The 116,815-nt window shown below is 42.2% G+C and overlaps 1 protein-coding gene across 2 annotated transcripts; it reads right to left on the bottom strand.

Moving 5' to 3' along the window:
• Positions 1 to 13,171: 13,171 nt before the first annotated feature.
• TRABD2A (TraB domain containing 2A) lies at positions 13,172 to 113,379 on the bottom strand. Of its 2 annotated transcripts, XR_008447944.1 has the most exons (11): positions 113,242 to 113,379; positions 105,285 to 105,845; positions 71,904 to 72,050; positions 69,622 to 69,796; positions 57,080 to 57,170; positions 52,703 to 52,954; positions 28,343 to 28,541; positions 22,125 to 25,491; positions 20,746 to 20,792; positions 17,945 to 18,078; positions 13,172 to 14,751 (listed from the first exon to the last, which is right to left on the bottom strand). XR_008447944.1 is itself a non-coding variant. In XM_054055272.1 (7 exons), exons 1-7 carry the CDS (start codon positions 113,344 to 113,346, stop codon positions 48,980 to 48,982), a joined length of 1,512 nt encoding a protein of 503 aa, XP_053911247.1. In that variant the 5' UTR covers positions 113,347 to 113,379; the 3' UTR covers positions 43,454 to 48,979. The 2 variants fall into 2 exon arrangements, 1 of the variants encoding a protein (XP_053911247.1); XM_054055272.1 differs by lacking the exons at positions 13,172 to 14,751; positions 17,945 to 18,078; positions 20,746 to 20,792; positions 22,125 to 25,491; positions 28,343 to 28,541 and adding an exon at positions 43,454 to 49,160.
• Positions 113,380 to 116,815: the final 3,436 nt, after the last annotated feature.

The raw sequence follows: 116,815 nt of genomic DNA, 5'->3' as shown, positions 1-116,815 counted from the left end.
CCCCTCCCTGACCCCTTTCTGTGAAAAATTCTTTCCTGATGTACAGAGTGAACCTCCCCTGGCGCCGCTTGAGGCCATTCCCTCTTGTCCTGTCCCCTGTCACTTGGGAGAAGAGCCCAGCTCCCTCCTCTCCACAACCTCCTTTCAGGTAGTTGTAGAGAGCAACAAGGTCTCCCCTCAGCCTCCTCTTCTCCAGGCTAAACAACCCCAGCTCTCTCAGCCACTCCTCGTAAGACTTGTTCTCCAGTCCCCTCACCACCTTCGTTGCTCTTCTCTGGACATGTTCCAGAGCCTCAACATTCTTCTTGTGGTGAGGGGCTCAGAACTGAACACAGTATTTGAGTTGCGGCCTCACCAGTGCCGAGTACAGGGGGAGAGTAACCTCCCTGGACCTGCTGGCCATGCCGTTTCTGATACAAGCCAAGATGCCATTGGCCTTCTTGGTCACCTGGGCACTCTGCTAGGTCACGTTCAGCCGGCTGCCAACCAACACCCCCAGGTCCTTCTCCTTCAGGCAGCTTTCTAGCCAGACTTCTCCTAGTCTGTAGCACTGCATAGGGTTGTTGTGCCCCAAGTGCAGGACCCGGCATTTGGCCTTGTTGAACCTCATGCCATTGGTCTCAGCCCAGTGGTCCAGCCTGCTCAGATCCCTTTGCAGACCCTCCCTACCCTCCATCAGATCCACGCTTCCACCCAGCTTAGTGTCATCCACAAACTTGCTTAAGGTGCACTCAATGCCTTCATCCAGGTTATTGATATCTTTATTTGACATTGTTTATTTGATATCTTTATAAGACATTGAACAGGACTGGACCCAGTACCATGTCAGTGTGCCCAGTACCAGGCATGTGTGCCCCATGCCAGACCAGCGTGCTCTTTGCCTCGCTAGTGCGCTCTGTGCGAGGCCAGTGTGCCCGGTGCCATGCTAGTGTTCCCCATGAATGTCCTGTGTGTCTCCTGCAAAGCCAATGTTCCCCTGCCAGGCCAGTGCGCTCCTTGCCAGACAAGCGTGCCCAATGCCAGGCCTGTCTGTCCCCTGCCAGGACAGTATGCCTGGTGCCAGCCAGTGTGCTTCACGCCAGACCGGTATGACAAATGTCAGTCCAATGTGCCCCATGCCAGGACACTGTGCCCTGTGCCAGTCTAGTGTGTCCCCTGCTGGGCAGGGGTGTTGTACTGGATGGGCTTTGAGGTGCCTTCCAACCCAAACCGTTCTATGAGTCTATGGTATTTTCTTATGTCATGGCTCAAGAGTTTCTGTTTCCAAAGACGAGAGTGATTTGTTACTGAAAGCTTTTGATTTGCGTGGATGTACGGAGTGCTCACAAGATGCCAAGAAGGCTTTGCTGTGGTTTCTGCCTTAGGGTTTATATGCACAAACTACCAAAAGCATGGAGGGGCATTTCTGCTCACCCCTGGTCCAGTGGTCAGGACCTTGCCAGGTCAGTGTGTCCCATGCTATTCAACTGTGACCCCTCAGAGACCAGTGTGCCGCTCACCAGGACAGCATGCCCAATTGCAGACCACTGTGCCCTCTGCCAGGCCAGTGTTTCCAATACCAGGACAGCATGCCTCGTGCTTGACCAAAGTGCTGGGTTCCAGGCCAGTGTAGCCCAAGCAAGGCCGGTGTGCACTATGCCAGCCCTCCCTACTCTCCTCCTTTTTTAGACATCAGCTGGGTGCCTGTCTACCAAAAGGTAAAGGAAACTGTGGACTTCAGCTGTGCCTTCAGCAACAGCCCAGAGAAGGTGACCCTGCCAATTGCTGCCTGAAGCAGAGATGCTTTCGCAGGTCTGCATCTCCACTGCTCCAGTCCTGCTGGCCATGTGTGCCCCCCTGTTATGCTCCCTGTTTTATCTCTGTGCCAGGAGAACAGCAAGAAGATGAAGTTTCTCAAGCATCCTCACTCTGTGCCAAACTGCAGAAGCACAGCTTGTCACAAGACCTGGATATGTTCTGCCATGGACATAAGGTGGTAGAGAATGTCAAGGCACTGGGTGATGCTGGCTTCCAGGTCCCATCTTGGTTGTGCTCTTCAGGAGCTGCTGGAAGAGGAACTCAAGAACCAAAAACTGCACATGGAGCTGTGGGAGATGTGTACCATCACCAAATTGAAGTACCTGCCCATCCCTCCTGGGGATTGCCAAGGTCCATGTCCGCACATAGGAGGCTCCAAGCACCAATACCCGACTGTGGATACCGTGCTGGCAGGCAAAGAGAAAAGCTTCATATGAGCCTGGAAGACAAAGATCTTGTTTGTTCTTCCAAAAGTGAAGAATACTTTCCAGCTGGAATCTATCATTGATACGTGCTGAGTGAGTTACAGGAGACCTCAGTCCCTCTGGGCTGCTCCCTGGCCACTCGATGCTGCCACCAGAGGTTTGAGGCAGAGGCTCAGCTTTCCTTGCTCACCCTCATCCCTTCGTGGCCTTCCCATATCCCTGTCCACCTCCAGTACAACAGGATGCTCTGCACTTTGGGTCTCTGCAAGGCCCATATGGGAATCCTGCCTTGGTGCTGGGAGTTGTGATTAGCCTTCCAGAGATAAGAAGGACAGCTTCTTACCACTGCCACACTTCTTCGTCTTCCTTGCAGACCTTGAAGCCATGGACACCGTGTTGGAGAATTTGGTGCACATCATTCCTGCTTCCAGAGTCAGCAAAGAGCCGCAAAATATATTAGAGGTCCACATGTGCAACGAGTTGAGTTCTGAGGGGCTGCTCCTCACCTTCGGGGAAGGGGTGTCCACTCCAGAATCAGGGACAGCCCATCTTCTTTGAAGACCCGCAGATAACAATTGTGGGAAAATTGCTGGGCCATCTCTTCCTTTTCCCATCTGCCATGACGAGGATAGAATTCCAGCTTTGGATGTAATTTGTTCTCTGTACAACTTCATCCAAAAGCAAGAAAGTAAGAGAAGTTGTGATGGGCTTCATCCCTCCACATACAGATATCTCCTGATAGGTCTGCTTCTCTTTAAGCATCGTTAGATCTTAAAGATGATGATGATAGGGTTGACCTTGCTGGACAAGCTGCTGTGTCCTATTGACCCTTCTGCGTTTCCCCCACTCTTCAGGCAGGCCAGTGCCAAAAGATGGAGGACAACAGCTCCAGAAGAAACCCAAGGACATCTCAAGGGGCAAATATCTGTGACACAGTTAACAAGAAGTAACAGCTAACAAAGAGGTGAATATAAGAAAGCTAAAAGAACATTATATATTTTAAAGCTGATGGAATTAATCTGTTTGAAAGACCAGTGCAAGAAGCGGAATGAAAACCAAGAGAAGAAATCTCTGTGTTTTGTAGTGAATCAATATGCAGATAATTTGCAGAGTTTGTCTACAAGTTTGTCTGATGCATATACTTCTTAGATGTTAATTATGTGTTACCTTGTGGTTTTGCTTTTGCGCACTCTTTTTTTTATTTTTTTTCTGTCAGAAGTAGCTTTTCTATTTTCCATGGTCTGGCAATTAACAAAAACAAGGTTAACAGATATTCTCTTGGGTGTAGAATCACTTTGAAATCCTTGGGTAAATGCCTAGGAACAAAAGTTATCCTTTATCTCTAGGCTAGTTTAGGACATGGAACTACAAAACCCTGAAGTAACAGAGTTGGTAGCCATATTTCAAAAGGGAAAGGAACAGAATGAAGGGAAATTTAAAAATAGGCTGAGTTTGTTTTTTTTTTTTTTTAAACTGAAGAGACAATTAACTCTGTACAAGAATTATCATTAGAAGAATCAAATATTCATGCATATACCATAATACAGTGAAAAGTTTGTCAAAGGCATTATAGTGTTGATGTCAAAATAAAATGAGTAATCTGTAAACAAGCACGCACTATCTGATGGTGAATGAGCTACTGTTTACAAATCAAAAGTGATTTTGCCTAGGAGGGATGCTTTGGAGCATTTGTTTTCATTTCAGCAAATATATGGCAGTCTGTTAGAGCCCACTCCTAATACCAGCAGCGTTAGGGCCCACCTCAACCTGCACTATTGAAGAGGGAGGGTCTTTTGATATCTGCACAGCAAACTGGAGATCAACAAATCTCCCAAGGTAAATTCAAATGCAGTAATTATTTTAGACACAGCCAAAATTACAAACTTGATACTTGTGTGCATGTCAAGCTGCAACTTCTCAAAGTTGCAAAACCAATACACCACACAGCCAAAAAACTTCCAGGGGGACGGCAGTTCCTCTGGAAGATGTGGTTCATCCATCAGCTACTGCTCCAGCAGCAATTCTTCAGGAACTCGTGGTCCAGTAGTTGTTCAGCAGCACTTCTTCAGGCCAGTTCCACGGGGTGGTTGGTGCACACACTGTGCCTTCTTGGAAGGCTCTATTTATAGCGCAAGTCTGTACCCTATTAGCATGTGAGGGGTGCTCTTTCTGTGAAAGTTCTCAAATTGGGGCATACAAAGAAGTTCCTTTGGAAAGGTTCTCCAGTTGAGGTGAGGGTTCCAGGATCACTGGCAGTTCAACAGACTCTTGCCAGAATAACCTCTGCCTGAACCCTTTGAATGTGTGTGTGCAGGCAGGTAGGGAGTTCAGCAGCATCTGCTGCTGCACGTCCTCCCTTTGTGCAGCAGCCTGACCAGAACAGTGAGCCCACACACAGGTTTCAGGACGGGTGGGAAAAGCGGTGCCTACTCCTACACTTCTCTCTCTTACTGTTAACCAGGACCCACAGAAATGCCCCTCAGGTGATCACAGCCCTGCATTCAGACAATGTGTAAGACACAACACCAGTAAAGAAGTCTGTCTTTACACAGACTTAATCTTCAGCTTTGCAAAAGAGTTCAGAACAATGTGCCCAGTTTTAGTTTGCATTTTTTATCGTTTAGGGAAGGTAACTAATACAAAATATGCAAGACTGGACAGAAATAGAACTTTAAGTGTCATACTCAGATTCTTTTAATATATTTGCTTTATGAAAAAAAGCAATTTCAGTGTAATGAAAATAGAGACAAATTACAGGGCTCTGGATAAATACAAGATTATATAAAAAGCTATAAAACACAACAAAGCAGATTTAGAGTAAGCACTTTCAGATTTCAACGGAAATCCAGGAGACTTATTTGAATTGAAGATCTGTCTTACCAGATAAATGTGTATTGCCCTAAATCTTTTCAACTATTTTTGACTGTTACAGTGAATTCCTTTATTTCACATCATACTCTCCTCTTATCATCACAAGTTACAGATTTTTTTCCTGTTTTTGATACAACACAATGCAAAGTAAAATCTATTAATCACAGCTAGTCAAGACTGCAAAAAGATTCTTTCACAACTAAGATGAAATTAAATTTTAGTTAATTTGGAAAGTATGTTAAGAAATAAAAGGTGATAGACAAATTAGAAACAAGAATATATTGAAAAAAGTTATGCATGAGGAAGAGTTCGTAAAAACATTCATGAACACAAATAGGCAGAACAGCCTTTGGCCATGTAAGATGTCACGAGATGCATGAAAATTTAGGAAAAAAAGTGTTGTCAAATATCTTATAAATACTATAATGTCTTTCAGATGGTAAAAATGGGGAATGAATTTGGTAAAGTGTTTACATCTGTTTTTCAATATATAGCAAATATCACTCAGGGAAGCGACCATCTTGGACTCTCTAGAAATTATTAAAAATGTTCTCCCTGGAAATGCTGAAATCTCATGTGGATAAAGAAGTTCATCCTGGGCTGCATTTTGTGTTAGAAGTTAAAATTTAGAATTTTTCTTTTCATCTTGGAAAAGGGATGGACAAGGTATAATCTGAATCAATTTTATCTCTTAATGTAAGAGATTTAACTTTAAAAATATTCTTATTTTTGGATGGGAGACTTCAAGAAAAGTACCTATCAGTTGACAGGCAGCATGTAAAAGTCTTAAAATATTCTGTGTATGAGGAATATACTTCTACATTGACTGGCGTCTTTCGATAAGAATATTCTTAATTTTCCTGATGATGGAGAGGTTTGAAAAATTGAATGATATTAAGAATATTTCAAAGCCACACAATCTTAGCTGCTTAATCTATAACTCAGATAAGTAGTGTCCTTCATTTCACTGAATGCTTCAGTTTTAGAAAGTAGGTGGAATTCAGCTCATCTAAATTTAACCTTCAGAAAGTAAGCTGCTTCTGTTAGCCTGCTATCTTGAATTCTCCTCAGCCCACGGGCTGAGAAGAGTACCTCACTAAGGTCATCATCAAATAATAAAACAGGAAGAATATCTAAACCGGATGGAATAAACATGTAAAAAAGATAGAATAACATCATGCTTACACGATGTCTTTTTCTCTTCCCTTCTTAGAATCCTAGAAGAACAGCTCAGAGACTAGACCTCCAACTTTATAGTACAACTCAGTGAAATAATCCCTCCTCTCAGTAATTAACACTCATTCTATCCTTAATTTGCCATGACAAGCTACTTTTGGAAAACAAATAAGTCTTTGGCTTCCCCAAATGCTTTACAGCTCACAGCTTCAGCTGGTAGCTGGTGGGCCATGTAGATTCCGAGTCACATTGTGTTACACACAGCCTGCAGAACGCTTCTTTTCCAAGAAATGCCAGAAGCAGGCAGCCAAGGACACCATAATATCAGTGCTGTACCTGTTATCTAGGTAAGGGCATCACATTGCATCTTCCCACCTTGACAATAAAGGTTTCAATCAAGTATCACTGTCATTAAATTCACACCAGATATTCTAAACAAGAGGTGCAAAATTCTTTCTCTTTCTACATTTAATGTAAAATGTAGTAAATTGTTCCACGGATTTGTTTTCATACAATTCTGAAACATGTAATGACTGAAGCATAGATCGTACCTTGTTCCCTAAGGCAGAAAGAGGCGTATCTGATGGTCTGTTTAGATTCTTTGGCTGAAAACACCAATACTCAGAAAAATTCCCCTGAAATTCAACTACCATTAGCCTTGAAAAAGCTGATGCTGACAATTCAGCACTAGCAATTGCTTAAACGAGCCATTTAACTCTGGATGTCCCCCGTCAACACCTGAATACTGGTCACTTGAATTGGATTCTATGATAATTCTTCATGATCCTTAGTGATGTTTTAAACTCACAATTTTTAATCCTCCTTGTGAGAAATTTTCTGTACATCTATATAATACAATTTTAAAAAAATAGAATCTCAAAGATTTTTTCCTAGGTGGAGAGAATATAAATGATTATGCAACCATTCATTAAATCTGACAGCAGCAACTTTCTCAAGAAAATACTAAAAAAAACTGGAAAGAAAACAGATTTTTGCTTCCAATATCCAAAGCCTTTAGTGTGCAGTGAGATAAGTAACAGGAAATGTTTTAGAAAAAGGATTTCAGCTGCAACCAAGGGATTTCTTGTATCTATTTTCTGTCTTAAGACACATATTTTAGTCTGGCAAGTTTTCATAGCATCACTGAAGAAATATAATTTTGTAACTATGAGAATTAATAAAAGAGAAATTTCTGCCTGTTTAGAATGAAGCTTAGTAAAGTTGCATCAGTTCTTTTACAAGTAAACTCAGACTTGCTTTAGGGAAAATTGGTATAAATAGTGACTTTCTCCAAAATCTGTAAAAGGGACTTTAGGATATACTTATTTAAACATGCTTTCAACAATCACGATGAACATAGACTAACTATGGAAGCATTTAATATATCCATGTCCCCACTTCCAATCTGTGAGCTTGAACTTCATGTATGTAGTTATTCATTGAACTGCTTAGAAACACAGAGATGTATGTTTAAAAGCTAGCTTTAAGTTGTAAGCAGTTTTGCGTGGACCTTGCTGCTGAATTATAGTTAACCTAGTTCATGGGAAGCTTCACAGTAACAAAATAAATACAGTACTGATTCCTTTAAACTAGACACTATGAACACGTTGCAGAAAATTCTGGTACGACTGTGAAATGTTCCTCAAAGGAATAGTCTAAATATTTAAGACACACAAAACAACTGGTTTTTTTTTAAGTGTCTTTTCCTCTGTGCTTCAGTACTATCAGACAGAGCTGGATAACAGCATGAAGAAAAACAAATTAAAAAACAAATTTTTTTCTACATTTTGTCTAGAATATTTTCTTCAAAAATTGTAGCTGTCATTTATTGCTTATCTGATGTCTGGATGAAGTCCTTTTTCAGGTTCATTGGTTATCTGTATATTAAGTATTTAAAATTGCTTCTGTTTTTTCCTGCATTGCTGTGAAGTTAACAGATGGGCTTTAGCAATATGTTAAGTATATTTTCTGCATGGAAGAGAATAATCTACAATAGGTTTTAGTGTTCAGTCAGATGAACATGCTGATTTTATAATAAGTGAAATAAGAATCTTGTGAAATTTGAATATGAAGAAGAAGTTTCGTTCAGGAAAACATGTAAAATAAATGGTCTTGCAGAAATGGACACAACCACGCAATGAATTAGCTGAAATCTGGCCGAGTACATCCTATTGTAATTTCACTGTTTTATTTAGCTATTATAATGTCCCACTTGTGGATGCTGGTTCAACAGATGTCTCTGCTACCTGGTGGAAAGAATGGCCATCCAGGAGAAACCAGCGTCTTAATTAAAAAGATAAGAGTTACAAACGTAAGCACATGTAATAAGTATGAAGAAAGAGTGTAAAATCAGAGATCATATGGTATTAGTTCTTTGTAATATTCTTCTAGGCATCCATGATTTGTAGCTTATGTTTTCCTAAGCAAGAGGTGGTTTCTTTTTTAGATTTCACACAGTAGTTGGAAATTAAGATTTTCCATGGAAATACGTCCAATTGCTTTGTGAAGCCAAGTAAACTTCCAGTCTTCACAATGTTTTAAGCCAGAGCATTACTAGGGTTTCATTGTAGGCTGGTTTTTTTTGTTTGTTTGGTTTGGTTTTTTTTAAATTTTCTAGCTGCTGTTTTAATTTGATGCCTGTGCTCTGTTTTATGGGGGAAAGCATTCTGCATTTCAAATACTTCCCTATTTGTCTTCTAATTCCTTTGGTTTTCTCAACACAGAGCTCTGTCCTTTCTCATACATCTCTTTTCCACGATGAAGGTTTCTAGTCTATTTAACTGCTCTTCATGATGTTCCTGTTTCATACTTGTGATGATGCTTGTTGCTCTTTTCTAAACCTTTTCTAATGATGTAGCTTTTGACAGAGGAGGACTAGAATTGCACACAGGACTCAAAATGAGGGACCAGCACTGATTTGTATAGTGACACAGCATAGGTCTGCATTTCTCTCAATGATTTTCCACTGGCTTTTTTCGTCCTGTCCTGACTGTTCCTCTTATGTCTTCACAGAACTATGAGTCACAACATCCCCATCAGACTGATTTATAGGCAGTCAGGATTTTTTTTCTACATACAATCTTTCAAGCTTATCTATTTACATCTGTCATTTTATTACCCATTTTATTGCATGAGATTCTCCAAGAGTTGTTCAGTTTGCTTTTCTTTTTACAGCTCTGAATACCCTCAGTAATGTCACCTCATTGACCTCCATGTTTTACAGAGCTGTTACAAATGTAATGAACAGCACTGACCTCAGCAAAGACATTAATGGCATTTTACTGATTACTTGCATCACTATGAATATTAACTATTTATTTCTGTCTTTGACTTATGTTTTTTAACCAAGTACAGATATTCAGTGGTAGAACACTTGCTTTACTAGTGTTTGACTGACTGTTTTGCTGAATATTTTGGATGACAGGAGCATTACCATACAACTGCTTTGCACCTGTTATTTTTTTAGAAGGCCTTCAGTAGATTTGTGAAGCCTGACTCGCTTTACAAAGGCACCCAGACCCCTCCCCAGCAGACTGTGCTAACCCATTTCCCCATCAATTTTATTCCTTAGAATAGTTTCTTCAGGTTCTCTCAGATTCAACAAAGACTGATTTGTAGCTCCCCAGGATGCCCCTTGAATCCTTTTTACACTCACACTTGCCACACAGCAAACTGCTGATACCAAGGCAATTTGAGCTGGTCAGTTAGCCTGTGAGTGAGTAGTATACTTTTTACATCCTAGCATTCCTCTAAAATTTTGTGTTCAATGCTACTGTGTCCTTGTTACTTGCAACTCCCAATGTTCTATCCACATCACCTCTGCCAATATTAAAATTTGAGACCGATCAGAGAGATTTCAAGTGGAAATTACTCACAGTTCATCCACCATAATTACAAATGCAAAGTGGAATTTATGTTTTCTGTCATAACCATTTTGTTCTTTGGTAATTTACTTGACTGAAGATTTCTACTTCTGGCTTCTTATGAATTTGGAAAAGGTTCTATTCATAATTTCCTATGCCCTATGCCGCTGTGACACTTTGTGTTGCACCCAGGCCACGATTTTGTAAAGCAAAGGAGGACAGGAATCTGCTCTTTGTTTCCTCAGAACCTGCACTTCCATTCCTAGATTGATACAGGTACACACTTCATAGTCATCTTTGCAAGTGCCACAATGTAAATGAAATGTTAAATTTGGAAAATTTCATGATTTTTTTGAACTTTGGATTCTTCAGGTTTTCACTACTAGCAATGCAGTCAGTCAGTTCATCCAAATTCACATATTTATTAATTGAGCATGACTTACAACTTAAAGGAAAAGAACTAAAGACACAAATATACCAGTATGTAAAATCAAGATCCATGAGTATGTTAATTAGAAAAGAACATAAATATTTCATTTGAGAGATTCCATAGGATATGCTTTTATATTTTGTTATGTATGAACATATTATCTTGGCAGGATTTAACACCACAGAAGCAAGAAAGGTTTCACTAAGCATAGAGCTTAAATAGAGCTGGAAGTTCTCATGAATTGAAAAATCTGGAAAAAAATCATGTGAATAGATAGTTGTCTTGACAATACTGGTTTAGTGTACTAATCAAATTTTAACCAATATGATATTATGAAATTAATTAAATTATTAAAGTACTTGAGTAATACACAGTAATTACTCTTCCTGTGATCTAGGAAACAGTGTAATACTGTAATTGCACTTTGAAAGCCCAGTTGGGATTGGGCAGTTTGGAAATGACTGAAAATCCAGGAGAAATAGCAAAAAGTAAAAAAAAACACAGAAAACTTATAGGAGACAAGAGTTAAGAGTGAAGTGATAATAACTGTGAATTGCGAAGACAGTAATTACAGGTTGTTTCACCATGTTTGTTGAGAAATTTTTGTCACTCGTCTAGTGTTTTTAAAAGCATGGCACTGAAATTTCAACTAATATTAATCTCCACAGTTGAATTCACTCCACTGGACCTCTCTGTCAGTTTACAACATCGGAAGGTCTGAGTTCATCTGACTTTTAGAAACTCAGTACACCAGGAGTCCAGCTTTTGACTAAATAAATCAGTTGGGCTTGTTTAATTATACTGGTTAAGTCTGTGAAAGACAACAAAAAGTCTTTCTACAAATACATTAACAGGAAAAGGAGGACGAGGGAGAATATCCAGTCCCTATTGGATGCAGAAGGAATAACTGTGACAGGGGATAAGGACAAGGCTGAGGTACTTAATGCCTTCTTTGCCTCAATCTTTAATAGCGAAGGAAGTTGTTCCTTCTGTTTACAAACCCAAGAGTTAGAGGAGCAGAATGAGGCTCCCATGATCCAAGAGGAGGCGGTTAGAGACTTGCTTGCCCAGCTAGACTCCCACAAGTCTATGGGGCCGGATGGGATCCACCCAAGAGTATTGAAGGAGCTGGCGGACGTCCTTTCCAAACCCCTATCCATCATCTTCCAGCGGTCCTGGCTGACTGGGGAAGTTCCACTAGACTGGAGGCTGGCTAATGTCATGCCCATCTACAAGAAGGGTTGCAGAGAGGATCTGGGGAACTACAGGCCTGTCAGTCTGACCTGACTAACCTGATCACCTTCTATGACAAAATCACTCGACTACTGGATGGGGGAAAGGCTGTGGATGTAGTCTTCTTGGACTTCACTAAAGCCTTTGACACAGTTTCTCACAGCATTCTGCTTCAGAAACTGTCAGCCTCTGGCCTGGACAGGCGCACACTCTCCTGGGTTGAAAACTGGTTGGATGGCCGGGCCCAGAGAGTGGTGGTCAATGGAGTAAACTCCAGCTGGAGGCCAGTCACAAGTGGAGTTCCTCAGGGCTCAGTACTGGGTTCAGCTCTGTTCAATGTCTTTATCAATGACCTGGATGAAGGCATTGAGTGCACCCTCAGCAAGTTTGCAGATGACACTAAGCTGGGAGGAAGTGTGGATCTGCTGGAGGGTAGGGAGGCTCTGCAAAGGGATCTGAACAGGCTGGACCGCTGGACCGAGGCCAATGGCATGAGGTTTAACAAGGCCAAATGCCGGGTCCTGCACTTGAGGCACAACAACCCTATGCAGTGCTACAGACTGGGGGAAGAGTGGCTGGAGAGCTGCATGGAAGAGAAGGACCTGAGGGTGTTGGTTGACAGCCGACTGAACATGAGCCATCAGTGTGCCCAGGTGGCCAAGAAGGCCAACGGCATCTTGGCTTGTATCAGAAATGGGGTCACTAGCAGGTCCAGGAAGGTTATTCTCCCTCTGTACTCGGCACTGGTGAGACCACACCTCGAATACTGTGTTCAGTTCTGGACCCCTCACCACAAGAAGGATGTTGAGGCTCTGGAGTGTGTTCAGAGAAGAGCAACGAAGCTGGTGAGGGGACTGGAGAACAAGTCTTACGAGGAGCGACTGAGAGAGCTGGGGTTGTTTAGCCTGGAGAAGAGGAGGCTGAGGGGAGACCTTATTACTCTCTACAACTACCTGAAAGGAGGTTGTGGAGAAGAGGGAGCTGGCCTCTTCTCCCAAGTGACAGGGGACAGGACAAGAAGGAATGGCCTGAAGCTCCGCCAGGGGAGGTTCAGGTTGGATATCAGAAAAAAATTCTTCACAGAAAGGGTCATTGGGTACTGGAACAGGCTGCCCAGGGAGGTGGTCGAGTTGCCTTCCCTGGAGGTGTTTAAGGAACGGGTGGATGAAGTGCTTCGGGACATGGTTTAAGGGAGTGTTAGGAATAGTTGGACTCCATGATCCAGTGGGTCCTTTCCAACCTGGTGATTCTGTGATTCTGTGATTCTGTAGTTTAGGGATTAATCATCAAAGGGCAGTATTGTCCCTGAGACATCTGTAGATACATTTTCACATGGTGATCTCTCTGCTGAGAGATTATGCAGGGTTTTTCTGGTTTTGTTTTTGTTTGTTTGTTTGTTGTGTTCAGTTTTTTTCTTCCTTACTCTGCCCCCATAGCAAGGAGGCTGAGGGAGTTGAGAATGGACATAGCCAGGACAGCTGACCCTATCTGTCCCAAGACATATCCCATTCCATATGACGTTACTGCAGGAAAGAAGAGGAAAAGGGGGAATGCTTGTGGTTACTGCGTGTGTCTTCCCAAGTAACCATTTCATGTATTGAGGCCCTTTCGCTTTCCAGGAAAGTGTCTAAATACCTGCCAGCTGATGGGGAAGCAGTGAATAAATTCCTGGTTTTGTTTTGCTTGTGTGAGCAGTTGTGTTTCATCTATTAGGCCGTTTTTATCTTGGCCCAGGATTTTTCAGCTTTTGGTCTTTCAATTCTCTCCCCCATCCCACTGAAAGGTAGGAAGTGAGTGAGTGTGGAGCTTAGCTTCTGGCTGCAATCAGCCCACCACATGTGGACAAAATAATTCATTTTAAATGGATATGAACTGATCTTGGATACCTTTTGAAAGAACATTCCAGAAAGAAAGAAAAAGAATATTAATTTTTACTCATGACCTTCCTCTATAGCTCTGTAAAAATTCTGTGACAGGCTACATGTGTGCGTGCTCTGAACACATTACCTGTAAGAGATGACAACTTGATTTCAAAATTCTCAATGCTCTCATCGAACATATCCACCGCCAGCCGAGCTATAAGCAATCCAGCCCAGGTCAGGTGAGCTTTAGTGTTCTTGGCAACCAGTTGAAAAATACAAAGTTTGGATTATTTTCTAAGAGACTTTTTCTTTCCCTTTAGAAGCTTTACCCTCTGTTGTACTCCCGTTTGCTCTAACATTTGTTCCCGGTGTCATTAGTAATTTAGTGAAGGGCACTGTTGACTGTCAGTTTTCCCTTACTTGTTATGGACAAGGAGAGACAGACTTGAGCTGATATGTACATTTGCTCTCCTCTTCACACTCTTAGCAGTTTCTTTCAGCCCTTAGCTTACAACAACATTTGTTGAGGGGATCCAGAAGAAACCACAAAACTTGTTGGGTGTTGGATTTCTTAAATATGATAGCATTTATTAGAAAAAAGGGTAAGGTCCATTAAGGAACCACAGCTGCAAAGTCCTGGTGTCGTGCATGCAGATATTTTACCATTGATTGGATATTTGATGTATCATAGACTGTCTGATGCGAAGCTCTTACAGCTTTATCTGAGCAGGGACAGCTAGCTCTATGCTGGAAGTATGAAAATGAAAGATTCACTTCTCTGGGTTAAAGAAAAATAATCACAAAAGCTTTCTTTCTCTCCATGACTTTTCTCACACTGGCCTTGGAATGCCTTTTTTTCTGATCGTCCACCTATCTAAACTTCATCTGTTCATCTGCAGGGGTACGCACTGTAGCATTAAATTCAGTTCAAGATGACAGAGCAAACCTTTTGGATTAAATATCCAAGGCTGTTGGCTTCTTTTCGCAATAGCTTGATGAAATTTGGTATATAGGCAAGAAAGGAAGTCTCTCCAAGATCACAGATCTTCAGAAATTCATCTTGAGATCATTTCTGTCCAGCCGGTCTGGAAAAACTAACTCACAATATCACTGCAAATACATGGGTGGATCACTATGGTGATTCTATCCCAATAATAAAGCACCTCTATGGATCTTCATGCAAGTTCTTGCTCTGTACAAATACAGTAGACTTAGAATCAGAAGTGAGAATGACTGTATTTGGCAGCAACCTGCTTCAGTAAAGAATGGCAGATCTGTATTTGCTTATACTGGCTTGAGTAAATATTATCTTAGTCTCCAATGTTATCCTAGTCTCTGCAGTGCTACAGACTGGGGGAAGAGTGTCTGGAGAGCTGCATGGAGGAGAAGGACCTGGGGGTAATGGTTTACAGCCGACTGAACATGAGCCAGCAGTGTGCCCAGGTGGCCAAGAAGGCCAATGGCATCTTGGCTTGTATCAGAAACGGTGTGACCAACAGGTCCAGGGAGGTGATTCTCCCCCTGTACTCGACACTGGTGAGACTGCACCTCGAATACTGTGTTCAGTTCTGGGTCCCTCACCACAACGATGTTGAGGCTCTGGAGCGTGTCCAGAGAAGAGCAACGAAGCTGGTGAAGGGGCTGGAGAACAAGTCTTATGAGGAGTGGCTGAGAGAGCTGGGGTTGTTTAGCCTGGAGAAGAGGAGGCTGAGGGGAGACCTTATTACTCTCTACAACTACCTAAAAGGAGGTTGTGGAGAGGAGGGAGCTGGCCTCTTCTCCCAAGTGACAGGGGACAGGACAAGAAGGAATAGCCTTAAGCTCCACCAGGGGAGGTTCACTCTGGACATCAGGAAAACATTTTTCACAGAAAGGGACATTGGGCACTGGAACAGGCTGCCCAGGGAGGTGGTCGAGTTGCCTTCCCTGGAGGTGTTTAAGGAACGGGTGGATGAAATGCTTAGGGACATGGTTTAAGGGAGTGTTAGGACTGGTTGGACTCCATGATCCAGTGGGTCCTTTCCAACCTGGTGATTCTATGATTCTATGATAAAAAAAAATTCCAACGTGACTGTGCCACTAAATTAGATAACTAAATGTATTAACTCAGCTTTTCATAACTAAATGAAGTAATGGAATGAATTAAAAATGTGTAAGTTAAATTGAGTATCTATGCAGCTTTAAATTGTTGTCTCTTTTATTCAACTTCATTAAGTATTGGACAGAAAACACCCATAGTTCTCACCCACGTATATAGGGACCCTTTCCAGTTTTTCAGGTACAAAATCTGGATAATTGATGTATTTCTGCAGCTTTTTACAATATTTGAGGCTTTATATTTTCTTTTTCCTACTCCAAAAGCTTTCTAAGAAATTCATCATATTCAAGAAGTTGGATAAGAGGCTCAAGAGGTGAAATTAAACAAACCACAGATTTATAAATTTAGAAAACCATATTTTAACTTACACAAACTTGCATACTTTTAGTGATTTGATGTATAGGGCTTTGAAGTTATTCAACACAGGAAATGCTCAATAAGGACAACAGAACCTTTTAAAAAATAAATAATTAATAGTAGTTATAGACTAAATTTCTTAAAAAAAGTTCTCTGCTTTAGGACAATGGAAAGCTGGATAAGAGGACAAGAGGATAAGCCCTCCTCCTGAGGAAAGTGAAGGATATTATATGCAGAAAGATAGGAGATGTGCAGGCAGAGAAGTAGTTCAGAGATTACTGCTTCATAAAATCATGAACTGAGTCATTGCCTCTCTAGTTTTAATTAATCAATGCAGATTTGGGTATCAACGCAATCAATGGTAATCAACACAAGGGCAAACTTCCAAAATAGCTTCTTCAGTAGCAGAATGGGCCTTATGGCTTTCTGATATTGAAATTTCAGGCAAGTCACAACGGATTTGGAACTCTCAAGACAGTCTGCTAACTAAGGAACTGGGCTTTTGTTATAATTCCCCAAAATTTCATGAATGTTTAATCATGCTTTCTACAAAGCAGCAAATGTACAAGTCCTTTCTTTGTACCGAAAATTATGGAGTTAGCCCTTCTCACAACATCTTAAGGGCATTTTAAAAACTGAACATGTTTATGCGAAAACAAAAGACTATACTACTAAAAAACAAATCGGCTATGTCTCTGGCAAGCAGACGTTCACACAGAAGATAAACTTCTGCTTATCTCTCACTCTCCAGAATTTTCAAGTCTTTTAGATCTCCACGGCTACAATGATTATAGTGTTATATGTAGTTCAGTCTATTTACAAGCTGAAACTTGCTTTTTTTACAGACTGAGACAGATCTTGAGAAGCCTGCAGAGAGCTCACTTACAGATTTAATGTGAATTATAAAGGCTTTACATCGCTGCCTGATGTCTGTTTCACCAGCCCATTAAGCTACACGGCTGGTGATAGAATGGGGTATATCTGTCAGGTTGGGTCCCAAATCTAAAAAGACTCCTGCCCCCCAATATCCATTTGCTTTATCTTTACTCAACATTATTAAGTCATTGCCACTTAGACATACTCGCCACAGATATGCACTTTCAGTCTCACTGTCAACGAGTACAATGACGTCAGACCTATATGTATATGATGGAATAATGCATTATAAATCATATTGGTAACGATTTTTCAAACCTTCTCATATAGAAAGCTCTGTGTTACAATAAATACAAAGTATGAGGTAACTCAATGTTGTGCTCAGCTATAAAGATAAAAGAACTGCATCTGTTAAATGATAGAGTGGAAGTTTTGTTTACTATGTTACAATTTAATAGCAACTTGACCAACAAGCTAATTTTCAAAGTCACCATATTCCATCGTATGTCATTAGAATCAGTGAACCATAGAAGCATAATTTAGGCCAGGAGGGCCCCTCAAGAGACCTTGTATTCCAACCTCCTGCTCAAAGCAGGACTAATCAAATTATGTTTCTTTCCAGTAGAGCACTTGTCTCTACTTGCCCACCAAAGCCTTAAGCACTTCCAAAAATGGAGACTTGACAACCTCTGTAAGCAAACTTTTCCAGTATTTGCTCACCCATATGGTAAAAAATAAAAAAAAGAAATAAGAAATTAACCTGGTATCCCAAGTCTCTTTTCTCCAGGTTAAGCAAACTCTGTTCTCTCAGCCTTTGCTAATATGTCAAGTGTTCGAGCGTCCTGACTACCTCGATGGCCTTCCACTGGTCATAACTCTGGCATATGAAAATATGCAATAGAAAATATTTCAGAGTGTTAGCATTCAGATAAAGGAATAATTAGGAAAATAATTACCTCAAATACTTTTTTCTTCCCTAATTTGGATTCAATAATCTCTTGTGTTCTTGATGATGCCCGAGCAGAAAAATTTAGATAAAAGTGGAACGTAGCCCATTTATCTTGAATGTGTTTCAGCAGTCATTTTGCAACTACACACATCAGAAAGAAATGTGAAACTATTAGTAACGTTTATAGCATATTTCCAGCCATATATAGTTACATGCATGCAATTAACGCTTCATCATGTGCTAGTGTACATAGTTCAGTGAAATATTTCAGAGGATCAGAGGAAGTGAAATAGATACCAGACCTTCCTTTTGCTTTCTGGTTCACCTCGCAACAGGCTGTTACGCTACTTCTCTCTGCTTCCAGAGAGATGTGGCAGCATGAATCAATGTACCAAGGATACGCTTGTTGCTTAAGAACTATGAATTACCATATATACACAGCAATTTTTTTTTTTTTATAAAAACACTGAGTTCACTTACTGGGGAAGGCCTGGTGAGAGCAAAATCTGAAATCAGATCTGACCTAAGGAAACACAGCTAATACCTCTGTCTCCAAAGTCAAAGCTTATTAGAATTTTTGATCTGTCTAAAACAAGCTTACAATATTTAAAGATAAGTCTGCAGAAAAAGAGATACTATTGATATTTTTGTTATCTGTGATTTGGCCACCAGTTTTAGGAAGGATTGCAAAATAGCAACAGAATCTGTCTCCTCAGACACAGACAAGAGGTTCAATTATATTTCTGCTTGGTGTTTTTTATAACTGCTATATGCCTTTTAGGCACTAAACTGAATCAGGTAAAACCCTTCAAAGCAACTGGTCTGTTTATAAAATAAACGTGATGCTTTTATGAATGCTGCAAACCTTCAAATTAGATTAAGCTAGCGACAGTTTTTCTGAAGTAGCGCATAACCGTGCTGATTGATGAGAAGCCTGACATGAGCCAGCAATGTGCTGGCAGCCTAGAAGGCCAACCATATCCTAGGCTGCATCAAAAGAATCGTGGCCAGCAGGTCGAGGGAGGGGATCCTGCCCCACTGTTCTTCTCTTGTGAGCCCTCATTTGGAGTATTGTGTCTAGTTTTGGAATCATCAACATAAGAAGGATACGGAGCTGTTGGAGCGGGTCCAGAGGAGGCAAAAAAGATGATCAGAGGGCTGGAGCACCTCCCATACGAGGACAGGCTGAGAGAGTTGGGCTTGTTCAGCCTGGAGAAGAGAAGGCTCTGAGGAGACCTTATAGCGACCTTCCAGAACCTGAAGGGGCTCCAGGAAAGCAGGGGAGGGACTTTTTACAAAGGCTTGTAGTGATAGGATGAGGGGGCGAGGGGGGATCACTATAAACTGGAGAGGGGCAGATTTAGACCAGACATTAGGAAGAATTTCTACACTATGAGGGTGGTGAGGCAGTGGCACAGGTTGCCCAGGGAAGTTATGGCTGCCCCATTCCTGGAGGTGTTCAAGGCCAGGTTGGATGGGGCCTTGGGCAGTCTGATCTAGTGGGAGGTGTCCCTGCCCATGGCAGGGGGCCTGGAACAAGACGATCTTTAAGGTCCCCTCCAACCCAAACCATTCTATGATTCTATGATTCTATGATTCTATGATTCTATGATTCCATGAAAAACTGATGAAATGCACAAGCAGATGGAGTTAAAATTCAGTAAGGAAACTAATTCAGTCATTTCTTAGCTTTTCAGATTTTATGTTAGGACTCTTATTCTTATTTAAATGTTTTTGCACTGCAAGAGAGGTTTTGTCTGTGTGGTTTTTTTTTTAAATTAAGGTGGAAAAAAATCAGACAGAACTATGAAATCTCTGTCCCTTTACACAACATGTTAAGGAGCTGCAGACAGCAGTAAAATGCATCTTGTTAGGCAGTGAACACATGCATGACAGTGAAGCTCCAAATTTCTTACACAGGAGTTTAACTCTGGGTACAGCACTGTTAAGCACACAGACAGATGCAGCCAATTTATTATGATACTGAGACTCAAAGCAGATACACATCAGAATTAAAGCTCCTTCCTACTGAGTTAGGAAAGACCTACATCCTTGATCACTTCCAAAATAAGGCTGAGTGAGGGAGAAGGACAGGTATTTCTTTCCTTAATAACACAGGCATGTTACAAATATTAATAATGAGAGCAGTGAATAGCATTCAATAATTAACAACCAATCGTCTTCTACGGCATTTTCTTCTAAAGAAAAAGATACCATGTTTATAGAAAAATGAGTGGGAGCTGACTCAATGCATAAGCAATTTTTATGTGAACAAATTGATCCATGGTTTTTGTTGGGTTTTTTGTTGGTTTTGTTTGCTTGTTTGTTTTAACAAATCGGCAGCAAAATGACACTCCCCTGACAAAGAATGTTATCTATGCTGAATTTAAGAATTCTGATCCAAGGTAATAAACTCAGTGCTGTGAAAAAGGCTGGAAAAATATCCTTCCTAGAAAGGACTTATTTTTGATGAAAACATATTTCATTCAAAGTTTCTCAAATAATAAAAAATACATAAAAGTCCAAACTTGAAAAAGTAAAGACCATAAGACTGGATGGATTTTCTCAAAGTTCTCATGAACAGAAAAGAGTGCCAGACAGGGTAGTGTGAGAAGAATGTAACTCCATTCTTACCAGACGAGTTAAGCTAAAGTATAACACACCTTAAACTAAACTTAGAGTAACATATGTATAGTGGCTTACTATGGGACTACTTACAGCAACATTACGCAACATGAAACAAAGCATTACATCAAACAAAAGCCAAACAATAGTGCATCATCTGCAAGAATTTTTTTAGTCTTTTACTTCAAATCATGTCTTCATTGAGATCTGAGTTTCTTCTCTTTAGTGATCTAGAGAAACAGAATGAAAAATAATGGATAAAGATGAGTAAATTTTACTTAATTGTTTAGGCTTATTTACACTATTATTTATAAATATTTAATGGTTACTTACATATCCAGTGAATGGTTTAAATGCCCAAACTATGATTTACTTGGATTTGATTTGATCTTATTCTATTCACATCCTCATGTAATAATGTTGTAAATAGTTGGAAAACCATCCCCCCCGCCATATTCCTGGTTTTCACTGACTGATGTTTACCTGTTATTTATTTCCTAACAGTACTAAACAAGGAAGCAAGGTAAGGTAACCATGTCACCAAAACAAATTAATGCTACCTAAGACAGTTCTGAGAAATCCATTAAGATAAATACTATTCATCTTTCCCTTGGCATCTAAATGTCTTGCATTGTGAAAAATTGTAGCTGTTAATAATAAGTGGCTGAATTGAAACACTTTCAGAGATTTTCATAAGGTTATTCTAACTCTCAGTGTATGGAGAAATGTGGCCATTGTTAATACAGACTTAGCTGCTCTCATTCAAAGTCACAGTGATCTTGCTGAGAGACAGTGGTTCAGTGCAGAGTTTGGATATTTGAGTCATCTTCCTTCCAAGAGGTTTGCTAGACTGAAATTATGCTAGAGTGAAATTACAAAATGTTGGGGGCGGAGGGAGGTAAAGAAGGAAGACATATAATTCTGTTCATGTATGAAAGATATTTTATAGATATAGACTTCGTGCTTTTCACAGAATGTATCCTGAAGGGAACAAAATATCACAAGACAGATATACATTCAAATAGCAGAGGTTTGCACTTATTAATTCTGTTGGCACTTTTAACAATCACATATTCTCACATGTATAAATATTAAGGTTAAAAAAAAAGATATTTAATATTTTTTCAAAAAAAAAGTTGCAAGTCAGGATAAGAAGTTACATGTACATTTCAAGTTATTGTAAGTGAAAAACCCTGGTATCTGAATTGTTAAAAGTAGAAGTAAATGTTTCAAAGTACAGCTGTAGAAGGCAGTCTAATAAAAGAACAATTTTTTTCCAATCTATGGTGACATGATTTCTGAGATGTCATTCATGAAAGCTTCCTCTGATTTTCCTACAGTTTTTGGGGCAATTACCAGTCTTACAATGCAGTCAGGACTACCTGGGGATTAGGGATTTCAACCAAAACTTTTAGGAGTTCATAAAATGGCAAAATTGGTTAAAGACAATAATAACAAACTTCAGGTATAAAGTATAGTATGATTCTTACACAGTTTTAAAATACTATATTTGGAGTGAATTTCAAAATATAATTGCATTAGGTAGTTTACAAAGTACTTACAAGCTGCACATACTGTGTTACACTGGATAACAATAAGAGGTGTGCTGCACTACATTTTCCATTTCTGCTGTCAGTCAGCAGATAATAGCCACTCTTTATATTTTCATTGATGATACAGACGGCAGGATTGACAGCAAGTAGAGTGGAGCAGTTGTCACACCAGAAGGATGGGATGTCATGCAGAGGGACCTGCACAAGCTGGAGAACAGGGCCTGTGTGAACCTCATGAGGTTCAACAAGGCCAGGTGCCAGCTCCTACACCTGCTGTGGGGCAATCCGTGGTTTCAATGCAGGCTGGGGGATGATGTGTTTGGGAGCAACCCCGCAGAGAAGGACTTGGGGGTGCTAATTGAGGAGAACCCTGACATGAGTCGGTAAAAGTCAACAGTATTTTGGGCTGCATCAAAAGAAGCATGGCCAGCAGGTTGAGGGATGGGATTCTTCCTCTCTACTGCGCTTTTGTGAGACTCCACTCAGAGTACTCCACTCTGTGTCCAGTTCTGAAACCCTCAACAGAAGAAGGATATGGAACTTCTGGAAGAGGTCCAGGGAACAGCCATGAAGATGATCAGAGGTCTGGAGCGTCTCTGCTATGAGGCCAGGATAAGGGAATTGGAGTTGTTCAGCCTGGAGAAGAGAAGGCTCTGAGGAGACCTTATAGCAGCCTGTAGGGGGCCTACAAGAAAGCTGGAGAGGGACTTTTTACAAGGGCATGGAGTATAAGGACAAGGGGGAATAGCCTTAAATTGGAAGAGGAAAGATTTACATTAGACATTAGGAAGAAATTCTTCACAATGAAGGTGGTGAGGCACTGGTTGCCCAGGGAATCTGTGGATGCCCCCTCTCCGGAATTGTCCAAGGCCAGGTTGGATGGGGCCTTGGGCAGCCTGATCTAGTGGGAGATGTCCCTGCCCGTGGCGGGGGCATTGAAACTAAATGATCTTCAAGATCCCTTCCAACCCAAACCATTTTATGGTTCTTTGGTGTAATTTTTTCACTAGCGTGGGGAAAATTACTCTCTTGCGTTCCATACAATCTTTCACCAGCTTCTACAAAAGCTAATTTGGAACTCCAAGTAATCCAGAAGACACTGAGAGGAAATCAAGAAAAAAGCAAAGTCAAGTCAATTTCACATTCTTGACATCATACATCAACTCACTATAGCCTGGAGAAGCACCGGAAACACAGGGAGGATGTCAAAAGTACATAGTGCAGAAAGAGAAAATTATAGGAACAGCTACAAGGCAAGAAAGAAAGGAGATCTGAATATACATGTGTTCCTGCAGTAGCAATCAGAAAGAAAAGGAAAAAAAAATTCAAAATACTATTAGGAAAAGTAAAAATGTCATGAGACAGACATAGTATAACAAGTCAATTTTTAAAAACAAAGTAAAGAAAAAGAAGATTGAAAACGTGGTAAATAAACACAAGTAACAATAAAAAGGCTATAACTAATTTTCTGGGTTGCAAAATGAACTGTCACAAAGCAAACACTCTCTTTTTCATCTCTGATAGGCTCAGCCTGAAAGCTAGTAGGTTTTGAGTAATTATAAACACAGTCTAAAATATCTAATGCATCAATTGGTATGCCATGATATTATTTCATACCATGTTGAATAGCAGCATAGAGAGCATTTGGTAGATGATTAACTGTTGTCTTTCTTCCCTTCCAAGACTTATCCATATATGAGAACATTGTTGCCTTGCCAGGAAAATGTTTTTGAATATCAGGAGCATTAAAGATACTTTCTTAATAGAGCCAGTTTTCCTGTCATCTCTACCACTCTTCCTTAAGAAGGATCAAAAACAAGAAAAAAGAATTACTAATTATGTCCCAGGCATCTATCCTATAAAGTTGCTAACTGAAAACAGAACCTGATTTTAGTATTTTTACTATTAAGCAGAAGTTCTATGCAGTATTTCTGACAGCTGGGTGACTAATACTGGTGTGAAGGTTTATAGTTTAAAAATTATAATTTACATTTTCCTTAATTAAAAAAAATCCACAAAATCTTTTCAATACATATTCTGTTGCTGTTACTTCTAGTTGCAGCAAAGAGTGTTTCAAAATTCATGTTCACAAGATTGTTTTATATTATTCCAAATACAAATTCTTTTCGTGCTGTCCCATGTGAGTATTCTGCAGAGCACAATATTTTTCTACCTCTAGATGTCTCCCTTCTCCATTCTCCTGTAACTGTAACGCATTCAAACCATTCACTTTCCAAGAATCCTACATCTAAGAAGCATGTGTACCATTTTAAGTATTCAATACAATACAAGCCTGAAACATTTGCGCATTAAGACATTGCATACTTGACATACTTATAGATGGTATCTAAGTTGGCAAACCTACAAATAAATTCCAGCGTCTGAAAAGATAATTGCACAATATTTCAATATTTGTATGCCTCCGCAATCAGCATGGATGACAAATTCCTAGAGGCATTTTTTTCCAGGTAAAGAATCTTCTTAAGATAAAATTTAACCAAAAATAATACCATCATTGTTTAATATAAAGCCAATGACAGGCTTTAAACAATTATTTACTTCCCCCAGATGAACACATTTCTTATGGCATAGAGCCTAGCTGTAAAATCATATCAGAAAAGTTGCAACTCACCAGTAACTGAAAAATAACAAGACTTGTTTCTGCCATTCACCTGCACGTGCTTTAAGAGGACTCCTGTACCTTGAGGAGGCTACAGTTGCTACTTTAATAGTGCTGTTCTCAACAGTAATCTTAAGGGAGCAGCAAACACTTCTCAGTTTCATTCCAAGATACTAAGTCTTTATCAGGTATCAACAAGAAGGAGAAGCAGTCAGTCTGCTTCCAGGTCTTTAAATTAATCTGCACAGATGGAAAGAAGTGCCTACAGGTGGCCTGTGTCAGCATCAGAGCGCACAGGGCCAAACTCAGCTTTCTGAGAAAGGCTCTGAGCCAGCAAACTGCTGCTTCTTTCTCTTAGAGAAAATGCTTCCTGCTAATCACTGCGTTTGCATTTAACTAAGAAAAATATTGTGATAAGCATGACAGCCATTAATGAAACAGTGGGACAACTATGAAAAAAATTTTATGTGCAGAAAATATTTTGTCATTATACAGTTATGAGGAACCCCACGCATTTAAATCCTCTACGTGACAGTTTTCATATATGAAAATTTTTGCTAATGTGTGTTATTACTAGATTATGCTACCATGCTATAATTACTGCTGTTAATTTTAATCTGTCCTATTCTGAATGAAATTTATAAGTAAAAGCATTTACATACCTGAATATTGTCTGTGGCACCAAAGATAAATACATCTCCAGAATGATGGTGAGGATGAACAACAAATTCAGTTGCTTTCTAGGAGAATGTTCCACTTAGTTGAGAAAAATATAGGATCTTGTTATAATCTTGAAATATTTAGGTTTTACAAGTTATATATAACTTAAAAAATTTTTGATAACTGAAATTTTGTTCTCTTTAATTGAGTATGTACTGAATTGTTTTCTCATTTGCAAAGCAAAGAACTTGCATGTGCCTTGCTTTTGTCCACTTGCAATCACGTCACATCACACAGGAGCTTCCTAGTCCAAAACACGACTGTGACTTAGACTTAGAGGTATTACAAGTGTACCATGGGTCTAGCAACTGCAAAAAAATTGCTCTAATTAGTAACTGCTAATTAGAGCAATGCTGTACAACTACAGATTAAATCCAAACTGTAATAGCGCACACTGTAACTTTCCATCACAACAGCTTCAGGTACAGTAACAGAAAGATTTTTTTTCCTTTCTATTTGTTCAGCTATAAACATAACAGTATCAAAATAGTATTAATACTTTATGATCCAAAACTGTGAAAACCACAGAGATCAAAACTAGAGATTTTTCTGCTAAAAGTACCTTTTTTGAGGACTGACTCCAGAGAAGCTTTGCCAGTTGCTTCTCCAGAAACACCTGAATTTTCTAAGCAAATTTGAAAGCATTGAGCTCAGCAAGTTAAGATAAGAATAGTGATGTTTTTTCACATCAGTCAAAGACACATGAATAACTTGGCCAAATATTGCATGATGTCTTAGTTTCCAAAAGAAGCTTTGTCGTGTCTATAATAACTGGCACACAGAAGAGTAAAGCAATAGATATAATACAGTTTTGCTTACGGTCTTGACCTCCCAGGAAACAGCTATTTAAAATGGCTCTAAGAACTGAGAGTAGTTTTAATTTTAAAAGACAGTGGGTTTGGGGAAACTGAGCAAAGTGTGTGTTGTTGAGAGGTCTTTCTGTGTTTGGTTTAGCTTTTGTCTGAACAGGCTGCATCGATGGGCTGAGACAAAAAGTATGAGGTTCAACAAGGCCAAGTGCAAAGTCCTGCACTTGGGACAAAACAACCCCGTGCAGCACTACAGGTTTGGAAAAGAGTGGCTGGAAAGCTGCCTGGCAGAGAAGCACTCTGCACTGGTGACACAGCACCTTGAATACTATATTAGGTTTTGGGTCTCTCACTACATGAAAGACATTGAGGTGCTGGAGCGTGTCCAGAGAAGAGCAACAAAGCTGGTGAAAGGGCTGGAGAAAAAGTCTTATGAGGAGCAGCTGAGGGAACTGTGGTTGTTTAGCCTGGAGAAGAGGAGGCTGAGACACACCTTGCCACTGTCTACGAAAACCTGAAAGGAGGTTGTAGAGAGGTGAGTGCTGGTCTCTTCCACCAAGAATGAGAATGGAAATGGCCCCAAGTTGTGCCAGGGGAGGTTCAGATTAGACATTAGGCAAAATTTCTTCACTGAAAGGGTTATCAGGCACTGGAACAGAATGGTCAGGGAGGTGATGGAGTCATCATCCCTGAAGGAATGTGGTGAGGTATCAGTCTTTTTTCCCAAGTAACAATGATAGGAAGAGAGGAAATGGCCTCGGTTGTGCCAGAGGAAGTTTAGATTGGATATTATGAAGAACTTCTTCTCTGAAAGAAATCTTTGGAACAGGCTGACTAGGGAAGTGGTTGAGTCATCATCATTTCTGGAGATATTTAAAAGTTTCGTAGATTGGTGCTTAGGGACGTTGTTTCCTTGGCAGTGTCAAGTCCACAGTTGGATATAGTTATCTTAAGGGTTTTTTCCAACGTAAATGATTTTATGATTCTATTAGGTGGCAACCCTGTTTGGCATTCTATTAGTTGGTGTGAATGCAGCTGATTCACAGGTTTTAGAAACTGTGGAATTTAGTCATTCTGGATCCAAGTTTTCAAATCTACACTCTAGAAAAGAAACCATACAGAAATGTATTCATTAACGGCTGTGGCATAAGAATTTGCCTCCTTAATCCACTTTGAATAGAAACTTTGTTCACTGGGAAGCAATAGGAATCAATGCATTTATTTATAAACTAATGTCTGACTGCCATGAGCAAGGGAACCGAAGATTGAAGTAAAGCAGGTACAATATTTATGGTTCTAAGCCAGAGCTTGTAATTCCTGTCCCTTCAAACATTTTTGTTTGAATATCGTATGTAACAACATTTTTTTCAGGGGCATCAGAAACAGTGCATGTTAAAGTAAATACTTATTTTGTTTTACATTAAAAATTGAAAACTACAGGTGGGTCAATTACACACAACAGTAGAAGTCTAGAAAAGGACAGACATTCATGAAATGCTGAATTTCATAAACAAATGAAACTTCTGAGGCATTGTAGGCAAAGCCTTTTTTATGTCTACATAGCTTTTATGTCTACAAGAAATGACAGATAAGGTTTCCAAAAAATCAAAGTTCCAGGACTACGTTTTTTCATCTACTAGGTTCATGCTTAGTCAAGACCTTTACATACCATACAGGACAAGTCTAGTTAGAAATTAATAACTACAAGTAATCACACAATTACATCAAAAATTCCTTACAAACAGATGACAAAGATCTTGGATTATACAAATATTTAATATCTCAGAGTTCTTCTGGAAGTCAGCTCATTGTAAGGAAAGTTCACTATACCATTAGAAAACTACTTGACTAACTGTGGTAGTGCAAAAATGTATCATCTTTCTGAGATTTGATCTCAGCTGGAGAGACTAAAAGAAATGTGGTGCCTGATGTAACAGCACACTATTTTAGGAGATGTGTGAGGTACACAAGTCAAATAATTACCACCCTCCTTTTGTATCATCTGTGTTTTCATAGGCAGAACCAGGAATAATTACATGGATCAATGTAAATTCTGAGGAAAAACTTGTAATAAATACCTTAAAGCAGATAAAATGCTAGGTATTCCAGATCAGTGTAGCTGCAGCAAGTGAGGGTGAATTTCTTCTTCTTTCGTTGGTGAAAACCGGGCTGGGAGCTGAAGGACTCTGTGCTTCTTCATACTGAAGGTAGAAGAGAACATCCCATATGCTGGTAGAGAGAGTAGTCTGTCCCAAAACTACAAATTGAAGGCAGTTCCTGTTTTTAGGGAAGAGGAAATATGCAAGGGAATATGCACACAAAAATGAAGAATTATTACAACTACTGAAACTTTACAACCTGTCACATTAAAGTAATAAGTTTCTCTGCTGTAATAGTACCAGCGATCTTACTTGAAAAATCTTACTGTGGTAGAGTTCTGCACAGTCACATAATCAATACAAGGTACTGATCAGACATACATTAACAGTATTGCTAAGTGGCCAGAAAAGACACTGCAGACTAAAACAAGCATAGTAACTGCAAAATCAATATAATTATTAGGGGTTAATTTAAAAGATGGGGAATAATGCTTGTAATTACCTGCATTATCTCACAACCACTCTGCGCTGGCACAGAATTCATATTGAATATCTTCTGAAATGTCGTGTAGCTGGAGAACCTGAGCCCATGTGCATGCAGAAAAACTTCTGACATACACTCTATGTGGTTAGAAACAGAAACAAGGGGCTATAGAAATTACCCAATTAAAACATGCTCTAAAGAAAGCTAATAAAAGACCTAGACCTCCTAGACCTTCTGAACAGATGTTTGTCTGTTATTGCTGTTGTTATTAATTAGTTATTAATAAAAATGACATTTATTCCTTATTGCTATTATTAATAATTAATGAAAACAAACATAATAAAATAATTTGAAGAGGGAAAACTCCACGCTTTTGTGGGCTGAATTTCATCACCTTCTCCATAAAGAAGACTCTTTTCCCCTTAGCATTCTAACTAAAATTTCCTTTTAGCCAATTAAGCTGATTTCTTATTATCTTTTCCTTAGCAGTGCAAAGAGTTGTCTCTTACCATCCTCTCAATATGAGAAGGCTGATGAAGGGTCAGCTATTGTGTTGTTGAAGAGGATTATGATGATTATTACAGAAAAACAAAGCAAAAGTTTATTCTCTCTTTCTTTCCCTTTGTAATGGCAGTGGTCCCTTTTTTTTTTTTTCCAGAAGAAAGAGGCATGGCAGGGTGCTGCATGAATCAGCATCAAAACCATCATTTTGTGACAATGCATCAGGAAGGGGAGAACAGGAGAGCAAAGAGTTTAAGAGAAGCTATAAAAGCAGAAGGAAAGCTGAGCTCAGTTATACTTATTTTTTATTATTAGAAGTTGTTTATATAATAAACGCTGGAGAAATGCCAGGTTATAGTTTTATTCTTTGTTATATAACACTGATATTCAGTTTGCAAAAGTAATTTTATGCTTCTTGCAGTGCTAATGATTCATTTAGCCTGCCATTCCCTAGCAGCATGCAAACCACCAAGCATTTTAACAAAGATCATCTCAGTTCCCAAGTTCTGAGCAACGTAAAGCTGCACAGAGAAAAATAATACAAAACAAAGAATTTGTGGGATGTTCAATTATGTAACTGTTATCCTAGTTATATAATTGCATGAGAAAATATATCCTGTTATGAATAGATATGCTATGTTGAGCTTTTCATCCACCAGCAGCCCTAACTACTTCTCTTCAGGGCTACTTTCAGTCCATTCTCTGCCCAGCCTGCATTTGCGCTTGGGATTGCCCCAACACAGGTGCAGGACCCTGCACTTGGCCTTGTTGAACTTCACGAGGTTCTCGCAGGCCCACTTCTCAAGCTTGTCAAGGCCTGTCTAGATGTCATCCCCTTCCTTCAGCTCGGTGTCATCAGCAAACTTGCTGAGCGTTCCCTTAATCCTACTGCCCATGTTGCTCACAAAGATGTTAAACAGCACTGGTCTCAATAGCAACCCCCGTGGAACACCTCTCATCACTGGTCTCCACTTCAACATTGAGCACAGCTCTCTGAGTGCAACTGTCCAGCCAATTCCCTGTTCACTGAAAGGTCTATCCATCAAGTCTGTGTCTCTACAATTTAGAGACTAGAGTGTCATGTGGGGCAGTATTGAATGCTTTGCAGATGTTCAGGGAGACTACGTCGGTTACGTTTCCCTTATCCACCATCACTGTAGCCCCATCGTAGAAGGCCACCAAATTAATCAGGCATGATTTGCCCTTAGTGAGAAGCCATGTTGACTGTTACCAATCACCTTCTTATTTTCCATGTGCCTCAGCAGAGTTTCCAGAAGGATCTTCTCCATGATCTCACTGGGTACAAATGTGAGACTGACCATGCCGTAGTTCCCCAGGTCTTCCTTTTTTCCTTTTTTAAAAATCAGGGTTATGTTTCCCCTTTTCAGTCAGTGGAAACTTTACTGGACTGACATCTCTTCTCCAATATGGTGAGTAGTGGCTTAGCAACTTCATCCACCAAGTCTCTTGGGACTCACAGATGTATCTCATGGGGTCCCATGGACTCGTGCATCTTCAGGTTCCATAGATGGCCTTGTACCTGATCCTCTGCTACAGTGTGTGGTTCTTTTTTCTCCCAGTCTTTGACTTTGCCTTCTGTAACCTGGGTAGTGTGGCTTCAGCCCTTGACAGTGAAGACTGAGGCAAGAAAGTAATTGAGTAGTGCAGCCTTCTCTATATTCTGGGTAACTAGGTCTTCTGTTTCCTTCCAGAGAGAACCCACATTCTCCCTAGTCTTTCTTTTATCACCAGTGCACTTCTGCTGTTTAATTTTTCAGCAGTTAAATGCCAAATCTTCTTTCCTCACTTTTCAAGCAGATGACGTCTATGATAATAGATATTCCAATTTCATCTCTTCTGACTACAGAAAAGCCTGAAAGAGAAGTCTGCAAATTCAAAGTGTCTTGATTAACAGGCCACTGACCTATAATTAGTGGCAATTTCCCTTGTCAAGGACCTCTTTCTGTCGGCAAGATGAATCAAATTAGTTTGCAGGTAGTACTTGAAAGTTAGAGAAAATTGGAGTAGCCAAAACTGGGGCAGGGAGAGCTGGAGGTGGGGGCAAAGGGCCTAGCTGCTTACATATGCAAGGCACTGGAGATTAAAGCACTGTGGTGATCACCCTTATCACCTTGACTGTGTCTAAACTGGCACGTGGATGTCCAGCTTGCTTCTGGTGACAGGGGAGGCTGAGCTTTAGGTTACATGTAGGAAGTCTACAGTTCTCTGAGGAACACCCCTCAGGATATCAGCAGGGGTTTCTCAAGACAGGAACACCAGTCATCTCTTTTCTGCTTGGCTGGTCCTATAAGCTAGAGGTGCGGGTGAGAGAAGGGTCCCGAGGCGGGGGTCCCCATGCCACCTCTCTCCTGTACTGCAGGGATGGATGCCTCGGTGCAACTGAGCCCATCTGTTGCCAGGCAGTATCACCTACTGGTTCCCGACAGCCTTTGTGGAAAATGTGATGCCCGACAGCAAGCCAGTGGGTAAGAAATTGGTTGGATGGTCGTATTTAGAGTAGTGGTCAACAGCTCAATGTCCAGATGGAGATCTGTGACAAGTGGTGTCCCTCAGAGATCTGTACTGGGACCAGTGCTGTTTAATATCTTCAATGATATAGCCAGCAAGATTGAGTGCACCCTCAGCAAGTTTGCATATGAAACCAAGCTGAGTGGTGCAGTTGTCACACCAGAAGGACAGGATGTCATCCAGAGGGACCTGGACAAGCTGGAGAAGTGGGCCTGTGTGAATCTCATGAGGTTCAACAAGGCCAAGTGCAAGGTCCCATATCTGGGTCAGGGCAATCTGTGGTTTCAATACAAGATGGGGGATGTTGTGATTGCGAGCTGCCCTGCAGAGAAGGACTTGGGGTGCTGGTTGATGAGAAGCTTGACATGAGCCAACTATGGGCACTCACAGCCCAGAAGACCAACTGTGTCCTACGCTGCATCAAAAGCAGTATGGCCAGCAGGGCAAGGGAGGTGATTCTGCCCCTCTACTCTGCTCTTGTGAGACCTCACCTGCAGTATTGTGTCCAGTTCTGAAATCCTCAACATAAGAAGGATATGGAGTCATTGGAACAGGTCCAGAGGAGGGCTACAAGGATGATCAGAGGGCTGGAGCACCTTCCATACGAGGACAGACTGAGAGAGTTGGGGTTGTTCAGCCTGGAGAAGAGAATGCTCCGAAGAGACCTTATAACGACCTTCCAGTACCTGAGTGGGCTAAGGGAAAGCCAGGGAGGGACTGTTTACAAAGGCAGGTAGTGATAGGACTACGTGGAATGGCTATAAATTGGAGAGGGGCAAATTTAGACTAGACATAAGGTGGAATTTATTCACAATGAAAGTGGAGGCACTGGAAAAGGTTGCCCAGCAGAGTTGTGGATGCCCAATCCCTGGAGGTGTTCAAGTGATACCCATGGTAGGGGGGTTGGAACTAGATGATCTTTAAAGTCCCTTCCAACTATGATTCTATGAGTCTTGCCATCATGCTCCTGCTGCCTTCAAACAGCATGGGCTAGCAGCATGGGCTGCCTGGCCTGCACTACCCTGGTGGTGCAGCTCAGAAGCTGCAGGCACCCCAGAACTGGGCTGAGGCATTTGCCATGGGCATCTGAACTGATGGCCAGCTTGAGTGCTGCTGAAAAAGTAAACTCTGGGTACTGCCAGAGGGAGCAGAGCTAAATCTCACTGTGTCAGCTGAGCACAGAGACCATGTAGAGCAGCAGGGCTCTGGGCAGGATGCAGCAACTTGTGCTCCCCTAGTTACCAGCAGCCTTGCCTTCCCTTGCAGATGAGGCACTTCGCAGCTTTGAGGACCTAGGGCTAAATATGGATTCAGCAACCTGCTTGTGGGGAACACTTGCCTGTGACAGAATACCAGTGTTTAACACAAGAATTAAATTAATGCATTAATCCAACAAAAAGCAACTCCATAAAAACATCTGTGGAGAGTGTTTCTCAAGAACAGCTAAATTTTCAGGTTTATGAAAACTGAAGAAAGCTTTACTTCTTTTCTTTCATCTTGAGAGGCTTTGGTGTAGCGTGTGGGGGTCTATCTGAAGTGTGCTGAAGATGGCATTTGTGTGACCAAATGCTGCAGGCTTGCCTTTTGCTTTGAGATGGAGAAAAATGTTTAAGCCTACAGAGAGAAATGTTTAGCCCTCTCTGGGCCACAGAGCTTTGAAACTGAAAGGAGCTGGAGAAGGCACACAAATCAAGAAGACAGCATAGGACAGGAGAACATGCACTGTGTAGGTATGTTTTGGCTTTTAATTGCCACCTGTTCAGGCCTTGAGCATTTCTGATGCTGTGTGTAGATTCGTTACCCAGACAGACTGTATTGAAATACATGCTGCATGACATACAGATGCAGCATATGGTGCCACTGGGGGAATAGCTGTTTCAAACCCCAGACATACAACCCAAGAGGAGCAGTAAAACAAAAAAAGCCACAGCTGACCGTTTTTGTCAGTACATCAGGAAGAAAGAGATACTTCTCTTCAAGAAAGGTAGTAAGGCTGAAAGTGGCTTTCTTTCACAGGGGGAGAGGAGGGAACAGCCTGCTGTCTCCTAAGGCAGGATTATGAGTATACAGCCAGCCTAATGCCTCCTTATGGTCAGGATGGAATTCAGAGTATGTGTGGTTTCATTTTCTCTGAAAGAGTGATAATAAAAGAACTTTGACAGATTTTCAGATGGACAAAACTTCAAGGTATCTGTCACAAGAGGAAGAGCTGTGGTCTGACCAGAATTCAGAGGAATCAGCTGCCAAGACCATAAATTGGCCAACAGTTGTCCCAAATACATAGAATCATAGAAGTATTGAGACTGGAAAAGACCTTTAAGATCATCAAGTTCAACTATCAGCCTAATATGACCATGCCTACTAAATTACGCCCCAAAATGCACTATCTGCACGCATTTAAAACACCTCCAGGAATGGAGACTCCACCACTTCTCTAGCCAGACTCTTCTAAAGCTTGACCACTCTGGACACGCTCCAGCAACTTCACGTCCTTCTTTCAGTAAAGCACCCAAAAGCAAAACACAGTATTCAAAGTGTGGTCTCACTAACGCTGCGTGCAGGGCAACAATCACTTCATTACTCCTGCTGACCACATAATTTTTGAGACAAGCCAGGATGCTGTTCACCTTCTTGGCCACCTGAACACACTGCTAGTTCATGCTCAGCCAGATGTCAACCAGCACCTTCAGATCCTTTTCCACTGGACACTTTTATAGCCATACTTCCCCAAGCCTGCAAACATCGCATGGGTTTGTTGTCATCCAAGTGCAGGACCTGGCACTTAGCCTTGTTGAATTGTCATACAATTAGCCTCACCCCATCAATCCAGCCTGTCCAGATCCCTCTGCAGAGCCTTCCTACCCTCAAGCAGATCAACACTCCCATACAACTCATCTGCAAATTTACTGAGGGTGCACTCGCTTCCCTCACCTAGATAACTGAAAATTATATTAAACAGAAGTGGGCCAAATACTGAGCTGTGGGGAACACCATTTGTGACCAGATGCCAACTCGATTTAACTTCATTCACTACAACTCTCTAGGCTCAACCACGCATCTAGGTTTTTACCCAGCAAAGAGTACACCTGTCTAAGTCATGAGTTTCCAGCTTCTCTAAGAGAATGTTGTGGGAGACAGTATCAAAGGCTTTAGTGAAGTCCAACTAGATAATATCCATAGCTTTTCCCTCATCCACTAGGCAGGTAACATGATCATAGAAGGAAATCAGGTTGGTGAAGCAAGACCTGCCATTCACGAACCTATGCTGGTTGGTCCTGATCCCCAGGCTGACCTGCACTTGCCTGGCTAGTGCACTACAGATGAACCACTCCATAATCTTCCCCGGTACTGACATCAGGCTGGCAAACCTGTAGTTCCCCAGAACCTCTTTCTGGCCATTCTTCTAGATGGGCATCATATTGGCAAGTCTCCAGTTGTCTGGGACCTCCCCTGTTAACCAAGACTGTTGATAAATATGATGGAGAGTGGCTTGGCAACCTCCTCTGCCACCTCTCTCAGTACTCTCAGGTGGATCCCATCTTGTTGCATAGACTTACTAGCATCCTGGTGGCATTGCAGGTCATTGACTGCTTCCTCCTGGACCATGTGGGGTTTATCCTGCTCTCTATTCCTGTCTTCCAACTCAGGGGGCTGAAGTTGGATAACTTGTCTGACTATTACAGACCGAGGTGAAGGAGGCATTAAGCACCTCAGTCTTTTCCTCATCCTCAATAGTAATGTTCTCCTTCATATCCAGTAAAGGTTGGAGATTCTCCTTCGCTCTCTTTCTGTTGATGTATTTATGAAAACATTTTTTATTGTCTCCTACAACAGTGGCCAGAGTGAGTTTGATATTTTGGAGAGCCGAATACTCTGAAATAGATTTCCCATCCTTAATATAGATGACGCCTTAACAGTTTTAGTTTCTAAGTGTACTTTTCTCCCACGTGATTTTATCACTCCCACCTTAGCACTTAGATATACGCTCAAAGAATGTAACACCCTCATGTGAGAAGGAAGAACTCTTAGGTCCCTTCTTAAGAAAAGGGATAGCAAGACAAAAATAGAGAAAAACTACTCATCTGAAGCGGGTAGAAGACCTGTGCCCAAGCTAGCATCTCTGATCAAAGTACCCCAACTTTCTGTTTCAGTGCTTTAACCATATACATTTTCTTGTCCCAGAGATAACATGACAAGAGACTGATAACATGATAACAACTGAGCAACAGACATAGCACAAAGACGCTCTGTATAGTACAGAAAACAGTGAGGATATTTTGGGGGCTTAATAACAACTTTGGCATATTCACCTGGAGTGAGCATATTTCCACCTTTGCTAGCACTGCTTCCTACAGAGATAACAAAACCCACAGTGAATATTTTAAGAAGGCAGTTAAGAATTTCCTTCCAAATCACTATTCAGATGAGACTAGCCAGGCCTGAAGAGTAGTAAGAAAGCTAAGAAATAACTGCCAGATAAAGTGAGGCAAGGATATATCTGTATTGCTGAATGAACTAATTTTGGAATAAGATGCAATAGCCTGTACCCGGATTAGCTGTTCTAAAGCCCTCATGCAAGCTTTCCTCTTTTTCGCATGATTAATACCAACTTCCAAGGTACATGGGCAACATCTAGTGTTGGCTGGGGGATACTGCATATTCCAGCATCTTCATGAATGGCTAAACATCTGAATCACTCACAACAGATGGCTATAAAAGAGTTTCTATGCTTGAATGCAGTTAATGGTTAGTCCTGTTGGTATCCTGTTTAGACTTAGCAATAAATAAATAATCAGGAGCCTTGGGAAAAGAAGGTTAAAGGAACAATCTTAACCCAAAAGTGATGTGTTGTCGAAAAGTTTCTCACCCACATGAATAGTGCTATGCTGGATTATCTTAAATTAATAGCAAAATTAATAGCATCATTTAATCTGTAAATCCTAGAAAGTCTGTTTAGAGGCATGCAGAATGCCTTTCTCCAATACCAAATTATGGTGATAGCCACAGTCCCAGAAGCCAGAAATATGCTGATCCTGCCAGAGTAGAATTAACTTCCCTGTCAAATAAGGCTATTACTGAATAGAAATGTATAGATGACTTGATTAAGCAGGACCTGCAGAGTGTATGCTCAGAGCTTCAGACAGAGAATGGAGAGATCATACATGATGATGTGCATGCTCCAGGTATGCTTCTTAGGACGATGGGGAACAGGAGGAGGCTATGCTGTAGAGCTGACACTGGCGTGTAGAGGTCAGCAAAAGTCAGATCCTCCTGCTACCACAGGAGCCTTTACCCTATCTGGTGATGTACCAGTTAACCCATTTTCTCCGCCTTTCCTTCCTCGTCATCCATGACCCAGATTCCCCAACGACTCTCTTTCACAGTATGACAGCAAGACTCTACGACCAGCAAATGTCTACAAACTTTTCAAAGAGGGTTAGCACTAGCCAGATCATAATCAAATTGTGGCTGAAAGAAGTGTTTATTTCTTTCACTGTGTGGATCCAGCCTTCCCCTGATGCTCCAGAACAATAATCGTCTAAACTGGTAAGAAGTGTTCCTTTGTCCCATCTGGGGACCAGTTACTGAGACTTAGGGAGTTTTTTGGAACCCCAAATTTTTTATCAAGGCCTCGATACTAGGCTATAATCTGTTCTCTCACAGCACATTATACTGACAGTGCTTGTCTGCCAAACCCCAATAATCTGACCAGGTCAAATACTATATTCACTACTTTTATATCACAGCTCTGTACACAGCTAGGAGAAGAACATGATCGTTACCTCACCATGTGTTTCCCACAGAAAACTGATGGGGAGGGAGAAGGAAGGATGCACTCAGCTGGTATTATTTCCCCAGATCATAGAATGTGTTGGTACCGTCCGAGACTACCAGGTCCCAAAGTCCAGATATGTAGATATCTACCTCCAGGAGGCACAACCCATATGCTGCTCATGTCGTACCTGCAGACACCTGCGTGGCAAACCCTAGATGTATTAGGTGTTGGGGAAATCCCTCAGTTTTTTTGACAGGATCAGAACTCAGTCCCCGTCCTTGGAGAGACTTCTACCTGTATCTGCTCTGAGAGCCAGCTAGCCACACTCCTAGCAAGCTGTAAATAGTTTGTAAGCCACAAATAAGCTACAAATACAGATCCTGAGATGCTATCTTCATCTTCCTATTTCGTACCACCTTGATGCAGCCCATCTGGCTCAACGCTGTTGGCTACACCTGCATCAGGAGGTCAGACTAGCTAATAGCTTCAAGTGTCATGGTAGCCATCTTTACAGCATCACCTGCAGTTTGTCCTTCCATTCCGTATTTCCAAAGACAGGGACACAGTTTTGTTTCTTGGTTTTAGCACCATGGACTTGGTTTCAGCAAAGGAAGCTTTAAAAATGTGAGTTAGATACACTTGGTGCCCTGGACTGTGCTCTTGCTGTGACACAAACACAATGTACCACCTAAAAAAATCACCTGTCTTTCTGCTATGTGGATCTAAGAACGATCTTATACAGTAGGTATTGTAAGGAAGGCTCTGCTTCATTAAGGTTATCTGATCAAGGACCTTTTCAGTGCAAAGTGGATAATAAGTAAAAGGATAAGGGATAAGAAAGCACACAGAAAGACACAAACCTGATAGACAACAGATCAAAGAGATAATGCCAAGGATTAAAAGTCTCCAGTTACTAATTGATGGACGATTGAAAGAAATTCTCACACACAGCTTTGGAGACAACCACCTGCACTTTGTAACTGATAAGAAAAGGGAAAGAAGAGGAATGGGAGGAATTGAAGTATTTGAAGGGCGTCTAAGGGACAATGCAAAATTTAGAAAGGAGTGTTTAGCGCACGTGGTTTTCAGAGGAATAAAGTGGGTGAATAGATGGAAAGCGCTACAGAAGGGGACAGTTACATGCAAAACATTGCTGATCAGTATGCTTGTCTGACCACACCCAGTGCCTGATCACTGCTGTTGGTCCTCACTTCTTATTAAACCCCTTTTTAACTACAGTGGGTCTGTGTCTTGGCCACAAGCCACTGGGATGGAAACAGTGTGTGACCCAAGGACCACAAACTTCGGAGGGACAGGGAAGAATGAAGCAGGTGGGGGGCCCAGCCACCTATGCCAGACCTCAAGTGTCTGGTACATGTGCCTGGTAACAGTAGATGTGGGGCAGAAGAGGGTCTGTATTTTCTGCAAACCTGCCATGTGTAGGGGTAGGGTGTACTTCTCTGGCAAACCTCAAGCTGTACCAGCCAATGAGTTGGAGGTACTGGGTCTGGGCAGAGGTACCAAGGAGGCAGAGGATTTGTGCCAGAAAGTTGGAGGACCCATGAGTATGGGGCACCTGTGAGATGAGTGTGTGGGTTCTCGATTTGTTAGCTGGACGGGATGGTGAGTAGGAGACCTGTGAAGCACGTAAAAGGGTTCCGGATCTGGGTGGGGTGTTGGACAGACAGAGGGGCGGGCAATGCCAGTACAAGCCAGAACTCTGTGTGCTTTTGAACTGAGGGGAAGGGAGTGCATGTGCTTTCAGTAGTGAACTTGCATCTTTACCAGCTGAAGAGGAGGAGGGGACTTGCCTGTCCATGCTTATGTTTTATGTGAGTCCTGTATGGTGGCCCTGCATTGAAGGCAGTGCCTTGTTTGTGACAGTGCATATGACCCACCATGTCAGCGAGTCTGGGATATGTGCTGAGCTTTGCTACTTGTTGAACCTGCAAAGAGAAAAGCATCGGCCGTATCCACCTGTCTGGGACAGAGACCCCTGGCTCCCTCAATAAGGCTCCAGCTACGAGGCATAAGGAATCCTTAGGCTCTGGAGCTGCTAGTGGCCACTTATAGTACCACTTCACATGTGCCTGTGCATTTCAAGCCTAAATTCTAACTCATCTCTTGATCTCCCAATTGAAATGCTGTCCTCATCGTATCAAAAGATATAAAATTCACTGCAACTTCATCCTTAATTTGCTCATCCACCAGTCAGTCCGGATTGAACCCCAATTTTGGTTTTTTGGATATGAAGGATCATGAAGTAACAGATTCCCAGAGACATCTGGCAGGATATGCCCATCGAGACAGAGGTGCTACAGAGAGCTCCAATGCATTTGTTTTTCCACACAAGGAACAGACTGGCTTTAAATACCTCTGGTTCTACAGCACACTTACTCTGAGTTAAAAATAACAGAACTAATGCATCAAGAATTGCAGTTCTGAAATTGAAAGCATGAAGAAATTTCAAAACAAATTTGTGTTTTAATGAAATTCAGGTGTAGGGATTTCCAAGTCCGATCACAAATCCATTAACAGAAGAAGTCACTGAGACTAAACAGATAACAAATTCACTAAAGAATTGGTTATTTGAAGAATATTCAGTTCATTATTAGCAGCCACCACTGAAATTTTGTAAAGCTTGTTTTTATTGTCATTTTTCAGGCTGCAAATCAATCTCTGTACTGTAGCTGATTATTGACCCCTGTCATCATGAGCAAATTATTGTCTGTTTGGTCGTGGTGACACACCTCAATGTTTCCTAGACTATCAGTTTCCATTCCTGATGTTTAAGTGCTGAACTGTAGAGACAGAGGTTGCCGGCTTTTCTGTAAACTTTATTTGCCTAAGTTATATTCTAGGTATTGCATTCTTGGGCTAAACACAAGTTATGTTTTCAGAATTCTCAACACCAGTGATTTTCATCAAATCTGAGTGTCACCATGTAAAACAGTTGTAGCATTACAGGTTTACCTCCCAGGCAGATAATAGACAACTCTACTCACAATAATTAATAAATAAACAATGCTGTGAATTCAGCTGAGTGGAGTGCTTTTATTCTGTTTAAACTACCACATATCCAGGCAGCTCAAGCATCAAGCTTGACTAAGCTTGAAGAGTTTTTCCTAGCCCATGACCCTCCAGCAAAATATGAATGGATCCTAACCCATGTTTGATGATTTCTGGTGGAAAAGACTTCATGCTACTTGTATCATAGTGAATATGAAGAAGCTTCACCAGAGTGACACCTGACCTAAGCCGTCTTCTAGAGAACAAATTCTTTTGCAGAGGTACTATTTTCTTTATTATATTCTAATGCCATAGGCAGCACAAATTTACTGTTGAGTGACATAAGCTAGAGTGGAAGCACACAACAGTGCAGAACAGTGCTGCATGGTGTTTAAGAATTTCATTTCAGTTTAAGACTAACATGGGAAGAACACACCTGTTTCACAGGACCCTAGGTATGAGTTGTCTAATTAACAATGGAAATGCCTAAGTTCTTCTGAACAGGCAGGGTGTTTATACAGTAGTGAAGCGCTTACAAATGTTAAAGCCCCGAGACAGATGGCTGTTTTATGAAGGCTGCTAAGTACAGATGTGTGACTGCTGTACTTACATTACATATCATTTTACCTTTCATGACAGGGCAAGGGCCTGAGGAACTACCTCCTCTCAGTTAACTTCTCAGTGGGTACTAAACTGCATTTGGTGGAGCTCTGGTTTCAAATCCCCTCCAGCAGAGAGAGATATTAAAACAGGTCTTACCCAGTATTGTAACCCCAGAGAGACCAGACAGCAAAGGCATTAGCTCAGCTTCTTGTTCTACTGGGTGTCTAGATGAGGAAAGCAGGTCCTCTGACCTTCTGCTGCTAATGCTTAACATTGCACAAAGTAATTCATAGCTGGAGTAGTTCAGAGCCAGGGTGGGGTGTGTAGACAGGAGGAGTTCAGAGAACTGAGACAGTGCACAAATAGTAACATTTGTCATAAAGCAAAGGCAAAATACTGTTTCTTGTCTTTCACTGCATGAACTTATAGTGACTTGAAGGGAAGACGTTAAAATAAAAGAGATAACGCACAAAACACCTGTAGTCATTTGTCACAAGCATCAGAGACAGATGTGACAGCAAAGCATTTGTCATCCTGTCTACTCAATTATTTATGCATCTATGGACAAATGATATCAAGGCACATAGAAATGACATTTTAAAATCCGAAGCTTTCACTTTTGCAGTGTAGAAGGGAATAAACTTCCCATGGGTTTTGTTACCTGAACAATTAAGTGATTTGAGATACAAATTGTATAATCAGAGGTAATTTAGTCACGGTCAAACAGGATGTGTGCCAGGTAGAGGTTTTCTGAACTGTTTGATGCCCCCTTCCCTCAATAAAACAGGAAATGGGTGGTTGCTCGAGCACTGGAAAACCTAGCTCTTTGATAATGTATGGCTGAACACTAGTGGAAATACCCAAATGGAAAGACACACACCTTAGAAAGATTTAGGGGACCAAAGGCAGGTGTCTCAACTATCTGCCTAGAACACAGGTATCTTTAGAGCAGTCTTTGGAGTGTAAATGCCAGATGGCTATTACTATCTCGAAGCACAGGAAACACCCAGCAACACTCAGCACCAATTCAGTCTTGCTGTAGCCAACTGCCAGGCAGGAGTGTCAATATATTGTGATAGAGATCTTCTCCAGTCTTTACTAACACATACAGTCTTCTCAATAGGGACAAACCTGCACTATAACACTACTGTAATCTTAAAAAGGTAAATTAATTTCATCACAAGACCTGACCTGAAGGACCCTCATGTGCTACCTCATTGGTAGCTATAGGATAGCAGTCTGGATGAAGCAGAGCAGAAGGGTAGAAAACGGTAATTAGTTTCATCATGCATATAACAAGAACACCTTTTCTGTTATTAATTTTCATAGCTCAGATTTGGTTTTTTTTGTGATAAAGAGTAAATGATGTGTTTTGTCCACATTTTCCAGACAACAAGCCATTGGAGAAATAAATATTCTAATATACATTTCTTGGTTATCTAATTAGGAGATTTCAACCTGATTTCTACACACTGTATCACAGTGTTTTAAATAGCTGATCAAAAGGGGCCACAAGAAACCACAGAACTATACCAGTTTGTTGTCTTATTCATGGAGTAAGACAATAGTTTCAACTATACCAGGAAGAGAACAGGCCAGACACAAAACTATCTTGGTGTTTGAAGAGAGGGCTCTGGTCTTTTGGCGTCTGTTTTTTTTTTTTCCCCAGTTGAAAAGCACCTTATTTTCTCCTCAAGCCTTGTTGAAGGGGGTATAAAAAGAGCACAGCGAAAAAGAAAAAAAAAAAAGAAAGAAAAGCTTAGAATTCTTAATTTCTATTTATTTACTTGCCTTCTGTAACTCTTGCCTTCTGTAACTCTTCCTTCTAATCTGTTTGACAAAAATACTTTTGCTATATGAATGGTTAAAAACAGAAAAAATAACCTCTTTCCAAAGTTTCAAAGTGAAAGAAATGTGAATCACTGAGTGAGGCTTTTTATATTACTCTGTTGTTGTTTTACATCTTTAAAATAACAAAGCCATGCAAGGTCCTTAAGATGTGTCAGAGGTTAGAGTGAGGTAATCCGCACAGTTTATGCATCCTTTCTCACATTGTTATAATATCACTTGGGAGGGATGTGTACATTTTAAGACTCAGCCGAAAGAACAACTTTTTTTTTTTACAGTAATTTTATTTTCTACATCCAAATTTGAAAGAATTTGAAAGTAAACCAACATTGGATCCCCATCGCACTAAAGAGCATTCACAGTTCACACAACAGCTGTGTCAGATAAGAGGACATTACTGTATATAATAGCACACCGAGTGAAGTCATGCCTCCTGCAATGCTTCACAGAAAATCCCAGCTGATAACCAAATATCATATCAAAAGATAAAGCTTCAATGCATTAAAAGCAACCAGCAGCAGACAGTAGAAGCTGTGAAATTGCAGGACGTAGCTGTTGGAAATTTCAAAATAAATGGTGTCTAACGTCTGGTCCATTTCATCAGCAAGTAGAAATAAAGTGCAAGTGCTGACAATCTGAGGAAACAGGAATTTTTTAACAAGTCCTTCTCCCAAGTAGGATGTTTGTCTGTCTTGTTTTCCTAGCTATATACATAAATGTGAAGTTTTATGATAATTGAAAAGCATGTACGTCACAACACAGTAGTCCATTAGTGATGCTTCATCAAGCAACAAATAGCCAGAACAATTCACAATGTACTGCTGAACATCAGTGATGGCTATAACCTGAATTCTCCAATAGTACAAATTAATCCAGGGCATGTGGAATCACGTTATCAAAACAGTACATTTTGAAGTGGCTAGGTTTTTAATTTCTGCTAGTAACTTTGCAAATATCAGCCTCCCAACAGAGAAAGAAGAATCTTGACCACAAGGAACCCATGGCAAGAGTCCCAGCCATTTCAACAGATCTGTTCACAGAGAACATTGGAGAGATTATTTATAAAAACAGTTTAAGCAGGAAGGGCAACAGTAAAGTGCACCAGCTAATTAGTAAGTACAAAGTAAAGAAAATGGAAAAGGAAGATAAGGGTATACAAACATAACAAAGAATGTTTCATTGTAGAACTTAGAGGACATGGAGTTACCTAGCTCAAGAGGCAACCAGAGATTTTAGCCCCTGCACTGAAGAAAGAAGTACCTGCATCTTCACAATGATTTTTGAATCAAGTTTGCTACTCATCACAAGCCTGACTGAGTCTCTGTTGCAAGGCAAAAAAAGTTACCTCAGCTGCTTGGGAGGAACAGATAGAGGGACAGTGAAACCTTCCAGGCACATAGCGGTAATGCTTGCTTTCCTGACACTCTGTGACCCCAAGAAGAGTGGTACCTAAACAGACTTTTGTCATTTCAATGGCTTCTCAGACTTTTCCAAGTCTGGTAAACCACGGAGAAACAACTGGACCCAAACCTAGCACTCCCCAGTGGGCACTGTAAACAGTTTAATAGCACTTGCACCTGGAGTAAGGCTCAGCTCTCTGTATCAGTCACAGTATCAAGACTTTGGTGTCCCATGGCTAGTCAGCAATGACTGGTCTGGAAATAAAAATAAGGGGTAGGAACCACCAGTTATCAATCCAATCCCGGAAGAACCTCAAAAATACCTTGCAAGAATTGCAGAAAGACTCCTAGGATGCAGCCTCTGTAGGCATACAATCCATTACAGTTCAAGAACATCTCTATTTTCCTGACACAGTCACTTGGAAACAGGTTACAAAATGAGTTACACCACCAGAATCAAATTATCTATAGCCCTAAATCAGGTCTCTGTTATGCCTGAGTGTATTATAATCACTCTTACTTCATGCCAACCTAAGAAAAACTTTGGTGGCAGTGCCATTTGACTCGCCTCTCCTCAAAAAGGCAAAGCTCAGAAGCAACGAAGGAGGAGAGAACAAAGGGAAAAGTCAGCCTTGGGTTATTTTACACAGCAGCCTTTGTCTTGTAATGGAAAAAAAGAAGTGAAAGATCTGCCTCAATCCTTTCTCCCAGTGTGTTCTGAGCCCTTTGCACCTGAGCCGCACCTCATCATCAAGTTCTGAAGGACAGAGGACAGGGAGAGAAGAACTACTAACAATACTTAGGCTAGCAAGTGGCAGAACATGCTCTAATGTAATGTTTATGGTGGCCAACTCAGAGGGATTGTTAAATACACAAGTATGTGAACAGTATGTCAGGTTTTAGTGCATCTTTGTAACTAAACTATACCCCATCTGGTCTGCTGTCCTCAGGTCATATTCAAGCCAAGGAAAATAACTCTCAACCCACCAGGTCTATGAAAGTTTAAACCTCTGAAAGATCAGCCAGAGAAAGAGAGACAAGGGAGAACACATCATGAACCTGGCTGCTGTGTAAAGCCAAGAAAGCCAGAATACACACATGCATGAATGGGAAGGGAAATCTGAGGGTTTGTTGTCTCACTGGGGCAGGTGATTGCTTTCAAGGTACCAGGCTCAGCACATTGCCTCCAAGCCCTCCAGTGGGGGAATCTCATGACACCTTCCCAGACAATTAAACCCTACAATGAGGAGAGAGGGATATGTTGCTGACAAAATGAGTCAGTGTGATCGCAAGAGGATGTCCTGTGCAAACGCAGAAAACCATACACCACCACTTCCAAATTTCCTACACGCAACAGTCAACATGTCCATTGTAAGCAGACAGTGAAGGACTTAAAGCGATTTGGAAAGTCTGAGAATTTCCACTGAAATTGGTAGAAGGTTGCAAGAATTTCCTAGAATGAAATCTAGCTGCGCAGAAAATTAAAAGAAAGCCCTTTGTCCACAAAAGTGAATCCAGCTATGAAATAACAATATATTCATGATTTAGAAAGAGAGGGAAAACCTGCATCTGGGCTTCTCAAATCACTTCTTGAGAACTTATTTTGGAACCATCCAACAGTAGGATTGTCAAGCTCCCCAGGCAATTTTTTTTTTTCTTAAATCTACATTACTTTTCGCTCACAAGACTTTTATGGCCACTGGAGGTGCAGGTGTAGCCATTTAACCTTCCAGGGAGGGATGGAATCTGCCTGTCTAGAAGAGGCAAGGGAATCTTTGGCAGCAGGCTGGCCAAGTTGGCGAGCCTGGCTTTAAACAGGAGGACTTGCTAGGTGGGGTACAAAATGGCAGTACTCATGCCATCACATCCAAGCATGGAGTAAGCCAGGCTAACCGCAGCAGCAACAAACACTCCTTAGCTGCCTTCCACGACAAGAACCAGAAAGCCAATCATCTTAAGGGCTATAGTGGATCCTCTTGCACCACCAAGGGAAACCTGCAGGTGCAATTATCTCTCTGAAATGCCTGTATACCAACACACAGAGAAAGGGGAATAAACAGGAAGAAATAGAGTTCTGTGTGCAGTCACAGGGCTATGATCTCATTGCAATTAAAGAGACATGGTGGGATAGCTCGCATGACTAGAATGCACTATTTAGAAAAGACAGGCCAGCAAGGTGGTGGACCTGCTCTTCAAGTGAAAGAGCAGCTGTAACATACTGAGCTATGCCTAGGGGTGGATAAAGAACAAGTTGAGAGCTTACGGGCAGGAATTAAGGGGTGGGTTAATATGGGTGACACTGTTGTGCGTGTTTACTACAGGCCACTGGATCGGCAAAAGGAGGTTGATGGGGCCTTCTACAGACAGCTGAAAGTTGCCTCATGATCACAGGCCCTGGTTCTCATGGGTGACTTTGACCATCCAGATATTTGCTAGAACGACAGCCAGGCACACACAGTCCAAGATATTGCTACAGAGCATTTCTGATAACTTTTTGACACAAGTGATGGAAAAGCCAATGAGCAGCAAGGGCAACAAGAAGGACTTCTTCAAATACATTTGCAGCAAAAGAAAGAATAGGGAAAACATAGGCTTGCTGCTGAATGAGTTGTTTACGTTGGTGATGGAAGATACAGAAAAGGCAGAATTACTGAATGCCTTCATTGCTCCAGTCTTTACTGCTAAGGCCAGCCCTCAGGAATCCCAGATCCTGGAGGAAAGAGAGAGTCTGGAGAAAGGAAGACTGTCCCTTGGTCAAGGAGGATCAAGTATGAGATCATCAGGTAAAATGGACACCTACAAATCCATGGGCTCCAATGGGATGAGTGGACAATGAGGTGGATCAAGAACTGTCTGGATGGTAGAGCTCAAAGGGTTGTGATCAGTGGTGCAGAGTCTAGTAGGAGGTCTGTAGGTAGTGGTATTCCCCAGTAGTTGGTACAGGGTCCAGTTTATTCAACATTTTCATCAGTGACCTGGGTGCAGGGACAAGCTGTACCCTCAGCAAATTTGCTGATGACAGAAAACTGGGAGGAGTGGGTGTTACACTGGAAGGCAATGTTGCCATTCAGCAAGTCCTGGACAGGCTGGAGAGTTGGGTGGAGAGGAACCTAATGCAGTCTAACAAAGGCAAGTTAGTGTCCTGCATGTAGGGAAGAATAATCCCATGCACAAACACAGGTTAGAGGTTGACTTCCTGGAAAGCAGCTCTGCAGAGAAGAAGCTGGGAATCCTGAGGGACACGAAGATAACCATGAGCTAGCAATGTGTCCTAATGGCCAAGAAAGCCAATGATATCCTGGAGTGCATCAAGAAGAGTATGACTAGCAGGTCAAGGGAGGTTATCCTCTCCCTCCACTCTGCCCTAGTGAAGCTACCTCTGGAGTACTGTTTCCAGTTCTGGGCTACTCAATTCAGGAAAGACAAGGAACTACTGGAGAGAGTCCAGCAGAGGCCTACAAAGATGACTAACGGACTGCAGCATTTCTCTTATGAGGAGAGGCTGAGTGAACTCAGTCTGTTTCGCCTGGAAAAGAGAAGATCGAGAGCGGATCTTATGGGTGCTTAATCTAAAGGGCAGGTGTAAAAAGGCCAGACTCTTTTTAGTAGTGCTCAATGACAGGACAAGGGGCGATGGGCACAAACTGGAACACAGGAAATTCCACCTGAACATGAGGAATACTTTTACTTAGAGGGTGATAAAGCATCGGAGCAGGCTGCCCAGAGAGTTTGTGGAAACTCCTTCTCCAGAGATATTCAACACCTGCTTGAGTGCATTTCTGGGAGCCCGCTGAAGGCGAACCTGCTCTAGCAGGGGTTGGACTAGATGATCTCCAGAGGTCCCTTCCAACCCTGGGATTCTGTGATTCTGTGATCTTAAAACAGCACCAAACAGAACAGCACCAAACAGCAGAAACATTCTGTTCACAGATCTTCACTGTTTTATTCTATTGTAGAAGGTGTTGTCATGAACCATTAGATGTAATCCAGAGCCCTAACAAGCAAGAATTTAGAGACATAAAATAACCAACCTCTCTTCGTCAGCTATGCTCATATGACCAAAACATTCTGTTCCAATAAACAAGTTAGTGGTGTGTGAATCTTCTTACAAGGCACTGAGGGTGAAAAAAAAATGTACTTTAGCTAGGCTCCTATAGCTAAACAGCAGCTATGTTATAACAACATTATAATTTTCCCAAAGTATTATGGGATAACAGGAAATCATTCTTCTGCAAGAGAAGGACAAATGACACTTTCATTAAAATATCTTCTCCTGTAATTGGCAGGTCAAATCAGTTATTAGTGTTAATGATCCAGATTCAGGAAAAGGAGGCAGTTCAAGAACACGCTAAAAAATAGGTGTTCCACTCAGAGTCTTCTATTTTTTTTCTGTGTGTGTTTTTTTCACATAGGTTTCTTTTTCACTTTCTAAGGTGAAAGCCCTGAAGCTTGGCTTGCCCTATGTTTCAATGCAGCATGATCATATTCAAAGTCAAAGTCAGTAGCAAGAGGAAGAAAGAACGGGAAAGCTGGTGAGTGCTCCCGGTATCTGTGCGAGTGTGACTAGACTGTCCGTGGCCCCGGGGATGGGGTTCAACTGTGATGTAGCCGTTAATGATGCGGATCCGGGGAGGAAGGTCGGTAGCACTGCAAGGCAAGAGAATAATGTCAGTCCAGACCCAGCACAGAACTGCCCAATGCCCACAGAGCAGGAGGTGACCAGCCTCTGTGCCCCACAATGAGTCTTCTGGGCTCCTGGGAATGGTCTCTCATACTGGTTCCATGCTTACCAAAGGACAGTGTCTCCTAATGGCAGAGCACTGCCTTGTCCCTTCCTCACAGTTGTGAGTAGCTCCTATACCACCCCACGGGAGTAAAGGTACTGCCTAGCTGAACTGTGAAGCTGTCTTGAGGGTAACAGGCAAGAGACTGAGGAGGGTGAAGATACTACTGAAACACCTGTCCTATACTCCGGTCTACCCAGCCAACCTGCACATTACTCCTGTGCAGTCAGTCAGGTGGGTAAGATAACTGTATTCCCAGCGCTCTCTAACCAGCCTTTCAAGTAAGCAGGAAATACATAAAACAACAAAACAAGCTTTGTTGCAGAGGGGTGTCACTGCATTGACACTGAGCACAGCAAGTGTAAGCTGAATCCGTGTTCTCTAGCCATGCTTCTGTACATGCATCTTAGTATGGACTAAACTTGCTCCTATCCTGCATGTTCCCTCCCACAGGTCGCGAATTACAAACAGTTTACGTGATGTGCTTTATGAAGAAGAAGAACCACTTCCAGAAATGCGTTCTAGAACCTCTGGGAGAAGAGCTCCACATCCCAGAGTATCTCCCAGTCGTAGTGAGGAATCCAAGGTGGCGATGAACAAGAACTGTGTCGGAGCCTACATGATACTAAGCGCCCATCATAGCAACATGTGATGATGGAGAGAAAATTGCATGCTCCAGGCTGTTAATATCAACTGTCCTGAATTTGGGGAGCTTCCACAGCTCAGCAGGTCAAGCGTCAGAACAGTCAGGTACTATATAGGTATGGTTGTCTTCAGCAATGGAATGGAAGTTATGCTAGACTCCACAGCTACAAGGCTGACATACACCCCAGGGCCTTGTGGTGTTGTGTGGAACCAGAAGACAAATTCACACAAAATTAAAAGCAAGTCTACCTGCCAAATACAAAAGAAGAATAATTTCTCCTGCACCCATTCCCCTAGCTGTTGTGCATCCTTCTTGGTTTATTTTGGCCAGCTGCATTAAGCAAAAATACTTTCGGAAACTGAAGGGTATTAGTATGTTTTATAAAAGCATTTACCCTCCTATAACCAAAGGACCTCACAGAAGGTTTGAACAATAACTGGAAAGAAGCCAGCTGGCTGCACATCTAAGAACTACAGATGACAGCTGATGCATAGAGGAGCAGGAACCAAAGCAATTCTGCCAAGCCGACTGCAAGACTGTATTAAATCACTTAAGCTGCATCTTTCACATTTCCAGGCCCACAGGAGGAAAGTTGTGAATGCTTCTAGAAAGGGCTGAGACTCCCAGTGAGGCTTGAGCTCAGAGGTGCTAGATTTCCACGGGCACAGTACTGCTGTGCCACGAGGTGGGGCTGTCAGCTCAGTTCACTCCTGTCCGGGCAGTCCGCAGCAACAGCAGGGACTGCTTGCACACACGGGTGTCAGAGCACAGAGGCTGATGATTCCGTGTTTTACAAAGACTAAACCCAAAGCACGAGTGGGGTCTATGCATAAATGACAGCTGCCTCTCTCATATTCACGGCTTTGCCTCTACAGTAAGGCCACACTAATGTCCCAGACACCAATAAGAATGATTTACTTGTCTTTTCCTAGTACTGTCATGTAACAGTTCCACCTCCAGACATTCAAGCTTTCTGATGCTACAGCCTCACCCCTAAAAAGGTTTTTTTGCCTACTGCCTGAGTAAGTTTCTAGCACAAAGGGTAACGTAATTAGTAGGGGAATAAAGGAAACATTCCAAAAGCAGAAAACAAAACAAAGCATTTGCTGCTCCCATATTTATGCAGTAATTTCCTAAGCTGTCATCATCAGCTTTGCTTTTACCTCAGTATTGCCTTGCAATACCTGCAATCCAGTATGCTGCCCTAAAGCACCTCTTATTTAGTCACAATAGCACATCCTCCCATCATCCCTCTTCTTCTGAAGGCACTGATGCTGCAAGTGCCTGCAAATCTCGCATCAGAGCTCCCGCTCACTCCCGTGAGCTTCACGTGAACAGCTGTATGAAAAACTGAACATGTCAGTGTGCAGGCAGGGTGGGAAATTGAGATGATAAGGACTCCAAATCATTCTTTAGCTTTCCAACTAAGCAGAGTATCAACAGAAGCTCCAAAATCCCATGCACATACAGCTCGTATCAACTACATTAAAAGAAAGTTAAGTGATACACTAAAATACAAAATCAAATGTGATCAACGTAAGGATTTGTTTACTGGTGAACCTTAAACTGTGTGTAGATCTGTCAGTAAGCACGCAAACTTCCATGTGCATTTGTCTCACTTACACGCCAAACTACTCACATTTAGGTTGGAAGTAGGAGCAGAGAGAGAGCACAAAACCATTCTAGAAAAGGGGAAAAGGAATCTGGTCTAAAAAGTCTGACAATGGCTGACTGCTTGGAACCAAAACCATAGCTGCTGCATCTGCTTTCAGGCAGCCTAAGCAATGTATTACTCAAAGCAGCAGTACAGCTGGGACACAGAGATGCGACAGGAGAGGCATGGGAGAACCCTGATATACTCAGTTCCTTGAGAGGCAGGAAAAAATATTCTTCAGATCAAGATGAAAAAAAAAAGAAAAGAAAGTAGGGGCTTCATTTCAAGAACTGCTGGCTTTTCTCCATCGTCCTCACCTGTCTGGTTATTTACAGAACTACAAAAATAAAATGCTTCCAACCTGAGGATGATAGAGACACAAAGAACAAAAGATAACAGACTCAGGTCTGTGTGTTACCTGACAAGAGGGAAACATTAAGCTACACATTCACCCACAGGCCTAAGTATAGCTAGAGAGAGGAAGTTGGCTTTTTTTGCAGGCTGCTGTAGTTCTTGTAGGTATGGTCTCCTGGGTGAAAACTAGGGGGTGTTTGTGAAAATTTGCCCCACAACAAACTCGATTTTTTATATTAACTCCATCACCCATTAGGTTGTCATCTCCCTGTCCAGATCTTCAGTAATGTCATGGGACTCACATGCTTTTTAAGACTGGAAGAATACAGAGACTGGAAGTACTGCATAAATATTGTCCAAATGCAAGGAGCACATATGCCAGATATGATAGTTTCCACATACGCAGCAGCTCTTGGGTAAAGGTCCAAGGCTTTGATGTCTACTATCTACCACTGGACCCAGCCTTCTGTGATCAAGAGGACCACCATACGCTCACAAGCCTTTAAGCCCAAATGCAAAGTTGTCTAGACAAGGCTTTCACTTTTATTATGCCTAATTTTCCAGAAACCAAATCATGTGGAAGAAGCTGTTTTGTCACAGAAAGCACAAACAGCCTTAAGTAAATGTTTCAGCAAAAATCACAATGAAAGGAGAAGCATCTATCCAGCCCCTGCAGGAATATGGCATACTGGATTAATCAGTTTAAATGAATTGCATGACAAACCCTCCTCCCTCCCCAGCAGTTAGCTACCTTTCTCCAAGGCGAACCCAGAGGTCGTTAAACTGTCGCATTCTTTGCTTCTTCTGCTGTTTCTTCTTCTTTTTGTATTTCTTGTCTACCCTCTCCCGCACATCAATGCCATCAGGGAGCAGTAGGTGAGGCAGGAGCTCTTCCTCCTCCTCCTTCCGGGTGTGCAGTGGCAGCGGGAGCTCCTGGGATGTGACACAGGGGCTGTGTGCTGGTGATGATGAAAAGGCTAACAAGGTTTTGGGGGTTTTTCTGCTGGAAGAAGGAGGGAACACAGACAGTATGTGAAATGGCTTTGAGACTGAATCCTGGTATAGATATCATCAAAGCACATATAAACCAGGTGTTTCTCCCTGACATATTGGCTATACACTTATCTCTCTGCCTTGTATTCTTGCCCCCTTCCTTAAGTCAATATTCTGATTCAAATAGTCCTCTTTAATGAAAAAAGCTTTGGAAAAGATGTAATCTGGAGCTGAGGAAAGAATGCAGTCTGGCTCAGGGTAGAATAACTGTTCGGAATGACTTTGTGTATCTAGAAAGAAGCAAAAAAAGGAATGACCCTCAAAGTCATAGGAGGATAAACCACACTCTTCCTCTAGTCTGACATACTGCAGAACGCAGACCTGAATATTCCTGTCAGAAATTTCTGCCCAGAGCCATTGAGGGGCAGGGGAAAGAGGCAAGGCCAAGATAACTCAGGCACACCAGCTGAAGGAGCCAGTCCTAGATCAACAGCTCTCACTTGTGGAGAAAGTAAGTAATGAGCCAGCCACTCAGTAGTTATTGTGGTTATGGTTGAGGAAATAAATCTTGCAAATGACCATCTTTGAAGGAAATGGCTCAATATTCAGAAATCCTTTGGGCCATCTAGTCTGTAGCAAATGGAAGCAGACTAGCTGTGGCATTGCTAAGTTCACCATCATCTCTTTTTCTGTCTCATAAAGCGATATGGTACAGAGCACTGAATGCATAGCATTTATAAAACATCAGGTGAGGGGACACACCTGACACATAAAAGACCGGAGCTCAACACACTGTTGTGGCATTAAACTCTAATGTAAGCATCTACTGCTTCCATGCTGATCTCCAAAAGTAGATAATGCTGTCCTGCCACTCAAATAAGCACACCAAGGACCATGAAATGTTTGGCTTAAAGGGTTGTATTAGACAAGTATGGAGGTCCACACGGAGCAGAGTAGGCTGAGCAATTGCAGCTTTCCCACAACACAGGGGTGAGCTTTGCACACATTTATAGCACTTTAAGAGGGAGTAGGAGTCAGGCCTTTCACTTTCAGGATGCACAAGGCCTGTATTAGGCTGGTAGCATTGCCTGGAATTTCAAAGCAGCTCCAGCAAGTGAGACTGTGTGCATGCACAAACTCTCTCCAAGGAAAACCTTGGAAGCCCAAAGGGCCACTCAGTTGAACCTCCTGAAAAGCTCTAAGGGCTATGCTTACTCAGCTTTGTGTGAAGGTGAATACTGAAGAAAAAATCAGCTCCACTCTGACTACTCAAGCTCTGTTTCATTTTATTTAAAGCAAGCTACATTTTCTCATCTATATTCCAAGCTAGGCAGTCTGCAGTCTCCTATCCACTCATGGCTTTGCTGGTCCACACTTATTACTGTTTGGAACAAAGGTATCCTCCTTCTATGCCGGTTCACAAGCATCTTAGACAAACTCACAAACTCAATCCACACTGTAGATACATGTAGCACGACACAAATATCTTACTGATCTTTATGGACACTTCATAAAAAAAAGAGAAGCAGCAGTCTTCTGTAACAAGAACAAGCCGGAGATAGACTGGCTTGAGCTGAAATTCAGAAAGGTAACAGAAAACCACAGATCACTGTGCAGAATCCTGTCTTGAACCAGTGAAACCTTTACAGAACTATAGCAAGTTTCCTTTCTGCCTTGCAATGACATCAAAAGGAGGAGGTCCGAAAGGAGATGTGTTTCAGCTCAGATGTAATTTTCAAGCTAGCCCATCATTGTGAGCACATCTCTATAATGGAAAATAAAGAGGGACCATCCTGGAGAAGGAGAAATGAAGTTCTACGCTGGAACATGACAGGGAGAGTACACACAAAATGAAGAGAATATTTCCTGCAAGGAAAATCACAGACTGATGACTTGGTGAACTTTATGTGACAGAGACTGGTCTTGGGCTGTTGATCGCTTTTAATATCCTTGTGATTGTCACACTCGCATTTTATTACCTCTGAAGTATCATGACCATTCCGTTCTCCTTCATAACATCTTCACATCACCCACTCTTTAACTCCACCTTACAGAATGCCCATTTCCCCCGAGTTGTCTCCTGTGACATGATTTGATCTCTCTGAAGGTCCTTTACTTATGGTTCCCTTTTCTTCAATTTCTCTTCACTGTGTCTGCACCTTATTTGTGAAAGTCACAGGCACCAGCTGTCTCTTGTAAATCAGGAGTGTCTTGCTGCCTGCAGCCTACCCTACCAAACTCACAGTCATGCCATGATGAAGCTTGGCACTGCTACAGGTGCAGACAGGATAGAGAGGATGACTTCCATACGGCAAGGCCAAACATTTTTCTGCTACCTGAAGCATCATAACACTATTAAGAGCAGACGGTCATATACATAACCTTCTTTGCCACACTTTCTGCAGGTAATTCTTCCAAGGAATGACTGAGCAACCACAGGAAAATGCATACAGGTGCAAAAGCACATCTTTCATATCTTTCTTCTCCAAGGCCAGTTCCCTCTCTCAGCAGGGCTGCTGAAGGAGAAGTCAGGAAGTACCTTAACTAAGGCTGTGATTATATGATGAATATTTTACATTATATATGCACTCTAAAATGAGGAACAATGGTTAAAGCCCAAAATAATAGGAACTTGATTGAACTTTCAGCACTATTTATAAATTGTCCTTTGTGCTGCTGCATGGTTGTGTTTTACGGAATCATGCTTTTGCACATCAGTTGGAGCATCTCTTTTGCCTTCCTTGCATGGCATGAAGGAGCCTTCTGTGACAGATGACCTCCTTCTGTTTGAACCAACCTGGGTCCCAGCAGATGCTCAGCAACCAGGCCTGACTAAGTTAAATCTATTGTGTGAGGCTATCAGTGAGAACTCCTCGGCACCAAACACAAAAATCCCCACAGAAAACAGTTTGGCCGGAAACTGGGCTGATAAGCATCCAAAACTGCATTAATTCATCAGGAAACCCTACTACAAATCAACTACCTTACACTACAAATATCTGTAACCATCAGGGCCTCCACAGTAGCTGGCTGCAAGTAGGCGATCTCCCCTTGAGTTGTGATGTCTCTCAAAGTTATCCCTTGAGGCTGAGAGATCCCCTTCCTGACACCAGATATCAATGGATTGGTGTGCGACATTTTTTTCATGTGTGAAACATCCAAGACTTGTCTAGTAAGTTTAAGCTATGTTCTTTGTATTCCACACTAACTTTAAGCACAGTGAATAGTGCTGGGCACCAATCCATCTGTTCTTATTAAATGTTTTACATACTTAAATTCACTGATTATAACTCAATAAACTAGCTACTAGGTCAGATCTGTCTGAGTGATGTCTGACTTCTCCTGCAGCACTCTCCTGCCTCCACACTCCACTACTGGCACTTACGGTGGCAACAAGTGCAGAAGGAAGTGAGTCAAGAACACATGTAGTTCTCAGCAGTGTGTGGAGGAGTACCATTCTGTAGTTACTGAAACCATGGAGATGGATAAAAAGTATCCAGTGAAAGATAAAAAGAGGCAGCAAAGGTATATCCCAAAGGACAGCTGCAAGATGAAGCAAATACCTTGGCTTAAAAACACAGAAGAGAGCAGGGGACATGAAAGCAATCAGTCACGGAGACAGCTTGAAAAGGGGCTGGGTGGACTCTGGCAGTCAGATTCCAGACTGAGAGAGAGCAATCAAGATGAATCAAAACCAGCAGTGTAAGAGAAGCAGAAGTTTAAAAGGCAGGGCAGTCAAATACTTAAAAAGGAGGAAGGAGGAGCCTGCTAGCCTATGTAGTATGAGACAGCATCCAGGTCTGATGAATCAAGCATGTATACTCTATGGCTTTTAGTTTAAGAGTTAAAAAAAAAACCTACAGGGGAAAATATTTTTATTTTATCAAAATGAACACCAAACAATCAACACCATTCCCTCCACCACCCCCACCCCTCCAACAAAACACCGAAAATGCAAAACAAACAAAACCCTGTTTCCAAACTAGTTCATGGAAGACAAAATCAAAGTGCTAGGGAGAAGAGAGGGAGCCCAGCTCAGTGTTTTGGCATAGTTTCAGCTGCCACTACCTGTCTGTGATTCTTTACAAAACCACCCTTCCCAATGGTTGCTCAGCTAAATAAAAACACGCATTACTTGTTGATGTCTTGTCCAGCTGGAGTGTGTTCTACTTTGTATCCTTCTCTCTTCAAAACATCAATCACTGTGTTGTTGCCCATAAAGTGACCTGCAATTAAGGGAAAAATTACATCAGAACAAAAGGAGCACAGGGAAAGTGTAAGAACAACAACAAAATCCATCCTCGTGACAGGAGGCGTGCTGCACTCAGGGCAGGTAGTGCTTTATCACTTTCCACCAGTACGCACCAGAAACACAGGATCTCTCAAAACGATTGCTGACTTTTCCCCAGATCACCTCAGTTACCACATTCTGCCTTTCTAAAACACAGAGGTGATTGAAATTACTCTGATCCTGCAAGTTGTTGCATTATCAGGCCACTGTGGATTTCTTGGGGCAGTAAGAGATTAAGTTGGAAGTCGTTTGTTCAGAAGCAGCACCAAGACTACAAATGGTGGTGGTGCAAACCAAATCTGAATCTGGTCACAGTACATACATTACTTTAACATCCTCTGGCACCATAAGGGCACTACCTGAGATGTCAGTGAACATCAGTAAGCATTTTTAAATTATTAACAATCATCCAGCTGCAGAGAATGGAAAATAGCTCGAAAGCCAAGGACTTAAATGAACCTTTTTCGTTCCTTTGGTATAAGCCACTAGGGTCAGAAACTCCAGTTGTGTTTAAAAAAGTTTCAGGACTTAGGTACCTAGCATTTTCAGACACATGTGGTGGCTGTTCAGCCCATGAATAAATGGCTACTCAAAGGGTGCAAGAGATATTCCTGAAGGACTGTATGGTCAGTAGCCTGATTGACATCAAATATCTCATCTTAACACCTCACAAGACAAAGCTGCTGAGCAGATGGACAACAGAGGTCTTGCACAGTCCCTCACAGATCTAGCTTTCTTGAAAAATTTTCTTCATTTCACAGCCTACATGAATTAAAATTAGGCTTGAGAAAATGACTTAGAGTGCTCCCTTGCCTCCACAGATGTAAGCAGTACTAAAAAATAAGAAATAAGTTCAGAAAAACTGTTTTCTGTTAGGATTCTTCATAAATACATGGGAATAAAATAATCAAAATTGTTCTAATAGCCAGGAAAAGCATGGAGATAGAAAGGGAAGTCCACCAATGACAAGATTAACAGGGGACTAAACACAAGGTATTTATGATTTTTCACTCCAAAACAGATTCAATGAATAGGACCACAAAATGTGAATTTCTCATGCCACACCAGTAAATGGCTCATGAACTCATGTTTTCTTAATCCAAGTCCTCGAGGAGGAAAGGGACAAGACAAGCAAACTATAGGGCAATCTACAGTGTTGAAATAATTGTGCCAGTTTAAGACCTTACAGCCTCATGCATTTCAAGAGTGAGCTACTGAATAGCAGCCCACACCACACCATCAAACACACTACTCTATGTCAATCTTCAGTTACCCATGCTCAGAACTGTGATTTAGACCGGCAAGTAGGAAATTACTGTACCACATAGATTAATCCCATTTTAATCAGTCAACCTGCTTAAGTGATTTCCTGAAGATAGGACTTAATCTTTTTAATTTGATGGAGTAATAAGACTATCTTTTATCAGTCATGTATACAGGCTTTCACAGGGAATGTTTGCCCATTGTTGCTGATGCAATTAGTTATGTCTGCATACGAAACAAAAATGGTGTGTTAACATTGGGCAAAAGAGAACAGGCTAAATGAATAGATATATGTAAAACAAATGGCTACAAATAGAAACAGGTATGCGATATCCAATTGTTCACAAGATGGAATTGAACAGGAGTCACTAAGGCCAGGGACATAAAAGGATTTGGAGATGTCGGTGTCTGCTATCCAAAAAGGTAGGCCATGCATACTTCAGCAGACAGAGCAGGTCGGGGGCCCAGAGGACCTACAGGCTCAACCTGATGTAGTTGCAAAATTAAAAACAAAAATACAGAAGGTCTTAAGTACAGGACTCCATCAGGAGCCTCTTTAGAGTCAGCACTTCTGTCTCTCTTCTGGGAACCATCATAGAAAGAGATTGGTGGTGTGAGAGAGACCTGTTCATCAACAGCAACTGTAAAACATCATGAAGATTCACTCCAAGGTATAAGATCAAGTAACTATGCTGCAAGGGAGACTCCCTGCAAGGGAGACTTAGCATCACGTAACTTAGCAAGTTACATGACAGGGAGTAGGCCTCTTTCACCTGTTTTCTATTTTAGCCTAAAACTCTTAAGTGTCCCCTCAAAAGACAACTCTGGTTCTAGTCCCATCAGAAATCCTGCTCTTTTCCTTCTGTATGCAGCCTTGCATTATCCTCATACCACTAGGTGAAGAGAAGCCTTTGAGAAGTCAGTTTATTTTGGCAGGGGGTGGGGAGCCATGAATCTCTACTCTTCTGTGTTTGAGCTCAAAGAGAAACTGAGAAGTTGTTGTATGCACCAGTTCAGTCATGCACTCTACTGGAGACTAAGGAAGACCCCAGCCTTTAATCTGTACTGAAAGGAGATGGCATGCAGGGACTGCAACCAGCAATACATTAAGACAATGCTTTCTGAGTAACGTGTGCTAGCAGACTAGTTCACGCACTTGGACATGCATTGAGCACTCCTGACGTTCCTTGGTAGCAACAGTCAATCTTGCAGAACACAAGCTACTGCAGTTGCCATGAAATCCATGTCTCCTGCTTGCAGCTTCTACTGCCAGTGCACACAGAGGTGTTTTCATCTAGATAACTGTGCTCGGATTGTGGGTTTCAGCAGAGGCTCCTAAACCCAAATTGGAGCTACAGCAAGGGTGAAGATTTTTTGCATTCAGTGAAATGAACACGAAAATAGTGCAAAACAGAAGCTCTATTTCTGTTCCTGACATTTTATTTTTCTTACAAAGTGATATTGTAAGACTGAAGAAAACTATGTTCCCCTCTGAATTTCAACAAAATGCACAGTTCCAGGCTGATACACAAATTTCCTTGGCCTTTACTTAGAGTCATGTAAAGGGAAACGTCCAAGCCACATAATCCTTCGTTTTCTGTGTTTTCCTTAATAGAAAGATGGCACTTCTCATCTGCCCCAGAAACATCAATTACTTTAGAAACTTCCTGGAAATGCCCATGGCACAGATCATCTGCTATCATTCTTCTTAGACTGTTTCCAAGAATCATATAGATAAATTCACATAAAATGCCCCAGAAATGTGAGTAGGACACCTGTAGGTGCCTGGCCTAAAGTTACTGGCCTGTAAAAAAGGCATGACATGAGGCTGCTGACTATGCAGCTCACTAATTAAAAAAGAGAAGCTTTAGCAAATCCTAACAGCTCATCCCTCTTTATATGCCTCCCATGACAGGGTTTTTCTCTCACATTTTCAGTACTCAAAGTGTCCTCCAGTAGCAGTCTGTGAGCCAATAAATGCATGGAGAAGAGTACAAAACTGCCAGTGCTCCCTAAGAAGAAGCAAACACAAGTAAAGGAGAATTCCTGATGGCCTAGGGAGCAGGAACAGCTATCTGCAGTGAAGAGCTGAAAAGTTCAGCGTATGCCAGATACAGCCAATGACCTAAAGAAGGCAGAGTACTACCTTAAATCATTTAATTAGATGACAACCAAACTGCAAACCAGACATCCTACTCCTCCTACAGGTCCAGATCACTTCAGCATTCATCAGTTCATGAGGTGGATATACTGATCCTTGTTGACATGAGGTATCTGATGAAAGTAAAATGCACTTCTGGAAGACAACAGTTTTTAGGATACGACTAAGAAGGGAAACAGAGAAAGTACTCCTGTGGTACCTCTGCCCAGAGTATCCCCACAAACAAGAATTCTTACAGAGGGATTTTCTTCATCGCACTCCATGGTTTGTTATCCCCCAAAAGAAGCAGAAATGAGTGAAGCAGAAGCAAACTTGTTGAAGAAAGGCTGCTCCTCCCTATCCCAAAATCTCTGCTTGGTTTAACCTTTTGGCATAAGGATAAAGGACAGCTCCTGCTCTGTGAGTGACAGGCAATGTCCATTTTTCACACATATTCACAAGATGACCTCACTGTGCTCCTATACTTAGTACTAAGCGAGCAGAGAAAGATAACCCTCATCATATCTTACTGGCGGGGCTTGGCAAGCCTGATGGAAATCAGTAATATCACAGCAAGAACAAAGCTCAACTTTGTTCAACCAAGTTACTACTAACCTTTGTTTGCAACAGGGAACTTCCCAGATAAATCAACACAATCAGTGGCAAACATCTCCAGCCGACTACCCTTGAAGAAATCTATACTAAGTCCTCAGAAATCCAGGTGCAAATTTCATAACTTTGCCTCACACACATACAAAATTATACACTTTAAGTATGTGTTGGGATGCAGAAAATGCAGCCACTTTAACTCAGTTGGTAAAATTACAGAGGAAAATAAGCTAAACAAAGTATTTAGTACGATCCAAAGCAAAAGAATGAAGGTGGGTGATGTGATCAACTGATGGATTTGTTTCATTCAGATATGTGCTTTCTGTATACATTGTTCAAACGAAAGATACTGTTTCCTAGTACAATCACTGTGCACCCAGGTCAGGTAAGCTCACACTTCTCCCAGAATTAGATGGAGGAATTTACAGTTACATTAGATAATCCTGTGCAGTTACATTAGATAATCCAAACACCATAATGAAAACAGTGGCCATTGATAAAGTAGCTGAGATTCCCGATTTGCCACCTAAGTTAAAATAGCTTCTCAAACAGAAAATATGTAACATTAAAAATAGTAAATCTTGCTTTTATCAGCATTTCCAAGTCAGGAAAAGCTCAGGTACCACAATACAAACCAAAGGAGCAAGAGCATGGTACTCTCACAAATTTAATGCTGCCATGAGAAGGAAATGACAAAAACTGAAGGTGATGGACGTGGCCATAAGGGCATTATAAGTCAACTTAATCTCTGAATTCACATTAAATGCAGGAATATTAAGGATGTTGTGTTACAATACTTCCGCATTCATGTAAGTCAAATTTCCTGCAAGCAGCCCTCCCATGTTCTCCAATTTTTTGAGACTGCACACTTCCAAACATACCTCTTCCTGTGATTACGTGTGAGATGAAATATTACTCCATAAACATTGAACTTCAGGTTTTACTCCACAAGAGACCAAGACAAGTGTTTATCTTCAAAAAAATGTGATTTCATTCAAATCTCTTTTTCAGTATAGATTCTTAGTGGATTCACCACTCTCAAACCAAAGAGCAAAATCTGGTGGGAAGGATTGTAGAACAGTGGCATTCTCTGGCCCAAGAAAATATTTTCATCACACATGGAGAGACTTAAAGTGCCTCAAAGCCGTATTCACTCAAGAGGAAACAAAAAAAACCCCTTCTATCTCTTTAAGAGTGATGTACTTTGCTAATTAACTTACCTATATGGAATTACAAGGATTCATTTTCGACATTTGTTTGTAACAGAATCATGTAAATACGAAATCCTTCTCAAAATAGTTGATGATGAAGACCTTGCAAAACTTGAGATAAATTGCCTAATACCACAGAAAAAGAAGCACATGAAGTTACAATTTGCATAAGCCAAGAAGAAGGCTTTTATTTTTCTTGTGAAAGACAACAAGACCCTCTCATCTACCAGGTTCTGTCATAAACTAGGTTTCTTAAATGTATTTTTTGGTCTTGTGGATTCCCACTTTTACCTTTGGGCAGGGTCAACCCTCTTGATAATTATACAAGCTGAAGCTAGTAAGAACTTTTCCATTGATCATAAGGCCAAATTTATAGAAAGTGAACATAAGGAAAAAGTTTACAATCCTATATTGCTTATTTTGTAAAAAGTGCAAGGAAACAGCTTCTGTTCAGGCAGTCCTACCCACTGGGTGTCCATCTACACCCAATACTGAGAGTCTTCCACTGTAGAAACCTGAGGCTCATCAGGCAAGGAGACCTGCAAGTGTCTATACCGGCATACACCACTATGCTGCCAGTAAGAGAGGGATATATCAGTGCTTTGTCTGAACAACAGTACTCACAGCCACCTCTGTCACTGGACCTGCTCCCATTCTACAGCACTGCTTCCTTTCCAAAAAAAGGTATCACGGACTTGAAATCTCACTAGCTTATAACATATATTGTAAGATGGAAATTTTCCTACTGTAGCTGCCCATTAAAAGTAGCAATGGGTAAACCCCACAGATAAGAAACTGATGGTCACCTAACAGTCAGTATCTGAGCATAAAAAGCACACAGTTGTTTGACCGGGTTGATTTTGACAGTTGTATTGGAACAGAGGTTTCTGCCTCTAATGTAGAAATGCAAATATTTCCTCATTTCTTGTGTCAGGTATTTTGTGAGGAATGTCCTTCATCTGAACCCTGGGGCTTTGCGTGTGGGTTCTGTCTCCACGCAACATTATCTATCCCCTTCTGTGGGTGGCTGTTCTAATAAATCCTTTCATTAGCATTCTGCAGACTCAAAGAAGCTACTAAGGAAAACAGTCTCAAAGCTGCTGGGTTGTATCTCAAGTTCTCAGATTACAGAGGTAAAAGCCTTTCCTCCCACCCAAAGAGGCAAAAGTGATGCTGCATTCCAGAGACAGAAGCAGCAAGCAGGCAATCTGCAAGCCTTTTGTGCCTAGGGACCATTAAGATGGCCCCACAAGACTAATTTAATCTGTTTTGTCATTATGTTATTTTCCTGTTCACTCCCTTGTCTTTTTGTCTTCTTCCAAGATCTGCCACGATTCAGCTTCTTGTGGATTTTTCATGAATTTTTTTATTACACATTTCAAGTCCTTTAGGCAAGGCATAGATAAATTTACTTTCCCTGTGCACACCCACATCTTCAGTCCCAAATATGCTGACGAAATGTTCAAAGTTCCCATGCTGGGTTCTGAATTCCCATTGAATTTCATCAGCAAATTGATATCCCACTTACCTGGGCAACTTTCATATTCCCACGGCAAGTTTTAGTTCGGTTTTATTTTACAGGTATAAGCACCTAATAAAAATAGACAGAGACCTGGCCTTAGCACTGTAATCATTTTTTTCTTTTCTTGGACAATAAATCTTGTTCCTCCTGCGTAATTTCCCATCCAAAAATGCCAGGTGGAACAGTCAGTTTCAAGAAGCTAAAGTGAATAGCTCTACATGTGAACAACATCACCTAACACATCATTCAGGACAGAAAGACTCAGCACAATTCCAGCTTCCCCTGGAAATTTGTTGGTTTTTTTTTTTTTTTCATTTGTTTGTATGATGTAAGGGCAAGGGAAAAGGCATCAGATATGCCTGTGGATCCAATTCACTTTTCACCTGAGACCGACAGATAACTGATCAGTCTCCCACATCCCAAGGACCACCTTAAAACCTAGAGAAATTGGAGTAAGCCATTTGGTGTGCTGTGGCAGACTCTGGGGTAAATATGGGTGGTTCTGTCTTTTCCTAGTCCAGGTGGCTGAGACAAAAAGTTACACATCCATCTTCAGCCCAGACAGGGTCAATTACGTTTCTAGAATGATGTCCAAATCCTTTTTCTGTGTGTTGTTGGATCACACGTCAACCATCTAAGAGTTAATTTTACTTCAGCAAGTGTCAGTTGACTCAGCTGCTGGGAGGAAGATAAGATCTGGAGCTTTTACTTGAGCTGCTAAATCACTAGCTGGCATATTGGTTCATCAATCTGCTCATAATTCTTCCTTCTGGGAGATCTTGGCAGGGTGAGTAAAGAATGAGAAACAGAACAGCCAGTCTCTGGCATCTTAGATCCCTCTATACTACTTATTCATGAGATGGTACTTCTGGAGTTTCTCGGCTGTTCAAAGAGGCAGGAGAGACTGGAGGGAATTTAAACCTGGCTCCTAGAAACTCTTGCTTCACCTGAAGCCCTGCCTGTCATAATTAACTCAGAATCTCATGCCACTAAGTATTCTTCCTCTTGCATAAAAAAAAAAAGACCCTCAACACTTTTTCTTTCCTCTCTCTCTTATTCTTTAGCCCTTTGAACAGAAACCATAAGTAAGGCAAAGCAAATAAGCCATGCTTATCCTGTAGTAAAAAGCCCATCTAGAGTTGAATCTGGTGAGAAATATAAAAGGAAACAAGGAACGCTTCCACTGATACCTCAGTAGTAAAGCATACACTAGATATATGTCAGCCTAATGCTGAAGGCAACTGGAGACTTAGTGACACAGAATATGGAAAATGCCAATGTATTCAGTGCCATTGTCAACTCCTTTAATGGTAAAACCAGCCTTCAGGAATCTCAGGTTCCTATGTCTAGGGCAAGGTTCACCCTGGGTGCAGAAAGAACGGGTTAAGGAACATTCGAACAGACTGGACATGTACAAGTTCCCATAAGATACACCCACAGGAACTATGAGAACTTGCCAATGTCACCGTAAGGCCACTCTCAATTATCTGTAACAGTTGTGGCAATTGAGGAAGGTCCCTGAGGACTGGGAAAAAAGCAAGTATCACTCCTGTCTTCAAGAAAGGCAAGAAGCAGCATCAGTGGAACTACAAAGTGATCACCCACACCTCTGTTCCTGGGGAAGGTGATGGAGCAAATTATCCTGCAAACTATTTCCAAATGTGTTATGGATAGCAGACGATTGAGACTGGTCAGTATGGATTTATGATGAAGGAATCTTGGCTCATGAAGTTCAGCAAACTGAGCCACGCACCTGGGCAGGAATAGCTCCAGGCACCAGGATAGGCTGGGAACCAATTGGCTGAAGAGCAGCTTGGCAGAAAAGGATGTGGTGTCCTTGTGGGCATCAAGCTCACCTTGAGCCAGCTGCATACCCTTGTGGCAAAGAAAACCAGTGGTCTTCTAGGCTGTGTTCTGAGTATTGCCAGCAGGCTGAGGGAGGTGATCCTTCCCTGCTTCTCAGCCCTGGTAACATACATCTAGGTCCAGTGTCCAGCTCTGGGCTCCCCAGTTCAAAAGAGATGTGGATGTAGTGGAAAGTGCCCATCAGAGGGCCACAAAGATGATGAATAATTAGAGCGCCTGTCATATGAGGAAAGGCTGAGAGAGCTTCAGAGAAATTAAAAATTGTGAAATATTACAGCTGATGCGCTTCATAAGTTCTGCCACTGGCAACAGGAAGTAGGTCTGGCTTGTAAATCTGGTGCCACCATACAGAAAGGCCTGTCCACAATTAGGATAAAATCCTTACAGAATCTAGTGGAATGCTGCTGTCATTACCATCTCTTTCTTCCCATGCTTTCCTCTAATTCCCTCAAAGAGACTTACTTCAGCTTCAAATGTTTGCACTTTGGCCAGAGGCAAAGCTTTTTGGACAGTTCCAGCAAAATCTGTTATTCTTTTACTCTCCGCCTTTGTGCAACCTTGAATTATTTCTGAACAAAAATAGTTACAGAAACAAGCTCTGACTGTGAAATGTTTTCAACACAATATAGGTGGAGTTTGTCTGATCTGTTAAAATGTAGTAAACATATATGCTGGGTCTAATGATTACATCTATTACAGTCCAAATTACCACATGTCATTCCATGTAAGAAAACAACATCTATAAATATGTGCCCATACTATCACCGGGAAAGAGGCATGAGCATCTTTTCCACGACGTACTACACATCTCTAAATTACATCAATCCACTTGGAATGTAAAATAAATAATCTTACATTATCTTTCCCCACTTAAAATAAAAATATGAAGAGCAATTTAAATAACAAGAGGGGGTATTTGTAATACCATAGTCACCCACAGGCCATGACCTTGTTTGAATATACTTGATGATAAAAGGTTTTTTTCAATGCTGTTTGATTAATGGAAAAAAATGTCGAGCCTTTTTAAAAGTAAAATGTACAGGTTAAAAAAATCTGGAAAGAAACAACCAAAAGTCTTTTCCTCTTCTAAGCTAGATGCCCTTGGATATCCTGCTACCATTTTCATGTAAACTCAACCTGCAGTTTCCCAACCACTGCTGGGACAGACTGCTCTCACAACTGGTCAAAAGAGGGAAAACCACAATGCAGTGATGCTTTAGTTCGACTCCCACTTCTTTTTCTCCTCCTCTTCCACCTTCTGCTGCAGCTCATTCTAACCTGCCCCAAATGAGCACTTTCCTGAAACCATTTTCCAGTAATTAACAACAATATAATACTCAAGCAATGCTCAAAGCTGAGTACAAGACATTCCTTCTTTTCCACTTCTTGCTCACGTAATTATCTGTGACATTCAGCAAGTGAGAAAGCAGAAGTCTAAACTAGCTTGGTAGGAAAAAATAAAAGCCTGCGCTTATATTTGTAATGTGCACTCAGAAAACCTCAGAACTATGTAGAAATTAATCTGTTTTCTGCACTATAACCTATGATATTACTTATTTTATTTAGACAGTCAATATGAAACAAATAAAAATTAAAAAAAGGGAAGCCAAGTGTGGCCAAACAAAGGGATCTTGAGGAATTGTGCTGCTAAAAGTGGGAAGCTGTCACTATCTTTTGAGCAGAGATATCTGTAAGAGCAGATAAGAACAGAGATTGGACTTCTACCAAAGCCATCGTGTAACCAAATGTGATTTCAAAGCTGATCTTGACTTTTTAGAGAAGATAAGGAACCTGTCTGGATTCAAAACTATGATGGATAAGCATGAGAAGAGCATGCCTGATGCTTGAAAATCAAGCCATGTGCATATAAGTCACACATCAATGGTGTTCCTAAAAGCCCAAGGCTTCAGGCAGTGCTGCAGTATAGCGGTGTTGGGTGAATCCAGACTCTGCTCTCCTGGAAGTTGCAATCTGAGGACAAAGAAGGGGGCAACTGGGAAAAGGAAATATAAGAATAAGAAGGAAAGCAAGAATCCAGAAAGCCTGGGAATCCTGTCATTAACTATGAGGACAAAAGAGATGGGGAAGGACAGGGATCTACTGCTCCTGCAGTGTATCTGGGCTCTGGAACAGAGCTATGCACAGTAATGACAATGAAGACACTCCGGGGCAAGAGAGTGGGTCAGGGAAGGAAATTGACAGGAGGGGAAACAGATGACAAAGAAGCATCTTAATAGATGACAAAAAAGCATCTGTGATTTGTGCAGTGTAGCTGCTGGGACACAGAGGTGTGTGTGCAAGGAAGGTAATAGGCTCTCTTCTCTCAGAGGATTCTGTCCCCAGGACAGAGTAAACTCAGAGTGATACAACCACATCTATCCACCTGCATGACCCACTTATTGCTCAGGTGTGACCCAGTTACTGGAGGCCCAACGTCTGTGACCAGCTCATGACATAAAACTATCTACCTGCAACTGATGCAGGCACTCAGGGCTCACATACACACTGGTCAAGAACTGTCAGTCCAGCAGGAACAAGTGATCAGAACAGCATGAGCAGTGGAGTACAGCAAAGCCCTGGTCTTAGCTTACAGACAGACATAATCAAAACCTACATAACCTTGGCCTGCTTCACTGCCCTTAGAGACTGGGAATTGCAACAAGCAGTGACACTGCAGGAAGATAGCGTGCTACAATCTTCATGCATGCCTGAACAGACATTATCAGCCACATTTCATTAACTCCCTGCTCACACACTCAGGACCTTTGTTCTAAGTTTGCAACCACAAATGCGGAGATTCCCACAGATTTCGAATACTAATGCAGTTAGAGGGTTTAAATAAATATTTTCCTTGCCTTGCCTAGATCTTCCATCTTCACTAAAGCAGTGGCCCTGAGACCAGAAAACATCACATCCTGACACCAGTTTCAGTTCTCCCCCTCTCCCAAGGTCCAAATGGTTCATGACGGTTGTGATGTGATACTTCTCCGGAAATTGCCACCTGTCTTCTCAAACACCAATCCTCACTTTTTTTTTGCTAGAACAAAGGACAGAAGTCATGGCAAATTGATTCTGTTTACACTCTTCATCCAGCCTTAGTGTGGGTGTTAACCTCACTGAGCTGACTGTGCTGCTGGATGTGCCTATGGATTCCTGTCAGCTGCTAAGAGGCAGAAAAATTGAGTAAGTTTTCCCCTTCTGGGCCCAATGCTCTGCTGCAAAACACTGGCAGATAAAATTTGTAGTTGTGGAAGCGTAGGGAAAGAGGCAAGGAGCTACAGCATGAAGAGAAAGGAAAAAGTGTACCTTGCCTCATCCCTTGCATTTATTAAGCTACTTTGATTCACGTGATTTGGCATATTATTCTTTTGGATGTGTTCTTGAAAAGTTTAGTCAAGCACTGGTGCAACCTCTGACTAGCTACTTTTCATCTCAGCTCCATATTTCTCCTACTTTTCCACCTTGGTTGGCCAGAGCATAAAAACATGTCCAAGAGCTGTTACTTTTATGTAAGCACTGTAGTTGCTTCAGCATCGTTGGCCATGCATATCTCAAATATTGCAATCAATGCATACACTCTGAGCTCTTTGCACCCTGAAGAAAACTACTCTCCTACACAAAAATGTTTTCCTCCTACGGTTCAACTACATGGCAAAGCCGTGACCACCACGGTAAAAGTACTGACCCTTCTTTACAATGAGTAAAGCATTTGTAAAAAGCTTCTAACGAATATGGGGAGAATGTGTTCAGGTTGAAGGTCACTTCAATTACATACCAGCTCCAAATGCAAAGAAAAAACTCCTGTCTGGGTACTCTTCCAACAGGTCCTTCACCCTCAGGCCCATTCGCTCATTTCGCTTGTAGATGAGCTCTTGACGGAAGTAGCTGTCTATCTCTTGGGCAGTAATGCGTTCATGAGCCAGAAGTGTAGCATTAATGAAATTTGGGACCTAAGGTAGAAAAAAGAGTCTCCATGAAAGGGTCATTTATTGCACAGTCAGCCATCATGCACAGGCATTTTGCTCCACCACTAAATATGGCGATTGTGTTAACCCTCAAGGCACACACGTGGACAAAACCCAAAGCAAGCTAAAAAATGACTCAGTTAACTTTTAATGCATAGTGCTTCATTTCTCTCAATGCGTCATTTCACAAGCCAACCGGCTGAATTTCTTTAGATGCCAAGTCAACAAATACTCTTAGTTTGCTACACCGTAGATCCCAAATCCAGATTGCTCATTTGAAGAAAGTAAATATTTCCCTCTGGCTATCTTTAGCTACATACCTCTTCCTTAAACTGACATAGGTATGTCATAACTATAATGATAATTACACTCTTCTAATAGAGCTTGACTGGTATCAGACCCCTCAGGCTGTCAAAGAAAAACTGTGCAATTTGAACTAGTTAGCAAAGACATCCCCAAACTTCCCAAAAGTGATAGTGCTAGATTTTGTCAGGAAAGAAAGTATTACCACTTCTAGTCCCCCAGTCCCCAAGGTATCTTTTAAAATACTGCCTTCCTCCCCTGGGGCTCCCAGTACAGCTGTGGCTGAACACCACCCTGACGATTTGCTAGTCTGGATTTGCAGCCACACTGGCTTCTTGATAAGTAGCTTCAGACACTGCAGCTACTGGAACTGATAAAGAAAGGGCCTGCAAGTCATTGTCTCTGTGGAGAGCTACTAAGCCAGGTGCTTTCACTTGAGAGGTTGCAGCTCTGAAGCCCCTCAGACACTATTACCAACTGTTTACAAAAGGTCATTTATTGGTTAAGAGTGCGGTCAAATACAATTTACAGACAAGTTCTGCTTAAAAACATAAGCTGAGAGTGTTGCAGGCTATCATTACTCAGCTCCACCCTGAGGGAGCGTGCCCTGTGGTGGAGCCCCTTGTGTAATGAAGGGCCCACAGAGACAGGCAAGTCTCTGCAAGAGCTGTCCTCTCCAAGGACCTCAGGGCAACGCCAGCCATCTTTAGTACATTAACTCCTCAGCAGAACAGTTATGTAGCGTCTGTATGCTCTTACAGTGCTAGCCTGCTTAGAGAAGACTCGATATCTATGAATGAAGTGCACTGTGTAAGGTCTAGGTAGCATTAATGACCAGTTGCCTGCACTTGCAGCCAAAAGGGTGTGCAGGACAGGAAGGTGACAACACATGCAGAAAGCTCATTGTGGGAAAAACATTCTTAGCTCTGCAGCACTGCACTGTATATATCAAAAGGCCATAGGAAAAAGGTTATTCAGGGGGGAAAGTCCAGGTACCAACACTCAAATTGTTCAGCACTGCAATGCTAGAGTCTACATTTTCATTGATGTGCATGAATCACCAGGCAGTACATCGTGGAAAGGAATAGAGAGGCTTACTGTTTCAGTCTGGGGTTAGCTAATCTAACAGCCCAAACTGGTCCCTGCTGGGCATTTTCTTGTGGTTTAAGGATCAGAACATTGCATTCCACTGTGCTGCTTAGGAAACGGTCTCCATAAACCAAGTCTGTGAGACTTCAGAAGGCTTTCTTTTCCTTAACACCCTGTCCAAATCTATCTTTTCTTTGTTTCACGCTATTTCTCTTCTTTGGGCCTTGCCCACAGTACACAATCATACTGAAAGGCAACATCAAAAAGCTTGCAACTTGCCCAGCCTTACACAAGTGTCCAAGTCACGAATGCATTTCTCTGTTGCTATTTGCACACGAGAGCCTGCTGCTGCTCTCTGTTGGTGCTAAGTTCACTCATACTTAAGGCAGTGTAATTCCACAGGATCTTTAAGAAAATAAAGGATTAACTAATACAGATTTGACATTAAAGCAAACATGGCAGTTGCCCAAAATAGAAAGGCAGCTGGGCCCTCACTGCCTGCACACAGGAAGACAGGAGTGAGGTGGTGCAGACTCCTGGGACAAGAGGTGCAGGAAAGCAGATGCACCAGGGAGCCAGAGACATGCCCTTGGCCATCACCTGCAAAAGGCCTGCCCAAGGAGAGATGAGCATGAGTGAGACAGGGGTTAGTGCTACAGGGACATGTGCATAGTACAAGGGCTGCAGTGGCAAGACTCACTTGAGAAGTGTCATGGTTGAAGATGATGGAGCTGAGGTCCCCACAGTTGTAATGCTTGATTAGGTCTTCTGTCGTATAGGGGATCTGGAAACTGCCTGCTCGGAGGCTCTCCTGCTGCAAGAGAGTCTGATTCAAAGCAAAGACCACCTGAGGGAGGGGGAGAGGGAGGAAAAGACAGAGTGCCTGGTGAGTTCTCATCCTGCCCTTTGAGAAGACCACAGACATACAGCCGCCTGCTGAGGGCTCTGTATTTTTCAAGCTTTTGTGACTTTCTGCAGCCTGACAAGGGTTCTGTGTTATTAATTCCTCCTGGATATTTCTCTCGAATACCATCAAGAGCACTCTGGAACTGTAGGTATTCACCAACACCATGAAACTCACAAATGAGTGAGCAAGTACTTAATGTACTAAGATTATGAGAACCAATCTTGGGATTACAGGACAGGGTAGATGTGAGAACAAATAGGTGCAGTTTGCCCTCCCCCAGCACAACATTCCATCTCCTATAGAAAGGCACAGGTCCCACGGAACCTGAAACAATGCTGTACTCACTACAACTAGAGCTGTCTGTCTGAAGCCAAACCACCACATATTTAAGCAAATTTGAAAGCACATAATTTAGCATTAGTTCTGGAAGTGTGTCCATGAATAGCAACATTGATTCCCATCTCATGTTTTTAAAAAGGGCAAGAATTCACTTTGCTGCAAAGTGCACATTTCTAAAGGAATACCTGCAGGTAGACACTCCGAAAAGTTACATCAAACTAACCAGTGGTCATCTTGCAAAAGACTTCTGTTTAACTCAGAAGTAAATTAAAGAAGACCAAACTGAAAACACCAAACAAAAGTATGCATCCAGGAGTTTACTGCACTTCTGAAGCTATCATTTTCCATTTGTTTGGCTTCACTTCCCACACAGAGAAGCCCTGATGGATATTAACGCACCAGACAGATTCACTGAGAGACAAGCCAAATTCCTACTGAAAATGTGGGGTTTCTACAGCCAGGACTAATAGGTCATGCCAGGAAAATCTTGTGTGTAAAATCAGTTCAGCCAAAAGCACTTCCACGGGTATGACTTATTTTCTAAGCTATTTGACTATCATAGCAGCATCCACATGGACAATTTACCATTGAAGCAATCTGACCTTTTCTAGACTCTACAGCTTCTCAAACGATGACCAGACAGTTCCTGTCCACAGGGTAGTTATAAGACCAGCGATGGTCTCCTAAGCTGGTCAGGTAGTTCTGCCTCAATGTAAAGCAAGCACATCAAAGAGGTTCTGCAATCTTTACTGTTTGCTTTTCATCTGAACACAAATCAGCAGAGGGTAACCAGCTTCTGTGGAGAAAACACCAGCCTGCTGAGCGAGACATGAGAACAAAGCAAATCTTCCTCTCTCTGCTGTACTTCCACAGCCTGCATGCCGGCTGTCACTTACCTTCCTCACACATATCTCCTTCCTCCTCCCTTGAAGTGTGCTTCAAGTTAAACAGACTCAGTCTCTCCTCCAAACAGACCTGGCCTGGAGCATAGCAGCCAGGTCAGGCCACACAGGCATCTTTCTTTCTTGTGCCCGCCCACTGGCCATAAGAAATTAGCAAAAAGTAAACTGCAAACAGCTAAGAAATCTGTTTCAGGAGCACAATTTCAAACCACAACGACCACCTGCAGTTATGGAGGATTACTACACCTGTTTGTATAGGAATAGAGGCAACTCCCCTTCCTCTCATATTTTTAAACCTACCGCTGGCATGACAGAAAGCTGTCCTGGTGAGGCAGCTTTGGCAGCTCTCTGGTCCTTAATAAGAGTATATCTTTCTGAGGTGGAGGGGGGAGAGTTGGTACTAGAGATGTGAAATTATCTCAGGATGGCAGCGGCTGAAGGGTTTGCCTGCCCACCTGGGAAAGCACAAAAGACTTTTTACATTGAGGTGGTTCACGTTTCACCTCCAAAGAACAAGGTGTCCAAGCTCACTGCCCAACACTCCTACGCCCCTTCCCAAACATGACTGCCTGTGGACAGATCATCCATTAGGCTTCCATGGATGCCACAGCCTACTCCGTGTGTTTGTGTGGCACTGCATGGCCTGTTCCCTGCCAGTATGGACTTCTCCATTTGGATGCAGATCTTCATCCTATCACTGTGCACCGCACCTGAGAGAGAAGTCACACAAGAACCACCAGAAGCCTGTCCAGAGAGGGGGCTTTCACCTTGGCGTTGTGAGAGACAGAGGTAGTCTCAGCTCCTTTGATGGCAGCAGCATCAGCAGCCTGAGTCCCTCTGCACCATTCTCAACCACAGCCCAAGCACTGGTAGCAACAAAAGTCAAAATATGAGAAATGGGCAGAAATTAAAAAAGCATCAATGTCCTTGACAATTAGTGTTCCCTAATGAGTTACAGTAACTCATATCATCAGGCTTTGCACAGCTGGAGAGCAGGAGATGCTATTGCCAAAAATCCTCTCCCCACCAGCTGGTCTGAACAGAATGTTGGCATCTGCTGGAGGGGGAATCACAACACATCTACTGAACAATTACTTAGGATTGCAGTTTGGCTTGAGAGTGTGTGTAGAGCTTCACAAAGGAACATAACAGCTATTCTCCATTTCTGTATTACTTGTACCTTCTTGGGGGAAGTAAAGAGTCATGTAGGGAGTAAAGAGACATGAGTTGTTTGCAGTACCAGGCACTGCTTGAAGCAATGGTGAGATGCCCTGGTGAGAAGGTTATCTTCAGTAAATAGTCATGAACACTATCAGGATATCAAGAGAAGAAGACTCTTGAACCTACTGTTCTTAAAGGATTTAATTTGCTGATAGGGTCTTGCTCAGAGGTTGGTAATTCTTATCTGTTATCTTTTTGCAAAGAAAACAATGGACTAGGGGAGAAGTGATACTTACAGAAGATCACAGACATCAAACTCTGTGGATGCTAGTTTTGTTTACCAGATGTGAAAAGCCAAAGAAAATCACAGAGAATGAGAAGCAGGGACTAGATCAGGAGTCAATCTGCAACTGCTATATTTTCTTGGCACAAATACTGCGCGCCTTCCTAGCTCCCCATTCAGTCCTGCAGTCTTTTCATTTCTAATATATCCAAGAAGTTAAGAAGATAACAGAAAAGAAAGAAATATTGAAGAAAAATTTTCAATTTTGCTTAGGAATCACACCCAAGAATTTGTGCTGAGGTAAGCTCCTCCAACAAGTGGTACAGAAAGTATGCATCTGTCTTCCAGGTTATCTTCTGCACTGTGTTTTACTAATTCCAAAATCTTTCCTGTGTTGCAATCCAAAGAAATCACTCCATACTCATCCTCCTTCAAAAACTATTCTCCCTTACCTCACATTTCCCCCCAGCAGCTCTACTCTACTTTGCTTCATCAAGTGTAGTTATAGGAGCATCAAAGCATATCCTGAAAAGATGTATTTAGTGAACAAAAGTAACAAGTTTATTAGAAAGGGATTTTCTTTTTCTTACACCTCCCATTTCCACTGTGATCAGTCTTCCCTCAACACTCTCCCTTTTTGTACTGTGGAAAAAATCGATTAAGCTCTCTGGTACACACAGTGCTGCAAGCCTCATTCTCCTCCTAGAAATTTCTTCATCTGCCAGGAGACACTCTTCCCCTTTACTACCATTGTTGGAGTGGCCTGTTAGGCTAAGGGGGTGGGAAAAGGAGGTTAGAGCCCAGCAGATGCCTTTTTTGTCAAAGACAAAAGGCCTCCTGCCATCCTTTCCACTTCTCAGCATTTTCATCCACACTGGATCAAAGTGCTATTCTGCATATGAAAGGAACCTGGCATTATGTGCCTCAAATTAGCCTTATCGCCATCCCGCTAGCCTCTAAGTCTTCCCAACAAAAGCGCTCACATCTGTTCCATCATTTGCCTCATCTTCTGGGGTTTTTTTTCTATCCACTTTCAGTTTTTGAAGGCCATTCAGCCCCTTGAATTATAGTCTGGGGGAGCATCTTCCTTGCTCTGGCATCACTCAGCTGGACAATTTACTTTTAATTGTCTTAAGGAATTATGGGCTTCTTTTGGGCCCTTCCCAGCAACTAACTGCATCCATTACGGCTTCCACTGAGCCTCTTCGGCTAGCTCTTTCCCTTTTCTTCCTCCTTCTCAAAAGCATATTTCTCTCCTTGCTCTTCACCTGGAGGAGATCATTGCTTCTCTGGGCCAGTGAACACCATTGCCTCAAATCAAAGCAAGCCTGAAATCAAAGGCATCATGACCATGAAAGTCAATAATCCTCCTTTGTCATGGTAATAGTCCAGCAGACCAAGTGCTGAGAAGAGAGTGGGATTCCTCACTCCAATGGGACATAGCTCTTTAGATGTCTGATGCTCACAGCCCAGCAAAAATCTAGGACTGGCCTTCTCAGAGACTGGAAACTTGAACCCACTTGCAGTCAGTAGCCCTGCAAACAGAATCCTGCTCACACAGGCAGAAGAACTCTGATTTTGTCGGGGGTTGAGGATACCAATGGATTAAACCTACATTTGCAGCCTTCAGAGGAACTTAAATCACTTTCAGGACTGTTGCACCAGATGAGATGCTCCCTGTGGCCTGTGCAACAATCTTTTGTACAGAAGACAGAAAAAGGAAGCAACTTCACAAACCTGGACCACTTTTGTGAGAAAGATTGGATTTGGGTGACTAGAAAAGACAGGATATTGGAGAGACTCACCTAGAGGACAAGAGACAAACAGTACAACAAGTCACTGAAACAAAAAGAAATTAAAATCTCCTAGATCACATACGAGTTACAAGTTTCCCATGACCTTGGTTTTATTTATAGCTTTTTTCCTCAGAAGCCAGCATGGCAAGCAGAGTGTATGCCTCTTCTCTAGAACAATTATCCAAGGCACTTAGAGGATGCTCTGTTTGCCTCAAATTGGGCACATAGATATTGGCAGAGGTAATGGCAATGAAGAATTTGGTCTTTGGTCTGCTGAAAAAAACTCATCCTGGCACAGCTGGTGCTAGATTTTTCCAGTGTGTCTTTCAAGAACTGTATAAAAAGATGCTCTTTGAGGTTTTGCTTTTTATCTGAGATTTATATGGGAATACACAAGCCAACCCTTTTCCAACAAGGAGCTATAAAAACAAGGGACCTCCAATAATTTATCAGGCACTTCTGAGCCAGTGAAAGAATTTATCATCCTTCTCTAGGTGCAGGATGATGGTAGATCAGAGGAACACTGCTTACAGCACTGCTGGAAGAAGTGCAATTCATTTCCTTGTAACAGACTACCTTAATACATAGTCTTTTTTTCTGAGTAATTTACACCAATTTACAGGCTTTTATGTTTCCACTGACAGAAAGAGAAATAAAAACCCCACTACGTGCTGAATGTGAAATAAAACCAGCAAGGGAATAATGAAATGAAATGTTCCTGTTTCACAGGTCAGCTTGCAGTTCACAGCAGGACACCTTCATAACTTTCCTGGGACTTGCTCCTATCTTTCTACAGGGCTAACAGTGTGGTTATGAACACACTTCTTTTAGAAATTCCATCTTTGTTAAGGATTTTGTAACATTAGCAAAGTTTGTTTTTAAAACTGTCACAAATCACACCTTCATCAAATATATTTTTACTTCATCAAACAGAATTAGAGACCAGCCTTTGTATAATTTTCAGGTTTCTACAGTCCTGAACCAAAGTTCAAAGCAAAAAAATGGACTTTCAACACACTACACTTAGAACTCCTGCCTGTCACCTACTCAGAATTTTTTCAAAGTCCAGCTTGCTCTGGATTACCATTGCCATGTAGCTCCTAAACTCAGGTCAAGATCAGACTTGGGAAGAACTAATCAAATAGAAAAGAATTACTAGCAATCCAAATTTCTCTTAGTTTGTGCCCACTTTCTAATTTACAAGACTGTCTAACCAGTAGGCTGATGGTAAAGCTTTCCTTCTTTTACATAATTATTTATTTTACAATATATTTAACACAGCCATCTCAAAATTTTATTAAAGGATAGTACAGTTACAGAGCAAAAAATCTGAAACCATGGTTCCTTGGGCTGGCTTTTAAAATTCAACACCTGCAACTACTGTTTTAGGGATTTTTTGTTTGGTTTGTTTGGTTTTGAATTTTCGGGGGCTGTTTTTTTAAAAAAAAAAAACAACTTGTGCTAAAATAGGAGTTGCTTTAGTCCACCTTCTCTTTCTTTCTTCTTTTCCACTGGATAATTTAAAATCTAATGGAAGCAAAACTAAAACACTGAGGTTAATAAAGCAAATTTCAAAATAAATAAACAAACAGGTTTACACGAAAATTCCCTTAGAAAGGAAACAATTCAGCTTTCCAAACTGTAAAAAGAAGTAGAAGTTACAAAGACATCACTGTGCCTGTATCTGTAAGGAGTAAGCTAGCAGCACAGCCAAAATTCAACCTATCTCCACAGTTTCAACAGCAACATTTAGCATTACTTTTCATCTCCCTAGAATAAAATTAATGAAACTAAATGAACTTGGCATTGATGACTCCGGATTTGCCCTCCAGTTTTCTTTCGCTCAACCACAGATCCTCTTTGGAGTGCTGCTAGATGAAATAAAAAGTCTTAAAAGTCCCCTCCTGCCTATATTGGTCATTTTTTAACTTGTCCTCTCTAGCAAAGGCTACGCATAGCTTAGGTTTAAACTGACAGTGGTTTGGAAGATTGCTAAAAGCAGCATGTCTCAAAAAAGCAGAATACTGAATTTTGAAACAACTCTCACCACTTCAGTGTGCCATTTTTGGTGGAATGCAATAATTCAGAAAAGAAAATTTTCATTGGTTTGAGTGCTTACCCCCTCTTTCCATAAAATTTATGTATATTACTTGCATTACTCGTGTTAAATGAGAATATTAGGACTATAAATTTAATAAACAATCTAGCCTTGCAATGCGATGAACAAGATTAGGCAGTTATCTTATGCTTTCTGCTAACCATGCAATGAGATACTTTGGACTTCCTCGACTTCTGCCAGCTGGGAATGCCTGTTCCGTAAAAACTACTTAGCATTGATAAAACATTTTCCCACTCAACAGAACAATTAGACCAGGAGTCTGGTTGCTGCTCCACCTAGAACGTGAACTTCGAACCAGTCTTTAAATCACAAGCCAACTAAGTGCATCTGTAAGAGAAGTTTCTGGATTCTAAACGGAGCATGGCAGAGTAAGATAACCTTTTCAAGGTACAGGGATGAAATGGACACTTAAAATTAGTGGTAGACCTGCTGAAATGGCCCCTAGCTGGTTTGAGGCAGACCAGGGGCTAGAAGTTCTCAGTGCTAAAGCCTTCCAAGAGGAAATGCTGACAAAACCTTCCACAAAGTGAAACACAGGCCTGAAGTTGTGCTCTCCATAGTAACTGTGACCTCAGCCACACAGAAAAAAAGAATGTAACTTAAGGTAGGATGGGAGTTTACAAGCCACTATCTGTGCTGTGTGAATCCCCTGAAAGCATGTTATTCAAATGAGCCAGCTGGCTCCGCTGCCAGCCAGCGCCTTCCCTTATGGCTTTGCCTATCCATATTTGGACATGACCAGTAGTCCCACTTTAGCCAACACACCAAGCTGCCTTCGGCAAAATCTAAAATACCATGATTTTCAGACCCATGAAAGCCCACCTAAGGCCAACGCAACCAGAAAACTTCTGGTCCTTTGATGCTTCTGAACGATACACAGTTTCCTGTTAAAAAGTATCTGGTTTTTTGTTTTCCTTCTTTTTTCCTCACCTCTTTCAGTTTCGTTCTTGAAAGGGATAGCTATGTGCCAACAAGGACCCCTCAGGAATTTCAAGAGCCTGTCTGAGTTCAACTAATTTCCAAGAAATCTTACTGATCAGGTAAGCAATTGCTCTAAAAAGAAGAAAGATTTTAACCGTTGGTCTTCTGTGTCAGCTTTAATGTGTTCAAAACCGGAAGAAAGGACTTTTGTTTCCTCTGTTAACCTCAAGATTTACCCACTGTACAAAAGGCTTTTATTAATTTCCTTCCCCTGCTGATTTCATTTAAAAAAAAAAATAAAGTTAAATCACCAAAAAATAACTAGTCAGAGGATTTTAGCTCAGATTTGATCTCAGTACCTTTGTAATAGGCATCTACCAACACTGTCACTTGGAATGGCTTGGAAAAAAAGCATCACAGAAAAATTACCTGAAGATTTTGTCAGGGAAGAAAGCCTTGGAGTAGGCAGCCTGATCTAGTGAGATGTCCCTGCGCATGGCAGGGGCATTGGAACTAGATGATCTTTAAGGTCCCTTCCAACCCTAACTATTGATTCTATGATTCTGTGATTCTATGAGTATCTCCAAACTCATATCATTCAGATCAAATGAACAGAGATTTTGTAGGCACCTCAGTGAACAGGGTAACTACAGTCCCAACAATGAGTTAATTCAGTCTTCTTTAGCCCTTTTGATCTCTAGAGGGTCAAATAATTTTGTAAAGGCCTAGGCATGTCACCTGCCCCACAGCAATTCCAGCAAAGTCACACACACTTACTGTCAGGGTAAGTGTCCTGGATAAACATTCAGTCAAGGACCCTTAAGAAAAGCAGAGGTATCTGCCAAGAGCTCATCATTTTCACAAAGTCGCCAGAATCACAAAAGTCCGATTGTTAAGATTGAGATGGCCTGACGTAAGCCATCTGGGAAGTGAAATGCAGTGGTAAAACAAGAACAAAACACGGCAAGAATTATCCCATGGGCATGTCATACTTTGGCCTTGGAAGGGAACACCTGGATAGCTTTCCTGCCTTAGGGAGGGCAATGCTTTGTCAGAAGTTATGTGGAAAAGCTGTATTGCAACAAGTAGCAACTCATCCAGCAACACCATGTATGGAAAAATGGAGGAACATATGGCTTAAGGTCTGCAACTTTCAGCAGCAAAGCAAAAAAACTCTAGTGCACTCAGAATTGTGTAAAGGATTTTAAAGGCATAATCGGATGTGAATCACCATTCTCCAAAACCAGTTTTGGAAATAATGGACAAACAGTATTGTACAACAGTACTTGCTTGGTGAATATCTGCTAAAACTGTGACAGAAACAAAACAGCAAGCAGGCAACCAGGGCAACAACATTCAAATGACTGAACTGTTCATTATCCCAAGCTGGGAAAAGTTTGATAACCTGTATGTTCAGACTAACAGTATATTTCCAAGAGACTCCTAAGTAATTTAATTCCATTTTTTGGACAACAAACCCAAAAGAAGGACTGTACATACAGCAGAGGCATGAGGGTTGCACTCCAAAAAGTCTAGTCTGAAAACTCAAGTTTGAATGAGAACACATCACGTACAGAGTTTTGGGCTAAGCTTCATTACTACTATCTACACCAAATACCCACAGATTACAGAGGTTACTCTGGTTTATGACACAGAAGCGATAACAAAAAGAAGCCATCCATACCTTCAAATATACTATGTATCTCACATCATAAAGCTCCTACAGAATTTTTTTTAACAGTCATATACATGAAAGGTTTAAAATGCTATCCCCAACCTCATATACAAGGAAAATGAAGTTGGCAATGAGGAATTTGTGTCGAATTCCAGCAGACAGAAGAAAAGCTCTTATAATTCATGAACTCCAACAAATTCCTCACTTTATCATCTTGGAAAAAATGCTGTCCTCTTGGTATTTCTGATCAGTCTTTACCTTTAGCCTTTCTAATTACAAACAATTCTTGAGACTAAGGTGCCTTCTTAGAAGAAGACACTCCATATTTGCAGCCCAACAATTTGTGATCCTCAAATAGGAATGGAAGCAACGCTCTTACCACAGCCACTAACAATGAGACACTCCACTGGACTAGCTCATGTTGCAGCTCAATGACAGCTCAACCTAGAGCTTCTTGAAGACTACACACTCCCATATGTGACAGCACACAATTGACCCTTACATTGGTATGTTTTTTCCACCACACTCTGTCAGGATTCTGCTATCAAATTTGTGCTGATTCACCCTTCAAAGCAACCCTAGCTTCAGGCCTCCACTTCCTTTCTAGTAATACTCCCCCCAAGCATGCTTTTTTACTGAAGCTGATCTTTGGGGTTTTTTTGCCACATGAGCAGGACAAGAAACACATGTCATACTTACTATGTTGGTAAACACACTTGGTGTTGATAAGTAACTCACATAAAGCAAACATTTTGTTAGGGAAACTTACATAGAATAACATTTGTTTGTGACAGATAAAACAAGAATTTAAATCACCATCCCTCAGAAAAGCATTTCAAACTCTTGTATAAAAAACCAACCAAAAACCAAAAAAAAAAAAAAAAACTCAGAACAACTGAAATAGGGTCAAACCCCCAACACCTGCTGAGTAACTTGAAATTAATGCAGAAAGGAAATTTAAGTTTCCCAAGAGGTTTCAGAGCCTAGGGAAGTTTGCGTGTCAACCCCACTGTGATCTTCTTGAGCCCAATGGAGATCTAGAAACTACTGTGGGTACACAAGGACACAGTGAATTCCAAGGATACAGTACATTAAGGTTTTTTTCATGTGCGTGCATGCTTCTGTCCAGAAAAAACGGTTCTAACCAGCTACAGTTTTCCAGCTGAACAGTGACGCAAATTAAGTGTAACACTCTTGCTGGCATCTCTTTTCACTATTTCTGCACTTCTTGCACTCAGAAATAGGATTTCACACTATATGATCACATTAAGCTGATTCTGTTATATGGGCTGAAGTCCCTCTTCGTACTGCACAAACCTGAGCTCCACATAAATTCCATGCTTGTTTATCATAGCATGCTTGTTTGTGTGACCCGTTGGCATTCAGCTTGATTGCATGAGTATCTAAATCAGCTCCAGAGTCAGTGAAAGTGCTTTTGGTGGACTGGAGACCTGACAAGCTCAGCTAGAACTCACTTAGTTCAACATTCCCAGTTTTCTGCTGCTCCAAAGATGGGGAGAAGGGTAGGGTCCATTTCTGATGGTCTCATGCTCAGTGCTCAATCTCATATGTTAAATGTCATCACACTCACTTTTTATAATCAGGCTGTCTGAACCTCCTAGAACTCAACAGCAACAGCTGTCAATGTTTCAGTATCAAATTAAACTATGAATTGCAATGCTGATGTATCAGATCCTTCTACCACGAGAGTACTGCCAAGACTCTTCCACCATGACATGCTCTGCCAAGTGACAAGAGGCGTCGAGGAAGGAAGTGCTTCCACACCCATCTGAAGTGGTGAGAGTGAGATCCAAGGGAGACAACTCACTTCCTTGGTATGCCCTCTGTTCAGTATCAAAAACAAGTACCAAACACAGAACCCCAATGCTCTGCAGCCCTCGCTGCAACCCACTTACACAATCCCTTCCAGGAGACCTTTCAGATGGAACAGATAGCACTGTCACCAGACAAGTGTGCTCCTTGTCTAGTGCACACACCAAGAAAGTGTGAATTTACAAACATAAAAATAGCAATGTTGCTGTTTAAGAGGTGCAAACTTAACTCACACAGCAGGCTCACAGCTAGAATGTCCAATTGCACATAAGTTCCTAAACATTTCAAACTAAGTAAAACAAAACTGAAAGGCTGCACAACCTGGCAAATTATACCCTCATTCACTATCCTTTCCATAGGAAACTGACAAGCCATGTCAGCCATGGCACATGGGACTTCTCTCAAGTTCTCTTTTTTCGCAAGCAAAGTAATTAAATAAATGTAAATCCAAATCATGATCATTCTCTTCTGAATCTGTCTGTTACAGATATCCAGCCTCTGCTGGAACTCTATCATCCATTTGCAAAGGCTCTTAAAAATATTATTAGTGCCTTTATTTTGCCTCCAAGAAGGAACATACAGACAGTTTCACTAATGGTCTAGTTAATCCATGTTTTCAGTTACTCAGCGGTCACATAACTCTTCTCCAGAGGCTGTCAAAGTTTAGTCAGCACAAATGGTTACCTTGGATGACCTCATGACACTCAAAACCATTACTGGGCCAACCCTCAATACGTTGTGTCAAGGAGATATTGGATGCAGCTCAGTGTTCACTTAAATTGTGGTCAGACAGACCAGTCACCCAATGACATCAGATGATGGTACATGAAACGACTGCACATTTTAAAAGCTGTCATCCAAAAAAGACCAAAGTAATCATAAAATAAAAATAATTGACACTTTAAGCCTAGAATAATTTTTCTCTGCTGATGGAATTATTGCAACAACACTACACAAGATAGCCTGCAATTCTCCACCACCAGAAAGGGCTAATTCAATTTCAATTTAAAATTAGCTGAAAAACCCTGTTTGATATAAGTGCTGCCATGTTTGACCTTTTGTTACATTTCAAAATGGTTTTAATTCAAACTGTCTGTTTAACAGTTTCCAAGGACATGTTCTTATCTTGTTAAGGGCTGTTACTACATTCACCTAGTGCCATTTTCTAGGATCTCGCTTGTTCTCTATGAATGCTGAAAAAGGCTGGCTAGCAGTTCATGGCATTCTGCACTAGTTCCTTTAGAAACACTGGCTGTGTGCCATTTGGTCCTGACAGTTTTTAAATGGTTAGTTTTACCAGCTATTCTCTCATCCTTCCTTCAATAACATGCTGGCTAAACCAGTATCAGTTCTATGATGGTCTGTAACAGCACTGGTTTATAATTAAAATTTTTGCTTCCTTCGGCCTTTCCTCCATCCTCCAAATGCTGTTCAGATACTCTAAAGCTGTTCTTTCAAGACCTTCTCTCTTTTTATTTTCCTTTCCTACCTCTACATCTTTTGCTTCCCTGCTGCAAAACAGTACAACAAATATTTCGGCATCACGAGGGACTTTGCACTAGTGCTGACCTGCTGGTGGAGAGTTCTTGAAGAATCTGGCCACCAGAATATCCATTTTAAAACAATTCTTGCTTCTGTTCACTCCATTTTCACATCAAACTCATTAGACTGCATGGCTTTATCTACCCTAAATGCAAATTCTTTCTTTAACAAGTCAAGTAAATGCTACAGTCAGGTTCCTTTTTCACAAAGAGTGGCTATATGGATGCACCAAGTCCACTGAAACAGCTCACCAGGAACTATCGGGAACTTTGATCATTGGCTGGCTTCTGGCACCAATGCTCCTAACTGCAAAGGTCCTCCTCCTCTGCAAACATGAAATGTCACAATTTTAGGCGCACTGCTATAGCTGTTTAGCACAGAGCTCTCAAAATATTTGCTGCTTCTCTTTTCATACAGCAACACGCACCAAACAAGTACTTCAAATGGAGTTCATGCACCACCCTCTTCTACTAGCCACAGTTGTACTAAGGTCTGAGGAGTCCACAGTCACACACAGCTTGTGATCTGTGCAGCTCTGCGAAAAGTCAGATAACGTGGTCTGAACAGTCTGCCAAGATAACCGCACAAACTAGTACAGCTGAGTGCACTAAAACATCCTTATCCTTCCACATTTCATTTTATACTTGATACATTCTAACACTAATTAATAAGTACTTCCTATTCAGCAAAGGCTTATGGGATCTGCTGCATTAATGGAACAATGTATAGTTACAATTCATTTGCAACATTTCTGACAAATCTGGGTCTCAAGTCTTTCCCATCTCTTGAGATTCCAAACCAAAAGGGCACTGAGATCAAAGGACTTCACATACTTACAAACAAGCAATTTGTTTAATTTAGATAATTCGTAAGGTCTTCCCAGGACAGGGGCTCTCACTTCAAACTGAATGTGCCTTTCTGTGATGGGCTAAGGAGCTCAAAATGACAAATGGCTTTTTAAAGATTTTTTGTTGTTAATTTCAAGGCAAAGAAGATCCTCAGAAAGATGCTCAGAAGCAAAACCCTCTGCTTCTTTGGAAGCAGAGTAATATTTCACAAAAAAATTACAGTAAAATGAAAGGATAATCTCAGATGAATCAAATGAAACTATGGGAAGAAAAAAATCAAAACTGATACACAAATAACACGAGGAGTTATTGGGAAGGTAGCCGTATTATCACACAGGATCTGTGGACAGCATTGCACCAGAAGATTTATAAGTTAACATTATGCTTTTGCAAAAGCCAGTTTCCAAGAGTGTAATATGCAAACACTGAGAAACAATTAACCTGTCCTATCCAGCCCTGTCAAGGCCTCTACCAAAATTTTGTACCAAGTTCTGGACAAGGCTGTGAGAGAAACACATTCAGAGTCCAGAAGAGAAAAGGAAGACTATTCAGAGGCTTGGAAACATAAACTACAAGAAAGGATGAAGAAATTACTTTAATCAGTTCAGAAAAGAGAAGCCTGAAGAAGAAGACAGCCATCACCACAGTCCACTCTGCCTACAAAATATGGGTAATAAAGGAAAAGGCCATCAAGTTGTCATCCACGGGTTGGGGACAACAAAACAACTTTGGTTCAGTCTGCAACAGCAAGTGCTTTAGATACGAGGGGGAGCTAAGATGGGAAGGAATGATGCAGGGATGCATTCTCCACCACTGGATTTAAGACACCACTAGCCTTATTTCCTAGGCATCATTTTGGTGTACTTCTGTCTTGAGACAAGAGGATGAATTAGGTCTCCACAGCTTATGCAAGCGTTTTTATCTTTCATACCCAAATGCTCACGCACTACACGTGTAAGCACTTTCTTCAAGTAGCGAGATAGTAACTGGAGACAGAAAGACATGCTGATGTTAGGAAAGGCTGAGTGTGCTCAGCAGAGCTTGGATGCACAGCACACCTGGCCCTCCTGCCACCAAGCTCCCACCACACCTTGTAACTCCGTGCGAGCTATTCTTGTCTTTAGGACCCAGTGCATACTGGATGGCTTGATGTGACCTGCTCATGTTTTCTGCTATGCGTTTCTGTGTTGCAATGACACATTTGATAGTTTTGCAGCCTTTGACAAGTAAACCATCATCTGCTTACCATTCTCCCCAGGCTATATTGTTAAGGAAAGGATGCCCAAAAAAAAAAAGGCTCATTTTACACAGTAAACTAAGTAAAATGCCATGCACTATCTGTCTCCAGCCAATTAAAGGCAAAAAGGAAGCAAGCTCTATCTTTATAAACTGTTCTGGAATGCACAGACGAAAACTAGCAAGGTGCCTCAAATAAGCACTTCCTACTATAGCAGCATCAATCAAATTGTTCAAGTGCATCTCCATGAAATGAGAAAATACTTCAGGATTTTCTCTTTTGAAAATGTTTGCTGTCTTCTTTACCCAGTTATCTCTGCAATGCTCCCCATCTTCTAGACCTAGCTACCTTGACCAGAACCTTCTTGTTTCAAGTTATACCAGTATATTGGGTATTTCCAGCACTGAAAAATTGAGCACTGAAACAAAGCCAACAGTTCTACTGAATGACAGGTTGCTCCAACATATAGTCTTTTTTGCATATGTGTGTCTCCTTATTTTAAAAAGTTTCAGATGCTGTGTAATATGAAAAAAAAAAAATCAGCTAAAGAACTGAATGTTATAAACACAAAAATTAATTAAAAGCCACCTAGTATGGGGGAAATAAATGTATGCAGAGAGACAGTCAGCATCTAAAATAATAATATAATCTTCCCAAAGATTAATCTCTGAGAAGACACGCTATGGAAAACCATACTTTTATTGGTAAATCCATTAAATTCAGGAAATTCATAAGATCTGAAATGTTTCTGTTTGTTATGTAATGGAATAACTTAATCTTGGAGATTAACTACATAGTGGTGATTAGCATTTTCTCAGGATCATGACACCTGATGTCAATAAAAGGTATCCACATCATATGAGCTCAGAACCCAAAGAAGTTATGTGCAAACCAGCTCAGTCAGGAATTCCCGTAGCTGCCAACTGGAGGCAGTAAATTGGTCCTTTAATCTCTATTTTATTAAATTAATTAAATAAATCAGTTTATTTACTCCGTATATTGAACATACAAATTGTAAACTAGCTAAATTAGTTAAACTAACTGTTAATTTAGTTACCGAACAGAAACCATTCATGTATATCTACAAAGCTCACAGGCCAGTCAACTTGATCCTAGAGCAGAGACAGACTCACAACATATTTCTAGCAACTAGAAAAGGTTGCTGAAAGTGTGACTGTGGCCAAGGGCCTGCATCAGTCTCTGCCATGCACAGGTACCACCCACAAGTCTATGTTTCACAAAACAAGTTACGATTTCTCAGTAATCTAATCCTTCCCAATATATCTCCTCTGAACCCTGCCCTTCCACTCCTTGTCTTTCTCACATCCTCTTCATGCATCTCTCACTGTGTTGCTGCTTCCCTTTGGCATGCTTGCATGCACACACACGCTCCACTTGCACACATACGTGTACCACCAAGAGAAGTCTGGGTGCAATTTCACAGCAGTGTTACAGAGCAGCTGAGGCTACTCCCCAGCACAGGATGGCTTCAACAGAGATGAGTGTAGCACGTTCTGTCTCTCTGAGACTCAAACATTGTAGGCGATGCAGCCAGCACTGATGGCCAGTCCTAATGCTGCTGAGGTAGAATAGCAGGTGCAAGATTTCACCCACGCTAGCAAGCTTACACTTAAATGCACACATGAGAAAACGTAACTACAGCAGCGTCAGCAGCACCTGACGTTGCATCCCTAGCACAAACTGTCTAAGGATTTTACTCTGAGACATCTGAAACGCGGGATGAGAATGCATGTACCATGCAAGTGCCTGGATGCCAGCATTGTCATGCGAAGTGGAACATGGGTAGCAGGTTGAACAGCAGAAGGAGGAACAGTAACCAGCAGCTTGCCCACATTTTGCCTTACTGCTACAAAGCCAGCTCCTACACCAAAGGCATTTGGTGGCCAGAAGCTTGACACTGTCAGCCACAATCAGCAGTCTGAAGAAAAGACTCCTGCTGGAGAGGGCTGGAAGGAGAGGCTCTAGAGCAGAAGCAAAAGTCAAGTTTAAATCTTGGTAGCAGATAGGATTTGCTGCCTAGTCTAACCACATGTGCATGTTTCTTTTGACTGTCATTGCATCAGCTGCTCTTACTTCCCCCTGAATCATAAAAGTTCACATAATTATGGGAGAGAAAAGCAGCCAGAAAAGGATTTTGTGCCATACCATTTACATAGACCTCAAACTCTCCACAAAGTTACTTACAACTTCCAAATATGTCCACAAGTCTTCTTTCAGTGTAAACAATAAACCTCATATTGCCTTCCTTAGTACTGACTTTCAGAGCAGTCTACAGGTAGACACTTCTAGTTCTTACCTACTGACTTATTCAAACAATGACTTGAAAGCCCAGAAGAAATCTGCATACAATAGCTGTAACTTTTAATGAGTACAAAGACAGCAAACAGATGTTCTGGAAATGCTGGGCAGAAGGAAATCAAAGCTATGGTAGCTGCAGAACTAGCCCAAGAAGTCAGGACAAGGCATATCCAGGCAGCTGTCTGAAAGTCACAGTGAGGTTTTCCAAAAGGGGTTCCCCAAAATAAACCTATGTTTAAGTTTCTGTATATAAAGAGATTGCATGTCAAAAATCCTGTGCCTCTTTCAGCCCAAACAGAATCATTGCAAATCAGTTCCTCTAAAACAAAATTTAATCTTTACAAACAAGCACAATGGGATACCAATTTAAAAATAAGTTGTTTTGGAACTATCAAAACAATTTTCAGCTAGGGTAAAGTTCTTCTAGGTCCTCAGTTCTCATGAAATCAAGATTACTCCTATCCTCTGTAATTGAAAACAAAGAGATATTTCCACAGTCTGGAAAATTCTAATGGAAAAAGAAACTCTTTCCCATGCATTTTTATGTGTGCCAATACTAAAAGCCATATCTGAGAAAATATGATTCCTTGTCCTGGGGCTATGAACAGTGAGGAGAGAGAAGCATCAGCTAAAAGGACTGTGCTGAAGGACAGTTTAAGCTGCAGAACTCAAGGAGATGACTTCCAATTCAGGCTTCCTCCTGTTTTATTTCCTATAAAGACAATGTCACATGCTAACAAAACGCATGAGCTGTATAGGCGAAAAATCCAAATTTCCCTTGATCTGAGTTATACCAACACCATGCTTTCAAAAGGCAAAAAAAAACCACCCTACCCAGGAACAGCACCTGTCTGCCTACACTGGTATCACTGCTGTAAGAATAAGACACAGAAAAGATAGTGAGCAAACCACTTGGAAAGCAAGCCACAAACTTCATGTCTGCTCTAGGCCACATGCTGACACTTTTCCTTTGCATCACAGCTCAGAGTTAAGCCAAACCAACAAGAAGCAGTTTTCCCATCCCCAGAAATCTGAGCAGATATATTGCACTTTCCTAAGAGCTGGAAAAATCACTTGTTCACAGCTCCTGCAGTGACACTGATGACGAGGCTGTCACAACACAGCCAAAGTAACTGTGAGGGGATTCAGACCTAACATCCTCTAACAAACGGCATCACTGAAAAGAACAAAGGCATTTTATATAGCTCTTCAAAATGCTCTACAGATTTTGGTCTATCCCAGGCAGCCCTAATGAGCAAAGATTTTCAGATGCAGTCAGAGGCCATAAGAGCCCAAATCCCATTGAGAGTAATAGGATTTGTTCTTCTAAACCATTTAGCACTTTCCAAAATCTGCTTTAGCCAACACGCATTTACTTATCTGGCAAACACTACATCCAGGAGCAAAGTGTGTGTTCTACCTTCACACTGCAAGAAGCCTATGCGAAAATGTACATTAATGTCAGAAGCACTTTCAAGTTATTCTCAGGTGACTTCTGCACTGATTTGCCAGCTAGTGTTCAGCACACATTTTCATACACTCTCCTCTGACCCACCAACACTCATTTAACCATGAAAGACAAAGCACTTGGGAACATTAGGTCCAAGCATCTGCCAGGCTCTGCCCTACTTTTTGTAGTCTGAAGGGACTTACTCTTCTGCTCATTTTCAACACGCCCATTGGAGACAGAAGTATAAAATATAGATCCAGTCTCTAAAATAATTCTATTTACTCTGATTAAGGCCCCAAAAATAAGAGAAATTCTGAGACATCACCTACCCTCCCTTCTACGAGGTATGTAGAGAGACCCTCTGGTGCAGCATTCTGCTTTAAAGTAATAACATTTAGAAGATAATCTTCTAAAATGTGACAATCTAGAGGAACAGAGACGTATTAAGAGGCATAACAAAACAAATACACGCCATAGTTGGGTCTCTGCAATGCTAGACCACTGTCAGTCCTAACGAAATCTGTACTAAAATGAAGCCAACATCAATTTAAAAAATCTACCTTCACAAATAATTTAAAAAGAAAACATTTTTAAAACAGAAAAGATCACAAACAAGAGCAGTATCACCTGAGGCTAACAGACACATTCATTAACAGAACAGTGAGTGGAAAGAGTAAGCAAAACATTATGGCATTTCCTTTTCTCCTAGGCAATTATTTGGTTGTTGCTTACAGAACCAACTTTGTTCCCATCCATAAAAGCACACTTGCAATCCTGATGAATGTTTTCTACTTTTTGTCAGTCCAGAAAGGCATTCTTGGCTCCTGAAAGAAAACATTTGAAATCTATTTTATTAACAAAACTTCAGGGCATGTGAAACATCTAGACTTAATGGGGGTGAAGTCCACCTTCATTCAAAGCAGTTGGGTTACACACAGGTCTCCTCAGCTGGCTTTGCAGTAACAACCCACTTTCACCTCTCTAAAAGGCTACTGAAATGGTTTGTTACCAGATCCTCATGACAGGAAAGGATCAGCTTCTCAGGAGTTCTTTAAAAACTGAACTTAAGAGTGTGACTAAAGCATGTCGACAGACTATACCCATTTTTAAAAGCCAGCAGCAGAAGCAGCATGCTGCCACGCTCTCAGTTCCTGCATACACACTTTTGCTACAGCTGTTTCCAAGTACTGGATCACTGTGTTCACTGCAACATCTTCGTAACAGTTCTGCAGAGCACTGTTAATCTGAACGTTACACAAGGAAGAGAAGACACACAACAGGCAGGCAGTCATTGGCAGGGCTGCAAATGAATGGCTGGTCTTCCTACTACAAAGTTTCAGCCTGGGGCCACTAGACTCTTGTTTCCATCACATATCATGCCATGGCATCCTTCAAAGGAAAAGAAGGTTATTTTTGCTAAAAAGACTCAAGTAACAGTCCTAGGAACTGTCTATTTGAAACCACCATGAAGATCACATTTGACAGGTTTTTGTTTGTTGTGGTATTATTTTTTCAAACCGGTGACTCCTTGACCTCTTGACAAAAGTTTTGGTAGAAAATAGTCCACTTCAAATTCTCAGAGCAAACCTAGTCAAAGTCCTCTACAATGACGAATTACAGTGCTGCCACAGAACTGGCCCAGGAAACTGGCGTAGCTGAGATGTGGAGAGTGCTACAGCATGTTGTCATCCTGAACAAGATATATGGAAGTCTGCAGGAGCATGACAGCATATGCTTCCCTGCTAGGCCACAGGACCTGTTTGCAGAAATCTGCCTCTAGCCACCATCTGCAAGTAAGGCTTTTCACCTCTTTCTACTGACTACCAAAATCTTCCTCTACTCTAGACTTTATTTTGAAAGAACTGCTTGATGTCTTTGCATGGGTCCTCTGCGCTCAGACTCTTCTAATTCTTACCTGATGGCAACTAGAGTGTTGTATTGCCATAACTAATTACTTTGAGGAGACAAACACAGAGAGAAGTAAGGGAGAAGAGATCACACACAACTGGATGCCCTGACACCTGCAGCATGTGTTTGGATCATCCGACCTCTCCTCTCCCACTTCACATACCTAAGTCCTACAACAGAATAGGTGCTCTATGCTCTTCTCTCTTCAAGGGAAAATGCATTTTGCGTAGGTAGGGTACTTGCAAAACACGTTACAGTGCAGGGCCGAGGCCAGCCTAGGTTACATGTAAACTGTTAAGCTGTATATGTCAGCATCCCATTCCTCTGAACATATTAAAGTAAGTTAATTATCCAATAGCATTAATTACACTTTGATTCACTCCTTTAGGGGCCTGCATTGCCTTGAACTTTCCATCCTGTCTAAACCAGAACAAGATGCTAGCCAGGCCTTGGCTAAATGCACCAACTGAGCTACCAGCTTTCCTGCTGGAGTTCAAAGCCTAGTGGTTGCTCTTGTGCAACCACATTGTATTCCAGACGCTTAGTGAAATGCTACACTGCTTGCCTGCAGCAGACTAAGCAAAAGCTAGAAAACAGTGCCCTTAGAGGACATCAAACACAGAAAACATTTAAGAAGAAGCCAACACATATTCAGTCTGCTCACCTGACTCACGTGCTTTGATCTGTTTGAATAGGCCGCACTGTTTCTCACCAGGTCAATGTCAGCAGTCACAAAAATTGCATTACAAGGACCATGTGCGAATGGAGATGCTTCTCTTGTAGATGCAGTCTCAAACCAGACCCTCCGTGTGGGCTAGCTTCTCACTTCTAGTGAAGTTTTCCACTTTTACTTTGAAAGAATAATTCAGACAACAGATGAAGGGCTGAGTTCGTTGCACACCTTCTTCTCCCGCAGATCTATTATAACATTACACCACTCAAAGCTTATTTGGCTCTTCCTCTCATCCCTTTTTCCTTGTTCCTGACTGCATTTTCCTGCATACATTTTCCACCATGCTGTCTCCATCACTACAGGACCCTTCCCCAGTTTATAAGCCACTGAAGTGTGTTTCTTTCCAAGAGCAGCAACAGGGCTTAGGTTAGTTGCAAGGTTTTCCGACTAATCCAGTCCCTAGATTTGGGAATAGCAAGCCAGCAAGGACTTCAGTGCAGTAACTGCTAGACTATTCTGCAACCCAGTGGTATGTTGCAACCTACAGTTGTCTGCTGCATTCACATACTGTCTTCTGCCTGTGGTTTCCTCTCAGGACCGCTCTGGCTATAAAGATCCAGTATATGTTTTGTATCTCCAGACCCAGAGTGTGGCTCCAGATATGTGGCTCTGGAAAGGTTATGTGTTTCTGCCTTGCTAAAGTAGGCTAGCTTCCTCCAATTCTTACTACAAGGCAGCAAAACAAAGCAATTGCTTCATCTCTGTGCCTGTCTGGTCAGCATCTGCTCTGTGCTCGCCAATTCAGCAGAATAGCTGTAATGCATTCACCATCCAACAGCATAAATCTAACTCTAGCTCAGGAAGTTCCTATGCCTCTGATAACCAGGAACTGGGACATCATGAAGCGGGGAAGTAAATTCATGCATGTCGTGTTTCTAATGCTCATTTCCTGAGTACCCAGTGGATAAAATCTAACTGGAACCATAACTCCTAATTTTCATAGTTATGCAGTGAATGCAGAGCTGTCATTAAAGAGTCGGGCTGAGCTGGAGCAGTGGGAACTGCTATGTTCACTCTGTGTCCAGGATTTCATGTTTCACTGTTCACTGGAAAGAATATAAGTGAATAAAATTTGTCTTGTGGCACAATTTGCAATAGTAAACACTCAGAGCCCAGGAGAGGGAAACTGATCTGCAAAGCAGAACAGGAGTGTCCCATGCCACATCTGATTACATGGAGCACAGAACTACAGTTTAAATTCAGTAGAGTCCACAAAGTAGCAAGCTGAAAACCAAGGACAGCCGGATGAGAAACAAGAGAATGAAAGGGTGAGAAGGGCTTTCGCCATCTACTCAGTAAGAGGGTTCTCCACTGTCATAGGCCACACTGCTAATAATTATTGACGCAATGCTAGGAAATCTTTTGCACGCTCCTCTAGCCAGGTTGCTGTGCAACATTATAAGTCTGCACTCAAACCCAAATCATAATGGGCTAACCCTGTGTGTGTGTTTCAGCTATAAGTACCATCACCACCTCAATACCACAACCAGACTGCTGCTTCCCAACACACTCCTGTCTTAAAGCACTGAATCTACAAAACCCTGCCTCTATAAATTAGCACAGGGACCCACTGGCAATCAAATCTAGGTGGTGTCTTCACAGAATCACTAGGACAACTTGGGAGGCTTTCCACGGATTCCCCCAAAAGACCTGGATATCTGAAAACCTAAGTGATATATTAAGAGTGATGGAGATCCTCATTCAAAACTCAGTCACTGCATGCATAGATAGCCATTTAAAGCTTAAAAAGAGATTTGAGCATGAAAAACTTACATATTTCTAATAAAGTCAATGAATCGGCACTGATTTGCAACCCCTGAGCATTTGAACAAGTAAGCAGTTTTCAGCATGGAAGCCAGTGAGACTAAGGCGTGTGACTACAGAACTAGTACTCTGCAATGCTACACTACAGAAACACATATAAAATGCTTGATATAGGGAACTAGTGCTTTCCCTGGGTGTGACACATTTCAGGAAAGCAGTGCGCAGCAAGGGATAAAAACTGAAAGTCTGCATAGAAAGTCAGCTTTAAGCTCAGTGTACAATAACAGTGTTTTCCAGAAAGAAAACTTTCCATGAGGCCAGTGGGTCCTATGTTCATTTGAACAGATCTAAAATGAGAAGTTATTCCTAGGACTTTTCACATTTCCTCTAAAGAGACTGAAGCAGAAATCCACTGATTTAAATAGTCTGCTGATCTGCAGCAGATTATTCTTCAAGTTACATAAATGTTACACCAAGAAACAGCAACTGAGCTTTTCACAAAATCCATTAAGACAAGACTATGGTACATTTCCCAGTTTCCACAAACTATCTGCTTCACACTTGGCCATCTTGCTCTGCATAGAGAGGGAGCTCTTTGCGAGACTCTGAGCTTCACCAAGGCTAGTCACATAGAAGGAAAAGGAAAATGGCACTATAGACTAGAGCAGCTTCTCTGCAAAACTGATAATAGATTTGAAGCAGGTGACCTTCTGTCTGGCTATATGGGACTCTCCAAGGACTGCCCAAAAGCTGTAGGGTTCCTTTTTCATGGTCTTTCATAAGCCAAGTCTATTCTGTCCTGGAGATCCAAGCCACACATTGTGGATCCACCACTCTGGCTCTACATGACATGGTAAACCCTCTCATGCAGAGAGATTTAGCACCATGCACCAACTCTACAGGCACTTGATCATTTTCTACAAAAAACAGTGTCTCAAGAGACTTCCAGCATCTGTCTTAAGAGCTAAAACACAGAAGTGTGCAGCACATGGGAACATAACTATGTAGGCTAGACAGATACCACTGAGTCACCACCATCACTCCACTGCATTGCCTGGGAACCAGCTTTATGCCAGCATGCAGTCCTGCACAACCGCTTCCAAACCACAGCCACCATCACAGATCACAGCACAAGGTCTGCAGGGTGGTTTCTTCCAGAGAGACATTACTGGCAGAAGAGCATACAGAACTATCAGCAATACACCAGCACACGTCTTAAGTACAATGATGTCTAGCAACACCTCTGTTTCTCCTTTTCAGTCACACAGCCTCTGATGAAGTTAGATTTCTGAACTGGGGGCAATTCCTGTAAGTTTTAGATGTCTGCTTAGTTACTCCACATGCACTTTCACACATAAGAGCACTGGAAAAAGAAAACAATGTCTTCTCTCAAAGACTTCCCCAGCAAGCTCACGACTTCTGGAAGTTATGAAAACACTACACTCCAGCCACCACAGACAACGGGTGGCTACCTAGCTGACCTGTCTTCCCTTATCCACCATGGCAGGGAATGGACATGCTCATAAGGGCATGGTTATAATGGCCTTGAAATGCTACCAGCCTGAAAACGGCCTGGGCAAGGATATGCATTTGGGCAGCTTCCCGGTCCTCACCGAACACGGGGAGGACAGGAGAGACACCCATACCTACCTGTGATGCTATCTATAACAGTGGCACCAAAACGACATTTTAGAAAAAGTTTTGTGATAGCAGTAATAAACACCAACTCTCGCTTTAGCCAGCAGTCAGTACATGCAAAATGAAGAATCCAGCATAGAAATGTTAGGTTTTAATGTGAGAATAGACTAGTCTAAAATAACGACCAAATTTTAGCCAAAGGAAACTGGACTGTTCCCAGATGATTCATTACAACGCTACTGTGCAGACACGCTATAGCTTTCTCACATGGTATACACAAGAGCGGTGACTTCTACTACTTACCAGCATCCCTTAAGTTTCCCACCTGTATGGATCACAGGCTCCCTGCCACTGTTGCTGTCCCAGTAACTACTGCAAAACACCAACTCATGCTGTCTTCACAGAAGCATTCAGGAAAGCATCTCACATTCCTGGATAGACTCAGACTAAAGGGGTCTAGCAACACTTCTAAAATAATTCTTCATCTGCCTGGTGCTCTCTGTGCTTGGTGCCACAAATCAATGGCAAGTCAAAGGAGCCAATGGGAAAGGCTGCCATCACTTTCCAAAATCCCAGCCCTGCATTTGACAGCACAGGTTATGTCAAGGGCTTTGTGAACATGGGGGGAGCAGTGCCATGGTCTTCCACTGCAATATTGGGCTTGGCAGTCATGTTCTCTAGTTATCTTCCACAACCTTTGCACCTGATCAGCCTGACTTCCATGCTTTGCTCTTAGATGTTTGGCCTTGCATTTAATAACACTAGGGCTCAGCCTTCTAGGTGACTCAGCTCTGCTCCCACAATTGATCCATTGTTTACCTCCCCTCTGTATGCAGGATGTCTATGTTCGTGCAAACAATTATTTGGTATTTACATCACTGATGACCACTGGGTAAAGAAGGGCCAGGAACAGACACTTTTAGTACTTCCTTATGAACAACTTCTAGCTTCCCTCCTTCCTGGCAGAGGATGACTCTGTCTGCAGGCACTTTATGAGAATGATCACTTCCCCTGGGCTGTTTACAATAAGACACTGATTTTGTCTAGTATGCGCTTCTGCATCAGAGTATCACCAGGATACTCTGGTATCAAAGTATCACCAGGAACAAAGTCAGAAGCCTTCAAATCTATGTATATTTATGTTAACATGATCACCAAAAGTCATATTCTTATCAAGAAGTGGAATCACATACATCTGACAAGGCTGGTTTCCCGTTCAAGGGAAACTGGCTAGCACCATCCTGCCTTCTCTCAGCTCTTTACCAGCTGCAGAGCCTGTCAGCCTTCTCACACTTGGAGCAAACAGCAGTTTAGGTAGCTTGACAAGCTACCCGCTCATTGTCTCAGCATATTACAGTAGAGCTTTTCCACTCCCTACAAGTTTTCTGAGTGCCTATATTAATGATTCGAAGAGCTCCATGGCTTAGTCTCTAAACATTCTCCATTGCAAGTTAACCATTGATAATGTTTTGTACATTTAAAAATACATAGATTTAACATTTTTGCTTAATTACTGGATGCAACTTCTTACTGGAACAGAAAATATTTCCTTATGATCAAGCTCTGAACACATGGCCTTCTTTCTGAACACCAATAAATAGTTACTGGTTATTTCTGCCTTTTCTATTTCATAAGCAACAATTTTGCAATCTGTACAGTATGGAGCCTGTACCACTGCTAGGATTTCATGAAGCTCTGATACATGTAAAGAACCTCTTCTTATTGTTCCAAATCCACTGCCCAAAAGCTCTTCATTGCTACTCTTCAGTTATCTCACCAATTGTCAGCATTTCCTTGCAGATTTCCTGCTCACTTTTTTTCCTCTATTTTTCCATTAAGTTTATTTTGGGTTTTCTACTGTTGCTTTTGTCTCCTTTGTTTACCAAAATAGCTTTTTTTTTTAACTAAAGAATTCATCTTTGCAAATGCAGAATGTGGGAGTCCACAGCTGGTCTGAGGACTCAGAGAAAATGGATATTGACCTTGAACAGATAACCATGTTCCCATAACGAGGCTGGAAAGTCACGAAGAAGAATCTTGGAAGCAAAATAAGTAACATCTAATTGAAAGTTGGCAAGAAAAATAGTAGATACAGGCAGCGCATGGACAGCGTTGTTCAACAAATCATAGTAAAGCTTTAGGCACATGTACAGAGCGGTTCAGTGAATCACTTTTACAGCTTTAGTGCATGAGCACAGTCCGATAGATAAGGAAAAATATAAAGAGGCTTGTAAGTTTGGCTTTTGCTCACAAACTTTTGTATGTCATGTCTGTCCCAACAACCACAGCAGAACTGTGATTTCTCAGGGATCTAATATAGGATTCTTGGAGAAGTCCCAATTACAATTCACATTTCTATGCCTTTCCTCACACTTTATTTGGCCTATCATTATTTTCAGTTTGGGGAAACTGGACTTCCTTAAAGCACCAATCAAACATACTCTTGTTTGGGACTAGATATTCCCTTTTCACATAACAAATTAAATCCACTCACAATTACTTGTACCTAAACAAATATCCCTTTCAGTTCAGTAATTAATTTATTTTTATAAACTTGGATGGGGTCTTAAACTGCACTACTCCAAGCCAGCTGTGATGCCTTCTAGATAAAGTGTTATTCACCTATGTTTTAGATGAACAGATTTCTTCCAGTGCTGCAAAATCACATCTGAAATATCTAAATGGAAGTATGATTTGTGTCTTTGTTCTCCTCAGGCTGACTTTCAAGAAGCTGTTCACCTGAGCACTGTGCAATACTGATAACATGTAGTTCCGTTCCCTGTGTTGTTGTTGATCAGCTACCACCTTTGTTTTCCACGTTTTTGCCTTCTGAGTCACTAACAGCTTTACAGCAAATAAAAAGATATGTGGTGGCACCCTCTCTTCTTTCTCCATTTCATCCCTCCTAGAAGGCATGGCGGTAGCTACTTTATTTTTAAACATTCTAAACATGCAATTCATCCCACTGGAGTCCACCTGTAACAACAGCCAATTTGTTAACAAACAAACCTTAACAAACAAACCTTAAAAATTCACACATTAATTAAACTTGTTATCAAACTACTATACCCTTACAAATTACTGTACCCTGGCTGAGCAGCAAAGATTGTCCAGGAACCCAGACTTACGCCATACTGTATGAATTGTTTCAGTAGTAATGCCTCCATCAGCAGCTCCCAGCCACTCCTTACATGCCTGCATTTTGCAGGGTAAATCCTTTGTGCATACACATGGGAAACTGGAAATGCAATTTCTTGAAACACTCAAGAGGTCACAAACCAAAGAATGGTAAAAGGCTGGGAACAAGCAGCCAGACTGGAAAGAATGAGTCTCCTTAGTCACCTCTTACCAATGCAAGACTGAAAAGTACACTACCAGTCTACCACGTACCTACCATGGTTTCAAGGAGAACAGATACAATTCACCCCAGGATGCCTGCAACTGCTTAGCTACAGAAATAAACCCAGCCCTAAAAATCCCAAGACCATTTTACCAGATATACCACCAATGACAGGACTTCAGTTCCTCTCTCAAAGAGCTACAGAGGAATCTGGTATGTTTGTATTTTGGGGCATACTCTGAAACTTTATCAGCAGGGATTTCCCCATATATCCATGGAAGTTAGGGAAGTTCTTTTGTGCATGGGACATCACAAAGCTAAGATAATAAATACACACAGGTGGTCAAACTTCTGCACATACCCAGCAGAATGGGTTGCTTCGGCCAAAATAATATAAGAGCTTCAAAGCTGAGCTCCAAACATCATCAGCAAACCTCTATCTGCTAGCTAAGGGCATGTCCTCTCTGCTGGGACAGCCCTGGTCAAGTGTCTTAGTAACCACAGTGTCAAGCCTTCCAAAGGCTACACAGCCACAAGATGTCTAGTGGAACACATGGGAGATTGTGCTTTGTGCTGATCTTGTACAAGTGTGGAAACCTAAGTTGCTTATCCTTCTTTACCGTTGGATTCTGACACAACTTACCTGTCCTTCTAGGTGCACAGCAGAGGGATAAAAATTTGGGAAGGGATCACTGGATTTTGAGTACCTGAGTGACTTAGCCAGCTGCCCCTGCAGAAGAAATATAAGAGAAGCCCAAAGGAACACCAAAACCTGCTTTTCACCCTGCTTCTTCAGGTGTATCAGGAAGCCAGGATTGAACGGTCTGATGAAAGGTTTGCAGGTGGAGAGGCAGAGAGATGCTTAGGACAATGTCCAGATTAAAGTTCAAATTTTGTCAGCAGTTAAAATCTTTAAGCATCTAATCCAGGACCTCCAGAAAAGGTTAACACTTAACTTGAAACAACTGAAAATTTGGCCTACGCTGAATCAGAGGAATCCAGGGCTGTAGTGTCAATAGCAGAGTCCTCAACAACACCCTGCACTGGGACACATCCAGCAGCGCAGCACTGCAGGGCTGTAGCTCTCCTGCTAGTTCAGAGCTTCTGTTATTCATACAATTTGTTCCCACAAGAAGTTCATATATCTTCTCAGAGCTTGCAGGAAGCTCTTTAAAATGCCATACGATGACAGAAAAGCAAAGCTAGGGAGCTGCAGTGATGCAGTCCCATGCTGCCTGGCCTGAAGCAGAATGAAAATAGGCTTGAGCCGTGCTCAGAGTGGGCTCCTTCCTCAGCCAAGTGGAGCATGCCATGAAAACCACCTTCTTGGTGGGACTAGGATGGCTCATCCTGCATGACATCCCAGTAAACCAACACGTGCCACTTCTGAAAGGTGGAGGGGGCTAACCGAACATAGGATGCTCTCAAGACAGTGGCAAAGAACAACACTTTCCTCATAAGCCACACTACACGAATCTCACTAGTTATTACAAGTGGTCAGTGTGAGAATACCTCACCACCAGACACACCCAGTAAAGACAGCCAGCACCTCAGACAAACATGAAAACTGATAGACTCACTGTAGAAAATAAGCCTGTTGTTTGAAATGAGGAGACTAGCACAATTCTCTCCCACTTCATATCATATCTTTTGGGCATCTCATTTTAAGCCTTCACTGCTGTTTCTGTAACTTCCTTAGGAAGAGTTATAAAAAAAATCAACCAACTTTCCCCTCTACACACAAGGCTGGGCTTCCTACTTTCCCCATATATGTGGACTGCTCCTAAGTAATAGTTTTATACCACAGGCTATCAAGGGTGCGCCTTTCACTCAAGTGGGTATATAGATTAAGCAAGAAAAAATTATGTTGCTGTTACTCGGGAGGGTTGTATTTGCTAAAAAGGAGTCTATAGAACTCAGAGTTTTGTTAGAGGTCCAGAATTTGGAAAAGCTGAGAAGTCTTTAGAGAAAAGTAGTAACCTCTCAGTGTTTCATTGCTTACAGAGGTTGCTCTTTGAGTAGAAACATGAACAACTCATGTCCTAATTAATGTAAAATGATCAATCCTAGAAGCTTTTGCCTCATTTTCTATTGCAACTAACTGTATGAGGAAGTGACTGAAAGATGCAACACATGAGATTTTAAAGTGCTCTGCCCCAGAACTGGAACCAATTCAGGAGCAGTCAGTTCAAAGTGGTTCCTTTCTTTCTATTGCCACCTAAGCAGCTTTGAAGACTAACTTTGAAGACATAGCCATGTATTCAGATGCTCAGGTATGAACAGAGTGCTGTGATGAGGTCTGGACACAGGAAAGCTGCTATGTGAGAAAAACAATTCTGAAATCAAGAACAGCTAACAGGTAAGGTCTTCCATCAAATGTCCCAGGCCTGGAGAAGCTAAACTGGCCAAGGTCTTGGCTAGGAAGTGGTGATGGCTGGACAGTGTTCACAAACCTCAGCCTTGGTCCCATGCAGAGGGTAGACGCAAGTCCACAATGATTATGTTCAAGCTCAAACCAGCCTGTGAGAAACACAGCCAAGATACCACCTGAGTGTGACAAAGCACAGTGTGTTCACAAGTGCACAGCTCACTTTCTGAGCCAATGCACAGCTCACCTTCTGAGCCAATGCCAAAACAAAAGGTAAAGAGGAAATTGGAGCAAACACAGACAAAGAAAGAGCCCCTTTCCAGTCAGTATGTTACTGTATCTATGGGAAATTTTGTTTATTTCTCTTTTTCCTCTCTCTCCTCACAAAGAAAAAGAAGTCTCTTTGGGGTTGGTCTGCACTTTGCAGTTACTGAGCATTGTGCAACCCTACAGAGACAATCAATGACAAACTGTTCCAAACCTTCACCTGCAATAACAGACCCACATCAACCCCCTGTCTGATAGTATGGACCTAAAGAGGGACCTAGCTAATAATGTGCTGCTCACAAGTGGCCACTCCTCACCAGGTGGTACAACCATGTAATAGGCAAAAGAAAGAGCAAACCCTATGCAGAAACATAAAACTGAGAGCTAAACTTGTTTTTCTGTGAAGTTAATCCTCGCTCTGCAACTCTGCTGCAACAGAAAAGCATTTCTTGCAGAGGATTAGACCATTCCTTAGGGGTTTGTGTCCCAGTTTTACCAAGTATAAGTTTGTAAGTTGTCTTTGTTTGTTTGCTCACTTGAAAGGCAGGCACAGAAGATGCTGGGGGCTGCCAGACAGCAGCACAATACCAAAGGAAACAATTTTCAAAGAGCCTATTTCAAAGTCTTTGTTTCATTTATATTAAACACAATTAATGCAACTGCCTGAACAGACTGCAAAGAAAGCTCCAAAATCAAAGTTTTATAGAATTGCAAACCAGGAGAGTCCTCAAGTGTGGTTCTGAAACAATCAAGAAATTGGTTTAGAAACATAAAAACCATCTGTGTCTAGTTCTCCTTTCCCTCGAGCTGCCTGTACTGGAAACCTAAAAGTGGGCAGAAGTGAGGATGCGAATTTGTGGTGCAGTAGTTGCTCAGACCTGCTCCCAAAAGGACAGCATGCTCCTTCCCCCTGGAAGTGAGCAGGTGTGGGAAGAGCAGCAGCTCATATGAAGCACATGCACATCTCCACCCACTGAGAGGTATACCATGGGCTATGACCTTCCTGACTATAGCAAAGTTTCTTCTGCAGTCCTGGTTACCCTGACCCTCTTAGCTAGCATCTCATAATAAATGTCACAAGGCTGGGCAACTCTGAATGTCACAGCTCTGTGAATCCACCCCATGCAGATTCCAGCCCACATGGTGTCTATTCCACCTGCAAAGCAGCACAGCAACACTTCTCTAAAGAAAGCTGCATGACAGCCTTTTGTTGACGACTCATGCGTCTCAACAACTGCATGAGCTTAAAGCAAACATGATTTGGAACCTGTATTTTTCAGCCTTCCTACCACTTTCTTACAAGGCAGCATGGTATGTCCACCACATACACACACCTCCCTTTTTATTATGCTAAACTAGAAGAGCACTATCAGCAAAATTAAAACATGGGCTATAATGTTAATAAAGCCTCAACCAGATAAAAGATGGGACTTCTCAGCAAACAAACAGCAAAAGCACAAAGATTCAAAGCACACTTAAGCAGAAGATTGGAGATGCAAATGAGTCTGCCCAACTCCAGACAAGGAAAGAGGGGAGTATAGATGCTCTGCCTGCAGGTAAGGCTGTAAAAGTGATGCACCCTGAGCTGCATGCTATTGCCGGCAACACAGGCCCCTGCCACGAGTGGCTGGGGTAGAGGCACTGCTAAAATCTGCCCTGAACTGCTCTCCCTACCCTTGCTGGGCTGTAACTCCCCTTCTGCTCCTTCCCTTCCTTCACAGGAAAGTGTGCATCAGGGATGGGACAGGCTTCAAGTTGCAGGGGAAAGTATCAGGCATCAGTCAAAACTTCCCAGCTCCATGACCAAAGATCCTCCCACCTTGGACTACATGCAGGATATGCTCAATAACGGGTCTCATTTATTTGTAAGCAAACACGACTTCCTCTCATCAAACTAGCACCTCCCTGCAGCAAAGGCATCCGTGGCCAGAGAGCAACCTTATGCCCACTTGTGATCCACAGGAAGGCAGAGACAGTGAAAGATGCTACTCCCTGATGTATTTAGTTCAGAAAGAAGAGCCCACTACTGTCCCATCCAACACATGGACAACACAGAGGTCATACTACTCGCCTCGTGTGACACCGCATGAACAATGAAGCTAAACTCTAGATGGTTTACAAACACAAAGACACTTGCACAAGGGGCTGCATCAGACTGTGTTGCTCACTACAGGAAACAGTGCTGTGCTAACCCTCACCTGGTCTCTAAAGAAGGAAAGAAAATAAAGACCAAAACAAAAAGCCACTTTTATCAGTGCAGAGGATGGGCCCCTGCTTCTGAGGGCACTGAGAAGTCTACTTGCATGCTTTTCCAGTCAGTGGTTACTTCACAGCTCTACTCAGGACTCTCCTACTTCCTGAGAGATCACATCTTTCTTAACTATCTATTACACAAGCAAGTTTAGACACTGAATCCCAGCCTGCCTCAAACTTTTGCAGTCCAGAGAAGGTCAGAAAGCAGACATCCAAAGGTCCAGTGTCTCTTAGGGTGGAGACTGCATAATGATGCCCAGGAAAAGGAGAGGGGTCTCCCCAGGGAAAGTCTAAATGAATTTAGGACACGGCCTGAACTTCCACAGCTAGCAAAGTCTCCTGAGGACACAGACAGAGGCATGGGCTGTAGGGGGCAAATGTGAGTCTCTCGGTAGAGAACACTTACCTCATGCTCCTGCCTGTGCTCTTGCTACTGCAATACCCACCCAAGCAGCCAGCCCGGCACCCTTCATCTCACCTGGGAGAAGTTCAGCCCATTGAGTGGGTGGCACTGCTCCTCCACTTTCTCCACAGCACCCGTCTGCTTCCTCAGTCGCTCTGCTTCTTGGGCCAGGTACAGATCCAGGACGGGCACACCTCGTGACTTGATGTCTGCCTCTGTCAGAGAGTTCACCATAAGCATCACCCACACTGGCCTCTTCCGCTCCCAGTTGCCAGCGATGGCATTGAAGAGGTAGTCTGCATACAGCCCTTTGCCCCGCTGGTCTGGGGTCATCCAGGATGGCATCATGAGCTTGACATACTCCAGATGCCGCTTGAGCCGGCAGTAGATGTCATGGGGCAGCACATCCTGGAGGTTCTTTCCCTGAGGAAGCAGCTGGCAGCTGGTGAGAGCTGAGATGGTGTAGGGGTCAGTGAGGTCCAGCTCAAAATACACAATGTGGCTCTGCTGGAAGGCCTTCTTGGAGTTCTCTGGGATGAAATCCCAGACACGTGTGTATGGGACATGGATGGTGCCAAAAAAGTAAGATGGGGGATCCCTCTTGATGGTCCACAGGAAGGAGTTTAGCTCACTTTGCTGGAGGAGAGGGAGACACAGCTGAGTAAGTACAGACATTCACAATGGGCCACTGCAATACAGGGCTTAAGGAAAACATGGTGCCAAGCCAACAGTTTACCTGGCTCAGCAACTTACCAGCATGGACTTTTCTTAAAGGAGCTTTGCTCACACAAACAGGGTCCTCTTTGACCATCCTTTTTCTCAAATCTTGAGGTTAAAATTGAATATTCGACAATTCAAAACACAAGAAGATTAGCCCCGTTTTTTCCCCCTCCCAGGTCTTCTCAACAATAATGTCATCCCAGCTCATCACCTGTGCATCTGCCAAAACCAGTAGCAGAGCACAGCCCAACCAGGCCATGCTCTAGACAAAACACTTATCCAGCTTTCACCTTTCATTGAGTCAAAAGCCAGCATCACTTTGCTGAATCAGAGCAGGACAGCAGGGTTTCAATCACCTTCACCTTGACACCTGTCTCTTCAGCACAGCAAGGCACTTTTCATCAAAGAAATTGCTGTGATACTTAGCCAGAAAGTGTCACAGCATCTCAGCAGAACTTTCTCCTCCAAGCTAGACACCAAACAAATGAGTAATACAAAACACAGCTTGCAGGGAGACTTGCTAGAGCAGGTAGAAATATTGTTTTACAGAGATGTAGCACATGGCAGACAGACACAGAGTCAAGACGCATTACAGCCCAGTTCTCCCCTTTCTTAAGGAGGAGAGAAGCACACACAACACCTTGGGAAATAAGGGAAGGAATTCAGCAGGCCAATCTCAGCCTGTGGTTCCAGGACATACTCTTTTTAACAGAGGAGGAGAAAGCTTCTCCATTTAGATTAACTTTTAAATCTGTCAAAACCCACAGCCACCAGAAAGTCAAAATCAGACCTTAAGTTTGTTCTGCTGCAAAATGTGCCTCACAGCATCCCCGGGAATACCACAGCACAGGGCTGTGCTCAAGCCCCAAGCAATCTGACAGGGCAGGAGAGCAGATGGAGCAAAATGGATCCTGATAAGACAGTTTACACCAGCAGCAGACATGACCTCCATCACCTACAGGATGTATCCCACTAGTGCAGTGGACCTCACTGGAGTGATAGACACAAACAGTTTCTCTCTGCACAGACAGGAAGAGGCAGCCTTTGCATGTTTAAGTAAGAGGACAGAATTCCAGACACACTCAAACATCTGGTCAGCCTTTAGTCAGCAGACGACTCTAACCTCAGCTCTGAGGCTAAGTTTGCATGTATACTGACCTGAGAAGGCTTCCTGACTGCCAAACGCAGAACAGGCTGTTTAGAGGATTTTATTGGAAGCACATTGTCTATAAATTTCTGATACTAAAGACCGAGGCTCAGAAAGGCTAATCTTAAAGATTGTTGCACAATGGCTCATCCTGGACAACCTTCTCCAGCAGCTTTTTATGACAAACCCAGGCCATAGATCAGGCAGCAGTTCAGCAAAGTGTTACCACCGGTCCAGTTTACCAGCAAAGACTGACAAACAAGTACACTTCAGAGAAGTCTTCAGATGCTTCTGTAGCACACAAAGTCTGAAGGATAACCTCAGACTTTTGCAACACCAGACTGCAACTGCAGATCCTATAGGATAGTCTTGGAATGCACTCATGATTTACAGACCACAAAAACTTTTCTGAAGATCATGGGAAAATGGGAGAACAAACACGATACAGCGCCAAGAGGTAAACAAGATACAGGGCAATGGGTGAGTATGAATCTGACATAAAGCCAAGAAGAATATAGGAAAACAAATATGCTAAGTAAAACAAGAGTGAAAACGAGACAGGGTTCCTTCCTATCATTTGTCAGGAGGGAAAGATGGAAGGACACACCACTGTGGTGAGAAATGAACTGCAAGTAGTTCTCACTCAGGAAGCAGGAAGGATCATAAGTGCTGCTTCTTATTTACAAGCAAGTGAGAAGACGGAAGAGGCACTTGGGATAAGCCTGAGGTCAGGAGGTCAACACTCCTTCACTTCGTACAAGTCTAATCATGTACATGGCAGCGCACAAGAAGAGCCACAACTGCAAGGAATTGTAAGGAACAAGTGGTCATGAGACAGCTCAAAACTTCAGTCGATATGCTGAATAACCCAACAAGAAGGTTGAAGTCCATCAGGATGGATGGTACCAGGCTTTAAAGTGCATCATCAGTGCTGCTTTGGACTACAGAACACAGTCTAGCTAGATATGCGTTTGGCATTGCACTCTCAGTTTTTTCACTCTGCAAATCTCCTCCACTTTCACAATCAGATACCATCAGCTGTTAGTAGTAACACTGAAAAAAAATCACACAGGCTATAAGGCACAGAGTAAATAAAAGTCTTCCTTTAAAAAGCCTGCAGCAAAGGCAGAAGAAAGCAGGCTGAGACCTAGCAAAACTCTTTACACAGTCCTAGAAACAGAAACCTTACAAAGTGGAGTGTCGCACATTTGCTGGCACTTCCATGCCAACAGAAGCAGTCGTGAACTCGGCAACCCACCCCAAGCACCATTCATACCTCCCTTCTCAAAATTCCTTGAAACCACAGTGAGGGGTCAGAAAACAGGCTTCAGCATCCCACCCATTGACAGGAAACTTCCTCAGATCCTGCAGAGACAGTTTCCAGGCACCAGAAGTTGAGTTTCATCACCAGGCGACACTATAGCTGTAGCTCACAAAACTCCAAAAGATGGCATTACAGCTGCTCAGGACATGCTAGTGCCTCACACTTCTCCGGCATCTCCTTTTCCTTCAGAAAGGTGACACTGGAGTCCCAGTATGGCTCTGTGTTCATGCCAGACCTCGGAAAACAGCCAGGTACAGCTCTGCGTCACAGGGCATAGGGCAGATTCCTTGGTGCCTGAGGAAGTCTCTATTTTCCCTGCTGTACCTCCCAGCACCCTCGTGTCCCTGGGCACCTCCTAGAGCTCATGTTATGTGTCACTGCAGCTTCAGAGAGGGAAAAGCAAGGGTATTATCTCTCCCAACACTATAAAACAAGAGCTGTTAAACAGTGCCCTAGCGGCTGTGAGATAGCAGAGCAGCAGTGCCAAGGTTTGCTCATCATTGCAGTATACGCTGTCACTGGCAGCTCTTCTCACTCACCGCCTTCCTTGAGAGCATACAGTAAAGGTGCTATAACTCAATTTTCCTTTGAAGGATCCTTCTACACAACTGTTACATCAGAAAGGGTAGCTTTAAAAGCATAAATTACTGCAAACTGGTGTCCCAGAGGCTTGAGAGAGCTCAGTACTATAGCTCCAGGAATTTCACTTCCACCAGCATGGAAGTCAGTTTCTTGTGCAGATTAAGATGCATATTGCTGTCTCCACCCTCCAGTTCATGGGTGGTACTCAATGCGTTACTCATGATGGGAAAAACCAGGAGCAAGTGGAAAAAAATGGAGTGGCAGCCCAAGAGAGAGAGTGGCTGTCCCACATGAGAACATGCCTCCTGATTTACTGCTGCACTGATACCCGAGGCAGCATCACACTACCCTTACCACACTTCCTCTGTGTCTCAGGTTTAATATCCCACTACACATTTCCAAGTCAAGACATTTCTGAATGATCAGCTCTCTGGCACAGTGCCTTCTCTGCTACCTCAACTCCTCAGCCAAACAATAGCTGGCTGTAAACAGATACAGGGAATCAGCCCAGCCAAAAAAACTGCTTGAAACAAAAGAAGGAGAAATAGAAAGGCTTTTCCACAGGTGGTAATGAGGAAGATGAGAAAGGAGCTGCTGAAGCTGACAGTCACAAGGGCACCGCACTGGGACTTATGGGATCCATTCCCTGCCATGAGACTCTTTGCCTCCCTTCCCAACCAGGGCTGCACAGGGGACAAAATCCACTACTCACTGTGAGACGCAATGGCAGGTACATAAGGCCAGACAATGCTTCACCAAAATGGTGGAACAACAGTGTAAGGCATTGCAGAAATCTTGGAAAAGCATGGCACACATCAAGGGTTTTTCTTCAGGAGCTCAAGAAAGGTCTAGGCAAGAATAAAAAAAACTTGAAGATAAAGTGATGTATTGCAAATTAGTAACTGAAACCAGAGCATACTAGTCCTATAACTGAACCTCTGCCCTCTAATAACATCACTGTTTGTCCACAAGTGGCATTGGAATCTTTTGTGACCTCCTGCCTTCCTTTTATCTGTTTCAACACAAGACAGGCTCTGACTGAGAGGTATTTTCACTATCTTTCCAGTAGGTTTCTTTTTTAAGTTTTAAAAAAACAAAGCCTCAGATTCTGTTCATTCTAACTAGCCCCATCAGCTTGCTCTTCCTGCAGTATTTATAAGTCCACCACAGAATGCAATTAGTAGTCTCCACATACACAAACACAACTGAATTTGTCAGACATCACACATCATTTCATGTGAGGCAGCAATAATTCTGCTGGAAGAGGAATGCCAAATTAGATCAGAGAAAGGGTCATCTTCTAAAAAACTAGCTCAAAATGGGACAAATTATGTACTGACTGTCAAGGGTAAAATTATAGCAAACATCTAGAGAATAATGCAGAAAAAGAAACAGGAGGAATAAAGAATGCATTTAGTGGCAGCACTCTGAATGTCTAGAAAAGGAGCATGGGAGTTTAAAAACTAAAAAAAAATCAAGAGGGAAGGTTGTGGTCATATAGGGAATGGAGACACAGAGAGGAAAGAAAACTGCTGTCCAAAATCTGAGGATCTGGATGTGAACTCAAGACACAGTAAACTTTCTACATCATTTCTGCTGCCTTTCATCTTGTGTCTCATCTATGTAGAATATTTTCCAGCACAAATTGTATAACTCACTGTGAAGGTAAGTGCCCTTTATGGCTTTGGTGTCTTTCAGGACCTCTAACCCTCACCACCACCTGGCCCCACACCCGCGTCTTCCATATCTCAGCCGATGATTGCACCATTTTTAATCAAATTAAAAAATAATTTATTATCTTTCCTTTTTTTTCGATTTGCCACAGAAGCCAGAGCACGTGGCATGGAATATTTCACCCAGGCAGGCAGCCCTATAGCCCTCCCTATATGGCTTTCTATCTTCTTCTTATCTATCCTAGTGTCATATCTTGTCATGCTCACTTATACCTAATTAAGATGATGATTGTGCCTTTGCTCACCACAAAAAGTGCTCTATGCATCTACAGTAAATCACACAGAAATGCTAGGTACATTTTTAACAGTCATTCTCTCGATCTTTTGCCCACCTACACTACTGGCACTCAAACTCAACTTAAGACTGTAAGCAGAACTTGTCTGCAGATAAACACTACACTGGCTACAACTATTAAAAGATCGCACATTCAGTCTCTGCCAGAAATTAAAACTAAATATCATTTCCTAACAGAAAAGCCAAGGGTTAAGTTTAGACAGGTTATTTACTCTGCTGAAGTGCATAAATGGGGAAAGGTAGCCACTTAAATTAATTGGCCCCCTATCCGGAACAACGCAACATAGAAATACTAAATAACCACAAGTAAAAGTATTCTGCTGTTAATCCCTGGATTCTGGTTTTAAATTTACCAGTTCTCTCCCATGTAAAGGAAAAAGAAAGCATCAACAGACCACATTACATAGGATCTGGAATATAACCCGAAGGATTCCAGTATACTTTAGAGTCTCTTTTTTCCTAGTGAAAAAAAGGAAGACAGGGCACGTTATTGGTTGCAGCTTTAACTGTAATTCAGAGCAATGATTAGTAGAAAGCCCTCTGCAGTACTGTATGTTCATTCCCTAAAATAGCAGCTTCTCATTCCCAGGCACTGATTCACATACTTCTTTCATGACAGAAGGTTTAGGCAACCTGACAAAAAGAAGAAAAGTATACCTGTAATCAGGAGGGATACGATAAGAGATCCCATAAAGTAATAGGAATACTTTTCCCCAAAGAGTTGTCCCAAATATTCAGAAGGACACCCTTAACAGCTTTATAAATAAGGCAGACACTGCCATTCCTAGACCGTGTAGTTACCACTACTGTCCTAATGGACCCGGGAAACAGCCTGCCAATACCAGAACTACAGGTGGTCTCACGTTTTAATGACAGAGTAATCAGCAGATAATAAGACACCATTAACACATTTCACCTCCAGCTTTACTGGTAACTGGCAGAAGTCCAGTTAATGGCTCCTGAGGAAAATGCCCTTCCTGTCTCACCAAGGCAATGAATTACTCTTTTCTACACGTTGCTCAGGCTCTCCGGGGCTATCCCCTTCCTTCTCGTGGCTCCCATCAGCTCCTTGCAGTGCCAGCCCACAGCTTCCACAGTTCATGTCCTCAAGCAGAAGGCGGCACCCACTCCAGGAACTTCACCTGGCTTTATGGCAGTGTCATGTCTAGGCACCTGTAAACTCAGTTGACAAACTGGTTCCGGGCATAAGTAAATTGCTAAGGCAACCCCCCTAGTTTAGGGTCAAACTGTCTCACCAAAGCACAGGTAAACACCTCTGGAAAGGCACACGTAGGTGGTGCACTAAATCCTAGGAGGACACGTCTTGGCCTCTACAGCTCCAGCAGGCTCAGCTGGAGGCAGCAGGGACCCTAGACCAGGGGCTGCACGTAAGGACGTATACAAGTGAGAGACAGAAGGTCACAGAGCAGACCTTCTTCATAGTTGCAATGCTTCCTCACACCTACCCTGCACACCTGTGCTGCAGCGAGCCCACCGTGGCTTTGGCACCTCCCCGGTGCAAAAGGGCTGGACTTACTGCTAAGGGCTTCCATTTCCTTTAACAGCTGTGCTGGAGAAAGTGCCTGGGGCAGGAGATGAACACAAATGGCGAGACACATGTCCCAGGAGCGTCTCAAGTGCACAGCACCTCCGGTCAGGCTGCTTCGAGAGCCAAGCAGATGCCCACAGAGAGCACAGATGGTCTGTTAACACTAACAGATGCATTAAACACAGAAGTAACTTCAGGAAGGGTTTTCCTCTGCGTGATTTTTGCTACGCTGACCTCAGAAACTTCAGCAAGAACTGCTTTTTCCCAGTGTCCAGATTTAATGGAACCGACACCCTGCTCACAAGCTGCACACCAGCCAGAACGTCACCCCTGACTTGCAGCAGCGACCATCAGCTCTGCTTTCCACCTTACCGGAGCCAGCCCAGCCCAGCCCATGCTGCTCCTAGTGCCACGGTCAGGATGATGAGGTTAGAGGAATGAAACCTAATCCGGTTTAAAACCGTGTTTTGCTGGTCAAAACGCTCTCCACCACGCTCAGTGTCCAGCAGAAAGGCAAAGGGGCCGCACCCGGCGCTGGTTGTTCCCACCTGGCACTCCAGCTCCGAGAAACCACGCTCCCCTCTCCCGCAAATCCCCCGCGCCGGCTGCAGACAGCCCCGCGCATCTCCGGCAGCCCCGCGCCTCTCCGCAGCCTCATCCCCCGCATCCCCGCATCCCTCACCTTTCCGCGGAGCGGGCAGGCGCCGGCGGGGCCGCTGGTGTGCCGCGCTGTGGCCAGCAGGAGGAGGGAGCCCTGCAGCAGGCAGAGCCGGACGGGGTGCACCATCCCTGCTCGCTCCCAGGCTGCGCAGAATTTGAGGAAGGCTTCCCTTTTTTTTTTTTTTATTCCCCCTACTCCCCCTTCCTTCTCCTTCTTCCACACCTCCCTTTTCTATTCCCCTTTGCTCTTTTGTCTTTTTTTCCCCTTCTCTCTCTCTTTGTGGGTCTGTTTGGTGTTTTTTTGACCCAGTCTTGGAGCCCCTGCAGGACCGTCCCCTGACCAAGCCCTCCAGGCGCTGCCCCCTCCTCTTAAGGGGTCCCGTGCCGGGCGGGTCGCAGGGGGAGGAAGAGGAGGGCGATGGGGCGTCAGCGGGGGGGTTCCGCAGGGAGAGCGATGCCCCCGGCTATGCCCGACCCTTCCCTGCACTAAGCCCTGTGTCCAGCGCGCTTCGCACAAGCACTGTGACCTATTTAAGACAAAAAAAAAAAAAAAAAAAAAATCCACTGAAGAATATATTAATGTCTTAAATCGTAAAATTCAGGCGTATTTCCTGAAGGGACTAGTATTTAAAACATCACAAAAGCACATGTTGCTGTTAATCACAGTCTTAGAAATATTATGTGAAGCCAGAAGTATGCCAGGATTGAGCCTAGTGCGAATTAAAAGAATGAATTTTCATAGTACACAGAACACTCAGGATCTACAAGAAAGCTGGGGAAGGACTGTTCACAAAGGCTTGTAGCAATAGGACTAGGGGCAACTGGGGGCGGTGGGTATAAACTGGAGAGGGGCAGATTTAGACTAGGCGTAAGGAGGAATTTCTTCACCATGAGAGTGGTGAGACACTGGCACAGGTTGCCCAGGGAAGTTGTGGCTGCCCCATCCCTGGAGGTGTTCAAGGCCAGGTTGGATGGGACCTTGGAGCAGCCTGATCTAGTGGGAGGTGTCCCTGCCCATGGCAGGGGGTTTGGAACTAGATGATCTTTAAGGTCCCTTCCAACCCAAACTATTCTATGATCTTCCTGATAATTTTAATTTTGTGTGTAATTCAGAGATAGCAAACCTATCAGCACTTTTAAAGCTTAAGCTAAGAAAATCTTTAAAATTAGAATACCTGCTCTTCATTGCCCCCCATGGTGTTTGGTGCTATTGTATGGTACATTCCCACCTGCCCATCCCCAGTTGTTTTAAATAAGGACTTCTAAACATGGAAGAAGCCAAAATCTGTTGAAGCCGTAAATAAACACCCAAAAGATGTTAAATGAAAGGGAAAAAAGTTATGCCACTTTATGAACTGGCATCTCAGTAGCCAAATAAGGTGTTGCTCTTTACACAGACCTTTCTCCATGATGCATTTCTACATATTTTCTCAGTGTTCAGCAGTAGTATTTTTACCATTTTGCGTTAGTAGTCACTCTTATGCTCACTGTCCTGTGGAGATGAATGAGAATGCTTCAGTCTTTTTGATTTTTAATAGCCAGCGGACCTGACCTACCCCTGGGGTGGGTACACTCAGTCATAGAGTCATAGAATCACAGAATGGTTGGAAGCAGTCTTAAAGATCATCTAGTTCTGACCACCCTAGTTCCAACACTTTCCGCCAGACCAGGCTGCCCAAGGCCCCATTCCATCTGGCCTTCAACACTTCCAGTGGTGGGGCATCCACAACTTCCTTGGGCAGTCTATGCCAGTGTCTCACCACCCTCACTCTGAAGAATTTCTTCCTAATGTCTAATCTAAATCTTCCTCCTTCCAGTTTAAAGCCATTCCCCCTTGTTCTATTATTCCATGCTATTGTAAAAAGTCCCTTCCCAGCTTTCTTTTAGACCCCCTTCAGGTACTGGAAGGCCAAATGCACAAAGATGGTCTTAAAAGACTGCTAGATTTTTTTTTATAGTGTTGACCATTCCTTCTGAACCTTTGTTTCTGAAAATAGCATCCACAAAGTAACAATCAAGCCTCAGACCAATTATTTCAGTCTCTTTGCCGACTCACATAGTCACTGTTTCTTTAGCTTTACTGTATTCTTGCTTCTAAACTCATATTTTCTCAATCCCAGAGATCCAAATCTCTGTTCCTAAGGTTAAGTTCTGGTTCTCAGTCAATGGCAAACTTCCCACCAACTCAAAGAATGTGAAGGAGCCATTCTTTACTTCTGCTAGGAGAGCCCAGTTTTGTGGTGCAAGGTAACTGCCTCTGGAAGGAGGCAGTCAGCCAAATCTCTTCATTGTCTTGCCTTCTGTAACATGCATTACTACATTTCTGAATACTGTGGATTTTGATGAGGAGAATGATGCTGTTAGTATATGAAACAAATCTTTTGTTAGGTCATGCCAAATTTGTTAGGTCATGCCAACCCTGTAGAACAAAAGTATTATCTGACAAAGAATATCACATTTATGCAATATGAAGTAGTTATAATCTGTAACTATTTTAATTATTATTCCTTTTTTACACCATACTACAAGCAATTTGCCAGCACTCCAGATATTCCCGCACCTATCAGAACACGAAGTGAGGCTGAGACACCTTTCTTCATCATCCTCTCCAAAAAAATCCCTGATTCAACACTGGGCATTCATATAGTGAGTTTGCCCACCAGTCAGAGACAGTTAAGCAGCTTTTTCAAACAAACATTATTCTTAGCAGCACTAAACACAGCAAAAATGTTTTTCTGCCTTAGAATGCAGTAAGCCAGACCCATATTTGGTCTGATGTATTTCTGGGCATCAAAGGAAGATAGCATTCATACAAAACCAGGCTATGGAAAATAAGAATAGATCTTTCATGGCACAGAGATGTACTGCCAGACCAATTGGTTACCTTCTGTGTGACCATTTTTAGCTGCTAGAGTAGCAAAGTGCTTTCTGAAACACACAGCTCACATACATACAGGCAATGCAGATTAAGATGCTCTTTGGCTTTAAAATGTATTCTTTGTGGTGAATTGCTAATGGAAAATAGGGAATGGGAAAGGACAAAGGGAATGTTTTCTGGAAAATTCCAAGTAATTTATACTTTCACTGCAACATTTCAATGTTCTAGAGCTATTAACATAAACTTCAGAGATAAAGCTCACATTTTGGTTTAATAAAGTTCCATAAAGTGGCTGCAATATGTTTATCCCAGTCCCTTGCAAAATTATTTCAATAGAACTTAAGCATGTGCTTTTAATGTTAAGCATTTGGTTATGTACATTGCACAGAAAGGGTAAACTAAAACGCGCACTTATTAAATGCTTTTCTGAATCAGGGCTGTAGAACACGGAGAGTCTGTGACCTGGATTGTCTGGTTGGTAGTTAATTCAAGGAAACTGAAGGGGCAGTCTCCAGAGCTGTCTGTCTTACAACAGCAGAGTTTAAGCAGCTAGGTACTTAAAAGTAGCTGTCACACACGGTCAGTTTCTCATGTTTACAACCTATCCTTCTAGGTGTGCCTACAGGTGGGGCCAAGTAGTGACCTGGGCTGCGTGTGAAAAATAGCTACTTTTTCTTGTCAGTTGGTATTTAAGTTGAGCCAGCTTCCGGGGCCATAG

This window comes from Cuculus canorus, chromosome Z (assembly GCF_017976375.1).
Source record: "Cuculus canorus isolate bCucCan1 chromosome Z, bCucCan1.pri, whole genome shotgun sequence".
Classification (NCBI taxonomy): Eukaryota; Metazoa; Chordata; class Aves; order Cuculiformes; family Cuculidae; genus Cuculus; species Cuculus canorus.
This window is presented reverse-complemented; position numbering and strand designations above follow the sequence as displayed.

Bases quoted from the DNA above. Each gene is read 5' to 3' on its own strand.
- TRABD2A (XM_054055272.1), bottom strand. From the start codon at position 113,346: ATGGTGCACCCCGTCCGGCTCTGCCTGCTGCAGGGCTCCCTCCTCCTG. The intron at 105,846-113,241 runs GTGAGGGATGCG...CCTCTCCTCCAG, and splicing joins CCTGCCCGCTCCGCGGAAAG to CAAAGTGAGCTAAACTCCTT. The intron at 49,161-52,702 runs GTAGCTAACTGC...CTTGCCTTGCAG, and splicing joins TGGGTTCGCCTTGGAGAAAG to TGCTACCGACCTTCCTCCCC.